At 45.3% G+C, this 142,552-nt stretch overlaps 1 protein-coding gene across 4 annotated transcripts; it reads left to right on the forward strand.

Annotated features, from left to right (window-relative positions):
* The first annotated feature begins 14,507 nt into the window (after positions 1-14,507).
* Positions 14,508-117,610, forward strand: TRPC4 (transient receptor potential cation channel subfamily C member 4). 4 transcript variants are annotated; one of them, XM_055002611.1, is made up of 10 exons: positions 14,508-14,885; positions 36,803-37,321; positions 68,399-68,735; positions 85,762-85,901; positions 107,623-107,936; positions 109,565-109,760; positions 111,133-111,351; positions 112,468-112,509; positions 113,713-113,802; positions 116,754-117,610. In XM_055002611.1, the coding sequence occupies exons 1-10, from the start codon at positions 14,508-14,510 to the stop codon at positions 117,471-117,473; spliced, it is 2,955 nt and encodes a 984-aa protein (XP_054858586.1). In that variant the 3' UTR covers positions 117,474-117,610. The 4 variants fall into 4 exon arrangements, with proteins under 4 accessions (XP_054858586.1, XP_054858587.1, XP_054858588.1 ...); XM_055002612.1 differs by having other exon boundaries at positions 111,133-111,327; XM_055002613.1 differs by lacking the exon at positions 111,133-111,351.
* Positions 117,611-142,552: the final 24,942 nt, after the last annotated feature.

The following is a 142,552-nucleotide window of genomic DNA, read 5'->3' on the forward strand; positions in this document are numbered from 1 at the left end:
TCTTGCTGCTGTGGCTCAGAGAACTTACCATCGTCCTAAGATTAGACCCCTCCCGACAAAGTCTGATCTGGCCACAGGCCCCGTCTGCCTTCATGTTGAACTTGTGTCATGTGCTTTACATAGGGATCCCATTCCCCTGGTGGGGGCGGGGGATCCCCTGCTCCTAGCCTCCCCCCCCTGCTTACCAGGCCAGCAAGGTAGAGGAGGTGTGAGGAACGGGTCTGGCGCTCCAGAACGCACCCCTGCGTGCTCCAGAGAACTTCCTTGTCGTACCGAGAATGATGTCATTCCTAGCGCAATAAGGAAGTGAAGCCCCCTACTTGGGGCCAGTTTGATAAAAATTGGCCCCCAACACTAGTTTATAAGTTTCCCCCACGTGTGCCTCCCCACGGACCCCGCCCATACCTGCCTTGTGCCCCAGGGGGCCTGGCAACCCTAGTTTTACAAGGAGCTGCATTTGAAAGCTATTAGTCTAAAATTTGGCCTCTACCTATACATGGGACAAACCACTGGGGCTAAACAGCATCAATCCTGATTCAAGCTTATGGGCTCCCAGTGTGCTTCTGGGCTCCATTTGAAATGCTTTTTTTAACGTTCAAACTCCTAAACAGTTAGAGACCAGGAGCACTGAGGGATCTAACCCACTTCTCCACAAAGGACTTCTTGGTCTCTGAGAGCGCTGGGTGAGGCCCTACTTTGTTGGCTGTTGCTTTGAGAGGTTCGGAGGGTGGTAAAATATGAGCGGCCCTTTTGGCCCGTGCAACGATGACTTTGAAATGGCAATGATTAGGGTTGCCAGGTCCCTGGGGGGTGAAAGCAAGGGATGGGGGGGTCAATGGGGGCATGTTCCTCGTGTATGCAGTGTAAGCACGCTCTGGAGCACCCCACGTCACGCCGGGAATGATGTCATTCCTGGTGTGCCCCGGAAGTGATAGGTTTCAAATTGGTTTCAAATACTAAACTGGAGGCTGACTTTTACTCTGTCGGCTCCGGGTGCAACTCATCACTTCTGGTTGTTGTGGGTTTTCCGGGCTGTATTGCCGTGGTCTTGGCATTGTAGTTCCTGATGTTTCGCCAGCAGCTGTGGCTGGCATCTTCAGAGGTGTAGCACCAAAAGACAGAGATCTCTCAGTGTCACAGTGTGGAAAAGATGTTGGCAGGTCGTTTATATCTACTCAGGAGGGCTGGGGTTGAGCTGAGTCATCCTGTAAGAGTTTCCCAGGGTGTGGAATGCTAATGGCGGGAGGCTTCACTGTATCCTGAGGAGGTTCTTTTGCATATGGGTTGGTGCTTGATGTGCTAATCTTCTCTGCAGGGCTATTGTTGAGTATAGAGTGTTTTGTTAGCCTGGTGTTTTTCAGAGCTGGAAACCATGCTCTGTTCATTCTTAAGGTTTCTTCTTTCCTGTTGAAGTTTTGCTTATGCTTGTGAATTTCAATGGCTTCCCTGTGCAGTCTGACAAAGTAGTTGGAAGTGTTGTCCAGTATTTTGGTGTCCTGGAATAAGATACTGTGTCCTGTTTGAGTTAGGCTATGTTCAGCCACTGCTGAACATAGCCTAACTCAACATAGCCTAACTCAAACAGGGCACAGTATCTTATTCCAGGACACCAAAATACTGGACAACACTTCCAACTACTTTGCCTGCCTCTGCAACCCTAGTCTTTTCTGGAGGTCTCCCATCCAATTACTCTCAAAGGCTGACCCTGCTTAGCTTGATGAGATCAGGCTCACCTGGGCTGTCCAGGTCAGGGCACAGCAACTATATAGGGTTTTGCAAACCCCGTGCAACCCCAGGTTTGTATAATATATTTTTAAAAATATTCATTTGGAATTATTCCTCCAAAGCAAACAAAGCATTTGGGCAGCATTTTAGATTGCCAATATGGTATGTGAAAACATGGTGGCCACCAGGAGCAGGTCAGGAGGGAAAGATGGAGGCCAGAGAGGGGAAGAGGTGAGCAGGAGTATGCTAGGGTGGCGAGCAGCAGGGCCCTAATTCCGGCTGGGTAAATTCCTGGAGATTTGAGGGTGGTGCATGTGAAAGAGGGAATTTGGGGTGGGATTTCACCTAGAATCTGTGGTCTGCCGTAAAGTCTGTGAGCCCGTGGAAAGCTGTTGTCCGGAGGCAAGTACCCCAAGCACCCCAGACTTGCCACAGACCCCTTACCTGCAAACCGATGGCACCCCAGCAGCAGGCCCAGAGAGCCCCGAGGAGTTGATGCAGCTCCAGCCAGTGGACAGGGAGGGGGGAAAGGAGCCAGCTGGAGAAGCCAGCCAGGCACGTGCTGCCCAGCCAAGCCTTAAAGGGCAAGAGGCACACATGCCTACCTGGGACGCTGACGCCAGGGCAAACAGGCTAAACATCCCTACCCAGGTCCTAGGGGGAACCAGCTGCAAAGCTTACCTTGGGGAACTGGCCAGAACCCAGGAGGCCCGGGTGGCTCCTCGTGAGCAGAGGCAGAGGTGGCCAAGCCACATTGCCTGGAAAGGCCCTGCCAGCCCCATCCTGCAGGAAAGGATAAAGGGCCAGGGAGGAATGAGGGGAGGAACACCTGAGGGTGTCCCCAGCTGGGTTACATCTAGCCCCACCCTGCAAGAAAGAATAGGAAAGCAGGGAGAGACTGGGACGAGGGAGGAAACACCTGAGGGCATACCCAGCTGGAGAGCATCCGGGATAGAGCAGAGCCTGGGAGGAAGGGAGAGGGAAGTGGGGAGAAGCCCTATAAAGGCAGGCTCAGTAGGGCGCTCAGGGTGGGTTGTGTAGGAGTGGTGATAGGGAGGTGGAGAGTGGCGAAGGAGTGGAGAGTTTAGAAGAGTATGCGAGCGAAGGGAGAGGGAGAGGGAGAGGACGAGGACGAGGACGAGGACGAGGACGAGGACGAGGACGAGGACGAGGACGAGGACGAGGACGAGGGTTGGAGGCAAGAAGCAGAGGCGGAAGGGAGCTCGACAGGTTGAGCGGGCCTGTGAGTGGTAGAGAGGGAGTCTAAATGAGAAAGTCAGCAAGGGTGATGTGTACCTCCTCTCCTTCCACAAAGCTTGAACCTGTGCTGTCCCTGTCTGCACCTGGGAGCTGTAGTTCAGGCCCACCAGCGCTCTGTGCAGCCACACCCATGCCAAAGCCTGATAGCTGTACAGCCTGCCTGAGGAGGTTAGGAGAGCCCCCAATCTCCTAGCTTTCCTCAAGCTATGCAAAAACAAATTATTCAAAAAAGCTTTTTTATTATAAGGAGGGGTCTCAGTTGCTGTGCTAATGAGCTAGGGACCACAGACTTCACCCATAGACTTCACCACTATGTTGCCTTATATACTATCTGTTGCTTTAAATATGTGCTCCTGTGTCAGCCCTAGAATTGCTTATGTCCTGTTTCAGCATTTCTTCAACTCTGTATTCTTGCTAATGCTATGTCTTTGTAAACTTGTGTTTATTTACCCTATGGCATTATTTATGAAAATGCCCTTGATATTGACTGACTGTACTAATCTCACACTATGTAATCCGCCTTGAGTCTAAGTGAGAAAGTCAGGCTATACATGACAGAGGGAGGGAGGGAGGGGGACTGGTGACCTCCACTAACCACCAATCTTGTTTTCTTTAACCTATTTTGCTTTTAAGTATTTGTGGATATTTCAGATTTTCTAATCCTTATGCCTGATCTCAGCATTAAATGGCATTTCTCACAGTTGCTTTTTTCTGTGCTAGAGTATTACAAGCTGATTATTAAAGAGCTTACTTATATCCAGTTATCTCTACATGAGGCAGGGAATAGGGTTGCCAGCCTCCAGGTAGTGGCTGGAGATCTCCTGGAATTACAACTAGTTTCCAGATCACAGAGATCAGTTCATCCAGAGAAAATGGCTACTTTGGGAGGTGGACTCTATGGAATTATGCCATCCCAAGGTCCTTTCCCTCTCCAAACCCCACTTTCTCCAGGTTTCTCCAGGTTTCACCTCCCAGATCTCCAGGAATTTCCCAAGTTGGAGCTGGCAACCCTAGCAGGGGACAAAAGGCAAGCACCATTTTACACTGGAACAGCCTGTGCATTGCTGAAACGTTCTGTTCCCATCTATGTTTTGCTCCCATCTCTTCCTAATGGAGATGTTGGGACAGGATGAGGTGGAATATTGCTTAAGCAGCATCTAACCATTATTATGATTTTAGTTTGCTTTATCAATTTTCATCTTGTACCCATAGGCCTGCCAGTTTGGTTCCCACTGCTGATGCTGGGCAGATTCTGAGACCTGTATACACTAGGGTTGCCAGGAACCTGGAGCCCCTCATCGGGAGATGTCCAGGCCCCCGGATTCTCCCCATGGGGGACTGTGATCCACTTACCCCCAGCTTCTTTCTTCATGCTCCTGACTCATGTGATGACATCACTTCCAGGAGTGATGGCGTCATGTGGGGGTCAAAAGTCACCCCTGGGTCAAAGGGTGCATTTTCCTAACCGGTGCAGGCTGTTCTCGCTGCAGCTGTGGCCTTCTCTTGCTGCCACCACTGTGGCCCATGCTCGTTGGGCGCAAAGGGGTGGGCGGGTGGCGAGAGCAGGTGGCGGCAAAAGCGGGTGGCAGCGGCGACAGCGGGTGGTAGCAGTAAGAGTGGGTGGCAGGCGGCGGCAGTAGCAGCGAGAGTGGCCCGCTCTCACCACCGCCACCCACTCTCACCGCTGCTGCCGCCACCCACTCTCACGGCAGGGGAGTGCACCCCCACCCGGGGGCATGCCACATCGCCCAGGGAGGGGGTGCCCCAGGCAGCATTCCCCCTGCTGGCTAAGTAAGTGGGTGGGTGGGGGGGAAGGGTGAGATCAGGGGATCCCCTGCCCCGGGTAGGGGAATGGGAACCCTAGTATACACTGGTTTAAAATATATTGCATTAATCTCAGGTTATACCACCTTCATAATAATTTCTGAGGGATTGAAATCCTGGATTCAGTATCATTTTTTTCAGTTAATTGGGAAAATGCATGTTGCAGTGGGAATTTTTTCTATTTTATTTAATATTTCTCTATTTTTATTGATTGCCTTATCCTGGATAGCCCAGGTGAGCCTGATCTCGTAAGATCTCAGAAGCTAAGCAGGGTTGGCCTTGGTTAGTAATTGGATGGGAGACCTTCAATGAAGACCAGGGTTGCAGAGGCAGGCAAAACCACCTCTGTTGGTCTCTTGTCATGAAAACTCTGTCAGGAGTCACCATAAGTCAGCTATGAACGGCACTCCCCACTCCATTTTAATCGAGTAACTGGTTTTCAAGACAGGTTTTCAAGGTGGTGTTCTCAAGCAGTTGGCACAGACTCTGAGAGTAGAAATTTTGGAACCAAGCATTTGTCTTTTTGTGCCATCAAGTTGCAGCTGTCTCCATGGCAACCCATCATGGGTTTTTCAAAAGCAATAGAAATGGTTTGCCATTACTTGCCTCTGCATAGTGACCCTGGACTGACTTGGTCTCCCAATCGAGTACTAAACACGGCCAACCCAGTTTAGCTTCCAAGATCTGCTGAGATTGGGCTGCCTAGGCCATCCAGGTCAGGGCATTGTTTAGATGAGCAAATTGAAATTTTAAAAAGTAAACATAAAAATGTGCAGACTGTACATTTTCCCTTAAAGCTTTGCAAAGAAAGGGGCAGATACTTTTTGGGGGGAATGAAAGCTGAGAATCAGTAGATTGTTGTAATAGAAATATACAACAGTGTTGAACTATAGCAATCTGTTAATTACTAATTTGTAAAAAAAAAGTTCTCCCAAAATCGCTCGGGCAAGGAAGTGACAGTCACAGTGATTGGGTTTTCAGGTGGTGCAAAAACAAAAAGAGGCCGCTCTGGGAGAACCAAGCCTATGACAATGCGGGGCAACAGCCCACCCAACCGGAGGTACAATCAATGATCAACAATCAGTAATCTCAATAAGTGAATAGTTCATATAGAATTTATACAGTGTCAAGTGTCAAGTGCATCAAATAAATCATCAACTCTTCCATATACCTCACTAAATCCCATATACATAAATACTAAACATGCTTTACATACAATGGCTATAATATGTACTGCTGTATTTATATGTATGTATTGCAGGGCTTTTTTTCTGGGGGAACGCGGGGGAACGGAGTTCCAGAACCTCTTGAAAATGGTCACATGGCTGGTGGCCCCGCCCCCTGATCTCCAGACAGAGGGGAGATTAGATGGCCCTCCGCACTGCTGAAGTGGCGCGGAGGGCAATCTAAGCTCCCCTCTGTCTGGAGATCAGGGGGCGGGGCCACCAGCCATGTGACCATTTTCGCCGAGGGCAACCCACTGAGTTCCACCACCTCTTTTCCCAGAAAAAAACCCTGATTTATTATATTTATGACTGCATATTTATTCCATTGACTGTATTTATTGAATGTATAGGAACATTGTATTGGGTTGTATATTTTAAAAAATATTTTAAAATATAAATTTATTAAAATACTGATTTCAAACGCAAAAGGTAACAGAAGAATATTAAAATGTTACAATCCAAATACCCAGAAAAAAACTAATATCTATTCATACCCTAAGCACAAATATTATAGCCCTATAAATCTGATTTTAACTCCTGAAGGGAAAGCCAGATTAAAGAACAGCAAAGGTACAATAATAAACAGACCGAATATAACATGCCCTCTAACTCCTAACTCTACTTAGTATTGTTATTCTTCAGACCTCTATAAAAATGATTTTCTTATTTTAAAATAAGAGCATATCTCTATACGAGGGCTTGGACGATAAAACATCTTTTTGTGACAAAATTTGAAGTATAGGAGCCCAGACGTTAACAAATTTATGATACCTTCTTTCTGAGAAAGCATTTGCCGCATTCACTGTTATTTTGGAGAACACAAAATATTTCCATATTTGAGTAGACCTAGATTGGATATTTAAAGATGAATCACGGGTTGAATTAATCTCAGTACTGTTATCTATGGCAGTAGCAGCAAACTGAAAAAATGATTCATATTTATTTGATGTACTTGACACTATACAAGTTCTATATGAACAATTCACTTATTGAGATTACTGCCTGTTGGTAATTGATTGTGCCTCCGACTGGGTCAGCTGTAGCCCCGTGTTGGCATAGGCTCCAGGTAGTGGCTGGAGATTTCCCAGAATTACAATTGTTCTCTAGGTGACAGACACCAGTTCCCCTGAAGAAAATGGCTCCTTTGGAGGCTGCACTCTGTGGCATTATAACCCACGGAGGTCCTCCCCTTCCCCAACTCCACCATCTCCAGGATTCTCCCCCCCCCCCCCATCTCTGGGAATTTCCCAGCCCAGAGCTGGCAAACTTACACAGAGGGCTTTAGCAAGGAAATTGCGGGGGAAACTGCTGTGTGGATATTCCTTTGCCGCATTCCTTTCCTGGGGAGATATTCGAGCAGGTTTTAAAGGGATCGATCTGTAAGCATCTGAAGGATCTCTTAGTGATCCGGGGAAGTCAACATGGTCTTGTCCCCAACAGATCTTGTCAGACCAACCTGGTTTCCTTCTTTGATTGAGTGCCGTGCTTACTGGATTGTGAGAACTCTGTCAACGTGATTTACCTAGATTTCAGTAAAGCTTTTGATAAGGTCCCCCATGACATTCTGATGGGCAAACTGGAGGACTGTGAACTGGACTATAGGACAGTTCGGTGGATAGGGAACTGGTTAGAGGACCGCACCCAAAGAGTGGTGGTCAATGGTGTTTCATCAGATTGGAGGGAGGTGTCCAGTGGGGTGCCACAGGGGTCGGTTTTGGGCCTGGTACTTTTCAATATTTTTATCAAAGATCTAGATGGGGTAAACAGGCTACTCATTAAATTCGGTGACGATACCAAATTGGGAGGAGTGGCAAACGCCCAAGAAGACAGAGTTAAAATTCATCAAGACCTGAATACTCTGGAGAAGTGGGCGGTTGTGAACAGGATGCAATTCAACATAGATAGGTGCACAGTATTACATCTGGGCCACAAAAATGTGAAGCACAAATATGGGATGGGGGATACACTTCTGGGTAGTAGTGTATGCAAAAGAGATCTTGGAGCAAGAATGGACTGTAAACTAAATATGAGCAGTCAGCATGATACGGTGGCAAACTCAGTCTTGTATCAAAAGAGTCATTGCATTGAAATAGCAGGAGATCATCATAGCCCCTCTCTATACTGCCTTTGTCAGGCTGCACCTGGAGTACTGTGTGCAGTTCTGGAGGCCTCACTTTAAAAAGGATGTGGACAAAATTGAGAGGGTGCAGAAGAGAGCAAAGAGGGTGATCAGGGATCTGGAGACTGAGCCCTATGAGGAAAGGCTGAGGGCTTTGGGAATGTTTAGTTTGGAGAAGAGGAGGTTGAGGGGGGACATGATTGCTCTCTTTAAATATTTGAAAGGCTGTTCCAGTTGGCAGCAGAGGGTAGGACCCAGAACAATGGGCTTAAATTACATGCACAAAGGTACTGGCTGGATATTAGGAAGAACTTTTTCATGGTCAGAGTAGTTCAAAGGTGGAATCAGCTGCCTAGGGAGGTGTGGTGAGCTCCCCCTCACTGACAGTTTTCAAGAAGAGGCTGGATGAATATTTGTCAGGGATGCTTTAGGCTCATCCTGTATTGGGCAGGGAGTTAGACTAGAAGGTCTCTGTGTGGCCCCTTCCAACTCTGTGATTCTGTGATTGTATGCCTCTGAATTTGCAGCAGCAGCAGCAAGAGCTACATGGAGAATTTTCCCCATGCAGAAGTAGTGTAGTGTTTTACCCATAAGAAAACAAAGCCATTAATACTAGTTCAAGGTGGATACAAATGTATGCTTTTGTATGCCATTGTACATTTCACTTATTTGCTCTTTAAAATAACTTTATTCAAAATTAAATCAGAATTTAATACACACATCAAATTCTATACTTAAACTGGAATTCATGACATAGAGTTAAATCCTACTTCTGTTTTTCTTCTTTTAATTTTTATTAAATTACAACAATATACAAAGGCTGCTTGTCTATATAAAAGTGAAAAATTGGGAAAACTTATTTCTGAACTCAGGCATTATGGAAAAGACTGAATAGGTCATGTGTATTATGCAGTAGTAGTAAATTACGAATATCTGCCAGATAGTACAGATATAATTTCTGTTTTCTGGAGAAACATTTTTTTGGTTGTTGTATTGTTGAAGGCTTTCATGGCCGGAGAACGATGGTTGTTGTGGGTTTTCCGGGCTGTATTGCCGTGGTCTTGGCATTGTAGTTCCTGACGTTTCACCAGCAGCTGTGGCTGGCATCTTCAGAGGTGTAGCACCAAAAGACAGAGATCTCTCAGTGTTTTTTTATCCCATCATGTGTATGGAAATCAATGGGCTTTTAGTCCACAATTCTGGCCACATAAATCATGTACAGAATTCAGGCCACTGCCTTCTCAGTTGCACAGAAATCCATAAATTTCACCCCGAGCCCCATCTCAGTCCTGACCTGGATAGCTCAGGTGAGCTTGATCTTGTCAGATCTCAGAAGCTAAGCAGGGTCGGCCTTTGGTTTAGTAATTGGATGGCAGACCTCCAACAAAAGGCCAAGGTGGCAGAGGCAGGCAAGGGCAAACCTCCTCTGATAGTCTCTTGCTATGAAAACCCCACCAGGGGTTGCCATAAGTCAGCTCTGGCTTGAGGGCACACTCCACCACCCCCATCTCATAATTGTATAGTGTAAAAGGCATGTGAGTTGCGTGGCTGGAGGTGTTCATTGTGATCTGAAGTACTGACTATTTCATTCATTTAAAATACTTATGTCTTGACTTTAAACATGGCTTTCAAGACAACTTTTTACAAAATTACAAAGGTAAAACAATAAAATCCTAAAAATGCAACACAAGCTGGTTTAATCACCATCAGATCAGTCAACCAAATGCATTAGCCTCTGTTAAAAGCCGGAGGTAACAACTTTGTCCTCACCCCCTGCTTAAAAACCATCTATGTAGGTGCCGCTTGACTAAACATGGGTCACCTCCAAAGTGGGGGCATCTAGAAATGGGCCTCCAAGAAGATCTTAACTGAGCTGGTTCACATGGACTTTCAGGCAATCTGCGCACAGAAACAGGACAGACACTTGGGGTGCTGGGTCCTTAACTCCCACAGCAGGAGATTGGGATTCTGGCACTTACCCTGTGGAGGCTTGGAGCCTTTGTTCGCACACACGCACGTGTGCACACTCCTGGCATGCATGATGACATCACTTCTGAGAGTGACATCATCATGCAGGTCAAAGGCCGGCTCCGCAGGTGGAAGGGCATTCCCCACGTTCCCTGAAACGGGCCTGCTGTGGGGTGCTGCCTGGCACAATTCAGGCTGCTGTGGCCGCAGGAGCATCGTGCCCGGGAGCGCGCCCTGGGCAGCACACACCCCTGCCAGCCAAGTAAGTGAGTGCAGGGGAGGGAAGGGTGGGAATGGCATCCCTAACAAACACACACACACAAACAGGGAGGAGGGCCAGTAAGAGTTTACTGGGGGCATGTCTTCCCCTGATGGAAGAAGACAGTGACAGAGGGAGACAGGCCAGTGTCCCTTGGAAGAGAGTTCCAGATTTTCTGTGCCACAATCTCCTTGTCAAAGGCTGTCCATATAAGATGGTCATGCTGAAGAGGAGGCCGATGTGGTCCTTGCTTAGAGCCAGGCTTCCACTGTGTAGAGAGCATGTGCTCCCAGGGATACCAACTGGCCTGGAAAAAATGTCCCGTCCCTTTAATATGCACTTATTTAACATGAAATGCTTCAGCTGCCATTTCCGTACATCAAGTGTCTACCAAAGGGTCAGGACATTTTTCTCAAGGCAGTTGACAGCCCTATATGCTGCCCAGGGCTTGCCTTTTCTGAAATAGCCACTGTTTGTTCAAAAGTGTCTTATGATTCTGCCTGCTGAAAAATTGCAACCTTTACATATGTCTAAACTTTTGCTGTCATTCAGCCACAGTGTTTGAAATGGGTCCTGGTGCAATAAATTATGAAAAGAAAAATGATGGTGCTATCAGAAAAGTATTTGATTCTGTCCTACGCAAATATCCCTCTGAGTAATAAGCTTATTACAGTAGGAACATCCTGAGAGGTGGCTGCTTTACAGATCCCCTGACAAAGCGGTGTGCAAAACATGAAGGGATCTTAGTGTGGGATATAATAATGCGAGGGAAGCAGAGCAAAGGCTCTGGAAGGGGAGACAGTCTGGCACACCAGAGGCAGCAGAGGTCTGTAAGGGACCCTTCTCTCTGGAGTGCTCTGCTTCTGATCCTGGCTGGGTGAAAGGGGGAGGGCATTGCCAAGTGCTCCGCTCCTAATACCAGCTGGGTTAAGGCAGGGAGTGGGCATTGCCATCTGTTCCACTCCTAATACCAGCTGGATTAAGGCAGGGGGGGGGGCGTGTTGCCACCTAATAGCAGCTGGGTTAATGCGGGGGTGGGCATTGCTACCCGCTCTGCCCCATATACCGGCTGGATTAAGGTGGAGGTTGGGTACTACCACCTGTTCTACCACTAATACCAGCTGTGTTAAGGACGAGGGCAGGCATTGCCACCTGCTCTGCTCCTGATCCCAGCTTGCTGAAGGAGGAATGGGCATTACCACCTGCTCCACTCCTAATACCAGTTGGATTAAGGCAGGGAGTGGGCATTGCCACCTGCTCTGCTCCTAATCCCAACTGGAGCTCTCTCAGCCCCACCCACCTCACAGGGTGTTTTGTTGTGGGGATAATGATGACGTACTTTGTAAACCACTCTGGGTGGGCATTAAGTTGTCCTGAAGGGTGGTGTATAAATCGAATGTTGTTGTTGTTGTTGTTGTTGTTGTTGTTAAATACCTGATGGGTTAAGGTGGGGGGTGGGCATTGCCACCTGCTCCGCTCCTAATACCAGCTGGGTTAAGATGGAGCTGCTGGCATTGCCAGCTGCTCTGCTCCTGATCCCAACTGGTTCAAAGGGGGGCGGGCATTGCCACCTGTTCCACTGTTGATACCAGCTGGGTTAATGTGGGGGTTAGGCATTGCCACCTGCTCTGTTCCTAATACCAGCTGGGTTAAGGTGGGGGGGTGGGCACTGCCACCTGCTCCGCCACTAATACCAGGTGGGTTAAGGCAGGGGGCAGGCATTGCCACCTGTTCTGCTCCTGATCCTAGCTTGTTGAAGGGGGAGTGGGTATTACCACCTGCTCCTAATACCAGTTGGATTATGGCAGGGAGTGGGCATTGCTACCTGCTCCGCTCCTAATACCAGCTGGGTTAAGACAGAGGGTGGGCATTGCCATCTGCTCCGCGCCTAATACCAGCTGGGTTAAGGTGTGGGGGGGCGGGCATTGCGAACTGCTCCGCTCTTGATCCTAACTGGTTCAAAGGGGGGTGGGCATTGCAACCTGTTCCACTGCTGATACCAGCTGGGTTAAGGCAGGGGTTAGGCATTGCCACCTGCTCCGCTCCTAATACCAGCTGTGCTAAGGTGGGGGTGGGCATTGCCACCTGCTCCACTCCTAATATCAGCAGGGTGAAGGTGGGAGGTGGGCGTTGCCATTTGCTCCCAACCTGCTCGTGGCCTGGGGTTCCCACCATGGCACGTTTTCTGGAGGGACATGGTGCCTTGCCTAGGGTTCCATCCATTTCAGCTCCCTCTAGTGGTGCACCAGGGTATAAAGTGAGTTGTCTGAAACACGTTTACTCAATTATATAGTAAGATTTGACTCTTCCCCCCCCTGGAATTGGAAATGATCTTAGCAAGTCAGAATTTAGGATGAGCTGCCTTGCGAAGACTACCTGGAAATCTCATTTTGCGTTTTATCCATTTTTGATTATTACTTCCTCTGCATTTGATCTAGCTGCTTCTTCCATTTGGCTTTTTGGCACCTGTTCCCTGGCTATGAAAGCAAAATTGGCTGTTTTTCTGTTTTCTGGGTACACAGTCCCTGTAATCGCTGCTGGTGCATTAAAAACTATTCTGGCTCCATGATGGGAAGGAGAGAGAGTAAGATGGAAAGCTGGGATGAGTTGCAGCCATCGGTATGAATGCATCTCATGAATGCAGTGGAGGCATGGCTGTGGGGCTGTGTTAAGCAAAATGGTTCAAGTCTGGGGCAGCCAATCAACACGAGTGGCCCCGTTTCTAGTTACGAGATCTGAAAATACCATTTTACTGCTATGCCTGAGACTTCTTCCAGGGTTGGCTGGCAGCCAGCCTCACTGAAGGCTTGCCTCAGGGAGACAAGGCATGCTGCTTACGGCCCTTTTCCTTGCAGCCGTCCCTGCCCTAGGAGGTATAGCTGGGTTCAGCACCAGAGGCACCGGGGACGAGGGGTGTGTGCTTCAGGTTTCCAAATTGGGCCCGATTCCAGCAATACCAAAATGAAGCTTTCCAAAGCACTTCGTATCGCTTCAGAAAGCTTTGTGCAGAGCAGCCGCCGCCGCCACAGCACTTTTCTTGCTTCTTTGAGCTTCCTGCCTGTTTTTACCCATTGGGGGCGGGGGAGGGGTTGCAGTGACTCACTACAAACGGCAAGAAAAGTGCTGCTTTGAGCTTCAGTGTGCTCCGAAGCTGGTTAGTCCGGATTGTCCATGCGCTGCAGCAGCCCGATCCTGTTCCAAATTGGGGCAGTACCCCCGTGCTCCACAGTGGCCCAGTCCTGGCTGAACTGGGCCCAATTTGGGCCCCTGTGGAGCACAGAAGTGCTCCCAGGGTGGCCCGTGGCCCACACAAAGTGACATCATCACGCAGGCTGGGAGCGCAAGCATGCTTTGCATGGCCACGAATGGCGGGGGGGGGGGGTGAGTGCCAGGCCTCCAACCTCTTTCCTGGGTTTGGAAGGGGGGAACCTGGCAACCCTATACATACATATCATGATGGTCCAGATGGCAGAGGGTTCTGTGGTTTTTTAAATCATATTCTGTTTGTGGGTGAGGACAGAGTGGCATATGTTGGTTAGATGCTTTTGTATATAGGGACATTATTGGTGTAATACTCCACAATTGGTGGCCCTTGGCAATGTCGCTGCGGAGTCCAATGACGTTGCTCAGTCCTCTGCTCCTTGGGAGTTGGATCTTAGTGAAAATATCTGTATGCTGCTGAGAGAGGATAGGCTACAGGCTAGCTGCCCTAGCAATGCACCGGTGTCCTGGGCTTAGGATGGCCCTGCCTGGGTAACGGAACAGGCACAACCCTATCTCGTAGGTGTCTCTCCTCGGAAGACTAGGCATCTCACGGGTCCTGCGTTAGTTTCTTGTTTGTTCCCCGCAAAAGGTCCCCCGAATCAGCTCTTCACGTGGCTTGGGGAATCATTCTCGACTACCTGCCTTGTGAACACTTTGTGCATCTAAGGGGACTGAACTAAGCTTCCAGTGTATGGAGGGGGCATCCCTCTTTTTGTCTTTTTACTGCTAAGCAGGGTCCCATTTTGGGGGGGGTGAGGGGGGAATTTGACTGCTACAGTAATCATGAACTCCAGGAATGTGCAACTGAAGGATGCTTTTCTCCCCCTAATTGCAGAGGTGCATTCTCCGGGTGGTGTGAACTATGGCCCAGTTCTATTACAAGAGAAGCATCAATGCCCCTTCCAGAGACCGCATCCCTCTCCGCATTGTCCGAGCCGAGTCTGAACTCTCACCTGCTGAGAAAGCTTATTTGAATGCTGTGGAGAAAGGCGATTATGCCAGTGTGAAGCAAGCGCTGGAGGAAGCTGAAATTTACTTTAAAATCAATATTAATTGCATTGATCCCCTCGGAAGGACGGCTCTCCTGATTGCCATTGAGAACGAGAACCTGGAGCTGATAGAGCTCCTCTTGAACTTCAACGTGTACCTGGGCGATGCTCTGCTTCATGCCATCAGGAAGGAGGTGGTGGGGGCTGTCGAATTGCTCCTCAACCACAAGAAACCCAGTGGGGAGAAACAGGTATTTGATCTTACCAGAGGCAAACAATCCCGAAAAAAAATCTCCGGAAACCAATAGGATTAATTGTAAGGAAAAGAGGTGCTGTTACAAGCCAAGTCTGCACAAACTACCAAGGGATTTGAAGGATACTCATGTTGCTGTTGGAGGTTTTGAAGTCTAATTCTACTCTAAGGTGTCACCCTATTTTTGCACAGCAGACTTGTGAAACATGTAAACTGTGGACAATGTGCCCCCGTTTTTAAACTTCCCTGTAATCTAAGGGTTCCAGGTTTTTTAAATTTTTATTTATTTCTTTATGTCATTTATAGCCCACCTTTCTCACTGAGACTCATGGCAGATTACGTAGTGTGAGATTAGTATAATCAGTAGCAAGGACATTTCCATACAGTGTCAAGGACATTTCCATAAACAATGTCATAGGATAAATAACAAGTTTACATTAGCAAGGATCCAATACAGAGTTGTAGAATTGCTGAAGCAAAACATAACCAATTCTAGGACTCACATTAGACAACATGGAGCACAGGTGGTACATAGGAGTACATATTTAAAGAGGAGTACATATTTATAAGGAGTACATATTTATAGGAGTACATATTTATAAGGCAAAAATAATGATGAAGACTATGGTCCCTAACTCATTAGCGAAGCATCTGAGACCCCCTCCCTACCATACAGCACTCCTATCTGAGTAAAAGGCCTTTTTGAATAATTCAGTTTTGCATTGTTTGTGGAAAGTCAGGAGAGTGGGGGCTCTCCTGACCTCCTCAGGCAGGCTGTTCCACAGGGTGGGGGGCCACCACAGAGAAAGCCCGTCTATGGGCTGCTGTTTGTTTCACCCATGTGCAGGCTGGCATCTTCAAGAGATCCTGTTCAGACGAGTGAAGCTGCCGTGGAGAGACATAGGGAGGGAGGCGGTCCTGTAGGTATGCTGGGCCAAGGCTATGAAGAGTTTTGTATGTAATAACCAATACCTTGAATTGAGCACAGAAACTGATAGGTAGCCTGCAGGACTGCAGTGACTGGAGTGACTGCAGGATGGGAGTGATGTTCATGCTCCTGCTAACAATCAAGCTGCAGCATTTTGCACCAATTGGAGCCCCTAGTTAACACTCTGGGCTTCCACTGCTGCTTAATGAAACTCTGGGAGCAAAAATGAATGGAAACCTGGCATCACACCATGCCAGCTTCCAGCGTCTCCCCCTCCCGTGATCCTGGGAATTGCCAAGCAAGGGCCAAGCACTGGCAGCCCTCAGGTATGTGTATCCAGGAGCTCTGATTAGACTGCTCCGTAGAATGCCCACAAGGGTACCGAGAGAGGGAGATGTCACTGATGCTTTAGGGGTTTGCTGGGCCACCTGCACCAGCCGTGTCTCTCCTGTCTACATTCTGGCTGCCTTCCCATTTCTCCCTCCTCTTGCCTAGTGAGGGCTGAGCTAGATCTTTTCACCTCAAAGAGTGTTGCCTGTGTTTATGCCAAAACAGACTTCTGCATGGTTCATTGGCTTCAAGGGATCTGAATGCACAGGAGCCACACGTGGCAACTGTTTGCCATGCAAAAGGGGTGGTCATAGAATCATAGAACCATAGGGTTGGAAGGGATCCCAAGGGTCATCTAGTCCAACCCCCTGCACAGTACAGGTAATTCACAAATAACCTCCCCTCGCAGGATGCCCCTCTTCTGTAGCTGGAAGAGAAAGAGGCGTTTGTTGCCTGTGTCACACAGCTGCTCTTGCAGTGGCTCTGAAGCATACAGGAAACCGTCCCCCACCCCTCCGTTCAGCACCAAGCTCAGGAGTGGGCCTGGGGCTCTTTGCAATGGCCTTAGAAGGAATGAGGATGCTTACCACGGCAAATGCCCTGACCTGGATAGCTCAGTTCTTAGAAGCTAAGCAGGGTTGGCCTTGGTTAGTAATTGGATGGGAGACCTCCAAGGAAGACCAGGGCTGCAGGGACGGGCAATGGCCAAACCACCATGAAAAACTCACCAGGCGTTGCCCTAAGTCAACTGTGACTTGTGGGCTGTCTTTACTACCACCGTGGCAAACGCATTTGTGGACTCTGGCATAAGCAGCCTCCAAAGCAGGGTTGCCGGCCTCCGAGTGGGGCCTGGGGCTCATTTCCAGGCTGCAGAGATCAGTTCCCCGGGAGATGTCAGCTTCCAAGGGTGGGCTGTATGGCGTCATATCCTGGCTGCGCTCCCTCCCATCCCTAAAGTCCACAGCCCCCAGATCTCCAGGAATTTCCCACCCTGCTCTGGCAGCCCGACCCCAAAGACCCATATCCTGCGAGAAGCTCCTTGCCGTGGGTGATGGTGAGCAGGAGTTGGGAAGTCTCTGACGGAGCCGGAAAGGGACAAACCTGAACTCAAGAGCAGCTGGCCTAGGCGCTCTGAGGCCTCCCGCTGTGGGACCAGAAAGAGATTAAGTTCAGTTTCACTTCACGATCCAAGTTCAGATTTCAGATTGGCATATACAGTAATATAGAGCAAGTATATTAATTCCAAATCTAAACATATCTAAGGATTAAATACAACTATGTTCTAAAAGGACTTAAAGTAAGTTATAATGTCTTGTCTGATTAAACTAGCCAGGGCACAGAATCTTGCTACCTTGGCAGCAATTTCATAACAAGAAGGAGAAAGCCAGTTTTCTTGCCCACGTGAATTTATTTTTGACATTAGCAATGTTGGTTTTTAAAATATTTGCCCAGATGTACCACACTGGGGGGGCTGCCGTGCCCAGCAGAAACGGGTTCCTGGGCACACAGAATTTACAGCGGTGACCTGCCACTGATGCTAAAGGCAGGGTGGTGGGCAGGTAAGGGTGTCTTGGGAGAGGAGATGTGTAATTGTGTGCGTGAGTGACTGAGCCCATGTGTAATGTGTATGTTTATGAAAGGGTGAGGAAGAGAGTCTGTATGCATGTGCATGGGGAAGCAGGCGAGGGTACGTGTTTTCTAGGTACTTGATTCCTTGGCTGTATAGTTGTTCCAGGGCTTTCATTTTTGGCCTTAGTGTTTCCCAACTATAAAATGAGTAAATGTCTTCTAAGATCTGCACATATGCGTGTGATACATGTGCCTTGACGTCAGATCTGTGAACTTGGCTCACTTCCTTGAGTTATCCCCTTTGCACAGAGTTTGGTTTCTTCCATTCTGTTTGGAGCCTGGATTGTGTGCTATTCCTTAGTGAAAAGGACATGGAAGCACATACACTTCCTATACACTCGGAATAGAGCATTTTCTGTGGGCTTTGCTGTTCTTGGGGTTTCACCAGACTTTTGACTTTCAAGTGTTGGCCACTTCAGGGGGACAGGAGACTTTTCCAGGAATGGCACAGCCCCCTCATTTCCCAGGCCTGCAACTATCCCATGAACCAGCCACCAAAGCAGTTTTTACAGAAAATGGTTAGTTTTTGATGTGGGTCACTACATGCAGCAGTCCAGATGTACTGAGGTCTGCGAGAAGCTTTGACTTCAACTTGACAGCAGCCTACGTATCAGTCAATGCTTGTGCTGCAGGTCATGAATCTGTGAGATGACACCCCAGTGCAGCAAAGCCCATAGAAAAATGCTCTATTCTAAGTGTATAGGAAGCCCGTTCCAAGTCCTTTTCACTTAGGCATAGCACACAATCTAGGCTCCAAACAGAATGGAAAAAGTCAAACTCCATGCAAAGGGATAACTCAAGGAAGTGAGCCAAGCCCATGAAGGTGTGCTTCATCTACATGTGAACGTGCCAAACAGACAGAGTGCTTTTGTGTAGTATACAAGATCTTGGGAAGATTCCAATTTTTTGTTTCTAGTCTACATGGTGGCAGAGTTCAGCCGAGAAATATTACCATCACAGATGCCCAACAAGAAGCAATTAAAATTCATCCCGAAGGATGGCATTTAAAATCTCGTTCCTTCTGAGTCAGTTGTATAATTCCTTGAGGGTCTTAGTTGAGGTTTCTTCATTTTGGAAGCAATGTATGTGGCATGCTGTGGCTTGGCACCCATAGCATTTATGCAAATATATACAAATCAGCCACTTCCTGGAAACGCAGTATATGTATCTGTTTCCAACATAGCTGCAGATCTGAATACGTTGGCCACCCTGATTGACCAGACTGGGTGGGGGAAGGGGGGGAAAGAAGTGCTTTGAAGAAGAGCAGGCAGCCCACAGGCACACATGGTTTGATGCAGTTATTTGCCCTCTGCTCGGCTGTTGTTATGAATAAATTAGAAGGGCTTTGTAGACTGGGCCTGCTTGAGGCAGGGCCTGTGGCTGTGTCCGGCAGCATCATAGAGATCTTTGTGCTTGAGCTAAAATGAGATCCTTGAGTTTTGAATATAAAACTGAATGTCTCAGATTTGCAATTTGTCCATTAACTTAAATCCATCCACTAACATTAAAGCATTTTTAGACCCAGCAGAAGCTGAAACATGCAAGTTTTCAGACTTGCAAGAAAATTATCCCTGCATCAGAAATACTTTTATTTATTTAAAATGTTATTTTCTGCCTCATCTCCTTAGATTCAAGGTGGCTAAGAAACCAACCAATTGTAAACATGTTAAACACAATAATCAACATCCCGGAGCTGAGTTTCAACTTTATAAATGTGCATGAAAAATAGGATTGGTTTATTTCAGTCCCCCTCATGGCCATTTTCCAAACCGTCCCTTCCTTGGTATCCCATCATGCTAAATGGCCACAGCTGTTATCCTGCACACTGTATGCGCAAGAAGCAAGACAGCCGCTGAACATTCTTCAGTATGCCCATTGCTTTGATGGGTATGTTGCAACGTGGTCAGGCATTTGCCCAATGGTTAAGGTTGTCCCACACCTCACTGAAAATTATCTCTCAGCTTGGACTTGCCCACCCCATCTCCCCTACACACGTGTCATTCTTGGCTACTGCTTCTGAAAGTCATTGAGTTCTGGAGCCCTTGGAGAGGATTTGCCTACCAGATCTTCTGAGGTGAAGCTATACTGCAGAGTGCAAGGAGGAGAGGCTTATGCCACATCATTACAAGCAGCCAGTTTGCACCCAGGATGAATGCTATGGTTACCCATTTATCTCCTGGAGAACTCCCGAAATTACAACTGATCTCCAGACAACAGGGTTCTGTTCCCCACAAGAAAATGATAGTTTTGGAGGGCAGACTGTATGGCATCAGATCCCTGTTCAGCTCCCTCCCCAAATTCTGTCCCATCCCCAAATGTCCAGAACTTCCCAGTCCAGAACTGGCAGTGCTAATGAATGGATTCGTGGGGGCCACATGAGAAATGAAATCTGGCAGCAAATGCTGTGCTCCACCGAGTAGTAGGAGAAATGCTCAGAGGAATCCCCGTCCCAGGGCCGGTCTCAGAGACGCACAATACCCCTAACTCGTGCACAAAACCCCCTTTGTGTCGAGGATTAGAAATAGATGTACGTTTCTGTTCTGTCTTTTGTCTGCTTCATTTTTCATGCATATCCACGCTGTGTTAATGTAATTAAAAGAAGAGAGCATTGAAGTGTCTGGAGGCCTCTCGCGATGCATACAATGTCATTTAATTACATGATCTTGTTCTCATTGCAGATTCAGTAGCAAATGATGAGCAAAACATATAATTCACTGCTGCATAATAAGAGCTCTCGGTTTTGTTTGGAAAGCATTCCCTGCCTCATCTCTTTACTATTGTCTACTCTGCAGCATTGCTGTGCAGATGGAACGCAGGAAAGGGGGGGGGAGACTTCCCTCTACCTTTTTGCCTTAATCTTCCTTTTTCAGAGGAAGTGATGGAGAAAACCTAACCCTCCCCCATCCCCATCTCAGCTTCTATTTTTGTAATGCCTAATATTAGAATTGGATCACTCCAGGGAGAGAAAGTACCACATTACCTGCTTTGCAACATGTGATTTTACACGAAGCCCTATTATTTTACTGTGTGGTTCCCTGTTCTTACATTGACTCTGCCAAAGCAGTAACTCCCCAAAACAAATTATGAACCCCACCAAAATGCACAATTTATAAAACATTTTGTTATGATTAGAACTGAGTGTTTACCACAGTTTCCCAGACAGAGATGTCAATTTTCCAGAAATGTTGATGCCATGGATTGGGTGGGGGGAGATAGGGACTTTGGGGACGATCTGGAAATATGGGGGGGGGGATTGAAATATATGCAAAACTTGCTTTCTTATCAACCTTAAACATTTTATTGATTTAAAAACATATTATACATCATGTATACTTAAGATGAGGAGCCCTGTGGCGCAGAGTGGTAAGCTGCAGCACTGCAGCCCAAGCTCTGCTCACAACCTGAGTTTGATCCTGGCAGAAGCCGGGTTCAGGTAGCTGGATCAAGGCTGACACAGCCTTCCATCCTTCCAAGGCCGGTAAAATGAGTACCCAGTTTCCTGGGGGGGAAGTGTAGATGACTGGGGAATGCAATGGCAAACCACCCCATAACAAAAAGTCTGTCAAGAAAACATCGTGATGCAGTGTCCCCCCATGGGTCAATAATGACTCAGCGCTTGCACAGGGTCACTACCTTTACTTTAAGTTACTTTAATTTTTCAGTGTCACCCCATCTGTGGATACTTCAATCTAGAGTCTGGAGCAAGGAACAGACAAGACAGATTTTGCTACAAGCCTGAAAAAAAGCCCTAGGTTTGCACAAAAATCTAAAATCTTAAGGAGGGCCAGGCCAGGCAACAACCAACAGGTGACTCTCTACTGCATTACTTGTATGGTGGTTTTACCACCTGAGAGGCAAGAAAAAAATAGAAATTGAAGGTAGAAAACAAATTTTGTAGTGAACAAAAGAAAGTGTGTTAGTAGAATAGAAACAGGTATAATCACAATTGGTAAGATTACCAGCATGTTTGGATATCAACTTCATACCACTGAAAACTGGGAACTTTCTAATAATATATTATCTTTAAACACATTCTAGCATATTTATTCACCAAAATTATTAACCTTTAAACAGTAAACATATCCTTGAGAATATGTTGTATATGTCTACAGTGTACATAGGAATTATCTAATTATCTAATGTCTTATATTTCATTGCTACACATTTTGAGTAACGACTTGTCTTAAAAAGCATTCCCCACATTTCAAAAGGAAAATTCAAAATAGATTTTTCAGTGCTCCCAAAATTCTCGTTTTTTTATTGAAAAAAAAAGTCCTCTGACCTTTTCATGCTGTACATTTTGAGTGAGAAAAAAACTTGTTGTTAAGAAGCATTTCACTCATATTAAAATATTACTTAGGAGCTTTTTTTTTTTTAGTGCTCCCCCAACAGTGATTTCAATGGGCTTAGACGAGTAACTCTTCTTACGATTGCTCTGTAAATCTTCCAAGGAACCCTTCGCTGAATTTTTCTGGGTTGGGGGCGCCTTTGTATTTTTTCTGGAAAAAAGGAATTTTTTCAGGTTGGGCTGCTCCTTCACATTTCTATCCCCAGGAATGCAGAAGCACAGGAAATGATACCTGGGCTCAGAATTTCACATTTCATTATTAAGTTTCTGCTCCCTTTTTTACATGCAAAAATCTGCTTGAAATTGTGGACGTGGGTGTCAGCAGAGGTCTCTGCCCCTTCCCATCAATAGCAAACATTGCTGAATAAATTGCATAAAATAACATAGTTCAACACACGATGCCTTTAACAGTATACACATTTATTTATTTTGAATGTTTATACATATTAGAAAATTCAGCTTTTCTTGGTGCACAGTGTGGAATGCTTGCTTGCAGAATGTCATTTTTTTAACTGTTGAGTACAAACCTTCACTGACATAACAAAACTGTAGCTAATTAAACTTTAGAGGCAAACATCAGACACGATCTAGCCAAAGTCAAACAATTTTAAGTCCAATTGATTTCAACAGAAACATTAAGCATGTGTTTCACAGTGCCATGCTAAGAACAGTTCTGCCTTTCTAAGAATCTCTCTACACGAGGCATCTTGCACGAAGACACTCAAGTGTAGAGAGATGCACTGTTAGATGAGAAGCACAGTTTAAGCCGGCAGAGAGCACTCCTCAGAGGGTTTGTTAATTTCATCATTGCCTCCAGGAAGGGAAGGTGAAATTGACAGAACCTTGGGAGTGGCGAAGATGAAATTAACAAACTCTCTGAGGAAAGATCTATTCTGGCTCTGTGTAGAGAGATGAAATTGACAGAGCCTTTGGTTCTGTCTTTTTAAACTATGCTTCCCATCTAATACTGCGTTTCCTTGGGTAAGATGCCTTGTATAGAGAGACTTTAAGTCCTATGACACCAGTGGGCAAATGTAACACACTGAAATCAATGCTTCTCCTTGGCTGGTTCTTGACCCATTCTGCTACACACATGATCATTTTGTTATAATAATATATAGTTGCTAAATTTATAAATGAACAGCTCTCTGGTGGTTGGGAAGAAACGGCTATCACAGGAAATTGAGCAGGGGAAATGGTGCTGAAGTGGGTGGGAATCCTGAGAAGATCTGGATTTTCCTTTCTGTGTGGGGGTGCCGCCCTGGCTTTGCTGCAGTCTTTTCAAAAAATTTCTCAGCAAAGCAGCTTTGGGAAAGTTGTGGAAAACTTGGGAGGGGGGCACAGAAGAAGCAGGGGGGAAACCTGCTTCACGATCGCATCCGAGCTGGGCAAACAATGCGGGTGGAATGGATCTGTCTGCTCTAAACTCCACACCTGTTCTCAGTGGTGCCATTTGGTGATCTGGACCTAATGGTCTCAGCCCTTGCCCCCATTTCCAATCAGTATTCTGAGAACTGCAGTTCTTAGACTACATGGTGGGGGGAAAGTGGAGGAATAAAGATGGAGGTAAAACTCATCAAACTCATCTGTCCTGCTCCCTAAAGGACAGCCAGCTCTTCAGATGAGTCCTACAAGGTTTTACAGCAGGCGCACCTGAGTTTTTGCAGTAGTGGCCATTATGATCTGCAAGGCTCTGCATCATGTATCTGTTCCCATCCCAGAGTCTCTCTAGAGGTTACCGAGGGATGCTCAAATGAACCTCATTTCACATGTCCCCCCCCTAACTTTCCATGCTCTCAACCCCACAATCACACTTCAGTTTGCTCCCCATCATGTGTTTGATATCAGTTCCTCTTCAACTGTTAAAAATAACCAAGTTCCCCCCACCTCCTGCATCCAATCATTGAAATGCAGATCTTGACACTTTCTCACGCCTTAAAGAAACACAATTTGGCAAGTTGAAGGAGCCTACAGAACTTTTTCTCACAGCAAAAACAGAGCAGAATTGGCACTTTGCACTCCAGAATTACCTGCAGATGTAGTCACATAAAGAGAGCTCCTGTGAAATTGGTATTCACGTGCACTGAGCAAGAACGGCCTGCATGTGAATTGAAGACCAAACATGCAGTCCTGCGCTCGAGCGTCCCCAGGTACTTAGTAACATGTAGTGAGACTCTTACTAACTCAAGTGATGTGGCAACGTCACTGAGCATCAGAGTCGAGAGGACCCACACTTGGCGTACGAGTAGTGCATGTGACTCAAACGTGAATTGTGCATTGGAGGCTTCATTCATGCCTATCTTTGTTTAGTAAAATAATTCTTCAGTTTCATGAGGTAATTGTAGTAGAATTAAACTTGGTCGGATAAAAAATGATAAAAACTCAGGTGGGCAACATCCCAGAGTTAGGCGGGCTGCCTTTGACCCATAGGCCTCATGTTGGATGCTTACGGGTTTTCCTGGGAAGGGAGGACAAAAATCCAGTGTCATCTTACAGATTAACATTTATTATTCTTTCAGGTGCTATTAGAGTTTGTTTGTTTGTTTGTGTGTTTGTGTGTTTGTTGTGACAGACTAACAGGGCTACCCTTTTGCAAGCAGGCTTCCCTGCAGCAGAAACTGAATGGCTAGTTTCAGAAGAAATCAAAAGCACGTGAGATGATGAATCACTGGCTCTTCACATATTACCAAATCACTTCCGCGTCACCAGTATGTGTCTTTGTGGCAGATTAAAGGCCATCACTGCTAGCAGCACAAAAAGAACTGAATGGCTCATCCTGTAGAAGGACTAATCTCCTGCTTTCCCAAACAGTGGATGAGGAGGATTGGGGACTCTCAGCGAAGGGTGATGGCGCTTGAGGCCAAATCACTTCCTCCTTGGGAATGAAGTTCACGCAAGAGTGAGCTGCTGAGCAGGCCCACTTGTTACACCTCTCTCTATTCCTGAGCGAGTGCCAGAAGTTGCAAGGGAAAATGGAGGACCAACCTGCTCCGTCAGCAACTTTGGATCCACCCCTTTCTTGCTACATGAACCTCTGCTGTCATCCCACCCACAGACAGACATATTGTTGCACAATTTTTAACAATTCTTAACAATTCTTTCCAGTCCCAATGTCTCCGAGATGTCATTATTTCCTAGAGCACAACCAGGTGTAGCGCCTGAGGTCCATCTGAGGTGGCAGAAGTGGAAGAGAGAAGTCTTTAGCTCATATTGGCTTCTGTCCTCCTGACCTAGCCAGGGCAGAACAGCCAAGCCAGGCTCAGTTTATGCCCTTGCAATGGATATGTCTTAATTCCATTAAGGCTAAATGCATAGTAAAAAAAAACAGGAAAGAAGTAGCAGACGTTTGGCTATAGTGAGGGAATCAGCTTTCTTGCAGAGGTAAGCCTCTAACCACTCAGAAGATAAGCAATAAGCAAACAATAGTGCTGATTTCCAACCACAGACGCTAACTATTGTGCAACCGTTCCCTCCTTTCCATCCTGTGAAACCCCACGGAGCATGGTGGTGAGAGACAAGATAGCTGTTGCAACGGAGCCTAGAGCAGATCTCCTAAGCCTTGTGTTATCATTAGATTTTGGGCATTACCAGGTGGCCATTCAGAGAGTGCCACAGGATACCAGGGTGAACTCAGGCATATTTGTCCTAAGTTGGCCCAGTCAGAAAGAGGAGGCAAGAATTCAGCTGCAAGAGCAAAGTATAGCATCTACGGAGGGAGATGGAAGACTGCAGCCTTAGCAGCAAAGTCAGCTAGTGCATTCCCTTCAAGGGGATCAGTAATAGAATGAACAGAGCATTTAACAATAGCCAAAGGACGAGACAGAAGAACAGCATGAAAAAGGGCAACGAGCTCAGCTATTTGTGCAGGACCAACACTACTTTCAAGTACAGTAGGCAGAGAGACAAGGACATAGCCTGAAACTAATGTACCAGCAGAGGAACCAAAACAAGAACTAGCAGTGAATAGAATAAGGTCAGGTTTTGAGAGAGGAGAATCAGCTACATTGGGACAAGGAATAGAGGCAAAAGAAAAATTGGCCAAAAAAGCAGCTGATATGCATCATGGGATTGGAAAGAAACAGTTCTTAGCATTAGAGGTTAGAAGAGAAGGTATGGATAAGACCTCAGGGCCTCTAATTGCCTGTCTGTACTGTAAAGTCATCCCAAAGGTTTTTTAGTTCACATTGAGGTTTTACTTGTATAGTCAAAGAATCTGCTCAGGAATAGCAATTTCCATTCAACCAACCCTTCAAATGTAGGACCGTTATTTTATGGTTCAAACAATTACCAAATCTTTCTTTTCTCACATTCATTCTCTTCCCTACTCTGCAAGTCATTTTCTCTATTTCCCATTTCACAGAATGGAAGACTGATCCTAAGAGCTCATGAAATGCCCATCTCCTAACACTTGTTGGTATGTGAAAGAGACGCAAGAGGGTTGTGAATTGCCAACCACAGGTCTGCTTAACTTCCAGATACGTGCAGTTCACAAGTTCCGGAGAAACTTGGCTTATAACACAAAGAGGGTGTCAGGGCGGGCTTGTGTGACAGAATCGAGACAGGTAGAATAAGCAATATCAGCATGAGAGGAAAGGAATGAATTGCTTAGACATGTAAAGTAGAAAGTGTTTGGTGACCATGAGAAAAGGTAAAGCCAAGTCAGGAAACAGAGGTTTGGCAGAGCTGAAGTAGAACCAGGCCTTGTGACAGCAGCAGGTGCTGTAATGGAATGAAGGAGTCAGCTAAATTACACATGAGGGCTTAAGAGAAGAAAGGAGAGTGTGGCAGAGAGATCCAGGTAAACTGTTCACACAGTAAGATCTGTTGAAGCAAAGAGGAAATAACCAGATCGATGCCAGCTTCAGAGTTTAGAGGGTATTGTGGAATGCAGAGTAAAGGTTTAGTATTAGTGAGAGAAACTGTAAAAAGATGACCTCTTTCCAAATGATGTATAGACCATAATGAGGGTGGCACCTTGGAGAGACGTTCTTTTAATAGAGCATTAGCATATAGTAGTAAAGAGTCCTGTAGCACCTTGAAAACTAACCAACTTTATTGTAGCATAAGCTTTCGAGAACCACAGCTCTCTTCGTCGGATGCATCATCAGCTTTTTTCCCTATAGGCTGTACTCACCTCTTCCAGCAGGCACAGCAGGCCCTCAGAAAGCTGGGGAGGACAATGGCCTTGCCAAGCTGGCTTTCAGCATCTGCTGGCGCACCACCCCACACTTGTGGACAAGAGGACACCATTTAGGATTTCGGTGGAACCTCTAATTGTCAAAGTAGACTCCTAAAATCAATTTAAACAAATGCTCAGTTTATGAATGCATCCAGTATGTGTTAAAAGCAAACTCTGATGCGGAGAACTTTGCAGGAAACATATAAAGAAACATATTTTGCAACTATTGGCTAACACGTAACACTTGGAAGCTTGTGATTGGTCAAAAGAGAAAAAACACTTGTTGAGCATTATTTATTTATTTATTCAATTTATATACCGCCCATCCCAGGGGCTCTGGGCGGTGAACAGTTAAAATTGATAAAAACAAAAACTAAAATCAATATACAAATAATAAAACAAATTAACAAGGTGCAGTGGTGGGGAGAACCTTCCCCACCCCAAAGGTGGGAGGCCGACATGGCACCGCCCCCTTCAATCACCAAACGCCTGGCGGAACAGCTCTGTCTTACAGGCCCGGCGGAACGATAATATGTCCTGCTGGGCCCGGGTTTCCATTGACAGAGCGTTCCACCAGGCTGGGGCCAGGACTGAAAAAGCCCTGGCCCTGGTTGAAGCGAGGCGGGCTTCCTTAGGGCCGGGGACCACAAGTAAATATTTATTCGCTGATCGGAGCGATCTCCGGGGAACGTACAGGGAGAGGCGGTCCTGAAGATATGCCGGTCCCAACCCACTCAGGGCTTTAAAGGTAAGAACCAACACTTTGAACCTGATTCGGAATTCAACTGGAAGCCAGTGCAGCTGGCGCAGGACAGGTGTGATGTGTGACTGGTAAGGTATACCAGTCAGGACCCGTGCCGCCGCATTCTGGACCAGTTGTAGTTTCCGGATCAGGCCCAGGGGTAGCCCAGCGTAGAGTGAGTTACAGTAATCTAGCCTGGAGGTGACCGTTGCATGGATCACTGTAGCCAGGTCCTGGGGCGTCAGGTAGGGGGCAAGTTGCCTGATCTGACGAAGATGGGAAAATGCAGACTTGGCAACCGCCGTGACCTGGGCCTCCATCGATAGGGAGGCATCCAGGAGCACACCCAGACTCTTTTACCACTGGCAAAGTTGCCAGTGGTGTCCCATCCAGGGCAGGGAGCTGGATCCCAACATCTGGCAGCCCCCGTCCCAGCTGCAGGACCTCCGTCTTCACTGGGTTCAATTTCAGCCTGCTCTGTTTCAACCATGCCGTCACAGCCTCCAAAGCTCTGGCCAGATTGTCTGGGGCCGTGTCTGGCCGGCCGTCCATCAACAGAAAAAGTTGGGTGTCATCCGCGTATTGATGACAACCCAGCCCAAACCTCCGCACCAACTGGGCGAGGGGGCGCATATAGATGTTAAATAACATTGGGGAGAGTATCGCCCCTTGGGGAACCCCGCACACCAAAGGGTGACGGGCCGATAGATCTCCCCCGAGCGCCACCCTCTGTCCCCGACCCTGGGCATCAAACATGTAACTCACATGACCTTATTTCTGGTGAGCTTGCAATGGCTGCTGTTAAATATTAGAGTCCATTTTGCGACTACTTACACACATTGTTCGTTATTCTGTCTGTTACTGTCATCTTCATCCTTTCTTTTGGACTAATCCTCACCACTGCATTGATCACTCCTCTTGCTTTCTTCCTTGTATGGGTTTTAAGGGGTAGCTAATAAGCTTCAGAGACTTTGTAAACTACCTTCACAGCGGCAGAGTTTGAAGCAGGCAACTGTTCCTTCCCGCATCTGCGGGGGAAAAAAATGTTGTTTTCTTACAAGTCATAACCCAGCAAAGTGAACACAGCCATTTATGATATGGTCTGGCCTACCAGTGCATGACTAGTGCTGCCTCTGTGGGAATGCAAAACAAATGGTTTGGTTTGGCTTGGCTTGGGAGCCTGAGAGAGAACAAGGTTTCCTGTTGCCACTCGTGTGGCAGGCAAAAGAAAAATAAAAGCGTGGCCTTTGAGTGACAGTGAAATATCACTTCCAGGAAAACCCAGAAGTGATGTCAGTCTGCTCTAGGAATTGCTGGAAACTCTATGGTTTTACCATAGAGTTTCCAGCAATTCCTAAAGAGATGTGATGTCACTTCTGGGTTTTCCCTGGAAATGACTTAGCATGTTCAGTCTCAGCATCCCCCCCCATGTCTCTGCCCCCTGGACTCCCAGCATTACCCTGTCCATGGCTGTTTAGATACCCTATTTTGATACCACAAATAAGAAAAAAATTATGATGCCATCTTAAAAATTATATGAAATGCTATCATTTTCAGAAGTTCAGAGCTCAGTATATCTGGAATCAGCTAGAATGCTGTTATTTTAATCAGAGGACATGGTTCGTTATTAGGTACAGATTCATGTGGTGGCTGCTAAATAGGTACGAGAGGAGCCCCCAGTCATGCCCAGAGCCCACTGGAGCCTTGCTTACTGTGTCCCCTGTATGCCACGCACATTTTCCATATGAATTTCATTGGCAATCCTGATTGCCCTGTGGCTGGTGAGGCCTATTATTTTGCTGATTTTGAATAGGAGAATGAGATCCAGGTTTGTGAACTGGCAGAATAGTCAGATTTATGCTGATCTGGCATAATCTGGCTATGATGATTTACATAGAAGGATAGGGGATAATGGCTAGATAAACCTGAAACCCCCAGAGCATGGCAGGGACCATCACCCTGACATTTTCCCTCAGTTGCTTGTGAGCCGAATAAGAGCCCTGGAGGGGCAGGATCTGACCCATGGGCCATATGTTTGATACCCTTGCCTTAGACATTCTGTCATCTGGGACTTTTCACTGTGAAGATATATTATAGTATATTTACTGTAGTCATCTAAGAATGTCAAGAAACATCTGCGTTTCCCAGAGTCTGCACAGGTAGAGGGCCATAAATATCTGTGTGGATTGAATTAAGCGGCTTCTCTGTCCTGTATTCTCTATGCTTTGGGAAAGAAGGCTTTGTTGCCTTGGAAGAAATGCAGCATTCACATGTTTGGTTATCACATCAAATGTTCCAGATCAATCCCATTAGTTGGGCCTTTCCCCTATGGCTGCAGAATGCGTTCATAGCTGGCATGATCTAGTTTTCTGTGCTAGGAACGCAAGCAGTTTCTGTCTGCACGTGATCTAGTGAGGTTTGGTTGCTCTTGTGCAGCCCTTTTGCTTACTTCTGAGTTATAAAGACCTTTGTATGAGGTAGCCATGGCATGAATTTCTCCATTTATAGAAATTGTACAATTCAATGCATAGCCTTGCAGAGTTGTTTTTCCATTGCCCCAGAAGGCCGGGTCAGAACCAATGAGTTGAAATTAAATCAAAAGAGTTTTCGATAAAACATTAGGAAGAACTTCCTGACAGTTAGAGCATTCCCTCAGTGGAACAAACTTCCTCAGGAGGCAGTGGGCTCTCCTTCTTTGGAGGTTTTAAAGCAGAGGCTGGATGGCCATCTGACAGCAATGCTCATTCTCTGTACCTAGGCAGATCATGAGATGGAGGGCAGGAAGAGTTACATTAGTGCCTAGATCTTGTGGCCCTTCTTACATGCCCAGGGTAATACCGATTGCCACCTTGGGGTCAGGTAGCAACTTTCCCCAGGCCAGTTTGGCTAGAGATCCAAATAGTGTTTTGCCATCTTCTGGGCGTGGAGCAAGGGTCACTGGGTGTGGAGGGGAAGTGAATTTTTGAATTTCCTGCATTGTGCAGGGAGTTGGACTAGATGACCATAGAGGTTCCTTCAAACCCCATGCATGATTCTATGATTCTACCTAACTTTGACTAGGATATCAATTGGAATTGAAATTAGGCACATAAAACACATCCTATAAGAGCAGTTCATGTGTTTCTCTATTTGGTACTTTACAATGCAGCATACTACTTCCAATTTTAGACACATGACAAAATTTCCCATTAACTGTTTCAATAGAGTTCATTGGTATACTTTTCAGTTCAGTAAAGAAAGAGGCACCCTGGCCTGAATAGCCCAGGCAAACCTGATCTCATCAGATCTCAGAAGTTAAGCAGGGTCCGCCTTGGTTAGTAATTGGATGGGAGACCTCCAATGAAGACCAAGGTTGCAGAGGCTGGCAATGGCAAAACACCTCTGTTCGTTTCTTACATTGAAAATCCCAGCAGGGCTCTCCATAAGCCAGCTGTGCCTCGAGGGCACTTTTGACCACCACCAAGAAAAATGCATGGTAACGTGATGAGTACTAGCCCCGGAGTCCAGTATGACGCTATGGCTTTTGATTCCACCATCCATCAATATGTGATATGACTGGAGAAACTTTGGGAATCTCCCTCTTGCTGGTCTGGCCTCCCTCTCTGTCCCCAGTTCTGTGGTTTGTAGAAGCATGGGTAGATTATGACATACTGCCATCTTGTGGCCAGAACTGTCACAACCATAACAACGGATTGAGCTTTCCTTGGTTATGTTTCCCCATGGTCTTGCCTGGTTGCGTTGTGTCAGGGCCTGCCAGTTAGATCCCCAGTTACTTCACTGAAGACACTCCAAGAGTCCAGTTAAAGTTTCTTTATTAGAGATCCATCAGTATCGGTGCCCTCAGACTACGGCATCGGCAGAAGCGATGTAAATGGGCAAAGCAATGTTAGTTATAGGGCAGGATTCCCGCCCTGGGATAAGGACCGTTAGAATTTAGGTGCGCAGGGCCTAGTGAGTTGTTCGGGGGAGGGGGGGGGAGACAAGGATGAGCTCATTTCATGTCTCAGGGAGATACGGCTCCGATCGGCACTCCAAGGACACTTTCCCAGGCCAGTCGAGAAAGTGAAAGTAGCCACCTGCAAGATAAGCGATTCACAGCTACACAGTTAGACAGCGAAATAGATATTTCTTTACATATTCTCAGAGGCTCAGAATACGGTACAAGGTATAAGAGACACACAGGGCAGATAAGCAGGGCGCATCTGACACCTTGTAAGCAAAATCAACGGAAAGGTTCTCTTCCTCTCCTTAAAGCCTGTCTCCACATAGCTTCCTGTTTAATTTCAGCGCATACTTTAGCAAAAGACATCACTCTCTTTGTCTCGAGATAGCTGACCACATTGGCAAAACAACTTGGAAGAGCAATGCACAAAGCACCCGTCTCCTGCTTCCGGCCTGTGGTGGAGTGGGTTGGTGGGACCATTTCACTACAGTCCTATTCCTTCTATGGCTCCCAGTTTGCTTCCAGGCGCAATTCAGAGTGCTGTTATTGACCTTTAAAACCCTACATGGCTCTGGGCCAAAATACCTTGCCTACTGCCATATAAACCTACCGGTCCAGTCATCTTCAGAAGCCCTTCTTTGGGAGCCCCTTCCATATGAGGCTAGATGGGCGACAACAACTCAAGAAAGGGCCTTCTCAGTTGTTGTGCCAAAACCTTGGAACTCCTTCCCCAGGGAGGGAGTCTCTCTTCCTGTATTGCTGTCTTCTACTAGCAGATGAAGATGTTTTTGTTTCATTTGGTGTTACCCCGATAACTGTTATGGCCCTCCTCCATGGTTTTTGTGTGTTTATATTTTTTATTGATTCCACTCCGATATCGCCTTGGGGACTGTCATATATGTCTGTCTACATATCTGTCATGAGTATTTTCTGTGTTCTGTGCTGGGTAATGATCCTCTGAGAGTACATGATAGCCTGTTAGGCAGGGAGTTCCTTATCTTGCAGGTGCCTATAATGGCATCTACTTTCGTTTTCACAGCCGCCTGAGAGAGCGTCCTTGAAGACCAGGCGAGCCTGGGAACTGAAAATGACTTCATTTTTGCTTCTCTCCACCAGTTTCTCTCCTATCTCGAAAACCCTTCCTCCTCCTCCTGACGCCTTTGCACCAGAATCTCAACAGTCCTTATCCCAAAGGCGGGAACTTTCCCTATAACTGACCCCTCCAAACTCCCATACATCACTTCTGCCAATGGCCTTGTCTAAGGATGCTGATACTGATGGATCTCTAACAAAGTTACTTTAACTCATACCCTGGAGTGGCACTTCTCCCAGAGCCTGACAGGGACCCTATTTGGGTGGAAATATGGCAGAAAAATGCTTCCAATAAATAATAAAGTGCCTCACATCTATCATTTTGGTGGGAGGGCCAGTAGGAGGCTTCTTGGTGCTTTTACAAAGACATAGGAACCATGATGTTTATAACGTATGAGCACCCAAAGGTGTTTATCCTCATATAAGACGGGATAGTTTTTGCAATCAATATTTTACTATATTGCAAAACAGAAATTCATCCAAATTCCCTCTTTCCTTTGTTCTTCATGGAAAACTTTGCCCTGGCTCTTCATGAAATATTTTGTCCTGCATGTGAAAGATTTTGCTCCTTATTCTTCATGCAAAATATTCATTCTGAGGGGTTTTTTTGTTGTTCACTATACAAGACTATTGTTCTGTGTGAAATATCCTGTTATGCTGTGATATATTTTTGTATGCTTTGGTTTGCAGGAAAACTCATTCTGTATATAAAAGCTTTGCATTATTTTATTAAAGCAGTAATGTAAGTTTAGGACTATTTTGGATCAAGAAAACAGTGCTGGGCAGAGGTTTAAGTCCCATCTCCCCGCATCTCACAGTCCTAATCTTAATCAGGCCCTGCACCAAATTTACAAGGTGCATGTAATCACAGAATCACAGAGTTGGAAGGGGCCATACAGACCTTCTAGTCCAACCTCCTGCCCAGTGCAGGATCAGCCTAAAGCATCTCTGACAAGTATTCATCCAGCCTCTTCTTGAAAACTGCCAGTGAAGGGGAGCTCACCACCTCCCTAGGCAGCTGATTCCACCTTTGAACTACTCTGACTGTGAAAAAGTTTTTCCTAATATCCAGCCGGTACCTTTATGCATGTAATTTAAGCCTGTTGCTTCGAGTCCTATCCTCTGCTGCCAACTGGAACAGCTCCTTGCCCACCTTCAAATGACAGCCTGTCAAATATTTAAAGAGAGCAATCATGTCCCCCCTCAACCTCCTCTTCTCCAAACTAAACATTCCCAAGGCCCTCAGCCTTTCCTCGTAGGGCTCAGTCTCCAGACCCCTGATCATCCTCGTCGCTCTCCTCTGCACCCTCTTGACTGCTCCTATTTAGTTTACAGACAGGAGAGATGGAACAACAAGAACACAAGAATTTGCAACATGTAGATCGGCTGAGTCGTGGTTTTCCTTCATTGTCCCATGCCCCACCCCTCCCACACCCTGGGAAACCAATCATATGCTGCAAAATCTCACTATAACCGTCACATTGTGAGGCTTCTCTCAAGTCTCAAATGCTGGAAATAATTGTGTTCCAATTCAGAGTGTTTTCGTTATTTACCAACAGGTGTTCCAGGCAGATTTTGATGAGTAAATTTCTATTTATTTACTTTATTTATGATCTGCCTTTCTCACTGAGAGCCAAGCTACAAGTGATGCCTTACACAGGTTGGACACTTGTCAGCTCCCTTCAAGTTTTGGTGGGAAATGTAGGCGTCCTGGTTTTACAGCTTGGCTCTCCATTACAGCTGCAAGTTCAAAGGTGGAATCAGCTGCCTAGGGAGGTGGTGAGCTCCCCTTCACTGGCAGTTTTCAAGAAGAGGCTGGATGAATATTTGTCAGGGATGCTTTAGGCTCATCCTGCATTGGGCAGGGGGCTGGACTAGAAGGTCTGTATGGCCCCTTCCAACTCTGTGATTCTCTGATTCTGTGAAATGATATATTAAGAGATGCAGAAAATGGTATTATATAAAAACAAAGCAGTCAGAGTAGAATAATACATACAACAAACATGTACATACTGGTACAGTCCACACTTCATTGCCTTTATTAAAGCACTTTCCTGAACCATCCCATTGTAATACAATTCTATTGTATATAATTCGTAGGGTGACAGAAACACGAGGGCTTTCCCGACCTCCTCAGGCAGGCCATTCCACAAGGTTGGGGCCACAATAGAAAATGCACATGTACAGACAGTTGATGTTCATGTCCCTTTGCAGGGTAATCTCCATAGAAAGCCCTGCTTCAATCAGTGAAACAGTCGTGCTGGTGCCGAGATAAGGGGCAATCATGTAGGCCATACAGAGCTTTGTTATGTGATAGCCAGTGCCTTGAATTGAACTTGGCAACTGATGGACATCCAGTGGAGTGACTGAATAATGCAAGTAATGTGAGTGCTCTGCCTACCTCCTGATAATCACCAAGCTATGGCATTCTGTACCAACTGGAGCTAACTTCGAAGGCAGACCCAAGCAGAAACCAGTATAATAGTCTAGCTTCTATGTGGCATGGCTCCAGGTGACTAGATCATCTAAGTCAAGTTGGGGGGCGTCTTCCAGGCACAATGAAGTTGGAAGAGAGCATTTTTTTTTGCAGCTGCTTCAATGTGCTTCTCCAGCAGTAATGCTGCATCCAGTGTAAACCGTAGTTTCTTTACCGAGTTAGGACGAGTCAGCTTAGCTCCAACAAAGGTGGAAATGACAATGTCCATCAAAGCCTCCGTCTTCCCAACCAGTATGACTTTTGTCTCACCAGGGTTCCGTTTCAGTTTGTTCACCTTCAGCCTTTTGACCACAGCAGTCAGGCAGTGGCTCAAGACTTTTATGGCACTGCCAGGATATTTGGATAGAGAGATAGAGGCCTAGGTGTCATCCACATATTGATGGCATCCAGTTCTAAAACTATGCATGATTTCTCCTAAGGGCGTTATCTAGATATTGACTAGCATGTGGAATAGGACTATTAGCAGTCAGACCCCTCCCTCATGCGAGAAGGGCAGTTTATGAATATGGAATATCATAAACCCCTTGCCAGAAGTCCCAGACACTGCCTGGACCCAGGCAGAGTGGATACCAGCTGGCCAGGAGTCTGGAACCAGAGGGAGCTGAGTGGACTGGTGGCGGCAAGAGGGACAAGGAGCCAATCGCCGCTGCCAGCTCCCTCTGACTACCGCTGGAGCAATTGGCTCCCTCTTGCCACCGCCAGCACACTCGGCGCCCTCTGGCTGTGGAGTGCTTTTACGGAGAGGGAGCCGAGCGGACTAGACGAGATGCCTAGAGAAAGGACCTCTGCCAGGAACCTCTTCTCCCTGGCAGAGGTTCTTTCTCACTACATTTCCCGTGGAACCTTGTGGGAAAACAACACGTGTCCTCCACGTGTCCGGCATCTCATCTGTTTTGGCTCTATGTGAATGAAGGACAACCAAGGAAGACTCTGCAGAGGAAGGCAAAGGCCTCTGCTCCTCAGTTGCTGGGGTTGCCATACGTTGACAGCGTGTGCGTACGTACAGAGAGAGCAGCTGTGTTGATTCAAGAGTCAAGCTGACAATGGAGCAAACACAGGTGATGGTAAGATAATGTAGATTAGCAAAAATGTCTCGAAGGTGTTTAAAATAGTCTGAACTGGCATAGCGGATGAGCACTTCGCACTTGCACAGGCTTCTTATGAAATGCACCTTGGTCTCTTGGTCTTCGGCTGCAGACAAGACGTTTGTCTTCTTTTTCCCCACAGGTGCCACCCATACTTCTGGATAAACAGTTCTCGGAATTTACCCCAGACATTACGCCCATTATCCTGGCTGCCCACACCAACAATTATGAAATTATAAAACTTTTAGTCCAGAAAGGTGTTTCTGTGCCCAGGCCGCATGAAGTCCGCTGTAACTGTGTGGAGTGCGTCTCCAGCACAGACGTGGACAGCCTTCGCCATTCCCGATCCCGGCTAAACATCTATCAAGCTCTCGCAAGCCCTTCTTTGATTGCCCTGTCCAGCGAGGATCCATTTCTTACAGCTTTTCAATTAAGTTGGGAACTTCAGGAACTGAGCAAAGTGGAAAATGAGTTTAAATCGGAATATGAAGAACTGTCCCAGCAGTGCAAGCAGTTTGCAAAAGACCTTTTGGATCAGACAAGGAGTTCCAGGGAGCTGGAAATTATTCTTAACTACAGAGACGATAACAGTATAATAGAAGAGCAGAGTGGGAATGACCTGGCGAGACTGAAACTGGCCATTAAGTACCGTCAGAAAGAGGTAAGGGTGCCTGAGGATGCTCCAGCCGAGTTAGTAGCAATAATGTGCGAGAGAATCCTTTAAATGTGAGACATGTTCTTGACATCTTTTTTTTAATTGAGTGAACTGCATAATAGATAAGAGTTTAGTGAGATCAGAAACTTAAATATTACAATACTTCTTAGATCCATCTGTGCTGTTTTGTTTTCCTCCTGAAAGAGATGTTGCTACTGGATCTGTCTGACATCAAGTTCCCGCCTCCCCCCCCCCCCAAAAAGACAGGAGCATTTTCTGGTTCATTAACTGCTTAAAATTCAATCACTAGCTACAGCATGAGTTACTTAAAATTGTTGATTCATCTCAATGTGTGGGTGCCTACCTAGGAATACACTGATAACAATCAAGTAACAGTGCAGCCATATGTCACTAGACGTTGCCTTGAATAAACCCCAAATAGGGAGGTTGCTTAGAAGAATTCCATCCTGTATTCCCCTTGGACCAGCCTCAGTGGCCCTGCAATTGCATAAGTACAAAATGGCTTTGAAATTGCTAGCCTGCTTCGTAAAACGGGTGAGAGGCTGAACGCCTGGACGTATTTGTTTCTGCTTCAATCCTATTTACTTTTCTTAGGAAGTAAATCCTACTGAAATCAACGGAAAAACCTTCTGAATAAACATTCTCCATAATAGGCAGCATGTGGGCACACAAACAAAACCCATATTCTATTTGATTTAGGAAGGATAGCGTTAGAGCAAATTAAATTTGGGCAGATGATCTGTTTATTTCTGTAACTATGTCTGCCATAAGACACAGCACCTTGTGGTCGCGTTAATCAAATGAAAACACATATTTAAATTCAAATTAAACGTAATAAAACATGGTGCATAACACTGTACACCTAGCACATATTTATTTATTAAATTTATTAAAATTAGTAGATATATTAAACCTGAATGCATAAATTGGGAGCCAGTTTGATCTGGAGAGCCGGGTTTGATTCCCCACTCCTCCACTTGAAGCCAGCTGGATGACCTTGGGCACGTCACGGCTCTCTGGAGCTCTCTGAACCCCACCCACCTCACAGGGTGATTATTGTTGTAAGGATAATAATAACATAGTTTGTAAACCACTCTGAGTGGGCATTAAGTTGTCCTGAAGGGTGGTATATAAATTGAATGTTGTTGTTGTTGTTATTGTTATTCATGCTCCCCCCCCCCTCTTAAAAATGCCAATAAGAGTGTAGGCAATTGTTGGGTGGCCTGCCTCCAATGGTGGGTATTGCTGGGTGGCTTGCCCCCTCCTGCTGATTGCCAGTGATCCGTGAGCAGAGATGCAAACTGCTTGGAGTTTACCCATGACTAGCAACCCTAGATTTAGGGCCTTTTGGGGTGGCCTTCTCTGTTTGCATTAGGGAACTTTGTTCTAAGACTACATAGGGCCCTGGGAGGGTGGGATGGGGGAAACACAGGGAGTGCCCTATGCTGATCTCCTGCCTGGTTACCAGAGGGCCTTTTACTTGGAGATACCAGCGTCTGGTGGGCTTCTGCGGGCAAAGCAGTGGCTCTACCTTGGGCCTCCCCAATCTGTCAGGTATGCATGACACCGGCATACCTGCCATTAGTATATGTTCTGTATTGTGTATTGTTCATCTGAGAGAGTGTAAAAGGTATCCAAATGTATTCACAGATGTACCCTGCTGGTAGTGGGGGTGGGGGTGTGCCCGGTGACTGTTATCTGTAAGAAGGAATGTTCTTTCACTTCTACAGCAATATCCTTGAAGCTGCACTGTATCTTGTTCTCAGAGGCTGCTATGAATCATTCTGTAACATGTCTAGTCTAAACTCCTGGGGATTCACGTCAGAATGCCAACAAACTCTAAAGGGCAGGAAGTTTTCCCTATAATAACAAGTGACCAAGTTTGAATAATCACTTCTGCCAATACCTGTTTCATAGTGCCTTGTACTGAATAGATCTCTACTAAGGTCTTCTTCAACCAATGCACCCGAGTGCTTGCTGTGAGGGGCTTGGGTGTCTAACTGCCAAGGACTGACACAATCTGGAAAAGCAAACTCTGCTGTATGAACTCTGCCCCCCCCCCAACTTTCACTTCTGAAATACATTCTTTTGAGCAGAAATTCAAAAGCAGGGTATGGCCTTTTCAATAGCAAGCACTCTGTTTATAACAAGCCAAATACTGCACCGCATATAGATTTTGTGGTACAAACAGGGCTTTTTTTCTGGGAAAAGAGGTGGTGGAACTCAGCGAGTTGCCCTCAGAGAAAATGGTCACATGGCTGGTGGCCCCGCCCCCTGATCTCCAGACAGAGGGGAGCTTAGATTGCTCTCCGCGCCGCAATCTCAACTCCCCTCTGCCTGGAGATCAGGGGGCGGGGCCACCAGCCATGTGACCATTTTCAAGAGGTTCCGGAACTCTGTTCCCCCGCGTTCCCCCTGAAAAAAAGCCCTGGGTACAAAAAAAACCCCCAAATGTAAAGAAGTGATAGATTAGCCCAAATCTCTTCATGTGCTGTAAAAGAAACTTTCCGTATCAGAAAATGTGTGTGTTGTTTGGTGTTTGGACCTGTAAACTTTATGTATTTGTACCCCAGGGGCAGACTGGAATTTGAAAGGATAAAACGTTCAAAAAGTTTCAAAATTATCACAGTTCAAAAAAATGCAAACGAGGGGACATATTCTTTTTGAGTGTAAACTTTATCAAAATATTAGAGCTGCCTATATAACTCCGATTTGCAATTATTTTCTGGGAAGAAATGCTAGATTTTATTTAAATAAGCTATTAGCCAATAGGGACCAAGAAACCACCTTCAATGTGGCAAAATTTGCTGTACAGGCTATACGTTTCAGAAGTATTTTGTGGGGGTGGGTATTTAATTATTTTATTAATTTTAAAGTTTTTAAATATTTAAGAATTTGGACTCTGGAAATTCAATGTTTATTAGACAGATTTTTAATAGTATGATTTATCTTGACTGTATGTTTTAATTAGATTGTATGTTGTTACCTGTCTGGCCTTTGGCCGTATTAAACATTCTTTTGAGCATATGGGCCTGCACACATGCAGGCCTGCTGACTTTGGAGATTTCTAAACCTCAAAACCATCACGGGGCACCCCCGCCTCCCAGCACGCATGCACAGCCGTCTTTCCCGCTGGAAGTACCCCTGTAGTACCCTCAGTTCCTCTTTTGCTGCCAACTCTAGAGGTTCTAGCTTGCTCGTTCTACCTTTTGATCGAGGCATCTTTCTACAACGATGTCGGAGAAGCCTTTATTCAAGTGGCGTGTATCTTGCGATAGAAAAATGACCCGTTCAGTCACTCGAACTGCCTGTATTGTTTGGGGGAAACCCACAACACATAGGCATGCAAGCACAGCCGTAACTTCACCCCAAAGGCCAGAGCAGAACGGGTGGGTAGATTGCAAGCTTCTTTATGGCAGCAGCCCATGGCTGCTACCGATCCACTGGCCACGGCAAAGATCCCTGCCTAGTTCATCTACTCAACCTGGTCCCCGGTCCTTGGGAGCTAAGACACCACGCTCCCGCTCATCCCCGGCCCATTCAGAGTCCCAACCACCTTCAGATCTGATCGCTTCGACCCAGAATGCCTCGGAACTGGCCATACCTACCTCTTTGGATCCGATTCCATCGGAGTTGAGAACACCTTGAAGCAGAACATCTTCAGCGTCTATAGTGCTCTTGGAGCAACCTCCTCAGACCCAACGTGACGACTCTGCAGCCTCGAGGGCTTCGGACCCAAGAACCCCTTGGAGTGGAACGCCTTCAGTGTCAATTACCACTTCAGACCAACAATCCCCTCGGAACCAAAGGAGTGCATCTTCAGTTCCAAAGTCTTTGGATCTGACAACTGCTCCGGAACCATCCAAGGCCAGTCTGAAGAAGAAAAAGAAGAAGAAGCATCACTCTTCCAAGAGTGACAGAGCGATCCTGGAGAGTGTAGTCTCACCTCAACCACCTGCTGAGTGTCAGAGTGAGGTCGGATCCGAACCCCCAGCAAGAAACACTGGAGATCGGGGGACCATTCATCATCCCACAGTACTCCCTGCTCCAGGAGCTGGATGGAGGAAGACGTGATCCTTATAGAGAAACCTCCTACTCCATTGGGACGAGACGGATCACCTTCTTGTCATCATGTTCATCTCAAGAGGGGAGAGGACGCTCCAGACTTTGGGTGAGTCCTTACACTCACAGGAGGGACAGCCCTTACTCCAGAGATCATTATTTGCTCGACGACCCAGCTCCCTACCATCACCACAGGGAGGACTCTTATTACTCAGAGCGATTGACCAGAGAGTATTCCAGGTCCCCTTCCGTAAGAGCCTATTCCTATGATGGCTCCAGGCGAACCCCGCATTTGTCTGAAGTGGAGTTTGAGGGGAGTGTCCTACACCTCAGGTACAGTGACACACCCCCATCAGATTCTCCAGAGGGAGTGATTGGTCCGACTGAAGAGGCCTCCCCCATGGATGACTTCCATGCGTACAATGAGCTGCTCCAGCGCATGGCTAGAGCCTTGGAAATTGACGTGGCATCCACAGAACCAAGATCTAAAGATAAGATCCTGCAGCATATTTACTCAGGATCTACTCCTGCTGTCGCCTTCCCAGTTATTGAAGGTTTTGTTGAGCTTTTGACTGGCTTGAACTTTTGATGAGCAGATTTTGATGAGTAAATTTCTATTTATTTACTTTATTTATGATCTGCCTTTCTCACTGAGAGCCAAGCTACAAGTGATGCCTTACACAGGTTGGACACTTGTCAGCTCCCTTCAAGTTTTGGTGGGAAATGTAGGCGTCCTGGTTTTACAGCTTGGCTCTCCATTACAGCTGCAAGTTCAAAGGTGGAATCAGCTGCCTAGGGAGGTGGTGAGCTCCCCTTCACTGGCAGTTTTCAAGAAGAGGCTGGATGAATATTTGTCAGGGATGCTTTAGGCTCATCCTGCATTGGGCAGGGGGCTGGACTAGAACCTCCTACTCCATTGGGACGAGACGGATCACCTTCTTGTCATCATGTTCATCTCAAGAGGGGAGAGGACGCTCCAGACTTTGGGTGAGTCCTTACACTCACAGGAGGGACAGCCCTTACTCCAGAGATCATTATTTGCTCGACGACCCAGCTCCCTACCATCACCACAGGGAGGACTCTTATTACTCAGAGCGATTGACCAGAGAGTATTCCAGGTCCCCTTCCGTAAGAGCCTATTCCTATGATGGCTCCAGGCGAACCCCGCATTTGTCTGAAGTGGAGTTTGAGGGGAGTGTCCTACACCTCAGGTACAGTGACACACCCCCATCAGATTCTCCAGAGGGAGTGATTGGTCCGACTGAAGAGGCCTCCCCCATGGATGACTTCCATGCGTACAATGAGCTGCTCCAGCGCATGGCTAGAGCCTTGGAAATTGACGTGGCATCCACAGAACCAAGATCTAAAGATAAGATCCTGCAGCATATTTACTCAGGATCTACTCCTGCTGTCGCCTTCCCAGTTATTGAAGGTTTTGTTGAGCTTTTGACTGGCTTGAACTTGAAACCAGCCTCCACTCCTGCCACCAACAGGAAAGTCGAGAACCTTTACAGAACAAAGGATGATCTCTGCCCATTCCTGTCAGTACATCCTCCTCCTTCTTCACTTGTCACCGAGGAGATGGAAGCCAAGCCTAAGCAAGGGTCTCTATCCATCCCCTCCGTTAAAGAGAGTAGGAAAACAGATGCTATGGGATGGAAGATCTACATCTCTGCCACTTTCAGCATCAAAATCGCCAATTATGCAGTTATGATGGCTGCCTACCAGCTGCTTCTTTGGAATAAAGTGGCTACCTTCATACCTTAGTTGCTTGAGGATCCAAGAGTCTTCCTCAGAGTCATCCAGGAGGAAGCAGATCCAAATTAATGTTGGATAAAATATGGCAGATGCCTCCACCAGGTCCTTACTCTCGGCTGTTGTGCTTCGTAGGTTTGCATGGCTGAGAACTACAGCATTACCAACAGAGACCAAAAATAAGGTTGAGGATCTCCCTTTTGAAGGACAGTCTTTATTTTCAGAAAAGATGAATACTTATCCAAGAAACGAAAGGACAGACTTACGGCACGTTCGTATGGAGTCCTCCCTCAACAACATCCTTCCAGCAGATCTCAGTATAAATCCTGCATGAGGAATCACCAGCATCGCTTCCACCCATACCAGGGGTATGCCTACCAATCCCAATGACCCTACCAGAGCCAGCAGTCATCCTTTTCTAGAAGGAAGCAAGGCCATAAAAGCAAACAGGGAACTCATCAGCAGCAGGCTAAAGAGCAGACCCACTCCCATAAGCAATTCTGACAATTACAGGGCCCTGACCCGATGTATGGGGTCAGGCTGGGTTCTTACTTTTCTGAATGGTGTAATGTCACCTTGCAGGCGGTCCTAGCCCTGATACCTTCCCAGTCCTGGTTCGCAGTCATAGACCTGAAGGATGCTTATTTTCACATTTCAGTTTTTCAGGAACACGAGAAATTCTTACGTTTTACTTATAGGACTCGTATTTTCCAGTATACGGTTCTCCCCTTTGGATTATCTTCTGCTCCACGAGTTTTTACAAAATGCATGACAGTAGTCATAGCCTATCTGAGATAGGCGTGTTGTATCTTCCCCTATTTAGATGACTGGCTGATTGACGGACATTCAGCTGATGATGTGAACAGGCAAGTTTCCACTACACTATCCACCTGCCTTAAATTAGGCCTGTTTGTCAATCAAAAGAAATCCAAACTTACCCCTTCCAGAGTTATTCAGTTCATAGGAGCTGTTTTTGATGGTACCTAGGACGCAGGGTTCTTACCTTCAGAGAGGGCCCTGAAGATAAAAGCATTGATTAAAAAATTCAAGAGGTGCAGTTTCCAACCTGCCCGGCTCATTCGAACCTTCTTAGGATATATGGCCTCTACCGCTGCGGTGGTGCCTTTGGCAAGGTTGCATATGTGCCCCTTGCAGCTTTGGTTTACCTCAGTTTTCTTTGGTGAGAGAGATTCTCAGGACAAGAGGTTTAGCATTCCCCAGAAGGTCTTTTTTCCCCTAGACTGATTCTAACCTTATAGATTCTAACCTCTATAAGTGCATTCAGTTTGGTTACAGGCAACCAGATGTTTCTGTAACTACAGATGCATTGAATCTTGGTTGGGATGCTCACTGTGAGGGGTCCTATGTGTATGGCGTGTGGGATGATTCTGAATGTCACGAGCATATCAACTTGCTGGAACTGAGGGCAGTGTTATATGCGTTGATTTCATTTACGGATACCGTAAGGAACAAGACCGTCCAGATACTTATGGACAATAGAACCGCTGATTTATATAAACAAACGGGGGCACGGCATCTGACAGTCTGTGCCAAGAAGCAGTGAAAATCTGGAATTGGGCCACAGATCAGTCAGTGTGGCTACAAGTAGTTCATATTCCTGGCATAGACAACACAGTAATGGATCATCTGAGCAGGTTACAAGGGGACAATCACGAATGGTCCCTGCAGGACGCTTACCTACACCCTGTTTTTACCGAGTGGCGTTTTTCCAACATAGACCTTTTTGCCTCCGAGGAAAACCGCAAGACTTCCCGTTATTGTTCCAGAGGTGGCGTGGGCCACGAGTCACTTGGGGACACATTTTCAACTCAGGTGGTCCAGTCACCTCTTCTACATGTTCCCTCCGTTCCCTCTTCTGGCCAGGATGCTCAGCAAAATTCAGGCTGATGGGACGTCGGCCATCCTGATAGCCCTGTACTGACCGTGGCAGCCTTGGTTCTACACTCTCCTGAGGTTGCAGACTCAAATGTACCATTTTCCGATGAATCCAGATCTGTTGGCTTGGAGAAGGGTGTTACACCACAGAGTAGACAAACTCAAACTGACAGCCTGGCTGATCTGTCAGGACACGCCTTCTCTGACAGAGTGACTTGTGTTAGAGAATGCATGGCGGCTATCTACATGCCAGTCTTACACTATTACATGGAATAAGTTTAGTGTTTGGTGTCATGGGAAGGGTTCAGATTCCCTAACTTCCTCCCTGTTCAAAATCCTGGATTTCCTTTGGGAACTTAAACAGGGGGGGTTGTCTAATTCTTCTATCAAGGTGTATTTGGCGGCCATTTCCACCTTCCACCCCCCCCCCGATAGACTGGAAGACGGTGTTTTCCCACTATACGTCTACCTTATTTTAGAAAGGCTTGAACAATTTGTTTCCTCCTGTCAGGACTACAGTACCACAATGGTCGTTGCCTTTGGTTTTGACTAGGCTTATGTCTAGGCCATTTGAGCCATTAGCTACGTGTCCTGCACACTTTCTATCTATGAAATTAGCGTTCCTGGTGGCCATTACATCGGCCAGGCAGGTGGGAGAATTATCTGCGTTATGCTGTGAACCCCCTTACCTGAAAGTGCACGCTGAAAAAGTGGTTCTTAAGACTAAGGTGGATTTCTTACTGAAAGTAGTTTCTAGTTTCCACCTGTCTCAGGAAATATCTCTACCTGTCTTTTTCCACAATCAGAATACAGAGGCCAAGAGGGCCCTCCACACGCTAGAAGCGCGAAGGGCGATCCTCTTTCGTCTGGATCGCTTGAAGTCCCTTAGGATAGATTCCCACCTTTCTGTGTGTTTTGCGGGTCAGAAAAAGGGTAGGAGGGCTAGCCCCCAGACATTGGCCCGTGGGGTGGTTCAGACAGATGTCCCAGGCATCTTCAGCAGCTCTCCTGAGGTGTTCTGCTCCAAGGTATCGGCAAAGCAGCGGCGATGGCCTCGGCTGACACGTTTGTCAAGCACTACACCTTTGACATCCTAGACAGGAAGGAAAAAGCAGTGGGCACAGCGGTCCTACAATCAATCTTCCTGTAACAACACTTAGCTGCCTCTGCCCAGGTAATTAAGCTTTGTAATCTCCCATGTGGGTCTGCACAGGAAGACCGTAGATGAAAAACAGTGTTGCCCTTAGCTGTAACTGTTGTTCATCTTGGTCTTTCATGCAGGCACACATACCCTCCCTCCTTCCCCGCTAACACTCTTGGTACTTACCTTGGGGTACGGCGGCAAAAGAGGACTTACTACAGGGGTGCCCTGCCTCTTAGAGGCCTTTTTCAGCGGGAAGGACAGCCGCGCATGTGCGCTGGGAGGCGGGGGCGCCCCTGGTGGTTTTGAGGTTTAGAAGTCTCCAAAGTCAGCAGGCCTGCACCTGCGCAGTCCCATGTGTGCCTGCATGGAAGACCCAGATGAACAACAGTTACAGGTAAGTGCAACACTGTTTTTTCCCTCTTAGTCTAGAAATTATCTTATTTTACAGGTAATATTGTGGTGGGCTTGGGTTTCATGGCTGATTAGCAGAAATTAACTACCAAGCCCAACCCAAATTAGCTACCAAGCCCAACCCAAATCTGTGGACCATCCTCTTATCCAAGTATTGATGCTGGAGCTGACACTAAAGTTGCCAACTGCAGCTTGGGAAATTCTGGTAGATTTGGGGGGGGGGGACTGGAATTTGGGCAGGGTAGGGATCTCAACAGTGAATAGTGCCATAGAATCTACCTTCCAAAGCAGCCATTTTCTTCAGAGGAACTTGTCACATTCTTGTAAATAACTTTCTGGATCCAGGATGCAATATAACATTACAAAAGGTGAACTTCCCATTACCCATTTCTATAAATGAGGAATCAGTATCAGAGGGAACAGAGCTAACCTGCTTCTTCAGCCATCTCCTCCTTCGTTCCGTTTCCCTTTGGGATCTGTGAAACACCCTCTTAAAGTCAGAGTGTCCTCACATCTTTCCTTTACACAAAAGAAAATAGTACACCAAACAACAATTCTCTATTCATCTCTGGGACGACTTCCTTAAGCTTCTCGTTCTGTGGGGCATGACCTGAATTTCAGCCTCGGCTTTATTTTGATCACGGCTATCCTTGTCAGTTGTCTGATAAACGTGAACACTGCCAAGGTTCTCTGCTTCAGATCTTACTGTATCTGTAGTCAACTCTGTTTTCTTCTCTTTTTTAGGAATTAGTTGTAGATTCCTCCTGTTTCTGCTATAGATTTATCATCAGTTGTTACCTCATAGGATTGAGGAGGTATTTTCCAAGTAACCACAGCCTTTTGTCCCCATATTTTGCTATTGTATATACATACTCTGTCTTGTGAGTACAAAGATTTAAGGTCACATGAACATGTCATAACGGTTTCTAAAAGGCTTTCTCTGTATTTTTCAATGCATTTACAAAATCTTTTAGGTTAAAGTCTGTGTCCATGTAATCAAGGCAATTATCCTCACAACAATCACCCTGTGAGGTGGGTGGGGCTGAGAGAGCTCTGAGAAAACTGTGACTGACCCAAGGTCACCCAGCTGGCTTCAAGCGGAGGAGTGGGGAATCAAACCTGGCTCTCCAGATTAGAGTCCTGCTGCTTTTAACCACTACACTAAACTGTCTCTCATCAAAAGTGTGATTAAGTAGAATAAACAACAATCAATTGAGGAAGGAGTCTGAAGCATAAAAAAATTAACTGACCCCAGAAAAGCATTATAGTATATATACTGTAAGTCAGTTCGGATTTGGAACATTTACAATATTTATGAATGGCTGTAATTTAAATTGGATCTTCATTAATATAATTCCAGCTGCACATGTAGGAGCACATCTCACAATGAGACTCTCTGTAAGAAACAGCAGAGATAATAATACGCGAGGTACAGTAACCATAGCAGATACATTCTTACATGCTTTTGAAGGTAATTTTACAGAATGCATATAAAGGAATAAAAAAGTGCAGGTTGCGTGAATGTTGGGGACTCTGTTGTGAGACTCCCCCACCCCCACCTTGATCATATGTTCCTTAAGGATAGAAGCAAAAGTGTTTAGTCTTGGAGTCCATAATGTAACAACTGAAATATTACAAGCCTGGGAAGCTTTCCCCAGAACTCATGTTTCTGCTAATTATCAACAGTATTTCCTAAACACATGTCCAAAGAGGGCCAGCTGTCTTGTGGAAGACTGCTTGGTCCAAAAATCGCTCAGAAGGTCTGTTTATAAACAAGAGTCTATGGAATATTAAATTGTATAAATTATGAAAGTTTTTAAAATTGGCTGTTGATTCAGGGTTACTAGTAGGGTAGCTAGTTGTTTTTTTAAAAATATCTCAGGACCTCCTAGTTGATTTCTCTACTTTGAAAAAACTGTTTTAATATCTTCCTTTAGTCCAATCTATTAAGATCATCTACAGTCCCTGCTTACCATAGTATTTTTATTTTTGTGAGTACACCAAGGACTGCCGTAGAGCTAGCTGGGCCACTGATCACTCTGTCCCAATAATGTATACTCTGACTGGCAGCTAGGGTTGCCAGGTCGAGGTTGGGAAATTCCTGGAGATTTGGGGGGGCGGAGCCTGAAGAGGGTGGGGTTTGGGGAGGGGAGGGGCCTCAGTGGGGTATAATGCTGTAGAGTTCACCCTTCAGAGCAGCCATTTTCTCTAGGGGAACTGGTCTCTGTTGCCTGGAGATCAGCTGTAATTCCAGGAGATCTCCAGCTATCACCTGGAGGCTGGCAAGCCTACTGGCAGCCCCTTGGGCCTTTCCCAGTCCTTCTATCCATAAACCTTTTCTAATGGGAGGATTTGGGTTGCCAGCTTTGGGTTGTTAATTTATTTATTTATTATTTTAGATTTTTATTCCGCCCTCCCCACACAAGCAGGCCCAGGGCGGATTACATCAAATAAAACATTTATAATAAGTTACATCTTAAAAGCAGTTAATATCAATGAGTAACACAAAAATACAAAAATATAATACGTAGTTAAAATATACAGCAGCAATAAGCTAATTTGAGGGAGTCAATCTGCTTCTTTGAAACTGGATGGTGGACGGCCTAGCTTAGCCTCGACCCTATTAGAATAGGGAGGGATCCGGTCTTCCCTTCTCCTCCTCTATCTAGGCCGGTGGAGGCCTAGCTTAGCCTCGACCATATGCCTGGCGAAACATCTCTGTCTTACAGGCCCGTCGGAAGGATAGTCAATCCTGGAGCCTGGGGAAGGGACCTTCGTAGGATATAATGCCATTGAGTCCACTCTTCAAAGCAGCCATTTTCTTCAGGGGAATTGATCTCAAACATCTGGAGAGGAGTTATAATTCCAGGCGGTATACAGGAAGTTGACAACCCTAGGGAGGTTCCAAGGACTGAACTTGGAAGCAAGTAATCTACTACTGAGCTAGAAACTCTGTACATGTGAAAAGGTGTGGGGAGAGCACCAGGGAATTGCACAAGGCTGGAACTGGGAGCAGTACACTGCCGACTCTCCCTGTAAGGTAGGTCAGTATTGCCCCACATTGCAGTAGGGTTGCCAGGCCCCTTGAGTCCCCTGGTGGGGGACTGGGAGCCTAGCACTCACCCTCCACAGTCTTTGTTGTCTCCCCTCATGCGCGTGCACAGTGCGTGTGCTCCCAGCATGCATGATGACATCACTTCCAGGAAGTTACATCATCACGCGGGTCAAAGGGCAGCCCAACGTGTGCTCTCGCACTCGCCATAGGGCTGAATTGCCCCCATCGGCCTGATTTGGCCTAAAATAGGCCCGTTGAGGAGCATGGGAGCGAGCTGCAGCGGGGTGCGGGGGCATGCCGTGCCACCCGGGGGTGCGCTGCACCGTCCAGGGGTGTGCCACACCACTGGGGGGCACTCCGGGGCACACCCCCACTGGCCAGGTAAGTGGGGTCAGGGGGGAGGAGGTGGGACCAGAGAATCCCCTGCCCTGGACGGGGGAATGACAAGCCTAATTGCAGATATAAGTCTGGGTGATGTAAAGTGGCCACTCTAAGACTAGGCTATGAATTCCAGGCTGAGGTAACAACTGAACCAGGAACCTGGTACTCTTGTGTTTACCTGTTTCACTGCTTCATTCTCTCTCTAGGAGTCCAGTTCTCTGTTGCTTTAGGGAAATGTGGGTATTGGCTTCCATGTTATCACCTCCCCACAGCTTCCCTCCTCATAAAGGCTGTATGCCTTTGACAACCAGGCAGTGGGCAGGGAAGGGGGTATGACTTAGTTATAAGCCAAACTAAAAGCATGATTGGAAGAGGCAATTACCTGACATCATATTAACAAAATCTTAGATTCTGGAAATTCCACACAGCTTGGCTGCTTATCTTCTGTCCTCAAGAGAGAACACTGGGAACGAATGTGAAAACTGCACAAAACAGATGGGATAAGAATATTCTGGATTTTATACAATACATTTAATTAGTTCACTTCAGGTTGCTGCTGCCTCTTCCTCTACTATCAGAAATCTGCGATAATATTAACAACATCAACATTCAATTTATATGTCGCCCTTCAGGACAACAATGCCCACTGAGAGTGGTTTACAAAGTGTGTTTTTATTATCCCCACGACAATCACCCTGTGAGGTAGATAGGGCCGAGAGAGCTCTGAGAGAGCTGTGACTGACCCAAGGTCACCCAGCTGGCTTCAAGTAGAGGAGCAGGGAATCAAACCTGGCTCTCCAGACTAGAGTCCTGCCACTCTTAACCACGACATCAAACTGGCTCTCATGATGTTGCATATCCTCCCATTTTGCTCAGCAACATTTGAAGCCTTTCTCCAGCTCCTTAAGTGGTTCACAGAGGGTAGATGGATACAAACGAGTGTTTTTTGCTATGATGATATCCAAAAAGGATGCAAAAGAAAATAATTTGGAAACATGGAAACTGTATGTTGCTTTTGCAAACAGGAAAGGCACTGTGCAAAACTTTCCATGAAACGAAATAGAAAATGTTACTCTGCTAGAAATAAAAGCACATGTCCACTGATGGTCATGTGTGGGGAAGGAATCTGGTTCAATGGCTTCAAGAGGGATTTTAGAGACGCTGTTGGTGTTACAATTCATTTCGGAAAGTGTTTCAGAGATGAAACGGGGAAGTGTTAATTAGGATTGTTGTTAGAATTCATTTTATTTAACAGTCTCAGACACCAGCGGATCCAACAGGCCCACCAATAATGTGGACTTCTCACAGAATATCCTTCTCTGTCACCATGTTTCCCATCTTGCCTTCACAACAGAATCGCCTCTTCCCCAATGCGTCTTCATAGATGAATCAGAGAGTCTAAAACAGAATCCCAGAACAAAAGCTATGAGGTAGATTTTATTCAGTGCAACCAACGTGACACCACGCAGTGCACAAGCATTTGAGTTTTCCCGAGCTTAATGTCAGTGTGAATGTTAAACAAAAAGAGGGCAGGGAGAAAAGAAGATGCTTCAGGCAACTCTTCAGGCCTTTAGTAAGCATGCTGTGTGGGAACCACATACAGGTTGGCATAGACAAAACAGTCACTGGTGGAGGTGGCCTGAGACCAGGTCCGTATTAACCCATGGCCGGGCCCCTCGGCTTTCAGGTATTTCAGGCCCCCTCTGGCACTTCAGTCTTTCACCCCACTACAGCTGACAGCCTGACCCTGGTATGGTAGGCACTAGACAGCAGTACATAGCCCTATAGCCATTTTGAGGATCTCCTGAAGAATTCTATTCACAACTTTAAAAAATATTTTTATTGCACGAATAGAACTCTTCATTACAGCACATTTTGGGGATATACTTGTTAATACTGTAATATTTTGAAGTGAATAAAGTTTTTATTATTTATTAAAATATATAATTTATTGATAATTGTTTTAATATAAGACAATTTGTTTCATTTCAATAAAGAAATAGTTAAATATCTTATTAATAGAAGTTATATAAGAGAATCAATTGTAATTTATGTGGGGGTGTGCCTCAGCAAAAAAAATTGATGGACTCCTAGTGTCGAGGAGTCGCAGACCGCTGGGCCCCGGCCCAGCCGAGGGGAAGGGACGCAGGCTGCCTGGAAGGCCCTTTTGCAAACAGCACTCAAGTTAAGCTGCCACCAGCTCCCCTATCTATCCCTAGGCTAAGGAGTCAGGGAGCAAAGCTCCAGAGCAAAGTCCGCCTTGCAAGGATAAGGTTGCAGGCAGAGTTCACAGCAAAACAGTATTTGCGTGGTAGGTGGTTCACGAGCACACACAGGGTGCGTTCAGCAAACATTTTATAGCTTTGAGGCTTCAGAGTCTCAATAACCCGCACAAGGTAAAAATACAATTTTTTATTAATCAGAGTGCAAGGTTATCAGCACAAGACATGATGTGAGAACAAAAAAAAAAGAAATCTATAGCTGTTAGCTCTACATACCACAGTAATGCCTTAGGAGGCAAAGCAAGTTGGTTTAATAAACGTAGCAAGCAAAGTCCCTGGTAAAGGGTCCATCCACAAAAGCAGCAAAAGCAAAGATGGGCGCTTCAGTCCCCCTCACAAAATGAAGCCAGAAGCAGAAAAAAAGGGCAAGGGTAGTCGCCTGTTGTAGCTCAGACTCCATGTTTTAGCAGCCAGTTTAAGCTAGTTGAGAGAGACTAGAGCAGCTTGGGCCCCAGCCAATCCAGTCTCACTTGCTAACATCAACAGAGATCAGGTGCCCAGTGCAAAAGGGAGGTGTGTCGAGTCTGCAGCTCTCGGCACACAGCCCAAATGCACAGGTGCAAATTTGATTGCCAATTAACTTACAAAAAAAGGTCAGCTATGGGAGGCTCTACTTGGCACCAGCGAGAACAGCTTATCTTATCTCAAGGACAGAAGCGAAAGTAACTCGCTGCTTGCAAGAAACTAAGAGGCCTCTCTAGGGGGGAGAATTTCTCCCAGAATTGAAGCCTCTAAACTAACTCTTCTCATACAATTGTGAACATAGCATTTTTTCTTCACACCTAGTCCCTGCGCTATTGAGCATGCTCAGTAGTGTTTAGCGGCAAAACCTGACACATGGACGTTTGTAGGTGGACGAGTGATGTGCCACCCTCATGTAACTGCAGTATAGAAGGCAGGCTAGAGATGCCATTTTAAACACCTGCTGAGCGATGGCTTAGAGATGTGGCTTGTTTATTAAAGCCAATCGTTATTAAATTGACTATGATTAGAGTGTGAACCACGTAGATTCCCCATCCCAATTTGCTGCCTCCCCTCAAAAGCCTTAAGACCTCAAACAAGGACAAAGCCTGAAGTAAGCCTCAGATGGATTTTGCTTGTTGTTGTGAAGTGTTGCTTCACTTACTGAAAAGGCAGTTTGTCCATCGAAAGCTTGAGGACGGTTTGTGAGATTCAAATGGGAAGAGACTGAAAATGGATAAACTGAAGGTTTTTCAACGCAACTGCCTGTGGAGTGGTGGGGGGAGAAGAAGCCTTCCGTGCAGACCACTGACTTGTGCGCAGGTGACAACACAGGCAACTCAGATCCCTCTAAACCACTTGAGGCTTGTACAGCCTTGCGGGCACTGAGGGAAACGTTCCATGGGGATCTGCTTCTTTATTTGCCAGGCAGCTTTCTCAGTCTGTTCTGGGAGCTCTCAGCAGCATGACCTGAGGAGGTTTCCCTCAAAGGGCCTACAACAGGGTTGCCAGTCCCTGGCTGGGGGTGGGGGATCCCCTACTCCCACCCTCCATCCCCCGCCCCGGCTTACCTGGCTGTGCAGCATGCTCCCGGGCTGAATCGGCCCGAATCAGGGCCAAATTGGCCTGGATCGGGCACAGATCAGGCTGCTAGGGTTGCCAGTCTCCAGGTGGCAGCTGGAGATCTGGAATTACAACTGATCTCCAGCCAACAGATATCAGACCCCCTGGAGAAAATGGCTGCTTTGGAAGGTGAACTCTATGGCATTATACCCAACTGAGCCCCCTCCCTTCCCCAAACCCCACCCTCTCCAGGCTCCACCCCCAAAATCTTCAGGAATTTCAAAACGTGGAGCTGGTAACCCTAGGCTGCTGCAGAGTGCAGCACCACTTGTGTGCTCGGCAGCAGCCTGATCTGGGCCTGATTCCAGGAAGTGACATCATCGCACAGGCCCTTGAGTGACCATTGAAGAGAAGGTAAGTGCTGGGCCTCCCACCTCCCTCCTGGGGGATAGTGGGACCTGGCAACCCCAGCCCAGGAGCACAACGGCCAGAGCTCGGTGGTGCCACCTGCATTCACCACATGCCCTCACACTGGCCAAGCACCTTCTGGGGTAAAACCATGTGGTCCAGCTTGTGTAACAAATACGTCAATACTACTATCCACACTGGAGGGACTACAACAGGGTGTAGAGGTCAAAGTGTTCCCCAATGGACGACCCTGGGTCAGGGAAGCCTTTTTTCTGAGCGTCTGTGCCTCCCGGGCACACACAGGCCTGATCAGTTTCATCTTCTTCCCCCTTGAAGTCCCATTCTGAATTGGGCTCCCGCACAGCTGCGCGGCCCCTAGACTCCAGCCTAGTCAGTCTTATGAATAATAACGGCCCTGCTGATCTCAGAGCAGTTCTTCCAGCCTGGTGCTTACGTTAGCAGGTGGGGAAGCACTGATGCCAAGTAGAACATCTCTCAGCTAGGTGCTGTAGACGGAGTCCATGAAACTCCCTCTATGATGAGATTCAAACAGAACAGCTAGGAAGAGGGGAGCAGGGTTATATTGCCCAACAGGAATGGCTGCATCATTAGAGGACAGGTCAGAGCCATTACTGTGCGGTCTATCAGTAAGCTGGATAAAACGTTGTATGCAGGGTTGCCAAGTTTGGGTTGGGAAATTCCTGGAGATTTGGGAGCGGAGCCTGGGAAGGTGGGACTGGGGAAGGGAGGGCCATAGAGTTCACCCTCCAAAGGAGCCATTTTTCCCCAGAGGAACTAATTTTTGTCATCTGGACATCAGCTGCAACTCCAGAAGATCTTCAGGCCCCATCGTGGAGGTTGACAAACTTACAGTGAAATCCTAAGCAGAGTTACTCCAGTCAAATCCCATTGACTTCAGTGGGCTTAGACTGGAGTAACTCTGCTCAGGATTGCACTGTTTGTTGTGCTGTAAGACTCTTGGACGAGACGGTGGCATTCTGGGAGGCTGTCCTGTTCAGTACTGGAAGTGGATTTATCTGGCACAGTGAAGCATGTGTGATTAGTTTGGTAAGGTTTTTAATAAATACCATCTGACATGCTTAATTAGAAGAGATAATTGAATTTCCAAAAATACATTATTATCAAGTGGATTAAATTAAATTTAATCATCCATCAGTTTGTTCTAAGGTGTCTGAAGTACATTTTAGGAGTCTGAAGCACAGAGATTAGTTCTATGGTGCATGCTTAGCCCTCCTAATCTTCCTGGCTAACCTTCCAAACAGATGGGGCATTCCTCGAGAACTCAAGTGCCTCTCTGCATCAGGTGCCCTAATGAAAATGTAGCTGTGTTGTGAGGATGAGCCAGCAACCAGATCTGCACTTGGAAATGCTGCAGGAGTCCATCATTTGAACAAATGCTGAAAACTGGAGCCTGGGCACAGGCTATGCAGGTTTGGATCCAAAGGAACTCCAACCAAACTAATGCTTTGAGTTGTTCTATTTATTTTAGTTTATTTACATATGCGAACATATGAAGCTGCTTTGTGCTGGATCAGGCCATTGGTCCATCAAGGTCAGTCTTGCCAATACTGACTGGCAGTTGCTGTCCAGGATCTTAAGAAGGTCTTTTTAACTGGAGATGCTAGGGCTAGAATCCGGGACTTTCTGCCTGCTAATAGAGTTGCCAGCCTCCAGGTGGGGGCTAGAGAACTCCCGGTAGGCTCGCCAGGCCCCCTTACCCTGAAAGTGGGAGGGTGGGAGACCTGGCTCTTATCTCCTCCTTCCCTCCTTTATTTTTTACACGAGCAGTCCCACGGCTGCACAATAATTTCACTCCGCAGGCTCAGGAGGGCACGCCCACTTCACAGCGGGCTGATTTGGGCCTCAAACGAGCCCAATTTGGCCCGTTTGGAGCTCCAATCAGCCCACAGCGCAGCTCAGGAGTGCTCCCAGGGCAGTGCAACGATGTCAGTGATGTTGCTGCGCTGCCCCGAGAGCATGCTCGGGAGGTCCGTTCCCATGCCTTCCTCCCCCACCGGCCAGGTAAGTGGAAGTGGGGGGCGGAGGATGAAAGCGGGGCATAGGATCCCTTTCTCCCACAACTACAATTGATTTCCAGGCCATAGTTCCCCTGGAGAAAACAGCTGCTTTGCAAGGTGCATTCTATGGTATTATACCCTGCTGAGGCCCATTCCCTCCCCAGCCTCTCCTTTCCAGGCTCCATGCCCCAAATCTCCAGGAATTTCCCAACCCAGAACTGGCAACCCTTCATGTAATCCACCCCAATCAGGCTGGCTTTAGAAAGGACCCAAGAAACCACTACACGGTGTTAAATTACATACAACTCTATTAGGTGCAGTCAAAAATATGTGTACAATGAATTGCAGTGAATCCAATAAATATGTGTACAATAAATTGCAGTGAATCCAACCAGAAAACTGGCCAATCCAGGAGATTGGCCAGTCTTCTGGTTGAACATTCGGGCCACAATTCAGACTGTGAAATTATTGGAGTTCGGATATGAACTTGGTATTCACTGAAGGTTTGCCTACCAGGATTGGACTTTGTACTGTGACAGAACAAATGGACGACTGATGAGATTGTTTTGATATATATTTATTGGATTCACTGCAATTCATTGTACACATATTTTTGACTGCACCTAATAGAGTTGTATGTAATTTAACACCGTGTAGTGGTTTCTTGGGTTCTGAGGCTTATGCCTCTGGTTGATGTCTGGTTGGTTCTGGAACCCTACCGTTTGTTTTTGAGTTTGGCTTTAGAAAGGGCCAAAGTACAGTTGAGCACTGTCAAAATCTTTATCAGTTAGCCCTATCAGGCATAAATGGACCCACTAAAGCCCTTTTTGTAGCATTTGTAGATCTTTCTGCTGCATTTGATTCTATAGATAGAAATTGTCTCTGGAAGAAGCTAGCTAGCACAAATATAGATAAATGCTTGCTGTTTCTTCTTCAGGAATTACACTCAGACACCTTTGCCAAAATCAGGGCGGGTACTTCAGGCAGTTTAACAGATGAAATTCCAATTCTTAGAGGGGTTAAGCAGGGATGTGTACTTGCTCCCATGCTTTTTAACCTGTACATAAATGGTATAGTGCACAGGTTATCAGGTCCCAAGTTTGTTGCCCCCTCATTTGGTCATCAGAAAATTTCGATTCTTTTATATGCTGGTGACATGGTCCTGCTCTCCCTTACCCAAGCTGGACTAAAAAGGTTACTGCACCAACTAGGTGAATACTGCAAAGAGGAGGCCCTCAAAATAAATTATGACAAGACCAAGGTCACGGTGTTTAGAAGGCGGCCCCGAAGGACCACCTGGAGTATTCATGGAATTCCCATTGAACAGTGCCGCTCCTATAAGTATTTGGGAGTGACCTTTAGCGAGACCCTAAGTTGGAATATACATCTGGATATTGTTAAATCCTCCACTTCAAAAATAATAGGGGCAATTCTGAGATTTTATTATACCAAGGGTGGATCTCTTGTAGACCCTGCAATAAAACTGTATCTATGTAAGGCAATCCCCCACCTCCTTTATGGTATAGAGGTCTGGGGTTGGAAAGAACATATCATAACCCGTCTGGAATCGATTCAAAATCTTTTCATTAGGCGATTGCTTGCCCTACCCAGGGGGACCCCTGCAGCCCTAATGAGGGCAGAACTTGGTCTGCCTTCAGTTAGAGCTAGGGTTCATTTGGCCATACTTAAATTCTGGAGCAAGGGCAATACTGTTATTACCAACACTTTCAGCAAGCAATGCTTGCAGCTGATGACACACAGTGACTCACCCTGGGCAGCCTGCTACAATAACATTCTTGTTCATTATACCATTCCAGATGATTTGTTGGGGGTCTTAAATAATGCCCCCAACTTACGAAATTGGGTCTACAGATGTGATGCTCTTTTGGACAGTCTTACAATTTCCCAGTCCAAATCTTCCCCCTGGTTTAAACTGATCAAAAGAGATCATGTTAGATCTCCTTATTTAGTGAATATCACATCCCAAAATCTCAGAAAATCATTTACCTCCCTGTGCTTCAAACGATGCCTACAGCTTTACTTACAGGAAGATACCATCAAACCCCAATGGCTCTCCGTCTCTGCATATGCGGTGCCTCAGTTCCTGAGGATCTTCTACATTACACCTCATTTTGTCCCATGTATGCAGAGGTTAGAGCTAAATTTCTTGCTAACTTGTTAGTGGGGCGTAACTTTACCTCTGATATTGACAAATTAGTTTTTTTGTTATCTGATACGGATTCTTTTGTCACTAGCAGAGTATCCCTGTTTGCCTTAGCTGCAAAAAAGATTAGGGCCAAGATTGTTTCCTCAGAAACCTAACTTTTCTCATAACTATCTGGTATTTATTAAGGTCCCATTTTAATTGTATTTTTTATTATTTTAATAACTGTATTTTATGCTCATAAGATAGATTTCTATTTTTACTGTTTTTAACTTTGTATTGTGATGGCCTTTGGCCATATACAATTAAACCTTCTTGCACTCTTGCATAGGGTTGCCAACCTCCAGGCTGGAGATCTCCTGGAATTACAACTGATCTCCAGGCCATAGAGATCAGCTCCCCTGGAAAAAATGTCTGCTTTGGAGCTGGATTCTATGGCATTATACCTGTCTGAGGTCCCTCCCCTCCCCAAATCCCACCCCCTCCAGTCACCACCTCCCAAAATCTCCAGGAATTTCCCAACCTGAAGCTGGCAACCCTATAACCAGAACCATGAATTGAACCCCGCATATTTATATTTATATTACGTGTACTTTATATATTATATATTATTTCTGCTCTTATATCCCATTAAGATGATGATTTATGATGATTCTGTTGTAGTGATTCTGTATTCATGTACTGTTGTAGGTTGTTTTAAATTGTGGATATGTTTGTTATACGTTTTGAGAGGTAATAAAGAAAGGAAAGGAATTGAACCCAGCGACTAATTGGTAACCAGTGGAGTAGTGTCTGCAGAGTGGGTGTGATATGCAGAGCTGCTGAGGGAGTGACTCGGGGCGCAAAATTCAGGGGGCTCATGTCAATTTAAAGGTCTGTGAATTCGGAGTCATGCTTCATTCACTGAATGGATTTCCATTCATTTTACTGTTAATGCAGTTAACAACAACAACAACATTCAATTTATATACCGCCCTTCAGGGCAATTTAATGCCCACTCAGAGCAGTTTACAAAGTATGTCATTATTATCTCCACAACGATAATCACCCAGTGAGGTGGGTGGGGCTGAGAGAGCTCCTAGAAGCTGTGACTGACCCAAGGTCACCCAGCTGGCTTCAAGTGGAGGAGTGGGGAATCAAACCTGGCTCTCCAGTTTAGAGTCCCGCTGCTCTTAACCACTACACCAAACTGGCTCTCTGCAGTTCTGTACTGCAGCCACTAGGGAAGGCAAAGCAGAATAAGTAGGAGCAGCTCTGATTATCTGCTGGCCACACCTTTCTGTAAGCTTCACTGAAACAAGGCTGAGGCAAACACCTACCAGGGATATATTGTCAAAGGCTTTCACAGCCAGAGAACAATGGTTGTTGTGGATTTTCCGGGCTGTATAGCCGTGGTCTTGGCATTGTAGTTCCTGACATTTCGCCAGCAGCTGTGACTGGCATCTTCAGAGGTGTAACACCAAAAGACTGATATCTCTCAGTGTCACAGTGTGGAAAAGATGCTGGCAGGTAATTTATATCTCCTCAGGAAGGTGGGGTTGGGCTGAGTAAAAACTGGTGGAAAACACCAGGCTAACAAAATACTCTATACCCTACAATAGCCCTGCAGAGAAGATTAGCATATCAAGCACCAATCCATATGCAAAAGAACCTCCTCAGGATACAGTGAAGCCTCCCTCCATTAGCATTCCACACCCTGGGAAACTCTTACAGGATGACTCTGCCCAACCCCACCTTCCTGAGTAGATATAAATGACCTGCCAACATCTTTTCCACACTGTGACACTGAGATATCTCTGTCTTTTGGTGCTACACCTCTGAAGATGCCAGCCACAGCTGCTGGCGAAACATCAGAAACTACAATGCCAAGACCACGGCTATACAGCCTGGAAAATCCACAACAACCACCTACCAGGGACATGCTGCTAAACCCATCGACCCAGCCAGCATTGGAGCAAGACAAAACCATTTAGTATAGTTGGTGGCTGCTATGGTAACCGCCAGGCTGCTGCATGGAGCAAAGCCTTTGCCTCCAGCCACAAAAGCCTTTCCTTCTCTCCTTAATTCCTCTCCCTCTTTTCTACACCTTTCTCCTCCTATTTCATTTTGTTCTCTTCCTTTCATAATCTGCCTCATTTCACCTCCCCCCCCCCTATTATAATGTGCCCCCCTGCCTCTTTATTTTCCAGTCTTGGTCTCAACTGCTTCTCATCTCTTTCCTGCTTGGCAATTTAGAACATACTTAATAGTAACAGAATGGCGGCGAGGGTGGGGGGAGGGGCAATTTGAGTTATTATTTCCACATAAACTATCAAAGTCATATCACTCTTTACATGTATGGTTATGGAATATTAGGCCTTTTTTGCACTGGCAATGTTTGGCATTTTTGAGAAAACCTTTTCGGGTTTTCTTCTGAATTCCAGGTGCTGAACTCCCCCTTCAGATTTCAATGCAGCGTTTCAAGGGTTCTCTTCCCACTTTTCTCCCCGCACAGAAAAAGCACAGGCAGATAACTCTGAAGAGAGCCCTTGAAATGCCACATTCATATCTGAAGGGGGAGTTCAGCACCTGGAATTCGGACGAAAACCTAAAGAGGTATGGGGCCAAAAGTGGCAAAAATCACCTGTGCAAAAAGGCACATTCCCAAATGGCAAGAGGAAAGGCACACGCCCAAAGGCACACTCCCAAATGCAAGAGGAAGTCCAACAGAACCAAACTGAAGCAAAGGAATGATGGAATCCTCCCAGAGCCAAAGTGAATTAAAGGGACCAGCATCAAACCAGAGAATCATGTCAAAATAGAGAATTCCACCCAAACTAAGTTGAAGCATGAGGCACCATTGCAAATTAGCCCAACTGAACCAGAAGCCAGGCAGACAAGGAGGGCTCCGGCATGGATTGGTCACGACTCCTTCCTCCCTGCCTGCCTCCCTCTCTCCTGCCTCTGGCTCAGTCCCCCTCCCTCCTCCTCCCCTCCTCCCCTTGGAAAAAAAGCAGGAGACGCTCAGGAAAGAGCCAGCCGAAGGGTCTTTCACCATGGGCCTAATCACGATTGAGCCTCTGTGGTAGCACTGCCAGTTCAGGATCAGGAAATCCCTGAAGATTTCGAAGTGAAGCCTGGTGAGGGCAGGATTTGGGGAGTGGAGAAAGCCCAATGGGGTATACTGACCCTATATATCCCTCCTCCAAAACAGCCATTTTCTCCAGAGGAACTGATCTCTGTCACTTGGAAATCAGCTGTAATTCTGGGAGATCTCCAGCTACCACCTGGAGGTTGGCAACCCAATCCTGTGCCCTTTTTAAATGGCCAGATTCTTCTCTAAAATGGCAGCAGTGGCCATGGGTCAGATCCATGACTGCCATAATATCTAATTTGGCTCTAACTCAAAGTCTGTACGGAGCTCGGCTGGCAGGGTGGTTTAAGCCCAGATATTTGACCAAATTCTGGTTGTGGGGTTTGTGATAACACAAACTTGTGATCACACCTAAACATTTCATGAGATGAAGGGCTGCACCAGAAATTGACTCCTGCTTTGAAGCTAATGAGTTCTCAGTTTTTAACTTTTTGTTTAGAAACCCTGACTATCTCAAGAGGATATTTGAAATGGAAATTGTAAAGTCCAAACAAAATTCAATAGCAAATATAAAAGGGATACACAATTTTAAAAGATATACAATTTTAAAAGGTATTTGTACATTCTCAGTAACATAGGAAAACATATGATGCCAGTTTAACATACATAAACATACATGACAATGGTTCAATAGAAAAAAATATTAAATACTGTCGGACTCTGACATGAGTCAGATATAACAATTTGGGAATGGTTTGTGAACCCGAATGGTTTCGCAGGCTCACGTGTGCCCCCCATTCAATATTTAAACATCTCCACAGCAAACCATGAGCTACGTGTTTTTTTTTTCTTTTCTTACGAACCAAAATGTCAAATGCTGTTTTAATCCTGTTCAGGTGGGATTTGTGTTTCAAATATAATAAACAATAGTTGACTGTAAAATTGTTTAAATATGGAGCTGTGTTCTAGGGGAAGGAAAAGTAATGCAAGAACCCAATCCATCCCCAGGCGCGAACCCTGTGGTCTCTCACTGCATCTATATCAAGCACCTGTAAAAAAATGTGTTACATTAATTGATGTCCTGAGACTCCTGACACTAGCACCAAGCGTCCTAAATCCCAGCTGTAAACTTGCACGTTACATTTGCAGATTGATGCTGTGTGATGGGATGTCAATATGGTTGAGGTCATGCGTCTGATATGTATGTAAACCCTCAGTTGAAAGCCTGGGTCATTGTTCTATTTACAGCGTATTTCATTTTGTGACATATAGAACGGTGCTGTTGGTATTCAAATGAAAGTGTTCTTTATGAAAGCAAAGAGCAGAACTGCAGACCGTGATGCAGCCAGAGGAAGTAGTGTCCTAACGGGGACACTCTTTCTAAGGTTATTTTTATTGTGTAGCATAATAATTTCCAATTAATACAATGAGAGCTTCTTTTCAGGTACATTCTACTTTTAAAGAAATCCCCCTATTAGCTCTTCAGCAATTCAGGGGGGGGGGTCAAAGAGAATAAGAGGTTACTTTAGCCTGTGACTGAGTCCTCCCACCCAAGCTGTAGGGGGATATCAACAACAACAGCAACATTCAATTTATATACCTCGCTTCAGGACACCTTAATGCCCACTCAGAGGGGTTTACAAAGTATGTTATTATTATAATAACTAGCAACAAAGCCCGTTGTGGGAAAAAAATACAACGGGCTCTAGAAAGGGGAGGGTGGGCAGGCAGCCATTCCCTCCATGACTGATCTCAGCTGGGTGAAGGAGGAGGGGGCATTGCCTCCTGCTCCATGCCTGATCCCAGCTGAGTGAAGGTGGGGGCAGTCATTGCCACTTCCTCTGCTCCTGATCCTTGCCAGGTGAAGGCATCAGGTGGGCATTGCCATCTGCTACGCACCTGATACTGGTAGGATGAAGGGTGGGAGGGCATTAAATCCTGCTCCATGCCAGGGTGGGCATTGATTCATGTTCCACTCATGAGCCCAGCTGCTGAAGGCGGGGAGAGGGCATTGCCACCTGCTCTGCTCCTGATCACGGCCGGGTAAAGAGGGGGTGGTCATTGCCTCCTGCTCCATGCCTGATTCTTGCTAGGTGAAGGTGGGTGGGCATTGTTGCCTGCTCCATGCCTGATCCCAGCCAGGTGAAAGCAGGGGGCAGCATTGCTGCCTGCTCCACTCCTGATCCTGGCTGGGTGAAGGAGGGGTGCGCATTGCCACCTGCTCTGCTCCTGATCCCAGCCAAGTTAAGTGGGAGCAGGCATTGCCTCCTGCTCCACACCTGATTCCAGCTGGGTAAAGGTGGGTGGCAGCCATTGTCACCTTCTCCGCTCCTGATCCCAGCTGGGTTAAGGGTGGAGCAGGCACTGCCAACTGGTGTGCTCCTGATCCCAACTGGGTGATGGCAGGGGGTGAGCATCGCCACCTTCTCTGCTCCTGATCCCAGCTGGGTGAAGGCAAGGGGTGGGTATTGCCACCTGCTCTGCTCCTGATCCTGGCTGGTGAAGGCGGGGGGGGGGATTGCCACCTGCTCCATGCCTGATCCTGGCCATGTGAAAGGGTGGTGGGCATTGCCACCTGCTCCGTGCCTGATCCCATGCAGGTGAAGGGGGAGTGGGCATTGCTGGTGGGGGGCGAGCATTGCCACCTGCTCTCCTCCTGTTCCCAGCTGAATGAAAGTGGGGGATGGGCATTGCTACCTGCTCCGCTCCTGATCCCAGCTGGGTGAAGGCAGGGGATGGGCATTGCCTCCTGCTCTGCACCTGATTCCTGCAGGGTGAAGCGGATGGGCATTGCTGCCTGCTCTGCACCTGATCTTGGCTGGGTGACAGCAGGGGCGGACATTGCCACCTGCTCTGCTCTTAATCTGCTAGGTGAAGTGAGGGCAGGCATTACCACCTGCTCCGCACCTGATCCCAGAGGGGTGAAGAGGGCATGGCATTGCTGCCTGCTCCGCCCCTTATCCCATCTGGGTGAAGGGAGGAGCGGGCATTGCTACTTGCTCCACTCCTGATCCCAGCTGGGTGAAGGAGGTGCAGGTATTGCCACCTGCTGTGCTCCTGATCCTAACTGAGTGATGGCAGGGGGCGGGCATTGCCACCTGCTCTCCTCCTGTTCCCAGCTGAGTGAAGGTGGTGGATGGGCATTGCCGATTGCTCCACTCCTGATCCCAGCTGGGTGAAGGCAGGGGATGGGCATTGCTGTCTGCTCCCCTCCTAATCACAGCTGAATGAAGGTGGGGGATGAGCATTGCCAATTGCTCCACTCCTGATCCCAGCTGCGTGAAGGTGGAGGATGGGCATCGCTGCCTGCTCCACTCCTGATCCCAGCTGGGTGAAGGCAGGGGATGGGCATTGCTGCCTGCTCCTCTCCTGATCCCAGCCTGGGCTTCCTGCCACAGCATGCTCCTTGAGGGACAGTGGACTTCCCTCCGTGGCAGCGCCCTCTGGTGACACACCAGGGTATGAAGTGAGTTGTCTGAAACACGCTTACTCTTTCATATAGTAGGATAATAATAATAACATTCTATTTATATACTGCCCTTCAGGACAACTTAATGCCCACTCAGAGCGGTTTAGAAAGTATGTCATTATTATCCCCACAACAAAACACCCTCTGAGGTGGGTGAGGCTGAGAGCTCCAGAGAGCTGTGACTAGCACAAGGTCACCCAGCTGGCTTCAAGTGGAGGAGTGAGGAATGAAACCTGGCTCTCCAGATTAGAGTCCCGCGCTCATAATCACTACACCAAACTGGCTCTCATGACAATCACCCTGTGAGGTAGGTGGAGCTGAGAGAGCTCTGAGAGAGTTGTGACTGATATAAGGTTACCCAGCTGGCTTCAAGCAGAGAAATGGGGAATCAAACCTGGCTCTCCGGATTAGAGTCCTGCCACTCTTTTCCACTATGCCAAGCTGGCTCTCAAGATGATGCTCTTGAGCAGTGATGTACTCAGTTCCTCTTCAAATATATTTATTTATTTTACACCCCACTTTTCTCCGCAGTGGAGAGTCAAAGCAACTTCCAACATCTTTCTTCTCCTCTTCCATTTTACCCTCACAACAATCCTGTGCGGTAGGTTAGGCTGAGAAAGAGTGACCAGACCAAAGTCATCCAGCAAACTCTCACAGCAGGGTGGGGATTTCAGTCTGGTTATCCCAGTTCCTAGCCCAACTCTCTAGCCACCACACCACAGTGGCAAGTGTGGCAAGTGCAATTTGGCCTTCCCTGGAGATGTTGCAGCCCACCTAGGGAGGAGGACTGGAGATCAAGTCTAAAAGGAAATGTTGAGGGAGCTGGGTATTTTTGGCATGGAGAGGAAGAGACTGAGAGGTGATATGATAGCCCTCTTCAAGTGTTTGAAGGGCAGTCACAGAGGATGGAGTGGAGTTATCTTCTGTTGTCCGAGCAGGTTGGACCAGAAACAATGGGTTAAAATTAAAGCGAAAGAGTTTTGGGCTAAACATTAGGAAGCATTTCCTGACAGAGCGGCTCCTCAGTGGAACAGACCTCTCTTGCGAGGTGGTGGACTCTCATTCTGGGGAGGTATTTAAGAAGAGGATAGATGGCTGCCTGACGGCAGTGATGATTCTGTGTCTCCACAGGAATGCACACAGATCAGAAGAGGGAGGGCAGGAAGGGATGAGCCCCGTGACCCCTTCTTACATTCCTAGAGTAATGCTGGTCACTGCTTTGGGGTCAGGAAGGAATTTTCCTCCAAGCCAGATCTTGGCCTTTTTTTGCCTTCCTCTGGGCATGGAGCAGGGGTCACTGGTGGGAGTGGTGGGGGAAGATAGCTGTGAATTTCATGCATTGAGCAGAGGTTGGACTAGATGACCCTTGGGGTCCCTTCCAGCTCTATGTTTCTATGGTGTTGGCTTGCGTGCTTACACATTTGCCTACTTCCTAAATAGTTCCAGTGTGTCAGGCCTTAGCACCTTTCCTCAGCTTGGCCAAGAGTTGTCCCTTTTGGCTTCCACAGAGAGAGACATTTCCTTTCCCAGTTCTAGCCTGCGGGACTAGGGGACAGGATCTCTTGGAGTGCCTCTCCCCATACTTGACCTCCCCAACAGACAGCACACATTGCACACTGTGTCAGAACTGCTTATGTTGGTGGAATATTCTCCCGGGCTTATGGGCCGCCTTGCCTCACTGACTTTGCACAGTCCATTGGTTCATAGCTTCAGGCTGATCAAACAACACCGCAGTATTCTCAGGAATACTTTTGGGGCTTCTGTCAGTGACAGAAACACATCTATGACATCCAGAAATATGTATCAAGAAATATGTACCAAGTATCGTTGCCAACCTCCAGGGAGGGCTTGACGTTTTCCTGGAATTACAACTGATCTTCAGGCTATAGAGATCAGTTCTCCTGGAAGAAATGGCAGCTTCAGAAGGCAAACTTTATGGTATACCACAGATTCTAGGTGAAATACCTAAATCCCCCCCCATACAGGCACCACCTCCAAATTTCCAGGTATTTCCCATGCCAGGGTTGATGACTCTAGTGCCAAACAGTTCTTGCCTTTCTTAAGTGAAAAACAAGGTTTCCACATATATGAAGGTAATGTCTTTGCATGCCTTGGGCTGAAGGTGACTGTGCAGTTGTGATGTTTGTTCACCCCAGAGGTTACCTGCATATCTATCACTGGAATGTAGGACAAGATGGGCACTGTGATGATGGCAGCCGCATCTCTGCCTGCTGCCCTGATCACAAGCGGCTCACTGTGTGCTTTGTCTGCTAGACGACACAGCATTCTCCACTCCTCCATTCCATTCTCCCAATAACCCTGTGATGTAGGCTAAGAGACTGTGACTGGCCCAAGATTATCCAGGAAGTTTGCATGGCAGAGCAGGAGTTACAACTTGGAGGCTCCCAAGATCTTAATTCAAAACTAACTAATGCATTGCTCATTGACAGCGCAGTTTGCTCATCTGCTGTACCAGTTACCTGGGGGCACCATGATGCCATTTGAGGAAAGTGCGTCCCAGAAAGTCTGTTCATGAAATCGGTGCATGAAGTTTCGAAGCTGTGAGCCTGAGTTAAGCCACATTGGGTTTGGATCCAATGTACTCTAAAGGTGCTTACGCAACACAGGAGATTCTAATGTGTGATTTGCCAGCCTGGATCCAGTGCTGAGCATCTGGTAACATTGAATGGCACCTTTTGTGGTTTCATGACACTAGCTTAGACTTTGAGAAGGGGCTGCAGTATCTTCAAGAGTTGTGTAGGAGAGGGAATTCCTTCAGATGTGGTCCCCCACCCCCATCACTCAGAGTTTCTCCACACGAGGCAAATTACCCAAGGACACTCAAGTGAAGGGAGACGTAATGTTATCTGGGAAGGGTAGTTAAAAAGTCGAATCAGAAGGCGCTGTCAGTTTCACCTCTCTAGAGCCTGCAAAGATCGCTCCTCAGAGGGTTTGTTTATTTCATCTTCACCTCTCTGAAGGCTCTGTCAATGTCATCTCCCATTCAGGAAGGCGAAGAGGAAATTAACAAACCCTCTGAGGAGTGATCCCTGTGGGCTCTAGAGAGGTGAAATTAACAAAGCCTTCTGATCTGTCTTTTAAAACTCTGCTTCCTGGCAAACATTGCATCTCCCTTCACCTGAGCGTCCGTCTGTAATTTGTCTCATGTAGAGAGAGACTCATCAGATGCAAAGGAGAGCCAGATATTTATGTTTTTACTAGGGAGTGGAGGGGGGGCACATTTCACCTTGCACTGAAGGATATTTCAGCTTTTCATACAGGAGGATGCTAAGCATCACCTGCTGAATTTCCTTCTTCACGATGTGTGAGACAATGTAAGCAACAGATGATGGTGTGCTTGGTGGACGAGATGTGACTGTTCTTTTTCTTTTACTTTAGTTTGTTGCCCAGCCAAACTGCCAGCAGCTCCTTGCCTCTCGCTGGTATGATGAGTTCCCTGGCTGGAGGAGGCGCCATTGGGCTGTGAAGATGTTGACTTGCGTCATCATTGGGTTCCTCTTCCCCGTCTTCTCCGTCTGCTACTTGATAGCTCCCAAGAGCCCCCTGGGGCTGTTCATCAGGAAGCCTTTCATCAAATTCATCTGCCACACAGCATCCTACTTGACTTTCTTGTTCCTTTTGCTGCTCGCCTCTCAGCACATTGACAGATCAGACCTGAACATGCAGGGGCCTCCACCAACCATTGTCGAGTGGATGATATTACCGTGGGTCCTGGGTAAATGTATTAGTAAAGAAAATACAGCCAGATTCTCTGTGGTTCAGGAATAATTGTCTAGCATAAATCCAGCCCTTAAAAGTGAAGCGCTGGAATGCATCAACAGTATAAATCAGACTTGATGAAATAGTTCAAATAATGGTTATCTTTACAATTGGAATAAGGAAAGCAGGTTTTTTTCCCCTTGACCATTTCTGGCAAATACTGTATTATGTTACAGCAGATGTCCTAAAACTGGTTAATATCAGCATCCACAAGGGTTGCCAACTTCCAGGAGGTTAATGAAAAACAAGAGCCATAGACTCTTTTAGGACACCTGTGACCAAATAGTATTGGCAAAATAATATAGAACTATCTTATAACAAATTCAAAATGGAGTCTATTATAAGTTCATAAAGTGCAGCAAGTAAAGCCAGTTAAAGAACTCACAAAGTGCTAAACTCTTGTCACATTACACAGTAAGCGAAATACTGTGTGTCATGTGGCAAGGAGTATTTATGGAATATTTATGGATGGCTGATTGAATTTATATTTATTTGTGTTTATCGGTTCATGTGTATAGGAATCTGACGGGGCATGCTGCTATCTTTAATGACTATTTATTACACTTTAGCACTTTGTGAGTTCTTTAACTGGCTTTATTTACTGCACCTTATGAAATGATAATAGACTGTATTTGGAATTTGTTATAAGATAGTTCTGTATTATTTTGCCGATACTATTTGGTCACAAGCAACCCTACAGCTCTTGTTTTTCAATAAACTTGTACTTAGTTGCACTTCCTGGATAGAAACTCCCTGGTGGCTGGAGATCTGGCAGAACCACAGCTGGTCTGCAGGCTACAGAGGTCAGTTCCCCTGTAGGAAACGGCTGATTTGGAGGTGGACTCTGCGGCATTATACCCTGCTGAGGTCCCTCCGCTCCCCAAACCCCGCCCTCTTCAGACTCTACCCCCCCCCCCCAAATTTCCAGGAATTTCCCATCTTGGAGCTGGCAACCCTAGCCTCCACTGGCAATCACAGACAAATGGGATTTCTTTTGGATTATTATATATGTATGTACGTGCCATCAAGATACAATTGACTGATGGTGATCCCACCAAGGGATTTTCAAGGCAAGTAAGGAGCAGAGGTGGTTTGCCGTTGCCTTCCCCTGCAGAGCAACCCCCGTCTTCCCTGGTGGTCTCCCATCCAAGTTCTGACTGGAACCAACCCCACTTAGCTTCTGAGATCTTATTAGCATTTGCCAAATTTCAGGTTTCTCCTGAACTGTATAGATAAATAGCAGGTAGCTGAAAGATTTAGATTTTTAATGGTGGCGGAGAGTGCCCTCAAGTCAAAGCTGACTTACAGTGACCCCTAGTGGGGTATTCATGGCAAGAGAGTAACAGCGGTGGTGTGCCATTGCCTGCCTCTGCAGCCCTGGTCTTCCTTGGAGGTCTCCCATCCAATTACTAACCAAGGCTGACCCTGCTTAGCTTCTGAGATCTGACCAAATCAGGCTCTCCTGGGCTATCCAGGTCAGGGTTAGATTTTTAATAAGATGTTTAATTTTTTAAAAAAGTACCTATGCTCTCCATCCAGGCAAATTCTTACTCATAAAACAGGTCTTTAAAGCAATCTATAGGGGAAGAACCTGTAACAAGATCTAATAGGAAGGTCATCTCCCCAAAGGGGAAAATATATATGGAGAAGACAGTGGGGGAGATGTTAAGTGGGAAGTGGAAAGCAGGGAGTAAGCAGCTCAACTGAGCAAACGAAGGCCGTTTTCACACATCCTGCTTTACTGCCAGAAGTAAATTGCATTTTAAGATGAATTGTTTGTCTTTCCTCTAAAACTATCTACATTGGAATCCCCCCTCCCTTACTGTTTTCCCAGTGACTCGTAGCAGTACTAGTTGTCCTTGGAGAAAGAACTACAGAAATGTATATAGCTGATTATTTTATTGTCAAGCCCAGCTCTTAGGGAGAATTTAGAACCATTTTTCTGTGACAGTTACCATAGAACCTTACAAGTATATTCCTGGGTTTTATATTTTTCCAGAAAGTGAAAATTTAGGGTAACCCTGTTAGTTCATCTGTAGCAGTAGAAAAGAGCAAGAGTCTAGTAGCACCTTTAAGACTAACAAAATTTGTGGTAGGGTGTGAGCTTTTGTGAGTCACAGAAGAAGTGAGCTGCAGTTCCCGAAAGCTCATGCCACAGTAAAATCACTGAGACAGAGTGATTAGATTCATTTACAGTTTACCCTGCCACAAATTTTGTTAGTCTTAAAGGTGCTACTGGACTCTTGCTCTTTTCTACTGCAACCTAAAATCCATTCCAGATCTTTATTTCTAAAAAGATGTGAGCACAAAAATGGCAAGATTGAAATTAAGTGGCATACAGTACATTTAAATCCTTAATCCTCTTTGAAAATCCCTTTACTCTGTTTTCCTACATGATTCTTAGCAATTGTTAAACAAGAGTAAGTATTTATTTATTTAGAAAATGTACTTGCCACCTCTCCAGACAGCCTGCTTGAGGTTAATAATTAAAAAAATCAGTGCAAAGGCATGGCCCTGCCCGGGGGGGGGGGGAGCGCATTTTCCAGCTCAGAATTCCTGCATTTTGCCCCACTGGATTCCAGCTCCCTGTTCAGTATCATCCCCAGCGTCTGGAACCTACAGATGGAGAAGGCAGTGGGGGAGATGTTGAGTGGGAAGTGGGAAGCAGGGAGTAAGCAGCTCAACTGAGCAAACGAAGGCCGTTTTCACACATCTTTACCCTCGCACAAAATCATGCAAAACTCACAGAACAATGGCGTCTTCATGGTGTGACATCGCGCCATGAAACAGAATCATGATGGGGTGACGTCAGAAATTACACCATGAAGACACTGTCATTCCATGAGTTTTGCACAATTTTGCATGAGAGTAAAGACGTGTGAAAATGACCAGAGTCTTCCATTTTAAGGCTGTGCCTGCCTCATGTTAGGGCACCGAGGCAGGTGTGTAACTTCTCAAGTGGTTGGTGTAAGGGATGAATTGATTTTCATAAAGACTTTGCAGTAAGGGCCAAATCTGAACCCCCTCCCCACCCAATCTGCTGAGTCCCAACATTTCAGGCCTTTTTTTATTTCCATGTTCTGAGGAACTTATCCAAAACTGTCAGAGATGTCAACAACGAGCATTGTCTTGGTGCATGCAAGTTATTTTCATGCAACAAAATCTTGTGGGCAGCTTCTCTGAGTAGAACTTGGCAGTTGGGGGATAGGATTCAAGGGAGCAAGTGAACACAGATAAGCAGTCCTGATACTAAAAAAATATTATATATAAATAGAAATTATATAGAAATTATATATTTGAGAACATGGATCAATGTACATAAATCTAAGGTATGGTTTGGGGACACTATGGCCACTTTTTTGTTGATATGCAGGGCTCTTTTGGTGGTGGCACTCACCTAGCACTAAGTACCAGTAGAGTTGCCAGCCACTGACCTGGGGTGGGAGATCCCACGCACTCACCTGCAGTCTCTGCTCTCACCTCTGCCTCTGGCCAGTCATTGGGGGTAGGGAGAAGCACATATGTTCCTTCACTCCCCAATTGTGCCGGAAAATGTCGTCATTTTCTAGTGCGACGGGGAAGTGCGGGAGTGGGCATAAATACATACATAAATTAAATTTGTGCATGTATGAGATCAGTACCCCAAAGCCCCCAATCCCCCTGCATCCCTGCTTTGGTCCCTGGAGGGCCTGGCAGCTCTAAGTACCAGCACCTTTTCCAAAGCCCTAAGGGGGGGAATTGATGGAAATCAGTAGCAGACGCCTCCCTTCTTTAAAACAACAAAAGCACTGCTGATTTGTCTACACTATAAATGTATACCAGTTTGATGTTGGCTTTATCAGACATGGATTCCCACACAGAACCTTGAGAGTTGTAGTCTGACGAGGTACTTTGACAGAGATCATTCTGTCCCTCTCCAAGAATCACAGTCCCCAGGTTTCCCTGGGGAGAAGGCATGGCTGTTATCCCATTCAGAGATTAGGGCACCTGAAGATCAAGTGTCCTATCTCCTCCTTTCCTTCTGTTTTAGCCTTCACAGCTTCTGACCCCAGCTATTCCTTGCAGCCATCTAGAAAACCACAGAAAGAGAAAGAGATGCAGTGAACCATCCAAACTGACTTTGATAGTCTCTCTACATAGACACCTTGACGCATATTCATCAAGTGTAGGGAGACGCAATGTTAGCCGGGAAGCATAGTTTAAAAAGGGAGCCAGTGGAGATTGCTCTTCAGAGGGTTTCTCAATTTCGTCTTCACCTCCCTGAAGGCTCTGTCAATTTTACCTCTCCAATCTAAAACTGTGTGGGATGGCAACCAGAGGGCAGCGAGGAATGGAAATGGGCTGGAGCTGCCTTCCGGAGTCAGGCTTGGACCTAGAGAGGTTATAATGAGCTGAAGTTTCCCTTCTGGCATTTCGCAGCCCCTTCACACAGCTCCAGTGAAGAGCAAAGCCTTTGCTGTGCTTCCAGCTCTGTCTTTTTAAACTACCCTTCCTGGCTAACATTGCATCTCCTGACACATGATCTTCACATGTCAGATGTCTCATGTAGAGGGACTCTGAGAGAGTCCTTCATTCAGGAGCAACAGCAGATGGTGCAGTCAAGCTCTGTGGAGATTAATGATACTTTTCAGGGCTGAGACATTCAACAGCTCTTTTATTCCAGCTACAGCTGTAAAAATTGTAAAAATGACACTGTTGGCAGCAGGGGTGGGGGTGGGGTTGGCTAACATACTTTTTAAAGAATCATCTTAGGTATAATGTCAACATTTGAACACTTTCAGATTTTTTAAATATGCATTTTAGGATGTTAAGAATAAGCACCCTAACCTAGGCTTTTGCAAAGGCAGAACTCCACCAAGTGAACACTGCTCGTCTTTGTGGTTTCATTATTTTAGACCAGCTGTTAGAATATCATTTTAACTGAGTGTGAAGATGAGGTGCTAGGGAGAGCGGACGCCTTCTCAGGACTGCTCATCTTGCCAGCGCAGCACATGACAGGCAGGCACAACCAGGGCATCTTCCGCTCCTCCTGGTGCTTGTTTCACGTGGTGCCCTAGAGAAATGAGCTTGGGCTCTCATTGCACCAACTAGGGAAGCTTCCAAATGCTGCAAGCTTGCTGGAACAATTCAAATATCCCAATTTCAAATTTTCTTTTCCTGTAAGCGAATCTCTGAATCTTGAGTCCTGTGCAATTATCAGTTTCCTGGCACAAAATTCTTCCAGTAAAAGATAGCATTTTTCAACATTTTTTGTGTGCCATTAAGTCAATATTATGCATCTATAGTATGTATAAATTGCATAACAATGCATGAAAGAATAAACCAATCCTCAATTCCAGCAACAGGACTCTCTGGACCAAAGCCCATCATAGTGACAATATGCGGAAACAAAAATAAACATGGTTGACTGTCACTAACACAAACATACACATAGAGCTGCAACTTGGGACATTTCACCTGACCAGGGAGCTTTTGGTTCCCTAGACCAGTCAACAGTTTGTCATCCCTTATAGCCACAGTCCGGTGTAAACACAGACGCAGGTGGATAAGAAGTTGTCGCCACCCCATGAGCTGGGCGATGGCTAGATCCCCAGCCCCTCCTCCCTACCTCCACTCACCTGAATGGCAGGAGGGAAAAGCAACTGGGGGGAGGCGTGTGTGTAAAGCACCTGTGCACTTCCATGTCACACCTGAAAATTACAAAAGACAAAAAAGGGTGGGGGGAAGATAGGGTCAGCAGTCCCCCCCCCCGGGGGCGGAGGATCCCTCACTCCCACCCTTCACCCCTGCCACTGCTTACCTGGCCAGTGGGGGTGGGGGAATGGGGGAACACGCCTCCCAGGACATGCTCCCAAGCGGCACGACGCACTCCTGCCCTCCATAGTGGACTGATTTGGGCCCCAAGTGGGCCAAATCGGGCCCATTTGGGGCCTAAATTGGCCTGCTGTGAAGTGCAGGAGCTCTTCAGGGCCCTCTTGCAGTGTTCCCATGTGCTGCAGTGGGCCAATTTCAGCCCCAAATGGGCTCAATTTGGCACGCTGAAGAGCACAGGAGCTCCTACACTTCACAGCAGGCCAATTTAAGCCACAAAGAGGCCCAATTCAGCACCATATGGACTGAAATCGGCCCACTGTGGAACACAGGAGTGCTCCTAGGGGCAGTACGAGGTCCTGTGTGATGACATCACTTCCCGGATGTAGCTTGGGAGCGTGTACTTTGCACATGTGTGATCATTGCAAGAAAAGTGGGTGCTGGATCTCCCACCTGGCAACCTTAGGGGAAGAAAACTTGACTCAAAATAATGAATTAAGAACCAAGAAGGTTAAACGAATTCAAATTAAAGTATTAAAGTAAAATATTAACATTGCTGAAGATAGGACATAAATATATATCCATATATAAAAATACATGTATTTATTACAAATTGGTTTAAAAACAAGAACAGGCCCAAATATAGCCTCAGTCCAGATTACAATCATATAGAAATCTCAAACAAAAATCTTATGCAACCCTGACCAAACGCATTTCGGCTATATGGCCTCCTTCAGTGGTCAAACATAGTAATTACACATTGGCTCAAGGCAATGCAATAATATTACACTTATTAATCAATATGGGACCAGATTGGAATAGTATTCTAATTAATATCAGTAAGTTAAGGCAGAGATGTACTTAAGAGGCCTCAACTGGAATCGCCTTCTGCCCTAGTCAGGTACACGGTGTCTTGAGGGGTAATCCCACTGCGCACCTTCCTTTTCTGGTCCAAAGAAAACCAATTCCAAGTGCAGGCTGGAGTAACTTAGTAGTATATACTATCCTTGGCCCTTTAATTTGGATTCATTTAATCTTCTACAGGTCACGCCTGGGGGTGGGGCATGGGTTTGAGGTGACTTTTAGCAAATCGCCCTCCGGTACACCCCACACCTTCCATATCATCCTAGAAAATGATGTCATTTTCCAGCATGGCAGATAAATCCCCTCTGCCCCCCAACCACCCACTCCCTGAATTTGCCCCTGGGGCCCTGTCACACCCAATGATGACAGAGGGGCTGGCAGTCATCTGCTGTTCCTCCTTCGTGGGGGCAGGATGTGGGAAGGAAGGCCAGGTGGGCTACTGTGACCTGGGCATGAATCCCAGCTATGGCTGAGGGGGAGCTGGCAGTCACCTGCTCTTTCTCCCTCCTTCATGGGGGCAGGGCAATTGGAAGCTGGTGGAGTGGTAGAAGGTAGGCTGGGTGAGCAGGTCACCTCCACTGCTCATTGTGCCACATACTGGCAAGCCTCTGGTGTCCTAGGCAATAGCCTCGGTCCGCCTAATGGCTGGGCTGGTTCTGTACACGCACCAACCTGTGTGCATATATATCTAGACACCGTGCACACTTGAATGTACTTTATAGAATGTGCAGGCCGAGGAACAGTAAGAGCTGGCTTTTATGGCTGCGTAGGAGCAGACGCCTGGACGCACCTGCAACTTGCCCTTCCCTGATGTTTGCCTGGGGGATTCATCCCACGGCCGCCATCAGCTCTCTGGATCGGTGAGAGAAAGGCCAGAGGCAGAAATTACATTGCTCAATGCTTATTGTGGAGTTTTCAGGAACAGGTAGATCACCACCTTTTTTAAAAATTAAAGGTTTTATATCATTAAAAAACAAATATACAAACATTACAATTTCACACCAATAAAACAAAAACAACAAGAATAACAAAACATACATAATACAAAAAACCCCAACAATAAAGGAAAAACAAACTATCTAAAGTTTCCAATTTTCTCCCAAACAAATATTCATTTTGTGTCAAATTTACACTTTCTCTAGGTAATGAGTAGAAGCTCCTTTTTTTCTAACGTCAAAGGAACAGGCAGAGCATCACCTGACATGCATAAGCACATCTGAGTTTTTGGCTGGATGTGATGTCCCATGATATCATTTCCAGTGTTTGCCCTACCCCTAAAGTTCCCTGGAGATGTTGGCCAGTGTCCCATCATTCCTACTCCATTCTCTTTCCCTTCACTGAGGCATTGGGGAGCAATGGCGAGCTTAATTTGACTCAGTGACTTGTAACAACTGGCCCAATTCTCTTAGGGGTACAAAAGGCCACTTTGGCTTGGAAGAACCTATGGTAGGTTGCAGGAGCAGAAGAGCCTGTTTGAAGTTGGCAGGAAAGGCAAAGGAGGAAGAGGAAGGCAAGCGCACAGGTGAGAAAGCAGCAGAGCCTCTGAAGGAAAGGAAAGGTGATGGTGGGGCTGAGGAGTGGAGGCTAAGGAAGTCTCAAGAGGAGGCCGAGATCTGAGGAAACGAGGAGCGAGAAAGGGCCTCTGGGAGAATACCTTCCACAGAGCCAGAAGTCAAGGGGAGGAGGTGTATAAAAAGGAAGGCAGATCTGAGGTATGACATTAGAGAAGTAAATGGCAAAATAGAGGGCCCAAAGTCTGTAGTCACATGTGTTTCAGTTGCTATCAACCTTTGTTCATTTTTGGATAGACTTGCCAATTTGTGCCTGGGAAATTTCTGGACATTTGTGGGTGGCACCTGTGCAGGGGAGAAGTGGTTTCACTTAGACTTTATGGTGTACCAGCATTGAGCAAGTTATTTTCTCCAGAAGAACTCATCTTCCTAGTCTGGAGATTTGTTATAATTCTGGGAGAACTCCAGGCCCAGCCTGCAGGTTGCCAATCCTATCTTCAGATCCTTCCAACATATTAATTACAGCTATTGCACCAAGACATAAAAACGGGCAGTTGTATCAAGTTTTTCTGTATTTTTCAAAGCCCCGCAGGTCCAATTTGCTTCCTCAAGCCTGGTTCATCCCAATATCAGACCTTGACCCTCAAAGGGGGCCTGTAGCTGAAAGCCCAAGGACCTTTACGGCACATGGCTGCAAATAATCAAAGCAAATTAGTTCAGCCACCTGCTTCAAGAAACTCCCCCCCGCCCCGCCCCTGCACACAGAGTCTAATTTCCTTTCGGCAAAACAGTGGTTCTAGGTATTCTGACAGGATGAAATTCCTTCCCAAACAAGCAGCTGTTGGAAGTATGAAAAGGTCCAGGTTATTCTCTAGAGAGAGTTCTGTTCCATGTTCCGTCACTTACTCAGAGGCAATTTTATTTGTTCTCACCTTTGATCAGAGACCTTCATGTGCACTCACACACCCACACCCAACTCTTACCAATGCTGCCATCATACAAATACTGCTGGATATGCACATCTTGGCCTCCTCCCCTGCACACTGGAGCCCTGTTTACAGGTTTAGGCAATGCACAAGGATTGTATGCTTCTTCACCGTAGCTTTTGAAGGGGTTTCTGAAAGCAGCCACATGGAGATCTCATTTATTCATTTATTTGTGGCATTTGTAGTCCACCTTTCTCACTGAGACACAAGGCGGATTACACGGTGTGAAATTAGTAAAGTCAATATCAATGACATAGGATAAATAAATGCAAGTTTACAAAGACATAGCATTCGCAAGAATCCAATACAGAGTTCAAATGTTGAAACAGAACATAAGCAATTCTAGGGCTGACATTAGACAACATGAAGCACAGGTAGCCCATAGGCGCACAAAACATCTGAGACCCCTCCCTACAATAGCCCTCCTATCTGAATAAAAAGCCTTTTTGAATAATTTAGTTTGCATAGTTTGTGGAAAGCCAGGAAAGTGGGGGCTCTCCTGACCTCCTCAGGCAGGCCATTCCACAGGGTAGGGTCCACCACAGAGAAAGCCCGTGTCACCATAGAGGAGAGGGAAGGACCCAATGCCAGGCAAGGTGGTCAAAATACCAGTGATCCTTTCATTCAGCCCAGAATAATTTCATTTATCCAATAGATCTGATTTTACAATCAGATGTTAACTTTGTCGTTGCAGAGGCCCAAACTGCAGGCAGTGCTGTGGAAATAAACTTGCCAGCAGCTTGTTCTGGATGTCGCTCAGGGTATGTTTTGAGCAAAAGAATTCATCAAGGGTTCCCAAATTCTTTACATGTTTGATACCATCATTTAGAGGGAAAGAGCAAATGCTGAGATTAGATAACGGGGTTGCTCAACACCACTGCAGAAAATCATTTGGTGCCTTCCCTGAAAGGAGGTAAGGCTTCCATCCAATCTGTATTTGCTAGCTCCAAATATTTATATCTGGGAAATTCATTGGCAACCTTTCCAATGGTTGCAAAAGTTTGGACAGAGCCATATTCCATTTTGCCTTTGTATGGTAAAGTTGAGGGAGTGACTTTTCCCCTCAACCAGCTAACTAAATGCCGCACGGTATCTTTTTTTTTTTAATTAAATATTTTCCCAAAAGAGATACATATTAACAAAGTTGTAAAATCTATCATACAAACATAACATTCCAAGTGAACAGTGTATACATTATCCCATAATAGGGAACTATGACCTTGTCTAATTACCAAATACAAACATAGGGCCCATCTATCTCAATTCAAATTGTGTTTACAATCAAAGTCAGAGGTTCATTAATAAATATAACAATTTCCTATAGATTGTATTGAGAGGGATAATATTTTGTTCAGCCATATATTTCAAAACAGGAAGCCAGGTGGATTCAAAATCAGATTGATAATCTTCATAGTCTGATAGTTTCAGATTAACATTTATTTTTTCCATAACAATCTGATCCCAAATTTTCCCGTGCCAGTCATCTAAAGTTAGCAGGTGGTTAGATTTCCACCGAGAAGAGATAGTTAACTGTGCAGCTCCCAGTAGAATAATAATAAGGTTCCATTTTTGTTTTGTTATTTTTAAATTTTGCCAGTAATGAAGTAGCATCGATTCTGGAGTAAACGGCAATGTTACTCATGATCATTGTGATTGTACTAGTTTATGCTGCTTGATATATTAATAATAAAAATAACATTTAATTTATATACTGCCCTTCAGGGCAACGTAACACCCACAACAGAGTGGTTTACAAAGTATGTTATTGTTATCCCCACAACAATCACCCTGCGAGGTGGGCGGGGGTTGAGAGAGCTCTGAGAGAGCTGTGACTGGCCCAAGGTCACCCATCTGGCTTCAAGAGGAGGAGTGGGGAATCAAATCCAGCTCTCCAGATTAGAGTCCCACTGCTCTTGACCACTACACCAAACTAGCTCTTTTTATTTATTTTATTATTCATTTTATTATGTTGTTTTTATTTATTTATTGGTGGGATGCAATCGTCTTGCCCTAATTTTCCCATGCCTTTCTCCTTAGGAGCACAAGGCTGGATTTTCTGCTCCTCCCGGTTATTCCCACAGCAACCCTGTAAGTTAAGTTCAGCAGCGAGAGAGGAGGGGGCACAAGTTCACACAGTGGCTGCGGGAGGATTTGGGCCGAGGAAGCTCTAGGAAGTGCTCTAACCATTGCCCCTCATGGGTCCCAGTCAGGGATCCAGTTGTACTGGGTTGCTGACTTTAACAGCTGCCCAATAGGTAGACATTCAAGTGAATCTGACTTCTGAATCTCTATGGTCACATCAAGCTGTCTTCTACCAAATCAGTCCCTTGATTGATCATCAGTACGGTCTGTTCAGATTGGCAGAAGTCTGAGGGCACAACCCGCCATGAAAGACGTCACTCAGCCTGAGGGCAAAACTAGTTGCCACAGTGTCCCTGGCGATGCCACCTCCAATTTGGAGCCGACTATGCCCCCTGGTGGCTGTTTCAGCACTTTAAAAAGTATGGGGAACAAGATCACCTGATCCTACTGCACTGCAGACCCAATCCTGACTGGCCCCTGACAGCAGGGCTGGATCTAGCGTGCCCGGTGCCGGGGACAATGCTTGTAGGTCCTCATGCGTGCGCGCGCTCCCGACGCGGCGTGATGATGTCATTTTGGTGCCGGAGGCAGCGTGCGGGGCTGGGAAGTCGCCCGTGCCATTCGTTTCTCCGCAGGCAAATGGCGCGGTCGGCTTTGCAGCCCCCCACGCTGTCTTTCGCCTGCCCCGTGGGACAGGGGGCGGCCGGCTGCCCCCTCTCCTGCAGGGCAAGCGAATGGCATGGGCGCCTGCGCTGCCCTTTGCCTGCCCTGCAGGACAGGGGGTGCACTGCAAGCCGGCCGCCCCCTGTTCCGCGGGGAAAGCAAAAGGCAGCGCGGCTGCCCATGCTGCCGCCTGCGCGCTCCGGCAGCTGGGAGCTGCTCCCGGCGCCCCCTGCCTGACGGCGCCCGAGGGCAGACTACCCCCCTGCCCCCCCCTAGATCCAGCCCTGCCTGACAGCATTTTTAAATGGCCCACATTCAGCTCTATGATAGCAGCGGCATTTACCAGGGAGATTGTGTAGTGCCTTCTTGTACCCTCAGGCGAAGATTTTTCACATCACCTTCTGCCAAGATGCCATGGCGTCTTGTATGCCAAGCAGAGGCTTTCCGACTGGGCCACAGCCCCTTTCAAATCACCAGGCGGGGAAAAGCTGCACCTGCTGAAATTTTTTCCCTCTAGCAGATCAATGTACAGAAAAAGACAGCTACACTGGTATGTCTCCTGTCATTGCTGGATGGAGAAAGTGAAAGTGAAATACAAGACAATTGAACTGCATTTTATTGTTTAAACATGACACTGTCAAGCTACAACTTACGCAGTGATCTTGCCCTCGCCTGGCATACATTGTACATCATCGTCTTGCCATGGCATTGCCCTCCTGGGCTATGGATCTCTGGCACACTTGGGCGCTGTGAGAAGTGTCTTGGAACCCTGTTTAAATGAGATTCTGGATGCCCAAAAGATTGACCAGTAAGATCTTCTTACGGGCCAGCATCACATTTCAACCAGGCCTCAGTTTGAATTCATGGCAACATACAGTTGTGGTCCACTTCAGCAAATATAAAGAATATTTTGGTTCTCTATGATCTGTTTTACTGGATTTCAGAACTCCAGTCTGAGGTGATCACCTTAGTCTTTTGATGTTTGGTGATTTAGTTCTTCAAGAGGAACTAAATCTCTAGGTGGGGAAAGTCTCCTCTGGCTGGGTGTTTTTCCTGTTACGCATCTGTGAAAGTTACAAGAACCAAAACAAAATTGGAACCAATATAGTGTTCATTTCTTTTGCACTATGGTGAAAGACAGTTGTCCAGTGTAGAGAATGAAATGACAAGGAATATGTATTTTTGGAGGATATAATAGAAGAACCCAGGGCTTTTTTTCAGCCGGAACGCCCGGGAATGGCATTCTGGCATTTTTTTAAAATACTGTTATGTGGGTATTTTAAAAATGGCTTCTTTTGGCCATTTTGGGCCTGTTTGGGCCCAGATCAGGCCCCAAACAGCCAGGATTGGGCGGGTAGTGGCTGGGCGAGGGGTGCTCCACCCGGCATCAGCTCAATCTGGGCTATTTCAGCCCTGAGCTGGGCCATTTTGTGCCCTTTTTGGCCATTTTGGGCCCATTTAGAAACCAAAATGGCCCGGATCAGGGCCAAAACGGCCAGAATCAGGCTAGTGCCAGGTGGGGGAGGGTTCCCCTGCCTGGCACTAGCCCGATCCAGGCTGTTTGGGCCCATTTTGGGCCCATTTAGGTTCCTCCACCTGGCACCAGCCCGATCCTGGCCATTTCAGTCCCAATCAGGGCCATTTCCGTGCCATTTTGGCTTTTGGGGGACAGTTTTGGGCCCATCTTAGGGCCTGGGTTGGGACCCAAATGGCCAGGATCAGGCTGGGGGAACCCTCCCCCACCTGACACCGGCCTGATCATGGCTGTTTTGGCCCTGATCCGGGCCGTTTTGGCACCGTTTTGGCCTTTTTGGGTCCCTTTCAGTCCCCAAACTGCCAGGATCAGGGCTGAAACATCCAGTGTCAGGCCTCTGCCTGGCAGGGAAACACTCCTCCACCTGGCAGTGGCCCGATCCTGGGCATTTTGGGCCCCTTTTGGACATTTTTGGTCCAATTCAGGCCCAAAATAACAACAACAACAACAACAATAACAACAACAACAACAACAACATTCGATTTATATACTGCTCTTCAGGACAACTTAATGCCCACTCAGAGCGGTTTACAAAGTGTTATTATTACCCCACAACAATCACCCTGTGAGGTGGGTGGGGCTAAGAGAGCTCCAGAGAACTGTGACTCGCCCAAGGTCACCCAGCTGGCTTTGTGGAGGAGTGAGGAATCAAACCCGGCTCTCCAGATTAGAGTCCCGTGCTCTTAACCACTACACCAAACTGGCCAGGATTGGGCCCCAAACGGCCAGCATTAGGCCCCTGCCAGGTGGGGAAGAATCTCACACTCGGCAGCAGCCTGATCCTGGTCATTTTAGGCCCCTTCAGCCATTTTGGGCCCAATTCGGACCCAAGATGGCCAGGATCAGTCCTGAAGTGGCCAGGATTAGGCCCAAAACGGCTAGGATTGGGTGTCTGCCGGGGCTGGGGCCCAATCCTGGCTTTTTTGGGCCCCTTTTGGCCATTTTGGGTCCAATTCAGGCCCAAAATGGCCAGGATTAGGCCCAAAACAGCTATGGTAGGGCTGCTGCCCAGCAGGGGAGTACTCTCCTGTGTGGCAGCAGCCTGTTCCAGGCCGTTCCAGGCCACTTTGGGCTCATTTGGGCCCAATTTGGGCCCAAAATGGCCCAGATTAGGCCATAAATGGTCAGGTTCAGGCTACTGCCAGGCAATGGAGTGCTCTCCTGTGTGGCAGCAGACTGTTCCAGGCTGATCCAGGCCTTTTGGGGCCCATTTTGGCCCAATTTGGGCCTGAAATGACCCACATCCGGCTACTGCCGGGTGAGGGAGCACTCCCCCGCGGTGGAGCAGCCTGTTCTGGGCTAAATTTTGCCTTATCCGGGCCGAGATAGACCCCTCCTCATTGCGCATGGGAGTGCTCCTGGGGCAGCCACAGCCTGCATGATCATGTCACTTCCCGGAAGTGATGTCATCATGCAGTCCCGGGAATGTGTGTGCGCTGTGCATGTTTTGACAGGCCCACCACCTCCTCCTGGGAGTTGTCCTGGGTGAGAGTTCCCCCACCTCTTTCCCCAGAAAAAAAGCCCTGGAAGTACCCCAGTAAAGCAGCAGATTTGACTTCCAGATATTGCAGTTCCACTGCGGTGGATAGTTTCTCCAAACCCACCTGCTTTCTGAGTCTACTTTCCATAGAGAAAATGGAACTCTTGCACAAGCTCATAAGGGTATAAGAAGGAGAAGATGCATCTCTTTGAATTCTCATTGTGGACAGCATCCACATTCACCCACTATATTAAAAGTGAAATGCCTTCATTGCCTGGATGCACATTCTGACATATTAAATGTATCTGAGTGACTCCATAGAATTTCCCTGGATATTCATGATTAATGGGTGGTAAAACAGAACATTTCCCAGGAATAGCAGGGCAGGTTTCACTCATCCCTAAAGAAAAGACTTTGCCTTCTGCTGTGGTCATAGCACTTTCCCCCAGTTCTCTTAGCAGAAACCAACAATACTCAAACTAATCCATTGCAGACAGTTACGTACCGTGTGCATTAAATAGCGGGATTTGACATTTATATACTTTAAGAGCTCCAAATTAGACTAGAATTAATGACTCACACTCTCTCTAGGTGAGGATTGGTGCTTTAAGTCTCCCTGTGATCTCCACTCCAGTCATTACTTTCCCGCTTATGTCAGGCACAATTTGTAATTGCATAGCTACTTAAAATACATTTTAATTGTTGCAAAGCAAAGCTCCCTGTATGCATGAGACCCTCTTAGACCTTTGCCCAGAATGACTGCTTCTGAAAGGAAAGACATCATTCATGACAGACCTCATTCAGGAAAATGCTTCCCAACAACAAAATGGTACTTTCTGCCATTTCTCTGAAGGGCCATTCATGCAGAAAAGACACAGGGGCTAGGGCTGCAACATTGTCAATGGCCGCGTATAAAGTGGCTCTCCTTTGGAGGTTTTTAAGCCAACACTAACTGACAGCAATGCTGATTCTGTGAACCTAGGCAGATCATGAAAGGGAGGGCAGGAAGGGTTACATCAGTGCTTAGTTCTCGTGGCCTCTTCTTACATGTCCAGGGTAATGCTGATCACCACTTTGAAGTCAGGTAGCAATTTCCCCCAGGCCAGTTTGGCTAGAGATCCTGACGATGTTTTGCCATCTTCTGGGCATGAAGCAGGGGTCACTGGGTGTGTGGGAGGGGAGGTAGTTGGGAATTTCCTGCATTGTGCAGGGGGTTGGACTAGATGACCCTGGAGATCCCTTCCAACCCTATGATTCTATGATTAGTAGAAAGTGGGAAAGCACAACCAGTTGACTTCTGAGTAGCCTCCTGCCTGCCTGATAGTCCACCACAATTCATGGAAATAAAGTGTATAGTATGGGAAGCAGAGCAGAAGCCATTATTGTGGATAGAAAGAAGGCAGAAGCCACTGGGAAATTCTCCTGCAAAGTCTGTTGAACTGAATAGATGCAGCACTAGGGCAGCTGTTTCAGGGAAATTGTTAGGGTGCCCTGGTTATTACAGAAACATGAACTGCACACGGGGGTTAAGAGAAATTCTCTTAGTGCCTCTTTACCCAGATTCTCCCTGAAACCCAACATTCCTTTTCTTTTCCTCACTTTTAGGAATTTGTAGTCAGTTTCTAATCAATTCATTTTTGGTCAAAGAGAAATTTGAAGATAGGAGGAGCAGGAAAGGAGGTTCTGTAAAATTTCAGAATTTCACTCTGTACATGCTCAGAGGCAGGCAATGTCTTCCCAAGCCTTTCTATCTTGTTGCTAGAGCATCACCCAGGGGTATATAATATAAAACAATTTCAAGGGCTGACATTTTAAAAAGTCTGCCTTGATTTCTCTTTGAAGAGAAATGAACAAAAAATGAAAGAGAAATGCTGATCTTAAAAGAGAAAAAAATTCAACAAGAGAAATCAGTGGCTGTATCTAAAAAAGTGAATTTTGGAAAAAGAAATTCCCCACCCCTAACAGCCCTAATTTCACATGACAAAGGATGGTTGATATGGCTAAAAGAGTAATGTTCCTGTTATAGCTAAACATGTTTTTTATATTTGCAGGCTTTATATGGGGTGAAATTAAACAAATGTGGGATGGCGGACTGCAGGATTATATTCATGACTGGTGGAACCTGATGGATTTTGTCATGAACTCCTTATACCTGGCAACCATTTCTTTGAAAATTGTTGCCTTTTCAAAGGTAATGCCATGTTGCTCATAAGCTCGACATGAGACATTCAGTCTCTGATGTGATTCTGTTTTGCCTTTGTTTCCCAAAATGTTTTGCCTTCGTAGTGCCCTTGTGGAACCATTGGCTCCAGTTTGCCATTAAAGTGTCCAGACTCCAGAAGCTCCATCTTGAGGATCCACAAAGTGAAGATGAGAAGGGATTTTCTTGAACAAAAATGATCAAACTTTTAATGAACATTTATTGTTGAATAACAATTGAGGAAGTACTTTGATGCATAGAATGCTCTTCGGTTAGTATTTGGAGTGTACAGTGATGTAATTTGTTTTTAACATGGGTAATCCTACACATACCAATGGCATCTGCTGTTGGGGTTGTGTCACTGCACAGAAGCAAGAAGGCCCATGGTTGTAGCTATGGTGTTAATTCAGGCATGCCATCGTGCCTCTGGTCCCATTGCTTGTCTTCTCCTCCATTCTGTAGACTGGAGGCAAAAGCACCCTGGCATACTAGAGTGGCAGTTATTTCATACTTTGATCCCATTTTATCTGCATGTAGAGCTTCATACTAGAAGTGAGCATGGACTGGAAATAGACCTAAATTTTACACAGACCAGCCCTGTTTGCTGGTTTACAAACCAGGGGTCATGGGACGCCCATTTTCCCTTGGAGCATGGTCTGTGAATAGAGATGGGCATGATCCAAAAAAAATTGCCAATCCAGCTGATCATGGATGGTGCCTGAGTGTCTGGCTTCCCGATCCGAGCACAATCCAGCCCCCCTCCCGATCGCTGGATCGTTGGCCGTGGCAGATCACGATCCGCTGAGTCACGATCGCGCGATCGCCATTATCGTGGGTTTTTTTGGATCGTAATGCGGATCGTGCCCATCTCTATCAGTGAAACTCCACAGACCACATACTGTTGGCCCGTGGTGTTTTCCCGGCCCATGCCTACCTCTACTCCATACAATCAACATCTGTGGACTTCTGAGGGCTGCAAAGAAAATTCCGATACAACTGGTAACGTTTTGTCTGGCAAGGAGTTGTATGCATCTCTATATTGCCGCTAAATTTGGCTAAAGTGAAATTTCAGTACAAACTTGGAATTCCAAGGGAAGCCCAAAGAATTAATATTAGACTGGCCCAAATTCTCAAGTGAGCAACACCCATTTGTACTCAATGGGAACAGGACTGGGCTTGGGGAGAGGGTCAAGGCTTGGCGGGGGAGGTCAAGTCTCTCCTAACTTCACTGATCCACAAACCTCCTCTCTCCACCTAGAAAGTACTTTTGCAGAAAGGATTGTTGATTACAGCACCTACCCTGCAGTGGTTCCATTCCAGCTGTTATTTGGGCTCCCAGTATGTCAGAATCCACAGAAGGCTGCATTCAGTAGCCTGTGCAAAATGGTTTGTTATTCAGAAAACAAGTCATGTCATGCTTAAATGCAAAGCAGCAGACTCTCTTGTATGGTCCCAGAAGTCATGCAATGCATTTGTGATGTCCAATTACTATTCATTTTCAACTACAATCATCCTGAAATTGCAATAAGCCCTGCCTTTCCATTCTGGCATGGGGACAAGGGGCAGAAACATGGTCTGCTATGACAGCCATGTGTTCCCAGTGAAAGGGATTTCTTTTCATGGAAGGGATTGACTGGCTTTACTATCCAAACTAAATTACAATAAGATTTTGTAGTTCCTAATTTTACCTTCATTTTCGTAGCTGATATAAATAACCTCAAGTTCAATTTCACAGCTTTGTGATAATTTTCAAGTAATCTGCTTTGGGGATTGTAGAGCTGGACTTTGTTAATTAGCAAGTAGGGGTGTGCAACTAGAAAAAAATTTCATTGTAGTTTCATATCTGGGGCTGTTTACCATGATTGGGTGGTTTTTGAATGGGCCATTGCTGGATCAGGATCAAAATTAATTAGTTTTTTTTCTATTCTCTCTTTTTTAATTTAAATTTTATTAACAGACTATAAACATACATGAAAAACATACCCACTCAAAAAATACAGGATACAAATAAAAACACTGGTATCTCTACCAACCGTATCACTGATCCAAGACCTCCCATCCCATCTCCACCAATACGCAAAGTCCCATATCATCAGCTCATAATATCAATACCACCTCCAGTTACATAATTGCTAATTCCATTCCTTGTATTGCTCCTGACCATAAAAGATCTATGCTACAAATATCTCTGTTTTTCTGATATGCAGTTGCCACAAACCCACATCCAACTCAGGCTTAGGCTGACCTTCCTCTACCCTGAAGTAAAACTTCTCCTCTTTAAGCCTATGAAGCTGTATACTGGGCTGGGCAGTCTCTGGTAGTGTGGTTGATGTTAAGCTTCGACTTTCCTTCTTGTCCCACCCTTATTAAAAATGGTTACCCAGCCAAGTCTTAATAGAGGACCGATCAGGGGTTTGCACTTCCTTTTAGCAGAAACAGGCACACAAGCCTTGGGGAGGTTCAAAAGGTAACAGAAGGTTTATTTACAGAAGGTTAAAGTCAAAAGGCAGGTAGGCAGGTGTTTGAACTTAAGTAACAGAAAGGTTTTTATACAGCAACTTCACTGGTGTGAGGCACAAAACACTTGGTTTAACACTAGGTTGCTGGCTTCTTTCAGAGGTTGACACTGCTTCACAGATGTTACACTTTATGTACTCAAACACAAACACAGCACGACTTTCCCTCCTTTCCAGACTTAAGGGTGCTCCACTGAGACAAACCCTTCCTAGATACTGGGCAGGCGTTATAGTTATGAGCTATAACCCTGTTCCTGGCACTGAAGGGGAGACTCCTCTCTACCCACTTCCTTGGCCCTCTATAACGCCCAGATCTCTTGAGTCTAAGTAGGAGTTAGTGCTGGTCTTTCCCACTTTAGTCCTGGACTAAAAGTGTTTCACAAACATTATTTCCTCTCACAGAGGATTCTCTGGCTGACCCTCTCTGGTCAAAAGCCAGGCTCCCACTCCCTCTCACTCTCTTGTTTACTCTCCAACTCCAACTGCCAGCTTCCCCAACATTCCATCCCCAACTGCCATTTCAGGCTAGCCATATTTGGGGGGGGGGGGGAGGAAGGGAACATGTCAGTCATAGCTCACTGACTGGAAATCTCAGCATCTGAAGCTGAGTCCGTCACAGCAGTTAATATCACTAAGGTATAGGTCTTTATTTTCAACAACCAATCTTGTAGTTTAGGGGTATTTTTTTGTTTCCATTGTCTTGCAAAAACCATTCTGGCAGCTGTAATCATATGTAAGGCAATTATTTGCTGATCTCTAGATAAATTAGGTAAATAGTTCAGCAGTAATATCTCTGGTTTCAGAGGGATTTGTTCTTCTAATTCGATTGCTATAAATTTTCCTACTTGCTGCCAAAAGCTGGAGGCCCATATACATGTCCACCACATATGAAAGAGGTCTGCTCTGTCTTCATTACAGAACCAGCCTGTCCTTGTTTTGGTCTTATACATCTTTTTTTTTCTTTTCTATTCTCATGATTTTTCTGGCCGGACTTTTCAATCGGGAAGAGGAGGGGAGACCAATTGGAGGCTCTGGAGCAGCTGATTTTACACTTAATAGCACCAATAATGCTCATACCATAGTTCTCCCTCTAATCTAAATCCCTCCTAAATGTCAAGCAGATTGCACAAAGATGGTCCATTTTACAGACTCCTAAGTATATTGCAAAAGCCAATAAGGATAATAGCGGAAAGTGCTGGAAATGTCAAAATATGGACGCAACATGGTGGACATGCAAGAAAGCAAGGAAATATTGGATAGAAATATGTAAAGATATGCAAAAGATATTAAAATTTTGCTTTGCGTTGAACTCTAAAAATATATTAATATTAATATTAATATTAATATTAATATTAATATTAATATTAATATTAATATTAATATTAATATTAATATTAATATTAATATTAATATTAATATTAATATTAATATTAATATTAATATTAATATTAATATTAATATTAATATTAATATTAATATTAATATTAATATTAATATTAATATTAATATTAATATTAATATCATAAAATACACTGCTGTCAGTCCCTGGCAGGTAGATCCCTTAAGCCCACCTGTAGTGAATACATGTCGGTTACATAAGAAGTAGCTTTATTAGAATCCGTACAGTTCAGGTCTGCACTCCATCATGGAGTTTGACAGAAATGGCAATTCAAATCAAGCAATCTCTATTATGCTTTACTTTTTCTCGCACTTCAAACAGTTAGTTTTGGCGTGCAAGCTTACACAAATTCTGTGAGAATCAACTTAGTTTTGACTATGAATCAGATAGACAACAACTTATTCCCATCAGCTGGGGAGAGTAGCTGAAACTAGCATTTAGATACTTCAAGGTTACAGCTAACAGAAACTCGCATATTTCTCTAAGATAACTGAGAGGCCTTTGCTTAGGTCAGTAACATCTGTACTACATTTATGCAGGAAGAGAGAGAGAGACATAGAGTGCATATTAATTAATACACATTAATACAGTAGCATGGCTTTAGCATAATGTCAGCATTAATAAACAATAACTGTCAGCAATACAATCATGGCATGTATGTAGACAGACAGACATGACATTCTGCCCCCTCAAAGAGCTTCTCCTCTTTTCAAAGGGGTCCAGGTTTTTCAGGATACAGTTCATGGAATTTCTTTATGAGTCTGGGAACATTTATGTTGGAGCTTTCCACCCATTCTTGGAAACTAGGGTCAAAGAACTTCCAATGCACTAGGTAATAAATTTTATTGTATTTCAGCTTTGAGTCCAGAATACTTTCTATTTCATGATGCACTTGTCCATCCACTAGGATAGGATGGGGGGCTCCAGGATGCCACTTGTCTGGAGGGAGAGCTTTCTTTAGAAGGCTGGAGTGAAACACTGGGTGGGTTTGATGTAAGTTCTTTGGTAGTTCCACTTCCACAGTCACTTCATTGATAACTTTTTTAACAGGAAATGGCCCTAAGACTTTCCACCCGAGTTTTTTTTACTGGGTTGCTCCCCTCAGAGGTGCTGAGTAGAGATGTACACATAGTCTCCTTTCTGCAGTTTCCATTGTGGAGACTGTTTCTTGTCAGTAAATTTTTTATAATCCTCTTTGGCTTTGTTTAAAGCCTTTGTAATGATTTCCCATTGGGCTGTTAAGGTAGTCTTAAGGTCTTCTGGTTGCTGGGAAGTTGGGGTCTTAAGGTCAAACTACACGTGACGAATGACACTTGAATGGCAAGTGTATTCCTCCCTGTTCGCTTGCCCTCCACTTGCTCTCCACTCGATCCACTTGCTGTTCAAGTGTCATTCGTCACTTGTAGCTTGGCCCTTAGTAAAAGGTATTGCAGTCCGCATGTGTTATCATGAAGAGAGAGGCATCTGTGGAACTGTGTACTGAGTTGTATATGCATATTCAGCGGAAGGCAGAAAATCGATCCAATTATCTTGCTGATAATTAATGTAACACCTTAAGAATTATTCTAACACTTGATTAGTTCTTTCTGTTTGTCCATCCCTTGCTCAATTCCTGCTAATTTGAGTAGCTCCTGCCAGAAGTTGGCAACGAACTATAGTGTGTGGTCGGAAATGACCTTATTTGGAAATGAATGCAGTCTGACAACGTGCTGCATAAATAAAGTAGCCAGTTTCTTAGTGGTGGGAACAGTGGTGCAGAGTATGAAATGAGCCTGTTTGGAAAATAAATCCACAATCACCAAGATTACAGAGTTCCCCTTAGCAGAGCAGAGACTCACATATTTCCGACAACTGCAAACTATTTAAATATATGGTGACAGTGGCAAGAGTAGTATATGCAGCAAAATGAAAGGCAGAATGCTGCCCAGACTTAACAGAACAGATGAATAAGCTATACGAGTATGCATCAAAATTAACGTCTGATATATACAATAGGCCAATCCTAGAACGAAAGGAAAAATTGAAAGCTTTTTTTAATTATGTAGCTGAAAACTAGGAACAGCTCAGAACAATTATCAGTAAAGGGGTTAGTTATTAAATCTGTAACTCAAAATGCTGGATATAAAATCTTGAATATAAAAGTATTTTAATATAAGCAAGTATTATTGTATCTCACAGAAAGTGTTTAAAACAATTTTTTTAAATGTACAAACCCTAAAGTAGTTCTCTCGCTGCACAGCCATACTAAGTTCTCTCTATTAATTCCTAAAGGGACCATTAAGCAGCAGGCAGCAAGAGAGTTCCTGCCAGCCCCCAGCATTTTAAAAAACAAAGCCATGTGTCTGTGTTAATTTCATTTCCCTACTCTTACAGTAACTAACCATTTTTTTAAAACAAATTACCTTTCCACTGAAAACACTGCCTTTTCCTTCCTTCCTTCCTGTGGTTTGTTTCCTTTCAGGAAGCGAGGAAGGCTTCTGCTGCGCCCCACCCGCCCAGCCACGGTTGCACTTCCATTATTTCCTATGGGGGACTTCCAGGAGACTGGAGTGATTGTTTTTCACTCAAACATCACCAAAAGTGTGGCAGAGTATCTTCTGGCTGTCCTTCAAAGGACCTCCAAGCAAATTGGGCAAAACATCTGAATTCTCTAGCACCTGAGCCAGCCAAGGCTTTTCTACTTTCACACGTTAAAGAAGTCTCACCCCAGCCCAGGGAGAAAGGGGAAGGTGGGGAGGAGAACGGCAGCTCTCTTTGGGATTGGCTGGGTGTGCTCTTTGCTCCTCCCTTGGAATGGAGGAATTCTATACAGATTCAAAGTGAAATGCAAACTCATGCTGCTTTGAGAGCAAAAGCTGGAACGAGGGTTGCCAGGTCCCCTTACAGACCCGGCAGAAGGCTGGCGACCTGGCACTTACCTTTCTAAGGCTCCGTCATGCTTCACTTGTGCTCAAAGTGCATGCAACTTCGCACCTGCACAATGACATCACTTCTGGTGACGTCACCTCCAGGGGACGTCATCGCGTGTGTGCAGGAACACGCATGCACTTCTCAACGAGCCAATATGGGCCTCAAATGAGCCCACTTTGTGTGCGCACACTCTCAGGGTGGTGCAATGACATCACTCCCAGGAGTGACGTTGAAGCACCACCACCGGGAGTGCGCCTGGGAGGCCCATTCCCATACCCTTCTTCCCCACCGGCCAGGTGAGTGGGGAGGTGGAGGCTAAAAGTGGGGGAATCCCCCTGGGAATGGGATCCCTAGCTGGAATTTACCCCCCCAAAAATGGATTTCGTAAAGGAGGGGTTTTGTGACTACCAAGCAGCCAAGAATAGCTTTTCCATTCTGAAGATTCACAAGTAAGACCGGGAAACAGTTTATTCTCATGATTTTTATGGTTCGTGATTTTCATCATGCATACCCCTACTAGCAAGTTTACTGCTTTGTTTCTGTGTCAAAATATGGCATTCAAGGCCACTTGCAAATCCATAACAGCAAAACAATAAGATAAGCATGAAAATGGCAGCAATGTAACAATAAAAAGAAACCAAACGAAAGTCAGCAACAGAGACTCACCTTCTGGCCATGAGACTAACAGCAGCAGAATGAAGCACTGTTATACTGTCGGGGAGGGGAGGTTTATTTGATAGACGCTGGGCATGATACATGACCCAGATGATGCCAAGCAACTATTTCATGGGAGGGAGGGGTACCCCTCTGAAAGAGGTGGTACTCATGGGGGTGGTCTTTGGTAATGACATGAGTTAAGATAACAACAATAATAACAACAACAACAATATTCAATTTATATACTGCCCTTCAGGACAACTTAATGCCTACTCAGAGCGGTTTACAAAGTATATTATTATCCCCACAACAAAACACCCTGTGAGGTGGGTGGGGCTGAGAGAGCTCCAGAGAGCCGTGACTAGCCCAAGGTCACCCAGCTGGCTTCAAGTGGAGGAATCAAACCCAGTTCTTCAGATTAGAATCCTGCACTCTTAACCACTACACCAAACTGGCTGTCGATAGACAGGTTCATGTGGGGGAAGGTGGTTATTCAGACATGCAAGTCCTAGACTGCTTTAAATACAGCACTGCCCCTGGAAATAAACTGATAAATGACTGAAGATCTTTGAGGGCTGGAAAAATGTGCTCAGTTGCAGTGAAGTCCTGTGCATGGCCCGGCCACCATATTCTGGGCCAGTAGGAGTTTCCAAGTGCAACTCCCATGGCATTGTGGTGATTGCTGGTTGCTCTTGAAGCTTGTTTCTAGCCCGAAGCGGGCGAAAGCAATAAGCAACATGGGGTCTAACACTAACCCCATCCAGCATCGACTGAACAGCACTTCCATGCTAGTTGATGCGCTCACCAACAGCACCTCCATCTTGTCTGGGTTCACTTCAGTTTATTAGTCGTCATCGGGCTTCAGACAGCTGTGTGGAACGTCAACTGTCTCACCGGGTTTAGATGAAAAGAGTCAGCCTATTGAAGACATCCCATATCTCTTAGTGGTTTCAGGCAGAGCATGGCGACATGGAGTCCTGCAGAACCCTGTAGCATAAATGCCACGTGGTAGGGCAAATAAATCCCTAGCGCTACCAAGTAGAAGCAAATTTCCCAGCACAGAGTGCCTCCAGCATTACTCCAAGTGATCCCCAAACTATTGCCAGGGAAAGAGCAACACTGAAGAGCCGAGAGAAGCCAGTGACACCAGCTGCCCACCCTGCCATGCCATTGAGAAGGGTGCTGTGGCTGACGGTATTGAGGTGCCTGGAGACATTGTTTCCTGTTACCAGCATCATTTAGGCCAGGTGTTCTGGACTCTTTTGAGCTGTGATTTACTAGCTTCTTTAAATCCTATTTTCTTTGTAGTCTTTTTTAGGCAGCTTCGACATATACCACACAGCTCTCTTCTAAATAATAAGCTGTTCCAGCAGCCGTTCTGTGTCATAAACAGAAAGAGTACAATAAATGCATTCGTTTCTATAACCAGTTAGGGTGGAATAACAAAAAATGCATTTCTTCAAATTCCCGCTTTCCCCTTTGCAAAGTTGCCCCAGGAGGAGTTCAGATTCTAGGGGAGAAGATGTGGGTGGCAGGAGGACGCTGAATCCTTGCCTTGCTTTCCTCTCTCAGCGTTGCCGTTGGATCCCCTGCTGGGTCAGATTGGAAGCTGAGCAGAGAGTTTTGCCTTTAATTGAAGTAATATATTTCAGAGAACATCCCACAAATGGTTCTCAATCTCAACTAGACATGGGCATGAACCAGAAAAAAACCCAAACTATGGGGTTCGTGGGGTTTAAATGCCCCTTTCTGGCAGGGAAAGGGGCATTTAATCGTTTAAAGGGCCCTTTCCTGCCGCTTGCAAGGGGCAGGGCCCTTTAAACTATCACCTGGCAGGTGGCATGGGGGACCCCTTTAAGCAGCCCACCCCCCCAGCCCCAACCCCAGCCCCTCATCCCCCCAAGCCCCAGCCCCCACTTACCTTCCCTCTGGGGTGGTGAAGGCCTCCGCAGCAGAGGAGAAGGCCAAAAACGCTCTTTCTGCCCCTCAAATGGCATCCATGGCCATTTTTGGCCTCCTTCGCTGTTCTGTGTGCCCGCAGGGCAGTGGAGGAGGCGGAAAAGCCCCCCCCCTCAAATGGCAGCCGCGGCTGTTATTTGACAGGCGGGAGGGCCCTTTTCTGCCTCCTCTGCTGTCGCGCAGGCCTACAGAGCAGCAGAGGAGGCCTCCACCACCCCAGCATCAGATGGAAGGTAAGTGGGGGGCTGGGGCTTCGGAGGAGGGTGAGGGGCTGGGGGTGGAGGTTGGGCCATTTAAAGGGCCCTTCCACTTGCAAGCGGCAAGAGGGATCCTCCTCTGCCGCCTGCCAGCTGATAGTTTAATGGGACCTGCGGCTTGCAAATGGCAGGAAAAGTTTAAATGGCCATTTCCTCCAGGGAAATGGCCATTTAAACTGGCCCTTTAATATGAGCCAAACGTACCAGTAGTCCAGTTTGTGGAAGTTCGTGGAAACGAACTTCCATGAACCCTAGTTTGCAAACCCTGAACTGGGCTGTTTTGTGAGGGGTTTTGGTTCGTATTTAGGTTCATGCCCATCTCTGTTCTCAACTTCTGTAAGTTCACAGAATCATAGAGTTGGTAGGGGCCTTACAGACCATCTAGACCAATTGGCTGCCCAATGCAGGAACAGCCTAAAGCATCTCTGACACATATTTATCCAGCCTCTCCTTGAATACTGCAAATGAGGGGGAACCCACCACTTCCCTAAGCAGCTGATTCCACTGCTGGATTACTGTTAACGTGAATAAGTTTTTCCTAATGTCCAGCCGGTACCTACCCTCCTGCAGTTTAAACCCATTGTTTGGATTCCTATCCTCTGTTGCCAACAGAAACAGCTCCTTTCCCTCCTCTAAGTGACAGCCTTTTAAATACTTAAAGAGCGCAATTGTGTCTCCCCTCAGCCTCCTCCAGACTGAACGTTCCCAGGTCCCTCAGTCTTTCCTCATAGGGCTTGGTCTCCAGGCCCCTGATCATCCTGGTTGCTTTCCTTTGCACATGTTCCAATTTGTCCACATCCTTTCTGAAATGAGGCCTCCAGAACTGCACACAATCCTCCATGTGGGACCTAACCAACACAGTATAAAGTGGGAAAATGACATCCCATGTGATTTGGATTTTATGCCTTTGCTGATACACCCCAAGGACTGCATTTGCCTTTTTTTGCTGCTACATCACACCAACTGCTCATATTTAGCTTCCCATTCATGTATATCCCACGATCTTGTTCACACATCCACTGCTACTCAGAAGTGTTTCCCTCATCCAGTATGCATGCTTTGTATTTTTGTTAACCCTGATGGAGAACTCAGCACTTACCCATGTTAAATCGCATCTTATTCAAATCTGCCCACTTTTCCAGTGTGTTCAGATCTAATTGAATTCTATCTCTTACTTCAAGGGTGTTTGCGACTCATCCCAGTTTGGTGTCATTTGCACATTTAATGAGTAATCACTTCATACCCTCATCCAGATCTTTTATATAAATGTTGAAAAGTTAAACATTAGAGATCTGTTATGCCTGTGATTTTCCACTCTCCTTACAACAACCATTTATTTGCCTCTATTGATAAATGTTCTGAGCAGGGAACAGGTTTTTAAACAGTACCATCAGGCCTGCTAGCCCTTCCCCTTGAAGCAATACCCTGGCACTTGGTGTACTTTCCCCTTTTTATTTTATTAAACCCAACAGTCAAAATTTGGCTGGAACATACCTTTACTGATTGGCTAAATGGAGGCCTCATGAAGCAGATCACCTGACTCTGCCAGGGCAGTGGGAAGGAGAAGGCCTTCTCTCCAGACGACAATAACTTCCTTACAACAACAGGAACTCCAGGCCATGATCATTTTCGACACAAGTTCTTCTGAATGTATAGTCCTTCCTTTGGATTAGGAGGAAGGTTAGGTGAGAAAGATGCCTGCCTCTGCAACCCTGGTCTTCGTCGGAGGCCTCCCATCCAATTAATGACCAAAGCTGATCCTGCATTCACTGGAGAGCTGAGGGGAGGGTGCAGGCTTCTGCCAATGGAGCTGGGCACCAACTGTGTCTCCCAGTCTCCCACACCGGAGAAGGGTTGTGTGTAGCAATGGCAGCTACTTGGCACTGTAGATGCTAGGGCCAGTTGTGTCACTACTAGCTGAATCATCTTGCTCTCTTCCTTGGGCAGGAGTGGGGAGCACTAGGGGGGGTTGAGTCCTCCTGAGGCCCCAAGACCCCTGTCCCCAAAAGGTGCCCACCTCTGGCATCAGGCGTGAGCAAAGTTCTTGCCATCAACACTCCAACACTCCAACTTTCCAGGAAGCATTTGCTATGTCAAGTGAAGTGATGTCATCCTGGGACCTAGCCACACCCAACTATGCCCTCAAGGGTTCTTGTTCTTCCACATGTTTTAATGTGGAATGTGCCACCATGAGCCAGCAGTCCCCTTTTGCCATTTGTAGTGGCCAAACTGGACCATCTCTACCTCAGGAGAGTAAGCGGACACAGATCAAACCTTGAAAGGGAAACACAGAAATCACTGAAGGGACTTTTCACAATCTTCCTGAATGTGCAGAGTTGAAAGTTCCAAAGGGAGAGGCCAGCTCCCTGCCGAGTGGAGCTCATATGCAGATACGGCACCTTCAGGTTGGGTTGCAGCAATTGTCTCACTTCAGCAGTTTATAGACTATGAGTCTTGCTCAGCCAGTCCATCACCAGCTGGGCATGGATCACGTTAACTGGATCGCCAGTGCTTGGAGACGTGGGCTCCGGCCAACTCCCTACGAGACAGTGGTTTGCCTGTAAGATGCCACAAGCCTCCTTCTGTTGTGAGATTCTTTCTTTCTTTCTTGAAATGGTGAAAATGGCTGTCTTCTCAGGGCTCACTTACAGTTATCCGAGATGCTAGGCTTGTGTTTGTGTTAGCTCATGATCCTGAACTGCTATTTCATCCCTCTTCCTTTTCGTCACTGTACACCACATCTCTACTCTGAAGATCAACTGTTTACTTAGACCTCTTGGTGGTGGAGAATGCCCTCATGTCATAGCTGACTTGTAGTGACCTCTGGTGGGGTTTTCATGGCAAGAGACTAACAGAAGTGGTTTGCTGTTGCCTGCCTCTGCAGCCCTGGTCTTTTTTTAAATATATATATATATATGTAATTTTTATTTTATAAACATTACATTACAAATACAAGGCTGCTATAAAATACAATATTGTGAATCAGCATACATTAACACTAGTATAATCTACGAGATAAGAGACAGTGTAACATGATTATAATATCTAACAGCAGATGAAACATTAGTGATTACAGTGCAACAGATTCTTTTAGTTTAAAGATGCAAAGGAAAGGTGCCTCGGAGGATGAATATCATTTAGAGAAGAACCATTTAGAGAAGAAAACAGTTTCTTTTGGGTAGTGTTGTGTTTGATACAAGCTGTCATAGATTTTCTCTTGAATGTAGTGATCCCATACTTTCAGCATCCAATTTTCAATTGTGGGGATTTTTGGGGATTTCTAATTGGAAGCTATTAATGACTTAGCTGCTGACAATAAACTTGGAATTAAGTCTTTTCTAATAGAGGGAACCATAATGGGATCCCATTGATCTAAAAATATCAATTTAGGGTTGAATGGAATTGTATAGCCTGTGATCACTTTTATTTGTTTTAGGATTTCTGTCCAAAAATTTTTTAGTTGAGGGCATTCCCACCAACAATGTGCGAATGAACCAATAGAACCACAGCCTTTCCAACAAAGTAGTGGGTTTGGGGGTGATATTAATGAAAGCTTCTTAGGTGTTATATAGCATCTATGGAGTATTTTGTATGATTGGATTTTAGTTGTGATAGTACTAGTGTTGAATATATTTGAGGACCAGATTTTTTCCCCTTTGGTTTGTTGTAATTTCTGATTTACAATCCTGTTGCCAGTCTTGTTGGCACTTCTGAATTTTATGTTTATATGTATTTAGGAGTAAATTGTATAGTTTAGATATTAGGCCCTTTTGCAATAAATGCATATGGTTTAAGAGGTGTTCAGATTCTGTCATGGGTATACTAAGGATGTTTTTTATATTGATTTGGTTCATCATGTGTGCAAGTTGATGATACATGAACCATTGGATTCTTTGTTTTAGTTTTTGTTCCAGTTCTATTTTGCTCAAAATATTTGTTCTTGATGATATATCCATTATACGTATTGTCCTATTCTGTTGCCACATGTTCATAAATGCTTTTGTTTGTCCAGGTGGAAACCATTTTTGACCGAGGAATGATGAAAATCTTGATGTATTTGGCAAGATTTTGTGTCTATATTGGTCCCATATGTTCAGAATGGCTTCTAGAAAGGGATTATTTTTAGTTATTGTTGGGCGGCCTTTTTTGTCATTCCATATAATATTTTGTATCATGATAGGTTTGTCGTCTGGTAGTAACATTTTAGCCCAATGTATGGGTTCTGAAATATTCAAAATTTGTATTATGTTAAGTAGTCTAATTGAATCTTGATATATTTCTAAATCCAGGTAATTAAATCCTCCTTGTGAATGTTTTAATCTAAGTGTACCAAAGGCAATTCTTGGTTTCTTTTTATTCCATAAAATTTTATTTAAAAGGCTCTGCCAATGTTTTAGTGTTTTAAGGGGGATTTTTAATGGGATCACTCTCATAAGAAAAAGGAATTTGGAAATAACAAAGGTTTTTATTAGGTGATATCTCTCAGACCAAGAAGGGTTATTTTTATTCCATTTATCTAAATTTAGTTTTACCTGATTTATTATCTTGTCATGATTTAGTTTCAGCAGATGTTTCAAGTCTGTTGGTATAGTTATGCCTAGGTATGAGATTTTATTAGGCGCCCATTGGTAGTTAAGTATTTTTTGATCAAGTTGATGGTATTGGTTTGTAAGTACACTGGGAGGAGTTGTGATTTAGACTGATTAATAGATAGGCCTGAAATCATACTGAAGTTTGTTAATGTAACCTGTAAGTGTTTTATCGAGTTTGCTGGGTCTGTGAGGTAAACCAACATATCATCTGCAAAAATACTAAGTTTAAAATTATGACGTGTCGTGTCTATGCCGTGTATATTGTTGTTGTCTCTAATAGCTATAGCATGAGGGTCTATAGTTAAAGCAAACAAAATGGGGGATAATAGGCAACCTTGTCTGGTGCCTCTCTGAATATAAATTCTATTGGAGATTTGGTCATTAATTTTAATTTGTGCTGAGGCTTGGGAGTAGATAGAATTGATTATGTTCAAAAATTTGTTACTAAAACCCATATGCTGTAATGTTAATTTGAGGTATGAGATTTCAACCGAGTCAAAGGCTTTCTCAATATCAAGAGATAGAAAAGCCGACTCAAAACCATTTCCTTGACAATATGAAATCAAATTTGAGGTTTTATAAATATTGTTCATTAAGTCCCTGTGCGGAATGAAACCAGATTGATCTTGGTGTATGTATTGAGAGATAAAGGAATTAATTCTTTTGGTAATCACTGTGGTAAATATTTACAATCTTGATTTAAAAGTGATATGGGTCTGTAAAAGTTGGGTTTGGTGGCGTCTTTACCAAGTTTTGGAATAATTATAATTGATGCATTAGCCCAAGTTGGGGGCATTGAGCTCTGTTCCAAAATAGCATTACATGCATCAGTTAGTGGTTTGCATATAAGAGTTGCAAATTTTTTATAAAATTCAGACGGATATCCGTCAGGACCTGGTGCTTGTTATTTGGTAAAGATTTTAATGCGTCCAACACTTCTTGTTGAGTAATTGTACTGTCTAATGAATTTTTATGAACAAGATCAAGTTTCTTTAGATTTTTGAGAGGAAGTAAAAACTGAGTTATATTATCTTGATTTGGATTCTTAGATGTATAAAGTTGAGTGTAGAAAAAAAAATTTGAGTGTAGTATTTTTCAAATATTTTTATAATATCATTTGTTTTAGTGTGTGGTTGACCCTTCTCATCCTGAATTTTTAAAATTAAATTTAATGATTTCCTTTCTTTGATTTTATAGGACAATAAATGTAATGATTTGGGTGAATTAAACCAATAATTCTGTTTAGCATATTGCAGATCTCTCTGAATTGTATTGATATCTAATGTTTCAAGTAGCTTGCATTGAGACAATAATTTCTTATATGTCTTTTTGCTTCCTGTTTTTTTTATGAGCAGTTTCTAAGAATTTTATGTTTTCTTGTAAATCTTGTTTCATTTTATTTCTTTGTTTATTTACTTGAGTAGAGAGAGATATTATGTGACCTGTCTTGATTGTGTCCCAGAGTATGCCAGGAGAAATGTCATTCGTTGAGTTATCTGTAATTGCTAACTCTATGTAATTGCTGATTTTGTTTGGTGATTAAATATTTATTTAGTGACCACCTTTTTGGTTTAGGGGGATCTTGATTTACTATCATTGAGCACTCCACCCAAGCGTGATCAATATTTCCTATTTCTGAGCTGTTTACGTTATTTATAGATGTGTTTGAAGTAAATAAGTAATCAATTCTGGTGTAAATTTTATATTTGGGTGAGTTATAAGTATAGTCCTTCTCATTTCTATGTTGATGTCTCCATATGTCAATTAAGTGGTTATTTCCCAGTATTTTTGCTAATCCAGTGTGTGTTTTCTTGTGTTTAGATGTGTTGCTTTTGGGTCTTGATCTATCCAGTTTATAGTTTATTATGTAATTTAGGTCACCCCCTATTATCTGTGTTCCCTCTTGAAATTTTGAAAGTTTTAAAAGCGTATTTTCTCTAAATGTTAGTCCGTTCTGGTTTGGTGCATAAATTGAGCCAAATGTATATATCTGATTATTTATTGTGCCCTTGATGAATATAAATCTGCCTTGTACATCTTTTAGTGTATCTTTGAGATAAAAGTGCACATTGTTGGAGACTAAAATAGAGGACCCCCCCCCCCTTGCCTTAGATGTCCCTGCTGCATGATATTGTTGTTGGTAATGATTTGTTTTCAAATTTTGAATACCTTTAGCATGTAGATGTGTTTCCTGAAGAAGTATTATATCTGCTCTTGTCTTGGTCAGATTGGTAGTTACTCGCTTTCTTTTAATCGGATTTCCAAGACCACAGACATTGAATGAAATAACTTTTAAACTAGATATCATTTAAAAAAAATTAGCAAGGATAATTAGTATCAATTATGCAAATACTTGTTATTATATTCTCTTAAACAGCTATAACAACTTTTAATAACAATAAAGCAGCATTATTAAATATATCTTAAAACTATTTATTAATTATTTGTAAATACTTGCTTTAATTTTTTTCTCTTATTATTTTTGACTGTATTCAACAACAAACTTACTTATTACAAATTATCAAATATAACACTATTATAATTTAGTAATTATGCAGTACGATTCCAAGAACTTGGCAGCTCAAGTATTACTGTCTTACAACTAGTGAAATAACAATGAACTATATTTCCCCCAATAAACCCATTATATAATATTCTAACTTACTGATGAACTAACTTAAGTTTAGTTAAATGCAAACAACTCCTATTAAGTTTTTAAATTATGCTCTACAAACAAAACTTTTTTTATAGTTACTATCTCTCTTATAAGCCTTAAAAACTACAAATTTAATTAACAATACTCAACTAGAAATCAAATCTAACCTCCCCTACCCTCCTTTAACTTCCCTAAAAATCTTCCTTCTCCCCTTCCTTCTCCTCTGTCTACAACTTGCTATTTCTAATAAACTTGAAATGAAAAACTTCTTTATATATATGTCTGTCTGTCTGTCTGTCTGTCTGTCTGTCTGTATGTATGTATGTATGTATGGATTTTAATATTGTTCTTCTTGTCACTATCTCTATTATAAACCTTAATATTAACAAGTTTAATTAGCTGTTATCTACTTGAAGCCAAACCCAACCTCCCCTCCCCTCCCTTAACTTCCCTTTAAACCTTCTTCCCCCCTCCCTTCTCCCCAATTTACAACGTGCAGTGTTTAATAAACGTGAAATATCAAAGTTATACAAACTACAGTTACCTTGAGCTAGAGTGTTACAGCACACTCCAGCTCTTGGTTACTACCAACTCTTAGGAACTGTATATATTAGGGAGCTACAATAAAAGAACTTAACCGAACTCCCCCTACCTGGAAAACCACAGAGATTAACATACTGATGATTACTACATTACTCTTCTGTATAGTCCAATTTTTTCCCCTTGTTGGCTTAAGGGTCTAAGACTGGAATTTTACTTCCTTTCTTCGAGGAAGGTGATTGTTGTAGTTTCCTTTTTTGGTTGGGTGTATCAGTTTCCATAGGCGTTTCAAGGTTTAGGCTACGTAAAAGCTGTTCTGCTTCTTCCTGGTCTGAAGCGACCATTTGCTTTCCATTAATTAATACTGAGAGTTTAATGTGATTTAGCCATCGGTATTGAACATTAGCCATTCTTAGTGCTGCTGTAGTCGCTTTAAACTCTCTTCTTTTATTCAGATCAACACTTGGTAAGTCTAAAAATATATAGACTTGGGCTTCCTCAAAGTAAAATGAACCTTTAGCTTTCACAGCTTCAAGAATTTGTCTCCTGGTATTGAAGCTTTCAGTCTCAATTATAATATCCCTCGTGAAGTTCTTCTTTATGGCTAGCTGTTCAGAGCCTATTCAATAGGCTTTGGTGATTATTGGGAATGATTCGTTATATATATTTAATTGCTTTCCCAGCCAATTGGTTAATGTAGTCAGCAAATCTTCATTTTTTGTCCAGGATTCATCTATTCCTCTAATCTTGAGGTTCTTCTGTCGTGCTGCTATTTCAAGGTTTATTAATCTTAGTTCGTGTGAGTCAGAAGCATCTTGAAGATCTCTCAAATCTCTTTGTGACATAGTAGCTAAATCCAGTGCTTTTTCCACTTTCAAGTTAGTTTTGTTTAGCTCTGATTTAATCTCTGCTAGCTGATCTGACAAAGGCTGAATCAGCAAAGCCATTTGCCTCATTAATGATTTTTCTAATTTAGAAAACTGTTGCTCAAGGGGCAAATGCTAAGTGCTTACCATTGCATTGGCTTCAGCAGTTCCATCGGCCATTTTGGCTTGATGTTTTGTGCTGTGTTCTTGAGCCTCGGCTAAATTAGTTCCAGAAAAAAGGCTCTGCAGATTTTTCACAGCCTTAGCAGGTGATTTCTTCTTGTCTTCTCCTTGCTTCATCATTGCCACAGAGAAGAGCAAGTATTAAGCATTATTTAGTGGGATTCCAGGCAAGGGAGAGCTGGAGCTCCTTCAATGTGCATCCATTCCTCAGGAGATGGATGCCACGCCCCCCCGTCTTTGTTGAAGGTCTCCCATCCAATTAATAACCAAGGCTGATCCTGCTTAGCTTCTGAGATCTGATGAAATCAAGCTCACTTGGGCTATCCAGGTCAGGGCACTTAGACCTCTTACTTATTCCTAATTTTGATTTCCTGTTATAATTTTTGTACACCAGTTAACCAATGCAGTTGTTTATCTAGGGAATATATATACAACCATTGAGAGAGTGATTAAGAAAATAATATTAGGATCATTGTTCAGCATCTCCAAATAAGAATACAAGAAACACAATGATGATGACGTAACCAACTCATGAGTTCCTGTTTTGGCCCCTCTTTGCCTCCAGCAGGTCACCAGCTCCATTCAGTCCAGGTTCTTAGCAGAGTGAATGGGATGCCTTGCACAGCCCATTTAGGAAAGCTCCTGCAGCCCCTGGCAAAGAGGTCCAGGAACCCTGGACAAGTGTTGCAACTGCTCCGTTTTGCTTTATGCTATTCTCCTCCCATTGAGTTGCACTTGCATGCGTAGCTGTTTGTTTCCATCAGGGCACGGACACGTTGGTCATCTTCTAGGTGCTGGGCAAAATCTGCCCTGTTTACTGAGCCTTGCCCCTTGGGGCAGGAAGGCTGCACTGAAATATTTATAAATACTTATATACATACATAATATTACGCATTGCATTTGAACCCAGGCAGGATCTTCTAAAAAAAATGAACTCTTCTTTCCCTTTCCACATAGAGCCCAACATTGGTGTTGGAATTGTTCTTCTTGCACTCTGGAGAAGTGACTCTCTTGTTTGCTCACTAAATGTTGATGATCTTTCCTGACCCTTTGACTCTTGTGCTCTCTGTGTCACATCTGCAATTCCCTGTCCTTCGAAGTCTTTCATCTCCTGCTGAAAGCAGATTAATACAACAAATACTAAAATGTGAAAATAACTGTTAACCTTTCCCACTGAGATTTTAAAAGCCATCATTGTTCTCCTGTCTAGCAATACTGGAGAGATCCAATCTATATCACATGTTCACTCCAGGTCAGAAGGAGGGGGGTACTGGTAGGCAGAGAAGATGGAAATAAATATATCCCTCATCCACTCATCTCGAAAAGACCAAGGCTGAGAAAACAAGAGGGTTTGTGGTCTTCTTTAGTGTGCTAAGAGGGTGGCTGTTGAACACATGTTGCCATACACAGACATCTGCCATACGCAGACACATGTGGTATCTTTGTTTCCTTTGACTGACAGCAAATCTCTGGGAGTCCAGCCAGGAACTTCTCCCTTGACTGGGGATTCTGCAGATTAAATGTAGGTCCATCTCTATGCAAGGCAATGAAATATTGTTGTAAGCAACTATCTTTTGTCAACTAATCCTGGATACAGGGCCGGCGCCACTGTTGAGGTGGTGAGGTGGGGGCTGCGGGCGCTGCAGGGCCGGAGGGGGTGCCGGAGGGGGTGCCAGGGGCGGAGGGCGTGCGCTGCACCGCCGCTGGCCAGCCCCGTGCAGCCGCCACACGCCCCTGGGTGAGTGCAGCAGCTGCAGGCCAGGAATGGCAGGTGTCCAGGGTGGCATGTGGGGCGCGGGCAGCCTCCTCGCGCCACCCCAGCGACCCCGCCAGCCAATGCCCCCAGCGTCACTGCATGATGACTTCATCACATGATGACATCATCACGCAGTCCGGGGGCACGTACGCACTGCGTGCACGCATGAGGGTGGCCTCATGCACCAGTAACTCTGGTGCTGGGGCTGCCTGGATAGCCAGTGAGGCCAAACATTTCTGTAATTGTTTCTTTGAATAGCTCACTGCTGCAAGGCACTTATCCTAATGGGAATGGTAGCAATGCTGTGAGTATAACAACCATGATGTTCCCACATGGAGATATCAGTGGCTGCCTGGAGTTTTTAAACTTTCTAGTAAAGATAACTAAAGGTATAACTAAGAACAGGATAATGGGTAGACAGCAAATGGGAAATCCAGTGATATGTTAGATGGCTTAGGGAGGAAATACATGTTGTGAACTACCTGGGGATGCTCAAGTGCTGGATTTTATTTGTCATTCTCAATTCACGTGCAGGCTGTTCTTGCTCAGCACACTTGAATGCTGCTTTCACGGGAGCTCCCTTGGTGTGACTGCATCTACAAGTGATTTTCGCTGCGGGAACAAGGACTGTCGGCTTCTTTGACTTTCTAATTTGCATTTCTTTAGGGTGTGAGAAAATGTCAAGATCAGCATTTCAACGAATGCATGTGGGAGGTGGGGGAAACTGGGATACTTTTAGCAGTTGAGGAACTGATATTGAATGTGTGAATGTATTTATGCGGAGCTAATTGAAGTGTGACTGTATGAGCGAGTGCATAGGAAGTTGGAAGGGGAGACATGTTAAATGAGGTTCATTTGAGCCTCCCTAGGTACTTCGTAATGTGTATTTCCACCCTTAATATACAAGCTTTTTTCAGCTAAGATGCGGTTTCCACCATTTATACCGTTCATGAAGAGTTTTGCCCCTATTTATCAGAAATTAGGATTACGAATTCTCTAGAATAACATGGAGAACCCCTTTGTCCGAATCACGTAGAGCTCCTCATAATCACGCAGAGACCAGAGAGCTTTCTGGGGAGGCTGCAAAAGCAGCTGTTCCAGAGAGCTTTGGGGGCATCCTGATTTTGCCAAAGGGGGAATGTCCTGCTGGTCGGTTGTTTTCAGTCTTGCTGTTAATGTGTTATTTCAATGTCAGTTCTATTAAATTGATTTGTACTGTTTTTTACATTTTTACATTGTTGTTACCTGCCTTCGGTCCTGGGACACCTAGGAAATAGGTGGATATATAAATTAAGTGAATTATGGCCTTGGAAGAGGCTGGTTTGACATGAAGCTGTCCCAAGGCAAAGGGATGCAGGCTGAGAAAAATGTACTTTGTTGGAAAGATCTTTGTAATGTGGCCTTTCTGTTTTTCCATGCAGTACAGTGGGCTCGTGCCAAGAGACAGCTGGGACATGTGGCACCCCACGCTGGTGGCTGAGGCCCTCTTTGCCATTGCTAACATCTTCAGCTCTTTGCGCCTGATCTCCTTGTTCACTGCCAATTCTCATCTGGGACCATTGCAGATCTCGCTGGGAAGAATGTTACTGGACATTTTAAAGTTTCTGTTCATCTACTGTCTTGTGTTGCTGGCTTTTGCAAATGGGCTGAACCAGCTGTATTTCTACTATGAAACAAACGAAGCCAATAATTGCAAAGGGATACGGTGTGAAAAACAAAACAATGCTTTTTCAACGTAAGTTAACTGCTTCTTTTATATTACACAGTGTTATCTTTATGTTTCATAGTATTGTGTCCATCCATACTTTAATATTAATTAATTGCTAGGGAGTTAAACACATTTTAAGGAATCTGTACCCACCCCCCCGCAATAGTTCAGGTTTTGAGTGTTCAGCCTGGGCATAATAACAGGACCTGAATTTCATCAGAGTAGTAAATGCATGGAGGTTGCTAATACTTTGGCCACATGATGAGAAGACAAGATTTATCTAATCACAGACATAGCGTCAGTAGAGCACAGTAGTACATTACCGAAATTACAGCTAGCTCCAGCAACTATATTGTAAACCCCCTCCCCACCTCTCTCTCTCTCTCTCTCTCTCTCTCTCTCTCTCTCTCTTGCCACTGCTGGGATTTCCCAAATCGTCCTGGAAACTGAGGGCCTTCTGTCACTCTGGCATTTCTATCTCTATGCTTGTTCTCACGTTCTTCATCAAAACCCTACCCTGAACCTCAGTCACTTCTCATTGATGGTAGCCAGACCAAGAGTCATGGACTCCAGCATAGAGTTGTCAGCACTGCCTTGGAAAATGCTGGGGGATTTTGGGGGTAGCATCTATGGAGGGTAGAATTTGGGGAGGATATCACTTCTGGGCTATGTCTAGGGATTTCCCTTAATTTCTATAGTAAAAATAATAAAGACATGGGAAAATTCCTAGAGTGCCACTATTGACGCTCTATTTTCCAGTTGGTCACCATAAGCCCACGTATCTAATGGTCCATTTTTCATGTCCAGGCTCTTACATGTGAGACACGTTTTGCCAAGTTAACTAGTGCTGAGGGTGCTGTTGTGAGAAGATGGGCCACTGTGGTGAATCAGATAGCCAAGTAGGAGGCAGGATAAGAAGCAGGTTAGATAAGATAAAACAAAGCAAAATAAAATCAACTTGCGGAGCAAAGCAGCCGTGGCTTCTATCTCGACGCCATCTTGGTGTTCTCGATGGGCCACTGAAATTTTAGTTACTTCAGGTGGCCTGTAAATTCAGAGGCCTTTGCATATAATTCAGTTTCTACTCTGGTGACCCTGACTGGGCAAAAGATAGAATATAAATAAATACGATAAATACCTCTCCCCCCATTTCCATTTTTCCCACACACACCTTTTTCATGTCTTTAAAATCTCCCTTCGCTTCCAAAAGCTAGTTTCTCCAGCTGGTGCCTTTGAAAGCGGTCAAGCATCTGGCTTCTCAGAGCTCTCTCAGCCCCACCCACCCCACAGGGTGATTGTCGTGAGGATAATAACAGCACACTTTGTAAACCGCTCTCAGTGGGTGTTAAGTTGTCCTGAAGGGCGGTGTATATACATTGAATGTTGTTGTTGATTTCATTCATGCTAGGATTCCCGAAGGTGATCAATTCAAGAACACAGGAGGGGGATCCAAGTTAGTTGTATTAAAATGTTTTGTTTAATGTTTTAGGCTTAAAGAATTTTCATCCAAGTTTCAACGTGGTTATACCATCTTTTTGAAAAAAAATTATAAGTATTTTTTATCTTTTCCTGAGCATGTCCCAGAGAAATACAACTGGCATGTATCTTTACGTGGCATTACTGAAATTTACCTTTTTCTCCCCCCCGCCCCCCAGGTTATTTGAAACTCTCCAGTCACTCTTCTGGTCCGTCTTTGGACTCATCAACCTGTATGTGACCAATGTGAAAGCCAGGCATGAGTTCACAGAGTTTGTCGGGGCCACCATGTTCGGCACGTACAATGTCATCTCACTGGTCGTCTTGCTCAACATGCTGATCGCCATGATGAACAACTCATACCAACTCATTGCAGTCAGTTCCTCATTTCCCCTTTTGCTTCTTTTGAAAATAATCTGGGTTGACCAGATTTTCACCTTTTTGAACACAAGAAATCTGATATGCATACCAGATTAACAGTGAGGCTAAGAGAGAATGACTGCCCCAAGATCACCGAGGAAGTTTCTTAATTTAATTTATTAAATTTCTAACCCGCCCTCCCCATGAATGGGCTCCGGGCGGGTTACAACATTGTAAAACTACAAGTAAATACAGTATAAAATGAATAATACATTACAAAGTACAAAACACAATTTAAAACCATAAAACCATATCCAACAGGAGCAAAGATATTAAAACTATGCACTTCTTTGGCAATCAGAGGGAGGAGGACAGGCAGATCATAGATGTTTCAGATAAACAGTAGACCAAGGCCACAGCAGAGAGGCCGACCAGGGAGCCCACCCAGAGCTCGACCACTGCCATAGGCCTGGCGGAACATCTCCAACTTGCAGGCCCAGCGGAACTGTAATAAGTCCTGCAGGGCCCTGGTCTCAATGGCAAAAGAGTTCCACCAGGCTGGTGTAGAATAGGAATTGTCCTCTCAGAACCTGACACCCGAACCACTGAGTTTGTGAATGGATTTGAATTTTTCATAAGCAGGCTGACAACATAATGCCAAGAGGTCTCCACTGATATCCTGTCTTTAGATCTGCCCAGGAGACTCCCCACCCTGCCCCATAGTGAATGATGAGATGAATGGAAAATTTCCACTCATAAAAAGTTGCCATCTCTAGATACTCTGCAGAAGGGTTCTTCCAGACAGATTTCCTACTTTGTCTAGGATGCTTTGCTTCTGGCAGGCAAAAACCAGATCTCCTAAAGAGACCTGGTCAGCTCTAGGACAGCCCCCCTTCACCACATGACAAGAAAGTGGAAATAAACATTGATTAGTTGGTGACGGTCTGTTGGCTGCATCTGCATCTGCTTTTCCAGTCATTGGGAAAAGACAGGGTCATAAGACCCCCATGCCCTCTAATTAAAATCTGGCAGTTTCCTGAGATGTTCTCTAGTTATTACATGTCCAAGTAAAATGAATGCTCCTTGCAGTCACAGCGTTGTTAAAGAGAAATGGCTTGATAGTAATTATCTTTTGCTCAACACAAATCAGAGTTTCCTCTATTCATCATTACCCTCTGCTGCCTTCAAGACATTTAAAGGTGATAAGAAAGCCAGAGTGCTTCTTCACTGGGTAGGATGAGTCAAGCTCACAGATAAAATTTGTTATCCTGGAAAGGTGTGATTTTTGCAGTGAGTTTCATCTCATTTGGGATTCCAGTTATGGGCAAGCTAAAAGCTTCTTCACACCATGCTGGTTTTAAGGTGTTTTCATATTTCCTACGCTCAGGATCATGCGGACATCGAATGGAAATTTGCTCGGACAAAATTGTGGATGAGTTACTTTGAAGAAGGAGGGACGCTTCCTACCCCTTTCAATGTGATCCCAAGTCCAAAATCTCTCTGGTACCTGATCCGATGGCTGTGGAGACGACTGTGTGGGAAAAAGATCCGAAAGAAACCAGAGAGTTTTGGAACGATCGGGGTAAGCACCACCCATTTCCTCCCCGTCCTCTGTCTTTTATGCATAAATACGAGCCAGAAGCTGACAAATTGGGCAGATACCCAGTGTGGATTCACGGAGCCAACAATACCATTCTACTTAGTCTCATTCACATGGCCCCGTCCTTCCTAGGAGCTCAGTGCCAAGCAGGAAAGCACCCTCCCTTCTCTCAGCTGATAAAAGGGGATTACATGTGATTCTTGCCTGAGAGAACTTCCAAGGAGCCAGAGTAACTATGAAACAGATTATGGGACACCTCTCTACAAGCGGATAGAGCACACAAGCCTTATATGTCCCGGCAGTGGGGAATAGAAAACAAATTCCGCCGAGCTTTTACATGACTTAAGGTTCACAGAATCACAGAGTTGGAAGGGGCCATACAGACCTTCTAGTCCAACCCTTTGCCCAATGCAGGATGAGCCTAAAGCATCCCTTGACAAACCCCTTAGCTCTTCATAGTTTATTGTTATGATCTGAGATCAGAAGTTAAAATCAAAGTCACTGAGTCATATACATTAAATTCAGGGCATAGATATAAAAATATAGGATATAGATATAAAAATATACTGTACATAAAATATGGATCTTAATTAAAATTGCGAGGATAAAACTATGTTCTTCTGCCAAATTAAGCATGCCAGGGCACAAAATCTAGCTACTTTAAAAGATATTTCATTATAACGGTCACCAAGCAGGCATGAAATATAAAATGGATTTGATCTACCAGGGTAATTGTGCAGGAGTGGAGTAATATATACATTCCAAATGTTCTGGTAAAACTGACAGTATAAGAAGACATGATCAATAGTTTCTACCACGCCCTTGGCTTTTTTGGAGGAGAGATATGCTCATATCCCTTATGTAAATCGTCTCTGCCCCGTCCATCCAGTCTGGTAGAGACAATTGAGCATGTTCTTTTATATTGCCAATCATAGGGTCACAGAATCACAAAGCTGGAAGAGGCCATACAGAGACCTTCTAGTCCAACCCTGCCCAATGCAGGATGAGCCTAAAGCACCCCTGACAAATATTCCACTGCGTTCCTGCTGAAAAAAAGCCCTGGCTATAGATGTTTTTAAATAGTGTTCCAGCTAATCCATATAACGTGTTCTCCATTTTCAGAGACGTGCAGCTGATAATTTGCGGAGACATCATCAATATCAGGCAAGCCTCTTTTTTTTTTGTTATTGGAAGGAACTGGACTTTTTAGCTCGGATCAGAACGGCCACAGTAGTCCAGCACAAACTGTTTCTGATACGGATATAGTAACTCCACTGGTGAAGACAGTTCTCTCTCCTGCTTTCTATTTGATGAACCTTACAACAGGGAAAAAATATCAGATGTGCAAGCCAGGGATTTAAAAATATGTATGTCTCTTTGGATGTTTTGGTAAAACAGATCCCCACAGGCACCTGTTCTACCTGGAAAGTGGGGGATTTAAATTTACCTAAGCAGCAAGTCCTCTGTGAGGAATTCCTCTGTAATTCCATCCCCAATGGAAACAAGTACCTTTCTCCTTTGGCTGCCATCAAAAGTTTGCACAGATGTCCGGTTTAGTCATCTCAAAATGAAACTATTTTCATTTCTTTGGAAACTCGTCTACAAATAAAAATCAACAGAATAAAGAACTGGGAACTTACTCCACTTTACCCTGAATGAAGGGGCAGGTTTTAAGAGTCCAATCTGTTTTACTCACGGAAGCTCACTGGGAGACATTGAGCTACAGTTGCCAACCTCCAGGTGGTGGCTGGAGATCTCCCAGAATTACAACTGGTCTCCAGGCCACAGAGATCAGTTCCCCTGGAGAAAATGGTTGCTTTGAAGGGTGGACTCTATGGCATTATACCCTGCTGAGGCCCATCTCCTCCCCAAACCCCACCCTCTTCAGGCTCCACCCCCATTATTTCCAGGAATGTCCGAACCCTGAGCTGGCAATCCTACCATGAGCCAGTTACACATTCTCAACCTAACTTACCTCACAGGAAGGGCAGATGGGCTGTTAAGAATATCAGAACCCCCCTTCAATGGGCAAATGCCCCCCCCATACCTGGGCTGGGCCAGCCTTGTGACAGAAGGCCCATCCGAGCCCTATGCAAAACCTTCTCCACGATTTTTCACTCCCATTCCACCCCTGCTGACAAGGTTGTTCTGAAGACAAAATGGAGGAGAGGACCCCATTGTAGAGACTGTTGGGCCACAAATGAAGTAGATAGATAATAAAGCTGAAGATAGGTGGGTCCCTGCTTGTCCCTTCTAATTTCTCTGGGGCTACAGCTTAAAACCAGAGAAAATGCACCATCTTTGCTTCATCAAGCGTCACTGTACCGCTAGACTGCACTCACAAAACAGATTGTTCTTCTCTTTCAGGAGGTTATGAAAAACCTTGTTAAGAGATATGTGGCGGCGATGATCAGAGATGCTAAAACGGAAGAGGGGCTAACAGAAGAGAACTTTAAGGTGATTGCTCTTGGCTCTGAGGACTTTGTAACTGCATCAGCAGCAAGTGAAATTTCATTTAATAGACTTCTGGCTCAAGAGATGAGAACATAGCAAACCAATTTGCGCATCGTTTGCACTCATTTGCACATCGAATCATAGATGTGTAGTTTGAGTGGTGTGTACTTGGGGTGGTGTTGGCAAGTCCTATCCTCTGCTTGTATCCCTCCTCCCCGCCTGTCCTGCAAAGCTTTACCCTGTCTGGATAGACATTTGCAGCCCTGGAATGTGGAATAATGAAGCCACTGAAGCAGTGGCAAAAAGTGGAGGGTCCGAATGCCACTCCTCATGTCAGGATGGTTCTGTTCCTAGAGTCTCTTCACACATATATCAGCTGATATGGTGTCATCCTTCCCTCTGGCTGCCTTGCCCCCTCCCCTTCTGCTGTGCAGGAGATCCAACGAGGAGGGCACCAATGCCCTCAATTGTGAAAAAATGATTTTTCTTCTTACGTTAAAAAAATGAACCATGGGGTTCATGGGGTTTCCACGAACCACGAACTGGCATGGAACTGGCCCAGTTACGGATCAGTTCGTGGTTTGTGGGGTTTAAATGGCCCTTTCTGGCAGGGAAAGGGGCATTTAATTGTTGAAATGGCCCTTTCCTGCCGCTTGCAAGGGGCAGGGCCCTTTAAACTATCAGCTGGCAGGCGGCAGGGGGGACCCCCTTTAAACAGCCCAACCCCCAGCCCCCACCACCCCAGCCCCAACCTCCCAACTGTAGCCCCAGCCCCTCATCCCCCCCCAGTTCCAGCCCCCCACTTACCTTCCCTCTGATGCTGGGGTGGTGGAGGCCTCCTTCACTGCCCACGCAGCAGAGGAGGCCAAAAAGGCCCTTTCTGCCTCTCAAATGGCAGCCGCAGCCATTTTCGGCCTCCTTTGCTGTTCTGCGCACTCACAGGGCAGCAGTGGAGGTGGAAAAGGGCCCTTCTGCCCGTCAAATGGCAGCTGCGGCTGCCATTTGAGTGGCAGGAGGGCCCTTTTCCGCCGCCTCTGCTGCCATGCAGGCCGTGCGGGCCTGCAGAGCTGGGGCTGGGGCTTGGGAGGGGGTGAGGGGCTGGGGCTGGGCCATTTAAAGGTCCCTTTAAACTATCAGCTGGCAGTCAGCGAGGGGGGATCCCCCCCTGCCGCCTGTCAGCTGATAGTTTAAAGGGACCTGCGGCTTGCAAATGGCCATTTCCCCTGGGGAAATGGCCATTTAAACTGGCCCTTTAATACGAACCAAACGAACCAGTAGTCCAGTTTGTGGAAGTTCATGGAATCGAGTTTCCACGAACCCTGGTTTGCGACCCCAAACCGGGATGGTTCGTGGGGGTTTTTTGGTTCGTATTTAGGTTCATGCCCATATCTACTCCCTACCCAGCCATGGCTTGGCTTTACCCAAATTGGGAGGAGCTAGCAGAAACTGTTACCCAAATGGTCTACATGTGTCTACCCCCCTCCCTGATATGAAGAACACTCCTCTGAGCATATCAGTAGTGCACACAGATGCAAACCCAAATAACTTTATTATTGGGGTTTTTTTGCCTGAAGTATTCTAGAGTCCTAGATTTGGGACGGTAGTTTTCCCAGGTGGGAAAATGACAATACTTTAAAGATGAAACAGAGGTTTTATTGCAGTCAAATACATGAATAGCAACACACAACTAAAATGTCAATATGAAAATGTAAAAGAACAGTGGGGTATTGACAGAAATATACTCCAGTTCATCCATTTCAAACAAGGAAGACAGACATTGTTAAGATATAAACCATCTACAATGTGTACTATTTCTATCCTAATGACCTAAGAATATAAATGGTGTATAATGTAAACATACAAGATCCATGTTTCCGATGTGATAAAGTTGTCCACCCCGGAAGCTGGATTGGTTAGCTGGTTAGGTGGAGCTTGGAATTTCTCTTGATATTCTGTACCAAGAGATCCCTGAACCTTGAACTGTGATTGGATGTAAACCAGAAAGTCTGAAAGATATCCTGTGAGTTTAGCTGGTAATAGCTTGACAGGAAAAATAGGGTTTGAGGAGGGAGATTCGATGGATGCTAGTGTCAGAAAAGACAACTCATGACAGGAGTATGGGCATGAGTCGATTTAGAATTGATTGATGAGGAAAGTTGTCTTTGATCAAGATACTCTTCCATAAAGAAAACTTCCTAAGTTCTGCAAACCATTTTGGTCTGAGAGCCTGATCTCATCAGATCTCAGAAGCTAAGCAGCATCAGCCTTGTTAAGTAATTGGATGAAAGACCTCCAAGGAAGACCAGATGTGCAGAGGAAGGCAATGGCAAACCACCTCTGTTAGTCTCTTACCATGGAAACCTCACCAGGGGTTGCCGAAATTCAGCTATGACTTAGAATCATAGAATCATAGAGTTGGAAGGGGCCATACAGACCATCTAGTCCAACCCCCTGCCCAGTGCAGGATCAGCCAGGGCAGGATTTCGTTCATACATTCTTGCTGTGTGTAAGAAGTGTAGAAATACAGGAAAAGAGGTAAATAAAGTTATTTTTATTGTGGGAAGATATGTTTATCTGTTAGTGTGGAAGGTGAGATAGATTAATTCATGTGGAGAGATCCTGTGCCTTCTTTGGGCTATAGGGTCTGGCCAGAATACCACACAACGCACACACACACACAGTGGGAGATTTCTGTCAGAAGGGCATGGCTGGGAGCACTCGTCAGTGTAAATTCTGCTATTTGTGAAGGCAGAATGTTTTGTAATGCCACTGACTGAGGAAGGAGCTGCAACTGAAATAGCTCTTGGACTTGTGGCTTCAACTATTATTTTAGGAGAGTCCCCACTCAGAAATCTGTGGGCAATTTATTATTTGACATTTTCAAGATTAATATATTGTATTTTCTGCTCAGTCTTCTGTGTTTTAAAAACCTCCTCTTTTCTGATTGCATTTAGGAGTTAAAGCAAGACATCTCCAGTTTTCGCTTCGAGGTCCTCGGTTTACTAAAGGGAAACAAACTGCCCAATTTGCAGGGCTCAAAACCTGGCAAAGATGACTCCTCTTTACCAGAGGCTGAGGAAGGAGAAAAGGCCGAAGGATGTGAGAAAGTTAAGCGGAGAAGCCTGAGCCTTTTTGATATCACCACCATGATTCGCCCAAAGGCTACTGCAAGGGCTGCTGAAGCACACATCCTGAGCAACGGGTCGGTGCTGATGGCATCCGGGTCAACCAAGGAAAAGCAAAAGAAGGTGAACTTCATGGCTGATGTAAAGAAGTTCGGGTTCTTCCACAAACAGTCAAAAAACATGGCTGCCGAGCAAAGTGCCAATCAAATCTACTCCATTTCTGAGGAAGTCTCCCGTCGACAAATGGAAGAGCAACAGGAGGAAGCCACGGAGCTGATGGAGGAGGAACTGGTTGTAAACTGTGAATTAAACATCCACAGCCCCAGTGACAAGTGCACAGTTATCAGTGATAAGCAAGCTAAAAATGAGACTTTGGATTTGAAGCTGGATGAGGTCATTTCCTCTGCTGACGTGAAGAAGAGCATGAGACTGGACTCTGAACCGCTCACACCAAAGGATTTGCTGGACAAGGAGCCGGATTTTGGTAGGGACTCTGCTGGGAAACAAGAGACAATTGTGCAGGACAATTACTTCACAACAAGGTTGTGATGGGTGCAGGCAGATAAGCTGATAAAAGAACACACGTAGCAAGAGATGGCAGTGTGCTTTGTATGGTGATGCTTAAAACATTAACAGAGAAGTTGCAGGAAGAGCATATATTATTATTCCACAAAGGAAAGGCAAGAGAAGTCCCCTACTGTTTTGTAGCCTGCTTTGTGTTCACAATTTATTTTACATTTTTTTAATAAATGGAAGCATCTTGTATTCTTGTACTGTTGCAATAACCCACAGAAAATTTTTAGCTATCTTTTTTCAATTTGAAATAAATGAAATTTGTCTCCTGTGATACTTAATGCCTATGGTAAACCTTTTTCTATGCAAATAAACATAGTTTAACAAAGGTGTGAGCCTTGATGAACCTTTTTTAGGATCCCTAAATATGAGGGTGGATATAAGAATTAGAAGAACTTTCTGCCAAAAGGAATTTTAACTAACTAGAATTTTATTATTATAAATAAAATCTGAAATGTGCACTTGGTTCAGTTATTGGAAACTGGTCATTCCTGTAATTTGCAACTCATCATTTTTGGTAATGTTGCTGGTTTACCCTATTAGCTATGATCATTTATTTCCATGTACAAGAACTTTGAAATCTAATTTGCTTCATTGAAACTGCCCAGATTTTTCTTTAGAGCAGGGAAACTTGATGACTATGAGAGCAAACTTGCTCTTGCATTTTGCCAAAATGTGGGTTACTCCAGCCTTGCAAGTATGTCCACAAAAGTTATTAGTTTATGAAAATGTTTGCTCACCTACTGTCTACACACACAGTCATTTGTGGCCTGAAAGAAAAAGAAACTACTTTTTGCAGAACTGCCCCCCCCCCTCACAGGTCACCGGGAGGCAATTCTGATACTCTCCCAGTTGAGTGAGTATTTACAAGACTGGGGCAATCCTTGCACTTGATATATTAGGAGGATGTAATAATAATAGTAACAATGTGTTATATACTGCTCTTCTAGACAGATTAGTGTCCCACTCAGAGCAGTGAACAAAGTCAGTGTTGTTATTATGCCCACAATACAGCTGGGGAGCTGGGCATGAGAGGAGGGGCTTGCCCAAGGCAGTGGTGACAGTAGTGGGATTTGAACTAGTAGAGTCCTCCTGATTCACATCCCAACCACTTAGCCACTATTCTACAGCAGCTCTCACTTAATTCACTTTGGCTTTGACAGTTCCAGGGTATTTGGCACAGCCTGCAGAACTCTATAGAGAAAGATTCTATATAAAGAATCCCCTTGATGTACCATCACTTGACGACAATCATTAAAAATCTTTTTAAAACTAATCTGAACAGACCCCGCTCCCACCCTCATTACAGGTGACCACTCTAACAGTTTGCACAATAAATATGTTGGCTTTCCAATGTAAAGTACTGTTAATCTGAGAGTATTTTCATATGTAATGAGTGTTTTTTTGTCAGCCAAAATAATTTTTTGAAATTAAATCTGGTTTTTTTTTCTCATCAGTGACTGGCATTCTATGTTATTTAAAAAGGCTGATTCACACTATACAAGGTACTACACAGCCTTTGTTTCATTATATGCAGTAGAAGTGTTGTATCTCCCAGAGATATGAGGTTTCGATTCTGATTACAACAGCGGTATGTGGGCAGAAGTGGCTCAACTGCCCCCCCCCGTCATTTTTGTATCTGAAACAGCCCCAGGAAGGGTGCCATTTTCTCAGGTGGGAAACTTGTGTGCGATTATTGCCACACAGAAGTCCCCTCCCCCCAAGCAAATAGTGTCCCTCTGCAGCTATGTCAGAGCTCAAAATGGTAGAGAGAGGAAGCTTGAAGCCAGTGAGACAAATGTCTGACGTGAAGTAACCATGGTGACGATGAGGACTGGAATGCCAACTCCACAAATAATTCTCGTGGCACCTTAAAGACCTGTAAGTATAAATTTCAGCAGGATTCTTGAATCCACATCTCCAAAGGCAACACTGTGGGTCCTCAGCAGGGAAAACTTTTACGCAAGGAGTTATGAAAGGACTCCCATTGGCAGCCATAGCTGCCGGCCAATGCTCTGAGTGATGATGGGAGGAATAATTCTTAAAAAACAGCAATGTAATCTGCAACATTAAGTCAATTGCAGTCAGCAGTGTGATGTGGTAGCTTAAAAGGCAAATGCGGTTTTCGGCTGTATAAGCAGAAGCATAGTGTCCAGATCACGCGAAGTGATGGTATCGCTCTACTCTGCTCTGGTTAGACCTCGCCTAGAGTACTGTGTTCAGTTTTAAGCATCACAATTTCAGAAGGATATAGACAGGCTGGAACGTGTCCAGAGGAGGGCAACGAAGGTGGTAAGGGGTCTGGAGACCAAGTCCTATGAGGAAAGGTTGAAGGAGCTCAGTATGTTTAGCCTGGAGAGGAGATGACTGAGAGGTGATATATGAGAACCATTAAGTACTTGAAGGGCTGTCATATAGAGGATGGCACAGAGTTGTTTTCCACTGCCCCAGAAGCCTGGATCAAAACCAGCGGGTTGAAATTAAATCAAAAGGGTTCTCGACTAAACATTAGAAAGAACTTCCTGACAGTTAAAGCAGTCCATCAGTGGAACCCTCCTTGGGAGGTGGTGGGCTCTCCTTCTTTGGAAGGTTTTAAGCAGAGAATAGGTGGCCACCTGACAGCAATGGTTGTTCTTTGAACCTAGGCAGATCGTGAGAGGAAGGGTAGGAAGGGTTGCACCAGTGCTTAGTTCTTGTGGCCTTTCTATGTTCTCATGGCCCAGGGTAATGTCGATCGCCACTTTGGGGTCAGGAAACAATTTCCCCCAGGCCAATTTGGCTAGGGATCCTGATGGTGTTTTGCCATCCTCTGGACATGGAGTAAGGGTCACTGGGTGTGTGTAGGAGGGGTAGATGTGAATTTCCTGCACTGTGCAGGAGGTTGGACTAGATGACCCTGACTCTGCCTCTTGTGGCAGTCATAGGCTCACCATGTGTTTGCATACGGCAGACAACCTCTCAGTAATTCTCTTTGTTGCCCAGTGCTCCTCTAAGTGGAGAAAAACCAAGGGAAGAAAGGTTCCAGCCTCTGTGCCAGCAACCTCTACTTGGGTTTAGAGGTTGCTGGCACGAGGTTTGTGTCCATTTCAAACCTCTTGAATTCCAGATCAGTTTCACACTGGAGCAGTCTCATTCTACATTGCTTTAAAACAGCCCCAAAGACCTTTTGCTTTCCATGTGCCTGTTTTAATTAATTCCCCCCACAGATAGGAGGTTCTCTGTAACAGTGGGTTGTTGGAGAATAAGGACATATGTACTGTCAAACCCTTCAATTCCCACTCTCTGTGGGCAGCTTTAGATAATACGTTTCTGCATCTGCATGCTCTGGTTTTAACATGCTCTTTGCAGTCATGTGGCAGCTGAGGGGAACTGCTTCTTTTTAAAAAGAGAGAGCTAAAAGAGGCTCTGAATGGTGCTGCAGGGGGCTTCTGCTCTACCCAAATGCCATTTTCTCGAATGAAAATTGGGCCATTTCCACACTACTCACCTTCATCTGGAACGCTGTGGAACGTTGCGAAAAAAATGCGGAAGATAGCGTCTTCTCGTACGAGTTTTGCACTATGTCGCGCAAAACTCGTGCGAGAAGACACTATCTTCTGTGTTTTTTTTGCAAAGTTCTGCAGCGTTCCAGATGAAGGTGAGTAGTGTGGAAACGGCCCTGCTCTCAAGAGATTTTGCAGCTGCGCATGGAGAATCTCTGCACAAATTCTCCATGTGGAGCAGCAAAGTTGGCAATATATGTCCCTCCCCAGCTTTCACACAGGAAAACAGCTTGGGAGAAATGCAGGAACGGAGCCCTCCCCTTGTGGCGCCATTCTGAGCTCTCATTTTTAAAGAAAGCAGTTCCCCTCAGCTGCTGCATGACTGCAGAGAACTGGTCGACCCGTTAGACGGATACAGTCTATTGGGCTTCTTACCAGGAACTGGTTACTATCAACTTTATCCTTGGAGGATCTATACATGTTATGTCCTAATTGTATGGAGTAGTGGAACAGAAAAAATCGTGGTTGTGATATAATGTAACACATCCAGGACTGTAACTTGATGTAAAATTGTTGTTAACCTTTTGTGCATTATTTTTTGGGGGACTAGTGCAATACTGACTATAATAATAATAACACTTAAAGCTGTATTCTTGAATATAGGGCATAGGAATTGAAAATTGTTCTCACGGAACATTGATATTGCGTTAGCATTTTAAATGTATGGTTCTGATACAGATACACTTAAAAATCTCTTTTGGGCATGCCATGCCTCAGGCGGGGTGAGCCACCTTACGCTGCCACCACTCTGGGATTTAGGGTCCCTTGGGAAGGCCCAGAGAACCCTCCCAACCCTTCTGACCTCCGTAGCTTGGCCAATAAACAGGTGTGTCTGCCAGGCCTGTCTTCTCACCCTGCCTGGATGAGGGCCTCTCCCCCTAGCAGGAACCTCCTCCGGCCTGCTCCCTGAGAGAAAGAACACAGGCTTTTCCCTTCCCAGACTTATATAGCACCAGCCCCGTGTTCTGATTGGCCAAAAAGGGTGCCAAAACGGCCAGGGGCTCCTGGGAATTGTAGGCAGGCCTACTCCCACTGCTAACAGGCTTCTGAGGCCTTGCTAGGCCTTCCTGGCACAGCTAGATCATGACAGGGAAAAAGTCTGTATATAGCTAGATATTAGTTACTTTGTGGTAGGAACCAATAAAAAGATAATACCTTTGCATAAATGAATACATAGAAAATGACTTGAAGATGAAGTTTGTGTTTTTTTCTTAGTTTTCACGACGCAGTCTTTTTGGATAGCATGACTGTGGAGAGCTGGTGTTTTTTACTCAGCACACGCGTCACCGCATGCTGAGAGCTTTGGGGGAGGAGCTGGGCAGTGATAAGAAATTTGGTGTAGTGGTTAAGAGCAGCAGGACTCTAATCTGGAGAACCAGGTTTGATTCCCCACACTGCCAGTTAAAGCCAGCTGGGCGACCTTGGATCTGTCAGGCTATGGATGACAGGATACAGCAGTCAGATCTCTGGGCCATTGCATCAAGACACAGGTTCCTGGTTAAATGGCTTTTTCTTCAGAAATCAGATCATTTCCATATACAGGTCCACAGCTTACTTAGAAACAAGAAAGCTTCTAGGCAGTACAGCTTCCTTGAAAGGAATGGAGGCTTGAGGAACATACAGGTCTAAATACTCAAACAATCCCCTCCTCCCTAACCCACAAGTTTGAGCGGGAAGAAGTCTGGGAATCTCTGCTGGAGTTTATACCAGAGCTAGACAAGACACAGAGAGGCATAACATAGACAGTAACATTTCAGGCACTCCAAGGTCATTTTGATAGGCTTCAAAGAAATACACAGATTATGCGGCTGAGTTCTCCAGCAGGGAGGAAGAGAAACAAAAGTGAAGCACATAGCATTTGCAATATAAAATCAAACCACAGTACTGACAATTAGCATCCCCTAGAACAATGACATGGATGGAGGCGTATAGACATACATGACAGGGTCAGCCACAGCTTCTAGGAGTTCTTTCAGCCCCACCCACCTGACAGGGTGATTATTGTTGTGTGTAAGGATCTTGCCAAGGAATTACAAAAGACTCCACTGGTTGGTTTTTTGAAGCTTTATTGTAAGACCAAGATATTACAAAGACATTGTTAGGAATAAAGCACATGCAAAATCCAGTAACACATATACTTCAGATAATCAGTTTCCCCCTCTTTTGGGGGGATGGGCCTGAACACCTGAGAGCTCAAGGCCTGAGAGCTCAAGGCCGTCTGGCCAGCTGCACAACCTCGAAGGAGAAACCCGGCTGCACAACCTTGGAAGAGCAGCTTGGCTGCATCATCCCCCACCCTTGGGACTGAGGGCAGATGCCAACATCCTGACATTGTGGGGATAATAATGACATACTTTGTAAACTGCTCTGAGTGGGCGTTAAGTTGTCCTGAAGGGCGGTATATAAATTGAATGTTGTTATTATTATAAGAAGCACTTCGTCAACCCGTGGCAAAAGAAAATACCGGGGAAAGTGTGGTTCCCAGAAAAAAATGCCTTAACAGTAGGAAAACAGCCTGCGTAGGTTTTGCAAACTGAGACGTATGGAGCTCTGGGGAAAAGCTGCCGAAGATCTGTGGGCGGGCTATGCCTATAATGGCTTGTGGAAACAGTCGTGTGCTGGTGGTGATGGAAAGCCTGTATGGTGAGAATTCTGCAGCTTCCCGTCTTATTCCAACAACAAGTGTATTTGCGTTGCAGTTATTTTATACCAGATTGGTATTGTTGCGCACAGGGCTGGGCACAGCAGGCAGGAGGCTCACTGGTACTGCAGGGCTGAACACAGCAGGCAGGAGTTCAGTATTGCAAGACAGCAAACCAGGGTCCAGGATTCAGGCCAGGAGCCAGGGTCAGGCTATCAGTCAGGGAGTGAGAGAGCGGCAGGCAGAAGAGTAGTCAATAGGCAGGCCAAGGTCAAGTCCAAACAAGCAGTAGAGCAAGGTACACAAACATCCAGGTAGCAGGGAGTGGCGAGCTGAGTTGCTTCCACGCTTGGTCTTCTCAGCGTCTTCCTTTATTGCTGTTCTAATGAGGGCCAGCTGTTGCCTCTCCCTCGAACAGCTCCGCCCGGCGTTGTGCTAATAGCCGGCTACTCCTCCGCCTTTCCAGAAACGCTGCCTTATCTCTAAGTTTCCTCCTTTCAGCTGGCCCCAGAGGCTCGGATTTCGCTCTAGCCCTGGGGGAGTCTTTGTCTCTTACAGCCTCTGTGGAGGTTTCTGGCTGTTCCTCGTCCCTGACAGTCTCTGCAGAAGCTCCAGGCTGTTCCTGCTGAATTCCCTCTGGAGCAGCAGCAGTAGTTTCTGACTGCTCCTCCTCTCCCATAGCTTCTGCAGGGGCTTCCGACTCCAGAGGAGATTCTGCTGGCCCTTCCTGCTCATCTTCTGAGGAGGACTCTGAGGCAGTAGGTAAGGTGGCCAGTCGGGGCTAGGGCTGACTCATGACAGGTATACTCTATTGGGAGAGTAAACAGTATTAAGGTGAAAGAGCTACTGGATGCTCTTCTGGTCAGGTTACTAACAATCAGGGGCATGAAAAATGAAACAAACAAGCTGGAAATAAACCTGGAAGTCACTGTTTAGTTTTGTTAAAGCAGCTTTCTGATCTGTGAACTATATCACAGAAAACAAATTATAATAACACTAGCAACCAAGCCCGTTTTAAAAAACACAGGCTCTAGAAAATGGAGCACCCACTGGAGGGACAGGCCACCTCACCTTGGCTTCCTGCTGCAGCATGCCGTCTGGAGGGATGGGTCACCTCACCTGGCCTTTCCACCATACCTGCACCCTCTGGACTTCCCTCCCCAACGGCACCCTCCGGAGGAATGGGCTGCCTTGCCTGGCCTTCCCGATGTGGCACTCTCTCTGGGGGGGGGCGAACTGCCTTGCCTGGCCTTCCCACCACAGTGGCACCCTCCAGATGTACGGGCTGCCCCACCTTGCCTTCCCACTGTGGCAGCGCCCTCTGGTGATGCACCAGGATAAAAGATGAGTCGTCACCAATACTGTTTACCTTTTATGTAATAGGATGCTCCCACTAAAAAATTGGTGTGTTTCCTTTTGGTTCTTACCTTGCAGCAGCGGCAGCAACTTGTTTTCCTTAACGACATTCACCAATCAGATCCCAAGAAGAGAGAACCCTTATGTTATTAACTTTGTTGGCAGGAAGGGGGAATATGCGAAATGCGCACGAGTGAATTTTTTTTTCTGTCACTATCTGGGCAATATGCTTTCTATACAAAGAAGCATCACCGGGAATAACTGCAGCTAATCCAAAGGGTCTCCTATCCTCCCTTGACCAATATTAAGATAATCAATGAAGAATAAATAAGTATATCAATATTTAGTGCATAAATGAATCGTTTAAAGTGCTAACGTGCAATAAATAACTATAGTTATTAAAAAGATTATCCCAACAACATCTTACATACAAAAGTCTTCACATCCAGTAATAAATACATAAATACATCCAAATATGCCAAACAGAGTATGCATTAATCTGTTTATGGCCATAACCATTAGCGTATTTGGATGCATATTGATATACTTATTTATTGTTCATTGATTATCTTAATATTGGTCATGGGAGGGTAGGAGACCCTTTGGATTAGCTACTGCCTGGGCTATGGCATTGTCTCCCTGCCAATCAGATCCTTGCAAGCAGAGACCCCCTCCCTCTTTGGAAACTTTGGGAAGGGGGAATGTACAGACTTCAATCATAGGCTGTTTTGGGGGGCGTGAATCTTGGTTTGTTTTGTGGTGCTTCCTGGGCACTGGTCCATTTCCGCCACCTGTATCAGGGCACTCGGACGGTTGGTCGCAGTGAGGAAAACTGCTGTGGGGAGGGGCAAGTGGTTTATTCAGTCAAACTTGATAAAAGCCCTGGAAGACTTCGATCACAGGCTGCAATTCAAAAGACACTTCCCTGGGAGTGAGCACTATTAAATAATATGGGACGTACAATGTAACCCCCTGCTCTGGCTCCCATTGGTTGGTTCATTGGCTCATCTGGTTACCTCCTCCACCCTGTGGGGTGTGTAGGTTGGGTTAAGAAAGCATAGCTGTCATTCAGGTTGGTATTTTGTTGAATTGAATTTTATTGTTGGTTTTAACTATCATTGTTATCTGCCCTGAGCCCATTTGTGGGGAGGGCAGAATGTAAATTGAATCAATCAATCAATTAAAGTAGGCCTGTTTCGGATTGCTCCCCCCCCCCCCCCGATCCTGCAAGCCATTTGACTACTCTACCCTTTCAAAAACAATCCTGCCTGCCCACAGCAAAAGGAAAACATATGGGGGAAACACAGGGGTTGGGGAGGGTATCAGACAATCATACCTGCCCTCTTGCCTGCACTTGGGTGCTGGAGATTGATGGCAATTAATGTAAGAACACCCCCCCTCCAATCGTGGGAACAAAATTTCCAAGCAGAAGGCTACATGGTACCAACAGACAACAGCAGAATGCAAAGGTAATAATTTATTGGCTTTTTAACAGAAAAAGAAAATAGTGAACATAAAGCAGGCTTGTTTTTAATGCCACTGCCTACTAACCCTTTGGCAGCCAGTTTTCCACCATGTATCAGCTTTGCATCTGCTGACACTCGCTTTCTTCAGGTTTTGTTGGTGTGGGTGCGTGTATGTAGTGTAAGGAAGGGAAAAAGTGGATCAATGATTTAGAGAGAGAACTGTATTCTGTGCGATTTGGTGCCATTAATTGCAAAAACAGCTGCCCAAAGAGCCTGGAAGCCCTTACTGAAAGAAATGGGGCACAAACTCATGATAATGGGAAAAGCCAAATGGCTTAAGTCCAAGACAGCAGCACCAAATCTGGAAAAACCAACATTGGTACATAGTTCCTTGGAACCCCCAAATCTGAAACTGAAAATTTTTTCAGTGTGCTTACTTACCACTGCTAACAACCCAGCTTCCAAAGCCTGGGCTGGAGTCAGAAGGGGCCCCTGCTGAGCAAGGGGGGAAAGTGTTGGGAATCTTGAGGCTTCCCAAAATGGGTGGCAGTGAAGCACTCAACAGAAATCTCCCAACCCCCCATTTTTTGATCAGTAGAAGCAGCACCCTTGTTCACATGTTACAGTGAACGTGTGTACATCCTGTATCTATGCTTGTACATTTGTTGGTAAAAAACCAGCAGCACATGTTCACTTTGCAAATGAAACCAGAGGCCAGTCATGGGAGAAATGTTGGATGCCAATCAGCAGTATGCACCTTGAATGTAGCATTAATAAACGTGCATGTAAAGAAAAACCAAGTGTGCACTGTACACAGATCCCAGATGCGTTCACTGTAACTTGTGAACAAAGCATGTAAATTACAAGAAGTAGCACCCTGTCTATAGCTGGAAAATACTAAGATTAATTTATGGGCCTGCTGATTTGGGATCGTAAGTAAAGTCCTATTGTATCATATCAGTGGTAAATCTGATGCCTCTGGGAAGCTAACAAGCCACACCTTGGAGCTTCTCCCCAAGAGGGGTGAGTGAGTAAGAGTTTTATGGCAGTAAACTAACAGCAGCTGAATTCCATCCAGACTAAGAGTCTGTCTACATGAGACATCTTATATGAGGACGCTCAACTGTAGGGAGATGCAATGTTAGCCAGGACACGTAGTTTAAAAGGACAACGCTGAAGGCTCTGTCAATTTCACCTATCTACACAGAGCCTGCAAAGATTGCTCCTGAGAGGGTTTGTTAATTTCGTCTTTGCCTCCCAGTAGGGGAGGAGAAATTCACAGGGCCTTTGGGGAAGTGAAGATGAAATTAACAAACCCTCTGAAGAGTGATCTCAGCCAGCTCAAGAGAGAACTTGGCTCTGTCTTTTAAAACTATGTTTCCTGGCTAACATTGCATCTCCCTACATTTGAATGTCCTCATGTAAAATACCTTGTGTAGAGAGACTCTAAGTTCCTCTCCTTGCATGGCCAGTGGTGTAAGCCAAAGGGTTACACCTATAGCCCTGGAAAGAGAGGACTCCTGGTCACATAGCAAGGGATCTGCTTTAGGCCACCTCATCAGCCAGGAACTGCTGATCCATTTCCTTCATTTGCCCTCATTGAGTAATTATATTGTTTTAAAAACTATATTTCAATATTTTTCTGCGATCTGCTTTGGTCCCAATGGGAAGTAAAGCAGCATACAGATACTGAATTATTTATGTCATTTATAGCCCACTTTGCTCACTGAGACTCAAGGCAGATTACACAGTATGAGCTTAGTATAATCAGTATCAAGTACATTTCCATACAGCGTCAAGGACATTTCTATAAACAATGCCATAGGGTAAATAGATAGACGTTTAAAAAGACACAACATTAGCAAGAATCCAATACAAAGAAGAAGAAAATACTGGAACAGAACATAATCACTTCTAGGATTGATATTAGACAACATAAAGCGCAGGTAGTACATAGGAGTACATATTTAAAGCAACAGATAATATGTAAGGCAACATAATGGTGAAGTCAATGGTCCCTAACTCATTAGCAAAGCATCTGAGACCCCATCCCTACAATACAGCCCTCCCATTTGAGTAAAAAGCCTTTTTGAATAATTCAGTTTTGCATCATTTGCAGAAAGCCAGGCTCTTCTGACCTCCTCAGGCAGGCCATTCCACAGAGTAGGGGCCACCACAGAGAAAGCCCATGTATGGGCTGCTGTTGATTTTGCCCATGTGCAGCCTGGCACCTGCAGGAGACCCTGTTCAGATGAGCAAAGCTGTTGTAGAGGAACATAGGGAGGGAGGCGGTCTCGCAGGTATGCTGGACAAAGGCCATGAAGAGCTCTGTACCAATACCTTGAACTGAGTGCGGTAACTGATAGGTAGCCAATGCAAAATCAAAAAGAGTCCAGTAGCACCTTTAAGACTAACGAATTTTATTGTAGCATAAGCTTTCGAGAATCAAGTTCTCGAAAGCTTATGCTACAATAAAATTGGTTAGTCTTAAAGGTGCTACTGGACTCTTTTTGATTTTGCTACTACAGACTAACACGGCTAACTCCTCTGGATCTGTAGCCAATGCAGAATCTGATAATAAGAGTTATGCTGCATTTGGAAATTTTGTTTGGCTATACAGCCTTTAGTAGATCTCTGCTTCTCCATTTCCTTGTGTCTTTTTGTTGTTTGAATTTTTTTAACCAGTTCTGATGGATCTCTTACTGGCTACTGATTCTTGCTCTGAGAAAAGCTGTCTTAAGTAAATGTGGCTTAATGCACAAGACTATACGTAACAAGCAATGGACAGGTACACACTAGAAATACAATTGCCCTGATCCACACATTGTGTTACCAATACACACAGCGTGAATGTTCTGAACCATTTCAAATTATTTTTCCTTTTACTATAATGGCAAAAGGGGGTGGATACAGTTCTGTCATGCAAAGGCCATATTCAGCTTTTATCTGTAGGGGTGTTTTTGCAAATTTTTTTTGATAAAGTGTACTGCTGTGCGCAACTCAAACAGCCACAAATTCTCTACCTTTTCGAACTATAGAGGAAATACAAGCAAAACTGAGCTCCAAATGCATTTGAAACTGGAATATTAGTTGCTGGTGACTATTTTCCCAACAGTGTGAAAGGTTATATGCTGGTAGTCTCCAAAAGGACAAGTCCATGGAGAAACATTGCCAGGTACTCTGGTCAATGTTTGGGGCTCCAGGGGTACTCATGTGAGTCAGTTGAGTGGGCGACAGGAAAAGAGCACAGCCTTTTCTCCTCCACCTTCAGAGAAATGGGACCTGGAGCGAGACACGCTTTACTCCGTTATTACTCACACTGTGAAAAATGCTGAAAAGAGCAAGAGAACGGCCTTTCCACTGAAAAGCATTAGCTTAAAATGCAGTGGCAGCTGATATAAGTAAGCATAGCTTTCCCAGTAGAGGATCTATAATTGCTACATCTGGCAACTTCAGGATATTTTAAAAAATTATATTGTCTCTCCCACCACAGGGGTATAATACCAGTGTTTTAAAATGCATTTTAAAAATACAATATCTCATTAGGATGCATTCAGATTGTACCTTTGTAAATGTTGAATTTCGGAGCCAGCACAAAAACGGGTAAGGGAATGAAAAGTGGAATTTTGATTATGCACACATTGAGATCCTGATAGAAGTGACTTGGTTGACACACAGTGTGGTGGGGAAAGCGTGGGGCCTTTTCCATCCTGCAAATGGGAGGCTGAGATCATTGTGTTTCATAACAACCTTGTACAGAGGATGTAAAATGGGGGCGGGGAGCAGAGAGAAGGCGATACTTATTCAAATGACTGGAAAGCTTGACCCCAGTTCATCCTTCTGCACAAGGCACAAGCCTCTCCTTCCCATGGCACAAAAAGGCCCATTTGCTGGAAATCTTCAATTCTACAATGTGCCTAGCTTGGGAAATTCCTGGAGATTGATGAGAGCCAAGCTCTCCATTACAGCTGCAAGACCAGGACGTCTACATTTCCCAATAAAAATTGAGGGAAGCTGACAAGTGTCCAACCTGTGTCAGGCGTCACTTGTAGCTTGGCTCTGAGGAGTAGTGCCTGGGGAGGACAGGGGTTAGGGAGGGGGTATGCCATAGACTCCACCCTCTAAAGCAGCCATTTTTCCCAGGGGATCTATATAGTCTAGAGATCAGTTAGGGTTGCCAGTACACTGGCAGGGACGAGGGTTCCCCCACTACCAGCCTCTGCCCCCCCCACTCACACCACTCAGCCGGCCGGCAAGGAGAAAAGGCGAGGGAACAGGCTTTCTGGGGCATGCTCCCAGCTTTGCACCCAGCTTTGCACTTGGGGCCTGTGCGATTACATCACTCCCAGAAGTGACGCCATTGCACCATGCTGGGAAAGCACGTGCGTGAGAGAGAGCAGATACAGAAGGTAAGTGCTAGCTCTCCCCTGCCAGGAGGGTAAGCAGGGTTGCCTGGTCCCTTGGAAACTTGGACACAGCTTGACTTAACCAAAGAAAGATATTTATTGTGCTACAATAGAATAAAATACAGTGAGCACACAGTATCTAGGAAGTTACTGTGCATTACGGTTTGCAGTAATAAAGGGAAGAAAGGGCAATGAGTCTAGTTTCTAACTGTTCCTTGAGTACCTGAGTACCTGTTCCAAATAGTACCTGAAACATCCACTGCCCAGATGGTGTTCATCACTTGGGAGGAATAGGGGATGCAGGGACGCTTGCCTCGAGCAGCTTCCCTTCTCCATCCCAGTGAGCCACAATACAAAAGGTACCAGATCCTTTTAAAACTCTCTTCCCCCCCCAAAGGTGGGATAGAGTTCAAACCAGTCTCTTGCCAATTCCATATTCCAGCTGGCCCTTGTCATGTAGGCACATGTAGGCTGATTTTATGATGGTACTCAAAAGGCTAGAATAACATCCATTTATCCCTCACAGGATTTCAAGTTTATAACAAACATCCCAATGAGGTGTCAATTAGAGCAAATGGTATCCAGCCCTGCCTGATTTATTGCTTCTTCCCTGCTGAAATGGGATGCTTTCCCAGGCTGGATTTGAGAAGGCGAATCACAAGCCAGTTTGAGATCTAAAAGGCTTGCAGGTGTATGCTCTTATCATGACACCCTCCCCTTTAAGCTGGACAATGCGATGGAAATACTCGCAATCAGGATTTCTGCCTACCAGACTTCTAGCCCCACCAAGAGAAAAGGAGCAGACAATATAAAACACCCTTAAGCAGTATACTGGTAGAAAAGAGCAAGAGATCAGTAGCACCTATAAGACTAACAACATTTGTGGTAGGGTAGGAGCTTTGTGATCCACAACTGAAGATCACTGAAGAATCACAGATTCTGAAGAAGTGAGCTGTGGCTCACGAAAGCTCCTACCGTACCACCAATTTTGTTAGTCTTTTAGGTGTTACTGGACTCTTGCTCTTTTCTACTGCTACAGACAGACTAACACGGCCACCCATCTTTATCCATCTTAAGCAGTATACTTTATTTCTAGAACACTTACCAAAATGCAGTATAAAAAGAACAAGGAAAAGAGTTTCCTGAGCATAGTAGAGATGCACATTTCAGAAAACAAGAGACAAGCAGCACAGAGTACAGAGAAAAGTTAGGCAATTTAAAGTTTAAATCACACTTCCGGGATCAAGGGCAGTGTTTCAGGTAAACTCTCTAGACACCATTGGCTGCCACATTCTTTCTGCCAGGAATGTGTTGAGCGTCAAACTCAAAATCTTGTAGTGCAGTGGCCCACCTCATCAGCTTTGGATTTTTACATTTTGCCCATTACAACCATACTAGAGGGGACTGATCTGTTGGGAGTAGGAAAGACCTTCCCCATAAATAAGGAATCAGATGGTCGGTTGCCCAGATGGTCCCTAAACACGCCTTCTCCATTGTTGCACAGTTCGCTCCTGGGGCAGAAGTTTCCTCATCAAAAACACCACAGGATGGAGAAACCTATGCTCCCTCTTCTGAGAGAGCACACCCTGGCCCCTCTCTGAAGCATCAAGTCATAAGGACAAAAGGCTTCCAGAAACCAGGCAGCAGATGCACAAGCCATCAGCTTGGCTTTAAGAGTATCAAATGCAGTTTGGCACTGTTCAGTCCAGACTATCTCATCTGGTTGACGTTTGTGGCATAAATCAGTTAAAGGGGTGGCAATCTCATTGCAGAGGTCCACAAAATGCTGATAATAGCCTGACAGGTCAAGGAAAGACTGAAGTTGTTCCTTAGTGGTTGGGGAGGCCACTGTTGAATTGCTTCCACCTTGGACGCAAGAGGAGGTATTTCCCCTATCCCCAACTTGTGCCCCAAGTATACAACCTCTGGGTGCCTGATCTGGCACTTGCAAGCTTTCAGGCTGAGACCTGCCTTCTGCAGTCATCGTAGGACAGTCTGCACATTCTCCAGGTGTTATTACCAAGAATTACAGAACATGGCGATGTCTTCCAGGTAAGTAGCTACAAAGGGGAGCCCTCTCAGGAGGCAATGAATTAATCTTTGAAACATCATGGGTCTATTGCTGAGTCCAAAGGGCAAGACTGTGAACTCAAACAACCCCACATGGAACAGCAGATACGCTGTTTTATGGGGAAATTTCCTATGGCATCCATAATATTTGGGGGCGATTTTAATGCCAGGTTGGGTCAAAATGACAATCAAATATTAAATCAGTTTGGAGTAGGGAACCCAGACACCGCCATACCCCAAATTTATGTTAACCGACAATCATTAGATCTAGTGGCGAGCACATGTTTAACTCAAATGGCATATTATTTCGCGAGCACATGTTTAACTCAAATGGCATATTAATTGAATATTATCATCCTGAATGGTTCGTTACCTGATGATTGTCCAGGCCAATTTACATATTGGTCGGGTATAAAGCATTGATTACATAATGACTTCCTTTAATCTTTACAATAGTAATATTAAATTCAAGATTAGTGTGAGATCAGATAGTGATCATTTACCCCTTAGTGTAAGTTGGGGAGAAATACTAAGGCCCCCTAAGAATAGGGATAGGACTGGGCTGAACATGGTAGATCAGGTAGGGAGGGTTAAAAACAAATGGAATATTAAACTTAGTGAGAAATTCCTCATTTGGACTCAGATTGAAGAAGCAAAATCTATCTCCCATGCATTGACGTTTATAGAAAATGGAAATGCTATATTAAAAACATATTATATGCTTATATCAAAGCTTACCCCCCCACACACATCAAGAGTTGGTAGCTCCAAGGCAGACGAACACTACTGAATAAAAAGTGGTTTGACCTGGAGTGTGTACAAGCCAAGATTGAACTTATAGCAAGCCTAAAAGCATTCCAGCTAAACCCAAACCTAAATACCAACCTTGAAACCCAATCAAAGAAGAGGGAGTATAAAAAAGTATTGAAAAAAAAAGAAGATAGCGGCTGTGCATACTCAGTGGGAATCACTTATTAAGGCCACCAAGGAGAGGGATAATATGAGCTTTTGGAAAATAATTTCGGGAACGCAGGAGAACAAATGTAGGGTTATGACAAATACCATTCAATCGGAAATTTGGGAAAAACACTTTGATAGCCTGTACAAAGACCAATACTACATATCACCTAGAACCGACTGTTTAGCAAATATTCTATCTTGGCCTCCGGTCACAGTTAGTGAGGTCACCTTATTAATATTACAGCTAAAAAATGGCAAAGTGCCAGGAAGTGATGTCATTATAGTAGAACTGCTTAAAACACAACCCCACAAGAGTAGCGAAGGCTGACTTTGCCTGAGCCTCAAGGGGTAATCCAATTTGCAGATATTCTTTAGAGAGATCAAAGGTGGAGATGAACTTTGCTCTCCCCATGGTATCTAACAGTTCATCCAAGCAGAGCACAGGATATCCATCCTGATACGTGAGCGCATTCAGTTTGTGATCATCAGTACAATGTGATCTGGCTTTCTCACAAGGATGATAGGAGATTGAAAATCAAATCAATCAAAAAATCAAATAAATAAATAAATAAAAATAAAGGAGATGCCCAAGGGCTCTGGGACTGTTTGGTTATTCCCAACTGCAGCATCTTTTTGATCTCCTGATCCACCCATTCAGCCTGCTTCCCTGTAGCTCTTCAGGGAGCAAAGGAGATGGGGAGGGCGGTCACCAGTCAGAATATTATGCTGTGCTAGAGTGGTTCTACCTGACTTGTCTGAGAAATCCGATGAGAATTTGGACAGAACGCCTTGCATTTGGGTTTTCTGAATAGCAGTCAGGCTGGGGGGGGGCAATTCCCAGAGCCCTCCCTCCCTTCCCTCTGCTGTTGGCAATTTCCCTCCATGTCATCCAGTTCATTGGTGGAAAGCCAAATGGCCCGCAAATGTTTTTCAAATATAGACGTTGCCAGCATTGTGTGAGTGGGCCATCCTTTTAAAGGTGTGTGGAAATGGCCAAAGTTTGTAATGTTCTGTTGTGCGCTTGCCTTCGAGCCCTAGACTGGTTTGGTGTTTGTCGCATCCACTATGCAAAATATAAGAGCATGTATTTTACTGACACCTTAGGGTACATTTCCTCAATACCTTTAATGTATATCCCGCATATTCTGCCGCTTTTCCCAAGTCTAGGTTTGCTAGCAGTTTATGATTACTTTGTGCTAGTATGCAGTTAACATAAGTTCTGGTATCTATTTTGAACTAATCACATTTTTATTTCTGCCGTATGCACCATTGTTTTCAGCTCTTCCTCTTCTGAATTTGACCACTGCCAAAAGCAGTGTATCAGTGTATTTCAAGAAGTCCCTTTCCTGAAACCAAGGATAAGATTCAAAGTACTACAAGATGATAAAAACCGAGGAGGACTGGCAGTACCGAATATTAAACTGTACCATCAAGCAGCGGCATTAGCTTGGATCACAGATAGGATTATAAATCCAAGTAGCATACATATAAAATTAGAGACAGTGGGCGCTAAAAAAAACACCCATAATTATCCATGGATTAAGAAATCATGGAAAGCCATTCATAAACAAGGTGGGACTCATAAGGGATGGATTGCTTAAAATATGGTTTCAATGCAGAAACAGATTGAGCCCACTAATCTCCCCATTGATGTCTCCAGTTAATGCTCACTATGATGTAGCCATGAGAAATAGAATTGATCAGCTTAGTTATGAATCAATGATGGATGAAAAAGGACATGTAAAAACCTGGCAAGAAATCCAAGCTCAAGGCAGAAATATTCCATGGCTGACATATTATCAAACAGTATCAAGACTAAAGGAACAAATCCTTAAAGAAGGTGGTAGATTGAGAGAAAAAATGTAATATGAATTATTAATATCTGGAGATGGGAAGCATATCCTAGGGGAGATTTTTAAAATCCTACTGCAATATCACACACAAACAGAGCAAGTAAAAATTTGTATGATAAAATGGATGGAAAATTTTGGAGAAACCATCTTGATGAATGTATGGAAAAACGTATGGACTAAGGATATAAAATTTACAGACTTGAGAAGAGAGAAAATTGGTATAAAATGTTCTTTAGGTGGTACACTGCCCCCCAAAGACATTGCGAGAACGAGCAAGGGGGTGACAATGGGCACTGCTGGAAATGTCAAAGCGTGGAAGCAAGAGAATGCAAAAATATTGGATAAAGATACGTGAAGAGAGGCAGAAGATCTTTAAACTTAGATTTGAATTAAATCCGGAAAATATGCTTTTAAATATTCTACGTAAAAGGTAAAGGTGCAAGCGCCTTGTGCGACGTCCACTAATGTTAAAAAAGAGCAGGCAGATCTTTTACATTATATGGTGACAGGAGCAAGAGTATTATTTGCAGCAAAATGGAAAACAGACATCTGTCTTGATGTGTTAAAGTGGAGAGATAAGATTTGTGAATATGCATCAATGGCTAAATGGACTATTTATTTACACAACAGACCGATAGCCGAATTTTGGGGAAAATGGAAGGATTTCTTTGACTACTTAGGTAAAAACTAACTTTACTTAAGGCAATTTAGCATAAAGACAAGAGTTAAAACAAAAAAGCCAATATAGTCGTATGTATAGGCAAAATTAACCAAGGAGAGGGAAGGAGGGAAGGATATGGAAGGAGAACTATTATGTAACTCTGTTTAGGTACGGCAAGTTTCAAATGTATCCCTGTATTAGTTCAATGTAAGTTTAAATGCAGAGCTTGTATAAGTCTCAAAGCAACTCTATATGTATTGTTTATATAGATTGTATAAGTCTCAATTCAACGGCCAACCTAGTATTTGTATAGTCTTTTATTATGCACTTTCTATTTTTCACTTTCACATATATTTTTTTAAAATAAAATTTTAAAAAAAGAAGTCCCTTTCCTTATATCTCATTTACTTTTCTGAAGGTTTTACTCTCTGCAGTCCATAGCTGGGCAAAATAATATCTTTTATTACAATTGTAATCAGGGCATTTTTTCTGGGAAAAGAGGTGGTGGAACTCAGTGGGTTGCCCTCGGAGAAAATGGTCACATGGCTGGTGGCCCCGCCCCCTGATCTCCAGACAGAGGAGAGTTTAGATTGCCCTGTGTGCCGCTGAGCGGCGCGGAGGGCTATCTCAACTCCCCTCTGTCTGGAGATCAGGGGGCGGGGCCACCGGCCATGTGACCATTTTCAAGAGGTTCCAGAACTCCGTTCCTCCGCGTTCCCACTGAAAAAAAGCCCTGATTGTAACAAACTTATCCCCATGCTGGACATTTCTCTTTTTGCTGCATCTCTTGCCACACCGCCACAACTTTTGCAATCCTTTGCTCTTCCTTGCCCAGAAATAGATTTTTGGTGAGGTCTGGTGTTTTCCTACTTGTTTGTGAGGTATTTTTCATACCGCTCTGCTGTTTTCCGTTCTGCAAATATCAGTTCCGTGACTTCCCTCTACTTGTCCCACTTTGCAGCAACATTCTCATGATCAAAGTCCATGGGAGGTACTTGCTTGGTGCTGGATGCCATTCCTGTTCTGATTTTCAGTCCTTATTTACTTCTGACACCCTGGTATGTGTCTGGTCTCTCACAAATAAGTCTACACCACCATGTCTCAGTAACTTAACAACAACTTCTTTATGTAGCCATTTTACATTTATTCTCTCCCCCCTCCCACCAAGATACTCTGTTGCCCCCTCTGGTATATCCACAAACTACACTTCTAACCTACTCTTACCATATATCCAATTCCTGTTTCCCAATGAGTGGATACTTAAACCTGCACATTGGGAGAGTAGGTAAAGGTGTGCTAGCACTGAGTCATTACTGACCCATGAGGGGACGTCGCATCATGACATTTTCTTGGCAGACTTTTGTTACGGGGTGGTTTGCCATGGCCTTCCCCAGTCATCTACACTTTACCCCCAGGAAACTGGGTACTAGTTTCACTGACCTCAGGAGGATGGAAGGCTGAGTCAGCCTTGAACCAGCTACCTTCTGCCAGGATTGAACTCAGGTCATGAGCAGAGCTTGGCCTGCAGTACAGCAACTTACCACTCTACACCACAAGGCTCCTTAGGCACTTAGGAACAAAAGAAATGCTTCTGCAACCTTGGGGCACCCCCTCCCGAGGTTGCAGAAAAATCTCAGACCTGAAAACAAAGATATGAAAGGGTGCTGAATCCCCCCCCCAAAAAAAACAACTTCCTTGATGTCTGTGCATGCGCAGAACATAGGCTGAGTGAATGGTGTTGCAAAAACTGCAGGGCAGCAAGGCACACCAAATGACTCAGCCAGAGTTACAAATGGCCAGGTCAAACGTGGCATGCCGCTGCCAATCAAATAGAGTCTGTCCTGGCCACCAGCTGCTTCTGGGGACAGGGAACAGCGGGATTTGAGTCCAGTGGCACCTTAGAGACCAACAAGATTTTCAGAGCATAAGTTTTCGAGACTCAGAGTTCCTTCCTTCAGACACGAGTCCAAAGTGGGCGGAGAGCATGTCTTGCCTCTCCCCAGCCTGGCTGCCGTGGCTGCAAGCCACCATAGATCCACATGCCAGTGCTGCAAGCCTCCAAAGGAAGTGATGGGGAAGGGAAAAGGAAGGGTGTTTGAGGGGAAGAAAAACATGAAATATGCAGGTGAGGGGAATGCTAGGAAACCTAGGGAAGATCATAGAATCATAGGGTTGGGAGGGCTCTCTAGGGTCATCTAGAGTAGGCTGGGAGGTTAGGAAAAGTGAGACAGGAAAGAGTGCTGATGCAGTGTGGCTTCCTCTGATCTTCCCATGATGATGATGATGATGATGATGATGATGATGATGATGATGATGATGATGATGATGATGATGATGATGATAAACATTTGATTTATATACCACCATTCAGGACAACTTAACACCCACTCAGAGCGGTTTACAAAGTATGGTATTATTATCCCCACAACAATCACCCTGTGAGGTGGGTGGGGCTGAGAGAGCTGTGAGAGAGCTGTGACTGACCCAAGGTCACCCAGCTGGCTTCAAGAGGAGGAGTGGGGAATCAAACCTGGTTCTCCAGATTAGAATTCTGCCGCTCTTAACCACTATACCAAACTGGCTCCCTGTGAAATTTGTGGGGGACCCCTTGTATATTATCTTGGCAAAAGTGAGTTGGATAGAAGACTGGTGGAATAAGGGACAGAGGAGACGGTCAAAGGGAATGCCAGAGCAGGAAAGTAACTTGAGGTGTGAAAAGAGCTGTGTCACATATGCCAGCGTACCTGCCAATACTGTGTTATGCATTTTGTGCTGATCATAGCTGTTTGCTAAGGTTATATTCTGTATAAACCATCTAAGAGTGTGTAAACTGCTAACTTAAAATGCACTGAGCCAGTGGGGCTGTCTGTTATCTATTGAAAGTATTTCCTTTCACTTCTGTAGCAAGTGTCCTTGGAAGCAAGCTGTGGACAGCGAGCAATGTATCTTTTCTCAGACTGAGATGATTTCATTCTGTACTCTGTCTAGCCTAAACTAATCAGTTCCCATGTAACTCTTTGAGGTTTCATGCCAGAATGTCAACGGACCCAAAGGGCAGGAAGTTTACCTATAATTAGTAGTGCCCTGTTTTGAATAGTCACTTCTGCCAATTGCTACCTTTGTGTGAACACCTTGAACTGTATGGATCTCTAATAAAGTTGCTTCAACTTGAACACTTGTGCATTAACTGTAGAGAACTTGAAGGGACTGACATTTTGGCAGAAGTCCTTCTATTCCTTTGAACCCAAGACCTCTGACATTGGAGTACCGGTGCCATGCTGTACGAGTCTGACCAGGGGTTGTTGGCACCAGAGGAGCTCTAATACATGCTGGAGCCTCTACTGCATTCAGCAGGGACCTGGACTCTGCACAAGGCTTCCTGTGCCATGGCGGGAGCTTGTGAGAACCTAGAGGACAGCACACACCAAGACCCGACTGAATGGCATGGGCTCAATGCGACAGCATCGATGAAGAACGGACTGGAATTGTGGTGGGACATCAGTCTAGAGAAGTACTTCAGTTCCCCACTGAGGAGAGAAAGCTACCTATCCTGGGGAACTGATACCCCCCCTGAAATATTCTTAATGGGGACGAGGGACTCCACAGAAGGAAGATGCAAATGCATGCGATGGAGATGCCTTTGTTGAGGGCGTTTGTTCCTTGATCCCCGGAGAATGAGGACAATACAGAACTCAGCGGAGGGAGGGAGGATTCCCTAACCGACCTCCGTGAGGAGCTGCAGGTAATGAGGTGTGACCGCCACTGCACGGATTGGTGACAGGATTACAGTTATTTCCTACTACTTCGCAGCAGGCTACTTCGCAGCTCCAGAACAGGATGTTGCCACTGCATGGACCGGCAACGGGATCACAATTAACTCCTGCTACTTTGCAGCAGGCTGTTTTGCATCCTCAAGGGGGGCTGAAGGTACCACCACTATGACAGCAGCTACCGACTGGATTTCCGTCTCTTGGGGCCACTGCAGTAGCATTACCCAGGCCAGGAGAAAGGGAGAGAAAACCAGTGCCACCCTCCTCCACGAGGCCGATCCAGGGAATACCAGTCGGAGTACAAGTCAGCCCTCCACAAAATGGCGTACCGATGAGTCCACCTCTTCAGGGGACCCCCTTCATGGTGCTACTTCGAGGAACAGCAGGGTGCCTGCCGCCACTTCCGCCAAGGGGGGGGACAATCGCTGCAATTTCCTCGTCTTCCCTCTCCAAGCACCGCTAGCACCGATTGCTCCAGCAGGGAATGGAATACAGGGGGGTCTGTCGCATCACGGGGCCCCTGTCATGCAACCACCCTCTGGAGTACCAAGAAGGCAGCCACCATTGTTTCAGCCGCAGGTGGCCCCTCCACCCTGTAGATGTCCTGCCGTACTGCTGCCACATCTACCTCAGCCTCCCCCTGCGGCCCTGATCCCCAGACTGCAAGCTGCTCCAGGGGGAGGGCCCCTGGCAATAGGCCCACACCAAGGATAGCACAAGCTAGTTGCATGGTTCGATGGGACCCCAGAAGAATTGGGATTCTTCATTGTGCAAGCATTAAAATTTTTCCAGGAATGGGGTCACAGTTTTCCCAATGAACATAGCAGGGTGAGCCACCTAAGATCACGATTAGGCGGACCAGCAGCCAAATGGTGTGTGACCCTATATGAAGCTGGGGCACCTGAACTACAGTCCCTCGATGCTCTCGTGTGTGCGCTAAGAGCCCGATTTGAGGATCCTCTCGAGGAGGAAAGGGCAACAACCAAGCTGAAAATGATGCGGCAAGGCCACAGACTGGTGCGGGAATATGCCGCTGAGTTCAGACAATATGCAGCCACAGTGCATGACCGGACTGAAGGAATTAAAATTGAATTCTTCAGAGCAGGATTGAATGCAGACTTAGTAGCAAAAGCCCCGGTGCAAGACAACCCCAGAACCCTGCTGGGATGGATCCAGCCGGCATGTGAGGTCGAGAACCGAGACCAAGTGGTGAAGCTCCTAAAGATGCAACAACAGGGGGGAGCCAAGAAGCCACACCGGGAAACGGGAGCAGAAGACCAAAAATGGCCCGAACCTCACCCCTTGGAGATGGAGGGAGCCCTGCATTGGAGACAAAGCCTATGCATACAGTGCAGAGGAGTGGGCCACTTTGCATCCGAATGTTCAGGAAGGAGGGAACTCGTGGAGAAGAGTGACCCTGCAAGGAAAGTTGTGCCGCCAGCAAAAACAGTGCCCAAAAAAGCACTCCAGAAACAGAACCGACCAGAGACTGGCCCGGAAGCTGCAGAAGTCCCGGACAGGGTGGGCAAGGACCCCTTGGAGTGAGAGGAGGCCCAGCCCACCCACCCAACAGGAAATGACGATGGCCTGTCATGAAAAAGTCCCAGCGGCAGGTCCAGAAAGCAACAGCACCGGAGAAGGTGAGACAAAAAGGGGCCCTACTTTACTTACCAGCAGAGCTCATTTCGAGGGGGAATGCGCAGGAATGCAGTTCTGGCAGTTCCCCAAAGAGGTCACATGTCAGGTGGCCCTGCCCACCTGGCTCTTGGCCATTTTGGGCCCGTTTCAGCCTGGATTGGGGCCAAAATGGCCCAGATCAGGCCTCTGATTGGTGGTGGATCACTCTCCCACTCAGCAGCGGCCAAATCCTGACAATTTTGTGGCCTCTTTCAGCCCTTTTCAGCCCCTTTTTGCCATTTTGGGCCCAATTTCAGCCCTGAATGGCCAGGATTGGGTCCAAAACAGCCAGGATAGGTGATGTCAGGGGGTGTGGCATATGCAAATCAGTTATGCGAATGAGTTATGCTAATGAGTTCCTCCAGCTTTTTTTCTACAAAATGACCCCTGCTTGCCAGTGACTTTAGTTAATCCCAAAAGGGGGACTCATATGCGAGTGCAAGCTCTAATTGAATCTGGATGCACTCGAGATTTAATAGCCCCGGTCCTAGTCACAGGATTGGGACTGAATGTATATGAATTAGAGCACCCCATTGTGTTTGAACAAATGGATGGGTCCCACATGAAAGGGGAGCCTGCTAAATATCAGACTGAACAGGTCCCGCTGGGCATGGGAAATCAATGGAAGTCGAGAACTTATAGTTAGTGCAGCC

Source organism: Eublepharis macularius, chromosome 18, assembly GCF_028583425.1.
Source record: "Eublepharis macularius isolate TG4126 chromosome 18, MPM_Emac_v1.0, whole genome shotgun sequence".
In the NCBI taxonomy this organism is placed as follows: domain Eukaryota; kingdom Metazoa; phylum Chordata; class Lepidosauria; order Squamata; family Eublepharidae; genus Eublepharis; species Eublepharis macularius.

Coding starts and splice junctions, on each gene's coding strand:
- TRPC4 (XM_055002611.1), top strand. CDS start 14,508: ATGGCCCAGTTCTATTACAAGAGAAGCATCAATGCCCCTTCCAGAGAC. Junction 68,736..85,761: donor GATATTACCGTGGGTCCTGG/GTAAATGTATTA, acceptor TTATATTTGCAG/GCTTTATATGGGGTGAAATT. Junction 109,761..111,132: donor ACTCATACCAACTCATTGCA/GTCAGTTCCTCA, acceptor TCCTACGCTCAG/GATCATGCGGACATCGAATG.